Consider the following 109,758-nt stretch of genomic DNA (forward strand, 5'->3'; position numbering starts at 1 on the left):
CACGAGCTATACACAATCCTCGATATGCCACAGGTCGATAATCTGGGGCTATATTTGGGTATACCTACTGTTTGGGGAAGATCTAAAAATGCTGCTTTTGCTTTCATCAAAGAATGGGTCTTGGCTAAAATACAGGGGGGAAAACAATCATTTCTATCTCAAGCTGGTCGGAAAATGCTGATTAAAGCGGTAGTCCAAACTATTCCAGCCTATCCAATGAATTTGTTCTGATTCCCGAACACAGTTTGTTAGGAAATTGATTCGGCTGTTGCTCAATTTTGGTAGGGCCAAAAGGAAGGGGAACAGAAAATACATTGGGTGAATTAAGAAACTCTGGGGACGGCAAAAAGTAAGGGTGGGATAAGGTTTCAAAATCTCAGTGAATTTAACTTGGCACTTCTAGGGAAGCAATGATGGCGTCTAATTAATGAACCCAACTCAATTTGGGCTCAAATCCTCAAAGGGCAGTATTTCCCTGACTGCTTGTTCATGGAGCTGAAGCGTGGGAGCAGAGCCTCTTGGGCTTGTTAGAGCCTTTTGGGCGGAAGATAGTTGATTGTTGCGGGCTCACATTGGCAAATTATGGGTGAAGGTCAGACTTTGTTGTCGAGGATCGTTGGATTCTTTCTTTGAGTCAGGGACACCCAACCCCTCTCCACGGTGCAACCCTTGATTCTAACCAATTGGTTTCATCCATAATCTGCCCGGTATCCTAATGTTGGCAGATTAATGATATTAGAAAAGACATTTCAGTAGGTGACCAAGATGAAATCCTTGACATTGTTATTGGTGATGAGGAGATGCATGATAGGCTTATCTTGTTGACGGATCAAAAAGGCAGGTATACGGTAAAATTGGGATACCACTGGGTTCATAATCATGCACGCCGCAACTGGTCCCATCATCCATCTTTGTCAATGTCTATCAATACCTTTGTGTGGAAAGCTATCTGGAGGTTGGACGTCCCGCTGAAGATTAAAAATTTCCTTTGGAGGGTTCTCAGTAATGTTGTTGCCACCAAACTTGAATTATTTTGAAAGCACTGCAGCTCTTCTTCGTCATGCCCTTTTCTGCAATCTTTAGGAAGAATCGATTAAACACGTGTTGTTATTATGCCCATAAGTGGAAGGTGTTTGGTTTGGTGGTTTATTGGGTTACCGTGTTTAGCGACACTCCATTACTACAGTCTATGCTTGGTTAGAGCAATTGCTAAATGGGGTCATTGGAAGTACTGATGGTCGAATGCAGTTCTTGGTCCAGGTTACGTTCAAGTGCTGGAATATTTGGAAGTCTTGGTGCAATGTTATTTTTAATCATAAGCTTCCATCTCCTTACCAAACCTTAAACGCTACCTCTTGTGTTATTGCCTCTTTCCTGAGTGTGCAAGCTCTGAGGCTTGGGGGGAACCGTGGTGTTAATACTGATCATGCTCCTGATGTGATGTGGTCCCCTCCACCTAGTGACACAGTAAAGATAAACATGGATGCGAGTTGGAAGACTAATGGTATTCAGAGGTATATTAGAGTGGTGATGCTAGACTCTAATTCTAGGTGTCTGGCTGTTCGGATGAGGGCAATCAAGGCGATAAGTTGTGCATCGGTGGAAGCTCTCAGAGTGTTGAAGGGGTACCTCTTAGCCCAACAACATGGATTCATGAAGGTGATTGTGGATTCTGACTCGAATAAGGTAATATCATGGTTGAATGAGTGTATCGAGAACAACTGTTAGGAGGCTTTCCCTTCTCTGTGCAAGATCCGGCAGTTAAGGGAATCCTTCCATGTATGTGCCTGGTCTTGGGTCCCAAGATCGACAAATGAAACGGCAGATTACATGGTGTCGCATTGTGGCGCGAAGATATGCAACTTAGTCTAGGTCGATAGGCCCCCATTTTCGCTCCTGAGAATTTTGAACAACGACGGTCTTCCTTATCCACATAGTTAGTTTTTTGGGGGTTGTAAGGGGTTGGTGTTGTCTGTGTCAATGCCTTTCCTACTCCTCTTACTTCCTTTTATGCTTCATTTTTGTTTGCCCTGAGTGGCTTTCTTTGCCGCACACGTGTCTTCCATAATATCTGGAGATTTGGCACCTATGTAATGTTACTTGATGTACTGTTCCATGAGGATTATCTCATCACTTATTCATCTTACTGCAAGTCTGCAAATATATGCACTTTGGTTTATCGTTAATTTTATGCTCCCTCGCTGCCAAACAGTGTTGGAGTACTTTGCTCAAGAGATTATTAAGATGTGTGGGAGGTACTAAGAATGCATGATCTAACATATTTTCTAGATTAATCACTGCACTAACTAATGACATGTTTACTTGTAGGAAATTAGAGAATTAAGGAATCATGTAACTTTGGAGGAAGGAATGAGAAATAAATCAACTACTTTTTCTCTATAGTGTTGGAAATACTCAGTTAACTTCCTAAGAATCACGACAACTCGCCATAAAAAAAGTTAACTAATATTCATAGGGTGATATTATCCACATCCTTTGATACCTTGCACACACACCTCTCAACTTTCAGTCGTCGGATCAAATTAATTGAAAAGAATCAAATGACATAAATTAACAAGAGGTGTATGGATAGCATTCATATTCCCAAACTAATTCAGGTTTCACTTGTTTTTTAATTTATTGTTTTGAGATATGTTTTTTTACTGACCACGTCTTGTTTTATTTAATTTTTTTTTTAAGGAGGACAACTAATGGCAAGCCACGGTTATCCACCCATTCTGGGGGCCATGAAGACTCACAGAGGCATTTCAGCTTCTCCCAGGCCACAAGTCTGGCTTCCACACCAGTAGCGGGTTTCAAACTCGAGATCTCCAATTTTTAGTTTTAAGGAAGCCTCATGGTCCACCCTTTACCACTAGACCACCAGCTCGTGGTTACCACGTCTTCTTGTTGGCTTTACTTAGATGTTATTCGCATTCCCAGTTTGTATCTCTACTAAAAAATTATGTTCTACTAGTATAACAAACTGAAAGTTTGAGCAACACTACTATAAATCTTACCCCAATTTTTTCATATTTATATTAGGCGATGATTTCCATAGAACTTCCACACTCTTATCTGCTAGAGCAAAACCACCTTATAAAACCCAGTGTTAAAGAGCCTCCTAGCTAGGAAAGAATGTGAATACCAATATTAATCTTGAATAAACAAATAGTTCCATGGGAGAAAATAATGCATCGCATGTTTGCTCTTGTTTCCAACTCTCTCTCAAGTAGTTAATTAATGTCTAGATCTCTTGTTATTGGCAAATCCTTGACGGGGTGTTACATCATATGTCACTATACTATACAAGTGATAAGATACTTGTGTTAAAAAATTAACAAAAAATAAATCTTTCCTCCAATTATATAATGACACATGGTGTACCACCTGTGTTTTGAATACAATGAAAATTTTCTCCATTCCATACCTTGTTATTGGCAAACCCTAGATACTCCTTTCTCATTACTCCTTCTTCCATACCTTCTTGTTGGCAACCCTAGATACTTCCTTTCTCATTCCTTCTTCCATACCTTCTTGTTGGCAAACCCTAGATACTTCCTTTCTCATTACTCCTTCTTCCATACCTTGAATATCATGATAAACCTTAAGTATACATTGTCATATAGTGATGATTGATCATATCAAGATGTTGACTTGGTTGCTCTATGTAGTCATATATCAACTGTGGGGATAACCCATGAGCTCACACAACTTACAAATATCTCATCCCCTAACGATTTAAACTCTTTTAAAATATTTAAGGTGAATTGTGCGCCTCGACAGCATTGCAGTTGTGAGCATGTAGACATATACCACTATACACATGCAAGACAAGCTAAAAGGATGCTTATCAACTTATCTGATGTCAAATTCTTAAAGGTGACTCCATTTTATGGGATTAGAACCTCTGCATTTTCTTTGCCTAACATATTCATGAGGAAGTGGTAGTGGTAGACATAAAAAATCATGAAATGAAGGGCTTTGCTTCTTCTTAGAGACATAGAAAGATACCCAAATTCTTTGTTCCATAGCTATATAGCTTGAAAATCATTACATCATAATGTGGTTTTACTTATTTTTTAAAATCAAAATAAATGCCCTATCATAAAAATAAATTGGTTATATATAACCTATGGATCTTTTTTTTTTTTGGTCAAACGATAGATTTGTTAGGTTAGATGTTAGATTAAGGAACCAACAAGGTTCTAACCCACATTGTGGTGCGAGGACAACACTCTCCCCACCCCTGTGGTAGAAGGCCACTTCAACCTATGGATCTATTGAGACAATTGCTCATGATCACACTCCCACTACTAGAATCTAATGCTTGAATTAATGGATGGACCCAAATTCTGCAATTACTTTTTTTTTTTTTTTTTTAAGAAAAGGTACGATATTCATTAACGGAATAGAACTCGTGCAATTACTTAATTATGATTCCTTATAATTTTCGTGACATGTCTATGTATGTATTTGTGTGGGTTAGGATCTAGGGACACACATTTTTGTGGTTCCTAATCTGTACATATTTTTTCAAGGATCAAAACCGTTTACATTATCAATTCATCATTCATAGATCATCCTTGCAAAAAATAAGATAAATCCAAAACTATTAAGACATTCATTTGCAGTGAAGAAAATTGACAAATATGGCTCTATAAAGAAATACTAAATTTAATCAAACAGTCATATAACTTTAGATTTGGATTATTTTTTTGTAGAGATAATATTTTAGGGAAAACATAAAAGATAGACAGTTGGAACGTTGAAATACATTACCATGCGCCCTGCAAAACGTGTGTCCAAAAGTGTGCATCCAAATACATTATTGTAGAGATGATATATATATATATATATATATATATATATATATATATATATATATGTATGTATAAATGCATATCCCTCAAATAGGCTTATTTAAGGGATCATGCGCGCGCAAAAGGTTGATCAAATAAACAAGTTTTTGTTCTACGTGGTCTTTGAGTTATATACCCTCGTTTAATTTTGGTCATTGAATAAATGAAACTTTAATGAATAACTAATCAATTTCCTTTCTTTGAGTTACCCGTTCTCATATCCTAGACTATTACTAACAAAACTGATTCTTCCAAGGTATAAATGAAAATTCCAATGACTTTTGCTACTATAACCTTCCCAAGCACCATTTTTTTTCTAGGCATTTCACTCAGAAAAAAAAAAATACATTGTATTTCAACAATCCAACCGATCATCTTTTATGTCTTCTCTCAAAGATCGTATCTACAAAAAATAACCAAATCCAAAACCATTTGAACGTTGGATTAAATGGTAGTCATAATAATGTTTCTTTCAAAAACCGTATTTGTCTATTTTTTTCAATACAATTGGATGTCTTAATAGTTTTGGACTAGTCTAATTTTTTACAAAGATAATCAATGAATGATGTACAGAATCATTGAAAAAAGTTACAAAATAAACACCACAAGTGTACTTCAAATAAAATGATTTTAAAAATCCCTTAAAGGAAGGGAAGTCTCTATATCCTCAATCAATATGTGTGTATGTATTGTGGTAAAAGACTAACAGTCCCAACTAATTCAAGAAAATGGAGTACCAAGCAAGGTGGAAGTAATCTAATATTTTCTTAATCATTCTGTTCTAGATTTCAATAACTCCTCCCCCTCTGACCGTTCTCCAGTAGAAAAGAAAGGTTGAAAAGGATTTCCCCTTTACAATTACAAAGATGTGAATTTAACTACAATATTTTTATGTATTTAATACATCCATCATTTCAATTGTTAAATGATAATAGTATTATATATATTTTCACATAATTATATTTAATCGTCAAATGATTATAGCCAATCCCGAAAGATATATAGCAGATTCACATGTATAAATATTTATATATATGTATTTTGGGTAATAAAGAGGCTAATTGTCATAACGAAATGATAATTTGCTTCCTATAATATAAGTAGCGATCACAATCAAATTAGGGTCAGCTTGTCAATCATATGGGAAAGTTGCCACCATCCGCAGCTATGGGACCGTTATTCCATAACACGATCATACAATTCTCTCCACACCACTACTTCCGCATACAAAGAACAAAGTTTGTACTATTATTATAATATTATATGTTGCCGGCTAAAGAACAAAGACAAATTTTAGTCCTATTTAGGTTAATCAGTACCATTTTATTAATGATATAACATTTTTTAAATTATCGTGCCAGTTATTATAATTTCAAAAAAAAGAGAGATGACAGTATCAATGATATGTATTACTTTTTCATATGTCAATTTGTCCGCTAAATAATAGCGCACTTATATCTTACTCAAGTCCGTAAATATAGCAAAGCAACTGGGCCAATATTTACACAATATAGATTGAGTTTCTTTCCGGATCTCACACTCTAGAGTCTGCAGACCGACTAATTCGAGCTGTTTAATTTAAATCTTGCGATCTTCATTAGTCCATCCACTGTTCCACCTCACGCACAATCTCTCTCTCTCTCCAACGTCCATATATCTCTTTCTCTTGAAGGGTTTGGATTGCTTTGTGGACTTTGGAGTGTGAGATCTGAAGAGGATCTCAATCACACAGTATGTAGGACTCACCAGAAAACAGTAATATTATATTCTTATTGTGAGAGTCTAATGCACTATTATGTGTATACAAATGAATTTTATGAAGAGTCAACCTAACCAATGGTGTTTCGACCAAAAAAAACAAAAAAAAAACCTAACCAATGGTGTTAACCGCCCTCTAATATTTTGGTCGCCTGTTCTTTTTGCCACAACATACATATGAAACAACTTTTCTTCCTCCATCAACGATTTTACGATCCTCGATCACCCTATATACCTAGTGATATATCATTCAACATTATTTTCAGGTTTTTTTATGTGAACGCTTGATCACCCTAAGGGACATTCTTCCTAAGAATATTCTATAAATACATTTCAACGATCAGAATAATTTAAATTTTAGATTCTCATTTAAGGGTTATTTTGGTAAAAAAATCATTAAATCCAAATTTATGGTGGTTTAAAACGTACAAAAAATAATTGGCCATTTAGCTGATTTTTGACAAAAATAACCTTTAAAAAGAATATCTAAAAATTAAACAGTTTCGATCATTATACCATGCACACTCTAAAATAAGATGTTTTCAAGAAAGTTCGCATTGTATTAACAGGTGAGAGGAGAGTGAAAGCAAAGAGTAGAGTTTAAGTGGGATGGCCACAAGGGTATAGTGTACACGTCACACTGGTTGATCGTGCTGGCTAATCCTTCCTATTCCACTCCACTACAATTAAAACAAAGAATTTTATGCTCTAGTTTCTTCTATGCTGAAATCACCAATTCACCGCCACAAAATATAATCTTGTTAATTATGCTAATCGAGGCACATGATGCCATCTCCCACTTAACACATTTTTTGGAGAAAGATTTGGCTCTTTAAGGTTGAGAAGAAACTTTTCTAATAATAAGACCATTTAGTCATCGAACTGTATAAAAACAGATGAATTGATTCGGTAAAAATATATAAACTGTGTATCTATTTTCTACAATTGATTGACTAAATGATCTTAGTTTTAATTGATTTTTTTACAGAGAGATGACCTCTACAAAATAATTTATAATATAAATTGTTTCGATTGTGGGAACAAAGTTCTATAAATAGGTCACGAGTATTTTCATATGGAACTTCTCATGAACCTTAAGGACCCAAGCTCTTCTCTTATTTTTAGAGGTGTGATATCCATACACCCTTTTTTACTTCTCTCACACCTTTTTGGTTTTCGACCGTCGGATCGGATGAATTAAAGAAGATCACGGACATAAATTAACAAGGGTGTATAAGAAGTAAAAAGGGGTGTGTGGAATAGCACACCCCTATTTTTATGATGAAGACTTCTCTTTAAACTTGTATGGCGCCTGCCAAATCGTTGATATTGAATCAGAGGAAAAGCCAACATTTTAATGTAGATATCGCATGTGCTGTGTTGTTAGAGAAGTAAACAAGATTTGTGGTCTTGGTAAATGGTTGCTATCTAGCTGGTATGAAGTTTGCTCTTCTAGCAAATGCACAAAGCATAAGGGAAAAAATAGGAAGAACACGACGAATAATGCAGATATTCAACACAAACACTCATGAGCTCTAGTAAAGTGGAAGATCCTAAACTCAAATCTTGATCATTATGCTAGAAACCACTATACACGATATATATATATATATATATATATATATATATATATATATATATATATATAGGTATTATAGGAAGAAGAGTTTTCTTCTTCTTTTCTTTAAAGGAAATGAACGGAAATAGGGTTAAGAGTATCTCCAAGGAACTAGCTAAATGCATGTTGGGGCGCCACATCAGTAAAAATTCACTTCAGTTAACTAGTTAAATATGCACTAGCTAGGCAAATGCATTTTGGTGCACCACATCAGTAAAAATCCACTTCAGTGAACTAGCTAGATAAACATGCCCTAGCTAGGCAAATATATTTTGGTGCGCCACATCAGTCAAAATTCACTCCTGTTAACTAGATAAATATGCGTAGGCAAAAAAATCCAGTGTCAAAACCATTTTGCCTTGTTGAGTAAGGAAAATTATACCCTAAATTTTTTTTATACAACGGCATATTTACATTACTAAAAGGTAAGAGAATATAATTATGCAAATCCAAACACGATCATATCATATTTTCTAGACATTTCTCTAACAAATTGACTAATCCATTATAGTGACAAGTTTTTCATGAGGCAAATACTGAAGGCAAAGTGCCGCATAGGCCACTCAGAGTATTTATTTGCATCAAAATGTTTCCTCATCCCTTGGAGATGCCCCAAGAAAGAAAAAGTATGCATGAATGAGAAAGTGGGTTAGTAATCCCTAGCGTTAGCCTAAGCAGTGAGGACGAGTATAAGTTAGAATAAAAGTTTTAAGGCTTCGTTACTTTACTACTCTTGATTTGAAAAAATTAAAAAATTTATAATAAATACAACTAACACCTTATTTGATTGACAAAGAGAAACGTTTTAAATAATCACTAGCAATTCTGAATAAATAAGCCTGTTAGATTAAAAAAGAGATTTGTGGTAAGACAAAAATGAAGCAGTGAGAGAAAAGCGTAAATCCTAGAGTATAAAAAAAAGTTTCACATCATATCAAGTTAATAAACTTCGAAAAATCTTCATAAGCCGGAAAAATATAAATCTACCAAAGCATTAAACAAATTCCTCAGAGTATGTAATATCTACCAAATAAAATGAATCTACCAGACCATATATCTTCTCATTTTAATTGAACAAAAGGGAAAGTCTTAAAGTAGCTAGGGCACACTTAGGGCACACTTAGGGCACCACTAAGACCTAAAGTACAGTTTCTTCCTATTCTATTACTTTCCAAGCTTTGTCCTCATGTGCTTTAACTTTCCCTTGGCTTCTACACCTCATATGGCCACTAGCTAATATTGTCAAGGGTCACTAACTAACATCCATAATTGCTCAAATTGGAAGAAGAAGCAGCTAACTAGCTAGTGATCTCCATCAGTTTATTCCCCTTTTTCCACACCATACCAAGAGAAAGCTAATCTTCTTTGTGGAAACATTCATATTTAGATTGTAACGTGGAATAATGTTCTCCTATTACATTTTTCCGTCAAACAAATACTTATATTGACATATTATAAATTTGATTTACACAAGAATCAGCTACACTAAATACCTCAATTTCACAAATTCCTCACAACAATCAATTGATTGGTGATTAAATTTGTATTAATTTTGATGAAGATGATCAAGTGATTGTGTAGCGCCTTCGCTCGTATGATTGGCTAGTTAGAAGCCTATGATATGAATACATATTATGAGAGTTGCACCAACAGATCAATCTCTTGCTTCGATTATTGCATTCAAAGTGACATCAGATCGATAAAGTGCCTTATCACAAAAAAAGCATGCGTGGAACACATGGACGGTGAAGATGGCAAGATGCATTATCATCAATATTATAATCACATATATACAATAATCATAGTCACTCAACATGGAAATGGGTAGTATATATATCAGTACTGGACAGCAAAGCTTCTATGTATAAAAAGAAGAAAACAGCAGGAGAAGGAATCAGAGAGACAAAGGCCCAAGGGAATTGAAAAAGAGAAGAAAAAAGGGAAAGGAATCATCAAAGGAGCATAATTGTTAGTGATGAAAATGGTGCAAGATCAAGAACAAATCAGAAAGGGGCCATGGACTGAGCAAGAGGACTTCCAGCTGGTCTGCTTTGTGGGCCTGTTTGGAGACAGGCGATGGGATTTCATAGCCAAAGTTTCAGGTTTGAAGGTGGCGGGAGACAAGTAATAGGTATGTTGCAAGGAGCTACCATTTAACCAACATATGTATGGTGTGGTTTTGTTACTTGTAGGTTTGAAAAGAACTGGTAAGAGTTGCAGGTTGAGATGGGTTAATTACTTGCATCCTGGCCTCAAAAGAGGAAAGATGACTCCTCAAGAAGAGCGCCTTGTGCTTGAGCTTCACACCAAATGGGGAAATAGGTTTGACCTAAACAAACAAACCATCTCAATTATTAATTCATGTTTTTCGTCATTTGTTTTCCGTTATCTAAACATTTCAATCGTCCGACTCTAACATGCTATGTTTCCAGACTATGATCAGGACAAAGAAATTATATTTAAGTCCGGAACATAGGATTTTGATTCACAACCTTATAACATAAATATCCGGAATTTTCTTAGAAACCCTAAATTTCAGTTCTTCTGAATTTGAATTTACTTGACATAGAATGAAATTTTTTGTGCAGGTGGTCACGAATTGCTAGAAAATTACCTGGGAGGACAGACAATGAGATCAAGAACTACTGGAGGACTCATATGAGGAAGAAGGCGCAAGAGAAAAAGAGGGCAGTGTCTCCCTCATCATCTTCTTCCAATTGTTCCTCCTCATCAAACATCACCACAGCTGAAGGAGGGGCAAGCTTCTACGACACCGGTGGGAAGGAAACCAAAGCATTATCAGGAGGAAAGAAAACTGGAGGAGGAGACGACGCGAAAGAAAACGAGAAAAGGGAGCAAGGGGAGTACTCACTAGACGATATATGGAAGGACATCAATCTGCCAGAAGTGAACATTATTGAACCAGTTTATGATGGCAACCTTTCTTCTTGTCCTCTAATGGCTTCTCCAACGCCGTGGGAATACTGTTCCGACTTGCTTTGGAAAATGGATGAAGAAGAAGAGAGTAAGAATATGTTTCTTCCTACACCAAGTGGTGATCACCAATTTCTGTCATGCTATGAATATGGAAAAGCATCTCTAACTGGCTGATGATGATTAGGATTTGATTTATTAAGATTTGTTCATATGTGAAATAGTGTTTAAATTAAGGAAAGCTTCTAATCTGTATAATAACATGGGTCTGATCGGCTGCACCAGCCAACCATCAGATGCAGATCACTTTGTTTTATGCATTACTAGTACTAGAGGTGGCAAATCAACTTATCGGATTGTTAATAGATATCAGTTAAGACATTTTTGATTTGATTTTACCATAATATAGAGGTGAGATTCATGATGGTGATGATGGTTTACGGTAAAATCAAACTAAATAGGTCTTAATGGGTATCCATTAACAACCAATGGGTTAATTTACCACCTCTGTAGTTCCTGTTCTCTCTTTGTCTTGTGTGTTTTTCAATTTTCAGTGAGATTAAGGAAACAGAGAACTTCAAAGCTTCCTATCATGTTGGTGTGGCATGTCCATGGAAGTATATTGTATATATGCTTTTGAGGTTTAATTTTGAATGAAGTTGGTGTAGTCTACCATATAAATTTTCTATTTTGATTTCGCTTATATATATGTTATATTATGGAAACTATATATATGCAAGGTTTTACGGAAATATATAGGGCAACGGAAAGTATGCAGACATTGTTGAAATTGTTCTGACCAAGTACAAACACTACCAAAGTTGCTTGATGGAAAATTGGAAATGATACTAGATTATCAGAGCTAGAGAAACCATAAAAAGGAATTTTATTATGCACTCATATCAAACCCATTTAACCATATTTCAAGAAGAATCTTGAATTATGAGAATGAGAACCTTTTTTTTTGGTAAAATGAGAATAAGAACCTTTCATGAAAGAAATTAAAAAGGTTCTACTATTATAGCTTTCCCAGAGATACTGTTTCGCTTTTATTTTTCAGTGGGAAAAATAAAGCTACAACTTTGTCTGCAACAAGAAAAGTAGACAAATTCTGGGTGTTATGAATTAATTACTAATTAACTGGTTTTTCATTGAACCTAATTAACTGGTTGAAAACCAAGAATTAGCATATGAACAAAGTGGGGTGGAATGAATTAATTGGGACAAAAATTTATAAAACAACGCTTAATCTTACTAAATGAGATGCTTAGTTTTGCGCACATAAATTTATAAAAGTATGATAAACGAAGAGTACACATGCTACTCAAGCTACCTCACCCAGCATGGGGAAAAACTCCTTTTGAGGAGTGGTCCAGAAAACATGGTCTTGTTATTAATCCTTTTGTTAATTAAACTTGTACTTTAGTGGTTATATGTCCAACAGTCCAAATCCATTTTCTATAAAATTTGTTTAATTATATATTAATAGAGTAGTGGTCCATTTAGAACCGCACAAACATATTCTCCAGTAACATCAACTTGTCATGCGCAAAAACCATTTAATATTTCATCATTTCATCTCCTAATGAATTAAACTCAGAAAGCATTTAGCTGGAGATCTCCTAATGATCTTGCAAATTTAGCCTCAAATCTTTCAAGAACACAGTTTGATTGCTTTACTTATTTTTTCTTTTTTGAATATAACCACTTCCTCAGTTTACAATATCAGACCAATCACAAAAGGCAGAAACTATTTACAATATCAGACCAGTCACAAAAGGCAGAAACTATCTATCAATGTGGAAACATGATTCATACACAGGTCTTTATTAGAAAGGATCTCCATTTTTGGTTAAAAATAGGGACTAATTGTATGGCTCACTCCACATCGAACTTCAACTATTCGAATTGTCTATTTTGTAAGTCTCGATTCATAGATCATTCTTGCAAAAATTCAATTTAATCCAAAACTATTTGCCTATTTACTTATCACGATGAAATTTCATTGTTTCTTGTAGAACAAAGTGTTCGTCAATTTCTTTGAACTCAATTCGATGTCTTAAATATTTCCGATTTAGTTAAGGTTATGTGAGTGGAACCCACCTTATTTTGCATGCCATGGTTCGCCTCATTTTGCGTGAGCTGAGTTCGCCTTGTTTTGCATGCGTCGAGCCTGCCTAACACCCATGTTTTCTGACAAAAATGCAAATTTTTAATTTAGCAAAATATTTTTCCTGAACATTAAGTTAAACTTTCTAAGGAATTTGGAAGTAGTTTTATTGTTTATTAAGTAACAAATGTATATTTAGTGGAATACTTTAGTCGAAAACTAAAACAATAAGTGAAAAATATAGTAGTGAGCCCCAGAACATTGTCAAATGGGGTTCTACACTCAAGAATCTCAATGGAAAGCCTCACCTTAATTTTCAAAACTTCACATTGAGGCGAAAGAGAAAATAAAAGAATTGAACGATGATTTATGTACGAATTTGCAAACCCGACTGAAAACCGTAAGTGTTAGTTAATCCACGTTTTTTGTAAAAAATGCAAATTTTTTATTTTCTCGAAATATTTTCCATGAGTATTAAGAAAATCTTTATAATGTATATGGAAGTGGATTTACAATTTATTGAGCAACAAAATAAGTGAAAAATATAGAGATGTTAAAATGTATATTTAGTGTATACTTTTTAATTTAAAAAAAATAGAGATGTTAAAATTACCTATGGGTGAGGCTTAAACAAAAAATAACAAAATTTTGTTTTGTTAAATAGTCTTTTACCCTCTTTTGGTTGACAAAGAATGTTCTATTAGTATATAGTTCATATCTAGATAAAAGGAAAATTAACAAAAAAAAGGTTCAAATATCTTTAAATTTAAATTTTAAATCGTTGATTACGAGTGTTTAAATACCAATTATAATAGATTTTGTACGGAAAAATATATTTTGAAGAACATGAATATGATAGTTTGTTGTAGTGGTAAGAGAAATAAAAGAAAAATTAACAATAATTTGGATTTACTTGTGGGATTTGGATCATTTTTGTTCATTTTTCTTTTATTTCTCTTACCACTACAACAAACTATAATATTCATGTTCTTCAAAATATAATTTTTTCATGCATGGAGCCCGACTCATTTTCTGGGCACCCAGAAGTTCATCTCATTTCGTGTGTGCGGAGCCAGCCTTGTCTTGTGTGCCTAGATTTGCCTTGTTCTACATGTGAGGTGTACGCATGGTTTTACGTGCCAGAAGCTCACCCATTTTTGCATCCACGGAGTTCGCGTCGTTTTTGCGTGCCAAAATCCGTTCATTATTTGTGAACGGAGCCCGCCTTATTTTTTGTGTCATGGTTTGCCTCGTTCTGCGTGAGTTGAGTCCGCCTCGTTTTGCATGTGTCAAGGTTGCCTAACACCCATATTTTTTTACAAAAATGCAATTTTTTTTTCGCAAAATATTTTTCTTGAGCATTAAGTTAAACTTTTAAGGAATTTGGAAGCAGTTTTACATTTATTGAGCGACAAATGTATATTTAGTAGAATATTTAAGCCAAAAACCCAAAAAAATAAGAGAAAAAAATAGTAGTGACGCCCAGAACTTTGTCAAATGAGGTTCTACAATCAAGAATCTCAACGGAAAGTCTCAACTTAATTTTTAAAATTTCACAGTGAGGCGAAGTTGAAAAGAAAAAGGTTGAACGTTAATTTATGTATGAATTTGCAAAACCGACTGAAAAAAGTGAGTGTTAATCCACGTTTTTTGTAAAAAATGAATTTTTTTTTAATTTTCCGTGAGCATTAAGGAAATCTTTATAATGTATTTGGAATCAGATTTACAATCTATTGAGCAACAAGTGTATATTTAGTAAAATATTTAAGCTCAAAAGTAAAAAAATAAGTGAAAAATACAAAGGTGTTAAAATTTATATTATTTATTTATTTTTTTAAATTCGATATGTTAAAATCAATCACCTATAGGTGAGGTTTAAAAAATAGCAAAATTTTGTTTTGTTAAATAATCTTTCACCCTCCTTGTGGCAACTTTGTGGCACCCGCAAGAATTTGGATCATTTTTGTTAATTTTTCTTTTATTTCTCTTACCACTACAACAAACTATCATATTCATGTTCTTCAAAATATATTTTTCCGTGCGTGGAGCTCGACTCATTTTCTAAGCATCCGAGAGTTCACCTCGTTCTGTATGCTCGGAGCCTGCCTCGTCTTGTGTGCTTGGGTTCGCCTTATTCTACATGTGAGGTGTTCGCATCATTTTGCGTGGCAGAAACCCGCCCTTTTTTTGCGTCCATTGAGCCAGCTTCGTCTTCTGTGCGGGGTTGACCTCGATTTGTGCGACATATCCCGCCTCGTTTTTCATGCACGACGCTTACCTCGTTTTGTGTGCCAAAAGCTTGCCCCGTTTTTTGTGATATTTGAGACATCTAATTGAGTTCATTGTTTCTCAATTGAATCGTTGAAGTCTGACGTGATTTAGCAAATTGATTTGTGTTCCTTAAAGAATAGTGTTCCTTTCTTTCTCTCCCATACAAAAACTTGCAGAGAGTAAACACACAAATCAATTTGCTAAATCAGAAGTACCTCTTGGTTGTATCTGAAAATATATAACTCTTTCTTTCCAACAGTTGTGTCTCCTAATCAAAACGTTTATAACATTACTTAAAACTTAATCTGAAATTAAAATTATGGTATATACACAAGCCTAATCCACACAATTGAAAGGCCTAAGTCTTAATTCTCATTTCAAATGGCCCAAATCCTAATTACTAATATAAGAGACAAACCTAATATAGAACTGACCGAAAAATCGTGCTCTCGATGTGGAGAAATTAGTGTGGTACAGTAGTACCAACTACCATGTCACTAGTGATACTTCTATTCAAAATCTAATATGAAAATAAGGAATTTTAACGAAAAGCTTTTGGTACTGTTCACTTTAATGAAAAACTACATTTTACACTAAAAAGTCAATCCTATTACTATTCACTTTACCCTTTATTTTATTCTTATCGTTAAAACTCAAAGTTTTCAAACCCTTTTAATTAGTTTTCCTTATTTTTTTATACTGTTGAAAATCAGCTGGTTTTACTTTTTGAATTTAAAATTTAAAATTATGAAAACCGAAGAAAATTTAATAGAGAAAAACAGGGCAATAACCTCAGTTACGTTTGGTACGCAGACGGGACGGGACAAAACAAATGTTCTGTGTTATGTTTGGTACGTGCGGGACGGAATATGACAGTTGTTCCGTTTTGCATTTGGTAGCGCATGGACGGAATGGAACTAAAAGATTAAAATGACTAAAATACCCATGTTCCGTCTATTGTTTGGTACAATTTTATGCGTGGAATGGGACAAGACTTTATTATTATTATTATTATTATTTTTAAGTTGTTCAAATTTGAACACTATTATCCATAATTTGTTTTTCTTGGTCCAAATTTTAATAGGTATATGTTGTGTTCCACATGCAAACCCTTTAAAATTTGTAATTTATGTCTTCTATGATTTGTTGATGAAGTCAGACTTCCTCGAGCCAGTGAATATTGGAAGCAATGAGATTGTTAGCATGAATGAGATGGCTGAGATGGTTTTGTTCATGGTTGCCATGCAATGTTGAAAAATATATAAGTTTAATGATCATGCATGTCGTAAACGTTTTAGGGTTTAAACATTCAGAACTTAAACAAAGAAAATGAAATATCCAGAACTTAAACATGAAATATCTGAAATCAAACATTCATCCTAACTTAAAAAACAAATAATGTCTTGCTAAAGCAATAATGAAAACACTAGAAGTTGATAAAGTTCATCATACTAAAACCACAAATACTAAAACCCCAAATGCTCAAAGGCTCTCCGTAAACACTTTAATGAAATCTGGCTTCTGTGAGTCATCCAAGGTAGACCAAATACCCATTAGATCGGTATCTTTCACTAACTTCATTGAAATTCTTAGTACCTGATCGTATAGGAGACCCATGGCCTGAAGCTCAGAAGATAGTCTAGCTTTCGCTTCCCTGAAAGTAAAATTTTCACCTAATTTCTTCATTTCAGTAACAGTTTTATTCCAACATTCACTGATCACATATACAATATTTGCATCACCATCATTCCTACTCCTCTTCCTCATCCTAACAGGTTGAGATGCACTAGATGTAGCAACAGAATGAGATAGGGTAGGTGAAGGCGGAGGCATCTCGGAAGTCTCACAATCCTCACTTTCCAAACCCATATTTTCGATTGCATCTGTTGCTGATTCAGCCATATTACCCATGGCTCGGTCTCTCCCAAACACTGTACATTACCGTGGATACAATGGGAATGACTTATTTGGTTTGTAAGATGCATTGGGATGTTTCTACAATAAGAACCCAAAGAAATCAAGGTTAAAACTTTCAAAGCAACTAATTGATAAAGAATAAGAAACAAAATTTACCTTCACCCACTCCGGTAGTATTTCGTCACTATCCACAACAACACATTTTTTCTCATCATCCCAACCAAATCCAGATGTATTCATCATGTCATATGCATATGAATACTTTTCTTTTAGACGCTTCAATTTGTTTTGTATATGCTTCGGCTCTATATTAATGTCAGGAATCTATTCCCTCATCTTGGAGGCAACCATTACAAAAGTATCAGCCTTAAAACTGCCGGTCTCACACCTAACACCATCAGCAACCATCTCCTCGAGGATGGTAAGTTGTACATTCTCCTCATGATCAATCCAATTACGTGAGGTGGCCATATAATCTATCAAAGAAGCCATATATTACATATGTAACACAAATAAAATTATCAAAGAAGCCATAACATCCAAATAACTCCCAATTACCACATTATAATAACAAACATCTCAATAGTCTTGATGTTACGAATTTTCAAGCCAATTACAACTACATTGAGTCCACATCTCAATAAAAGACAATTACAACAACTACGATATCAACCAATTTTTCAAGCCCTCATTCCTCTCCACTCATCATATATTTCTCTTGCAAGATCTTCCCTCCATTGAGTCCATATCTGGCTTGACTCAACGGTTTCAATGTAGGCTAATACTTCTAGTAAATCTTCCCCTATAGGTAATTCATCAAATGCAAGCCTTGCATTTTCCTCAGGATCAACCGCCATATACATTCTGATAAAATTATGAAGTAAACTACATGCGGTGATCATTCGTCCCTAAATCTTGATTGGATAGTGGGAAGAACTTCTTAAGATAGCCCAATGTCGTTTGAGGAGGCCAAAACATCTTTCAATGACATTCCTAGTACATGAGTGTTTCATATTAAAATATTCTTCATGATTCCTAGGTGCACATGAATTATCTTCCCACTCTTGCACATGGTATCTAGTGCCTCTATACGGTGCCAGAAAACCCTCACCATTCGTATATTCGGAATCAACCAAATAGTATGTACCTATATTAGTTGATAATAAATTTTAGTTGTTGGCCAACAAAGGTAAGGAAAAATACTAGGTACTTGTCTATCTTACTAGTTGGGACCTTAAGGCCATTAGCTCTAGTAACAGCGTCACCAAGAACTCTCAAATTAGTAGTTGATCCCTCCCAACCGAATAACACATATACGAATTTGAGGTCGTGTGTGCATACGCCTAACATATTAGTTGCTATATGACCCTTCCTTGTTCTATATCTTGGTCTATCGACATCAAGCACAGTGACCTATATGTATGTTCCATCTATCGCTCTTAAGCAACCCTAGACAAAAGAAAAACTTATATTAATTAGCAACTACAAATAATAATGTTATTAATGATTTTACTATGATGATTACCTTAAAGCATTTCCATCTCGATTCCGTGCAATCCTCTAGGATAGGGGTTGGTTTTCCAAATAACACATCTTGCAAACTGAGCAATGCACGCAATACTCTGCGGATATACCGACTAATAGTTTCACCAGACCTAATGAATCTAACTTGCATTGACCTATTTTCATTGTGGTGGGCTAATATGTTAACAAAAGTAGTTACTTGCTCATCTATTGTAACATGACCATCATCTACCAATCCACCACGAGTTTGTAGTAAATCACATAAAACTGCAAATGCATTCCTATCCATTCGCAGCTCCCACAAATAGTTAGTATCACTCAATTGCGTGATACAATTTATTTCCTCTCTCCTAACATGAAGTCTAACAAATGTCCTCTGCTCTAAACTAGCTATTTCCCGTTGTCTCCTTTGTTGCTGTCTATACCTTAACAATTGTGCATTCATAGTAAAGACTTGTGCCATTATAATCCAAACGTTCAAAAGAACAAAGAATTGAGTCTCATATTCATCCATACCTTCACATGCAAAAAAAAACAACACATGAATGAGTGGGGCATCAACATACGCTAAATTCAATTTAGATACTTGGACTTGGTAAAATTAATGATAAGAGTTTTACTCCAAATTTGGTTGAATTGAAACAGAAACTCATGTGCAAATATTTTATTTTGGAATTGTGAACTAAACCGTATTTTATTCTCTTTACATTAAACCCCAAACCAACACCCAAAATTATTTCCACATGTGGTCCAGCATTGACCCTACTTACAACAATTTTCACCGCTAAGTTGGAAAGCTGCAACATGAATGATATATATGTTGAGTTTTTTTTGTCTTCCTTCTATCCTTGCATTTGTCTGTGTCCATATTCAAGATATGATGGGAGTGGTTCTTGAAAATAGAAGCAATTTAATTTGGCTTTTAAAAAAATAACACAGAACACAATCCAACAGAGGAAAATCCAAAACATGTAACCCAATACAATCCAACAGAACCCCAAGACATTAGATTTATAGATTTTAACACATAAAAATCGAAACTTGAACACTGAAAAAATGAATCCAGATAGAGATACCTCTTAATGCAGTACTGCTCAATAGGGGAATAGAAGCAGATAAATAGAGGCGGGTCTTTGGTTGTAGATGCAGTATTGGGCAGATCAAAGCACTACAAAATACAAAGAAATCAAAACAAGCAAATCTAAGGAATGTAATATTGAGAAAGTACAATCCCACAACGTAAATATTACATGGATATATACATGGGATTCCATCTGATTCATGCAACTGGTCCATGGAATGGTAAAATGCCGAAAAATCTCTGTTTCCTCACTTAACATATATGGTAGAAAACTTCTTGTGGACAGATAAAACTTGGTTTCAATGGCACTAAAAATTCACCATGCATAAAAGTGAATATGAATTTTACAGCCATAAGGGGTATATATAACAAATAAAAAGTACCCATCTATGGAAATGAAGAAAATAGAAGGGAGGGAGGGAAAAATAGTAAAGGACAAATAAACAATAAGCAACATATCCATAAGAGGATAATTTTCAAAGAGAACCTCATACCAAATAACCAACAAAACAAAATAACATATGCAAAAGTTCACCTTGGTGCTGCTGCCACTTTAGAGCCTGACCAATTAAAGCCGTCAATCTTGATGGTGGCACCACAATAACTTTCGCAGCAAGTGCTGAGAAATTCAAAAGAAAATATAACTCGTCAAAGACAACAGAAATTTCAAAGAATAAAATTCAATAACAACTACTAAGATTTTTTCCTTTGTTATCTACATTTTTTTGTCAGATTTCAAAATCTGACACCTCTGACTGTATCTCACATTTAAACTTTCCATACCTAGGGCCTGGTCTAAATCTATAAACAGGAACAATAAAAAATAAATCAAAGGAAATGCTGAACATAAAATTTAGTAACAAGAAATCTTTGCTTTTCTTATGCATTATGCCATTTTATGACCATACGAGCATATTTCAGTTCTTAGAAGTCTTCAGACAGCAAGCATATCAAACTTTTTCTCCCCAAACTATGAATTGAACCGTTATCTGAAGATTGAAGCCAATCCAAATTGTGCATTTTTTTTTCTTCTGGTAATTATGTTCCTTCAGTGATAAATTTTATCTCTAATGATAGAGGAGAGAATACCTGATGTGTTCATTGAGATTAAAAACCTACTGGAAATAATAAAAAGTTCAATTATAGAAGGGAGATGGAGTGAAATCTTGAGCAATTTGAGCACGCCGCTTTTCTTTGGTTGACTCTTGATAAGCCTGTTATAGATAACAAACCTTTATTAAGTTTTTGATAAAGCATCATACTGATTGAAGTGAAAGCACAACATACTCCAAGACAGTGGAATGAGATAGAAGCAAATAATCTAATTTAATGGCATTACAGATACCAATAATGTGGTGCATCAGTAGTTCCGGAGTGCTGAATGTTTTGAGACCTTCAAAAGAATACAAAGAAATCGAAGCACTACAAAATACAAAGAAATTTAGCAGAATCAGAAGAGGCTCGAGGACTTGGCAAAATGGAAAGCTCAGTCTAAGCAAAGCTTGAAAGTGATTTTAGGTTCTTGGAAGGGTATGCAGGTATATAAAATGGAAATCTCAGTAAATTGTTCTGTCTTGTTTTGCAAAATCCATCTACTATTGGACAAGAAGTATGTGTTCTATCGCGTATGTTTACTGCAGTTTGGTTATGATGAAATTCCATCTTCTTTTCTTTTCTACAGGACAATTTTGAGGAATTAATGACATGGAAGGATAAAGTCGAGCAACAGGTAGTGGAAATTACAAATGTGTTGAATAATATGCAAGGACCAAAGCAGATCGAACCAACCAAAGAAAACCAAAACAGGTAGTGGAAATTACAAATGTTTTGCATATTAACTGGGTGTTAATGAAATCGAAACAAGCAAATCAGAAAAGAATAATAATGCCACTTCAAATTTACATCAAAATTAGGACCTCCTGGAAGCAATTTTTTTATTTTACAAAGAAAGAGGGACCGAGAGGCTACACAAAAACAGATTGAACCTCGAATGGAGATGCAGAGCTGAAGATGCTACACGGAATAGGATGAGGAGGAAGGTTGCGAAGGGGAGATGCAGAGCTGCTACACGGAAGAGGATGATGATGAAGGTTGCGAAGGGGAGATGCAGAGTTGAAGAGGCCGGATAATAAACATGTCGGCAACCTCATAGCATTTTCAGCAATTCTAAAAACAATTTCAAACGAGCCCTAAATATGGTTAGTTTTGCAAACAAATACTCATCTAGTATCCTAGTATTCATAACTGCATGCTTCAATTTATATGAAAAAATGCAACCGTCGGTGTTGGGAGAATCGTTGATGTTGGGTTTCTATTTTTAAGGTATAGAAAACCCTATTTTTTTAAAGGAAAACTAACGAAAAGTCCTAAAAAAAATTTATTTTAATAAAAATAATAAAATAAAGGTATAAGTGAATAGTATCAGGAGTGACTTTTCAAGGTAAAAATATCTTTAACATTAAAAGTGAACAGTATCAAAAATGTTTGATTATGATTCCCTTTTTTTTAAAGGGTTTAGGGGTTAACGGGAAATATACTCTTAAGTGGCTTGCATGTTGCTCGCGTGAAAACATGAACAAAATTGTGAAAGCAAAAATTTCAAAAGTAATTTGAAGTCATAAATGAGAGTCCAGCCCATACCAAACCATAGTTGCTGAAAGTCAATAAATATCCCCTGACCCACTTGGGCCCAATCCAAGGGGTCCCCAACTACCACCATTAACCCGCCGAGTCGCCTGGATTTCTTAGTCCAACCGTTGAAAATCGGAAAGCCAGAAATGGCAAGGCTATCCAATCTCTATCTCTTGGCTTACAACTCTCTTCAGGCTGCTGCATGGTAAAACCCCCTCAACACTCAAAACCCACCTCCCCAAATTGTCAGATTTTTTTTCAAATTCATATCAAAGTTCTCTCATTGCAGGGCAGTTTGTCTCTCTCTAAGCTTGAGCAGTGCCGTCAATGGCGCCTACGCTTCTGCTGGACACCTTATCTGTCAGTATTTAGTTCTATTTTTTCAAATTCTGAAATTCTGATTAAATTAAACAAAGAAATTGTTTTTTAATGAAGTGTTGGGTTTACATTTTTTTGCTGCAGATTTGCTCCAAATGGTTCAGTTCTTGGAAGTTATACACGGAGCCATTGGTGGGTTTTCTGAAAGACCTTTTTTTTTTTTTGTGTTGAAAGAAGAAAAACCCAATATTTATATAAGGTTTATTTTTGTAATTTTGTTAAGATTATGGGTTCTGTGTTTATATGTGTTTTGAAAATTGAGGTCTGGTGCCGAGTGGAGTTGTGTTTCCTCTGATGCAATGGGCAGGAAGGGCGCATTTTCTGTACGTTGTGCGCCAAACCCATGAGGTTTTCTTCTTTTCTTTCTCTCCTTTTTATCTGTTGGCTGTTTTAATTTCAGTTTAAGCACTAAAAAATTTATGGGTTAGATTATTTGAGATAAGATGAGCTTTCTGTGAATATATTGCATGGTGAGAGTGATAAGGGGATGCATGTTTGCAATGGGACAATGGTATATTAAGCATGAACTTGAATGCATATATGGATATTTGTTCGTAGGGCTTTCAAGATCCCCATCCCAAGTTCTCGAATCAAATAAAATTGCTAGATAAGATAAATTAAGGATACTAAGTAAAGATCAATCACATATGTACTTGGAACCAGTATGCTTTATGCGGTTCACCCCAAACTGGGGTAATCCAGTGACCATGATTTGAATGGAGAAAAGTATCACGATGAAGAATGTATAGGTTCTTCCTCGTGAAAGTATAATTTTTTCTTTTCCCTTGCATTCAATCAAGAACACTGAATGTACCCCAACCTCACTGGCAGTGTAGTCTCTGTAGAGAAACTTCTGCACGAGCTTTCACACATCCTGATGTCCAGGCTCTAATGTTCCATATATACCTTTAAGAACTAGGGTTGCAAAAATAGGGTAATAAAATACAAAATATATTTCTGGTTAAAAGCCTACAAATCTAACTTGTGGCCACTCGTACTTTCTAGAGCTATAGTTTATAAGGTTGAATCTGCAGATACTAGCTCAATCAATTTTAGCATGCGATGTAGTCAGATACAGCTTCACTTGAGAAAAATTGCACAAAGAGAAATCCTAAATTCTGTAGTCCCTGCAGAAGTGCTTTGTTCTTGTCACAATATGAACATTTATGAGGTTTGCTCATTGTTCACAACTAATTGAGGACCATTGTTTTGAGCATTTTGTAGGTCCAGGAGTCGCCATCAGTCTTCATAACTTTTGTTGCTTGGAGCCTAAGTGAGGTAATTTGGTTTAATCTTTATAATGCAATCAAAATTTGTTTAACTAAATAGCGTATGTCAAACTATGATCACAAACCTGTATGCAGGTTATTAGGTATCCACATTATGCTTTTAATTGCACAGGGAGCTGTCCATCTTGGATTACCTATCTCAGGTTCTACTCTTTCTCATTATGATGATAAATTCAAAAGTTCGCATACAAGCAAATACTTACAATAACACTTAACTAAACATTACAATTCAAGCAGAAGAGGATTTTCGTTTGCAATTATAATACTTTTGGTTTCCACTAGGTACACTGCATTCATTGTCTTGTATCCTCCAGGGATGGCTGGTGAAAGTAAGTTCATAGTTTCATTAGTCTTGGGTTTCAATTTTTGGCTGCATGTACAAGTCCCCCTCCCCTTCTCCGTTGATTTCTTTCTGTAAATGGTCGGTGATTACCATGCAGCCTGGCTTATGTACCAAGCACTTCCTTTTATAAAGAAGAAGAACCTCTCCCCAGATTTCCCCGCTGGCCTCTCCTTCAGCTATTATAACTTTCTGAGGGTATGTTCTGATTTTCTTTCCACCATGATATGTTGCTTCTTTCCACTTTTCTAATTAGGCATTTTGCTGATAAAATATGCACTTAGGAATTTTTTTTATTAACATGCATTAAGCCTTCAAGTCTAAGGAAATTTGTAGTAGCTGAGGATAATTTCGTAGTTTTTCTGCTCTGCTTGGATGTGGTTGGGGTTCGATTATTATGGTTTTGTTGGGATATCTAAACTGAAGTGAGCTTCAAATTTTTGCATAACTTACCTTATTTCCTGTGCATTTACGCTTAGTGCACATTGTTATTGCGCTTCCTTGTTAACTGAGAAATTATGGATTCAGAAACTATTTGCTACTTTCTTGGAGGTTTTGGGGTGAACCCCAATTTGAAGCCTGGTTTTGGGTTGGTGTTGCACTACTAGGATATCTATTTATTTATCAAAGCTCCCCATGAAAGAAAGAAAATACGAAGTCATCGTAGGATCTCCCATTTCAAAGTTCGTATTGCCAAGCCCTTTCAGTGTCAGGTCTGTCCAGGAAAAGTGCCCTGGTTTTCTTGGTCCTCCAATGCGCCTCTATAAATATATTACTCTTTAAATCTTCCATGTGGTTCCTTCAATAAATGTTTTTAGTCTTCAATGCACACATTCAGAAGCCATGCAACAAGGGGAAACTTCTGCTCTTTTCTAACGCCTTAACTAATGTTTCAGATATTGTTAGCTTTTACCGTTGTGATTAATATCATTGGAATCTTCTTAATTCAGGTTTTGCTTGTCTGCTACCCATTCCTCTGCTTGAAACTTTACCTGCATATGTTCAAGCAACGCCAATCAAAACTGGGTAAGCACCCCAAGAAGAAGAAAAGGTGAAGGACCATTTGGTTCTTGATACCAATTATTTGCCAGTTGCTGGTGATTTAGGATTCAAAACTACATAAAGAGAGGCATGTATTGGATTTTAGTAAAATACTCGCCGTGGATTCTTGCTTCATTCTCCATTTCCCACTATGTAATTATCGAAGTCTAAACTTGTCTCTCCCATCTATTTTAGATGCCCGATCAATGTTGTCAATTCTTTCCCGATGATACTTTAATAGTATACTGGTTATGAATTTGATCTATTATGCAATTGTTTCATTGATGATATTAGTTGTTGGAAGTAAGTGATATTTTGGCACAATGTGTTGGATTTGTGATGCATGTAGTAGTGGAATTATACACTGAAGTTCTGATCCTTCTACACAAAAGTGTAATCTAGTGGCTGAAACAGATGTCTTTTGAGAGACGGGTATTTTTGCACCTCATGTGGATGGAGTCTCATCTATTTTCTAGTTAAAGTTCTATCTGTGGTCCATCCTAAGTATTGTTTTAAATGTATGCAAAACTAACTACTCGTGATACATGTTCAATTCCTCTACCACTTCTTCCTTGTCTTTCGCTACTGCGATCAAGGTCCCTGGCTATGGATGTTTGGACCAGATAGAACCGGTACCAAGGACAGGATGCCAACTAGCAGGTATGCTTTTAATCTAACTGTACATTTCTATTAAGGTCCTCTAAAGCTTTGTCTATGTGCGTAGTTCACCCTAGCTTCTACATAGTTAAAGTGGCGCCTCTATGATTAGCATCTCGAAGTGTACTGCTCTCTCTCTCTCACACTCTCACACTCTCACAAACACACACACACATACACACACAAACATTTTCACTGTGCACATTATGTAAACGCATGCTACAAACAAACATGGACGTATTTGGAGTGAACCACGTAAACACTCGTGTCATTTGTATGATTGTAATTTCACCATCTTAATCCCGTCAATCCAATTTTGTGCATCAACAGCTTTCTGTCAGCCTCCATGGTAGATAATATAATTGCTCCTTTTCCACAGGCCATTATATGCTCAACGACACAATCTCAGTTACCTTTTTCCACTTACAAGTGATGCTTGAAGTCTATTTGACGCTTGAAGCAGACTCGGAAGCCCGTATTTTACTCTTACAAGTGATGCACACATTTGTCCAAAATGGAGGAAGTTTGAATGAAAGTCCGATTTTGATATGCTAAGGAATGTAACTACAAGGGTATTATTAAGAGTTTTTCCACCACACGAGATATATGGCATACATCACAGCGATGAGCAGGACTTTCTGCATATAACATTGTATCATGGAATGTTGCAATAACAGTGTACTCGAATCATAAGAGTAGCTCCCCACTGCCTAGAGCATATGCTGCCGGCACATCCATCTTTGTTGTCCAAAGAGGCCGGCATGTATTCTAGGGCCTATGTGCCTCAGTTGTGGTTAGCCATTTCGTTGCATGTTTTGGCATGATATAGCAACCAGATTATCTCTTAATTTAATAATTAGCTGACTTATTTATACTTAATTAATTGGGTTAATATCAGTTTACTAAACTCAAGTTTCGTGGTTTTCAACATTTGGTACATGAAGTTTTTTTCGTCTCAGAGTCGTACCTAAAGTGTTAATTTTAAGAGTCTCATACATCTATTAGTCTGGCTGTTAAATCAGCCGTTAACTGATAACGTGACACTCACGTGAATAATGACTAAACGTTACATATCAATACGAGGCCCAGGTGAATATTAAAAAAATTAAAAAAAAAATTAAAATTAAAATTAAAATCTGGGCCACCAAGAAAAACAAAACCCTATTCGATCTCTTCCCACCTGCCATCGTTCCCTCCGCCAAACGCTTCAAATCCGATTCCACCGCAAGTGCCGACCACTCACTCTCGTCTACCACCAACAATGACTCTTCCTCCGCCGCCTCCACCGACCTCACCGCCCAGCAGAAGTCACGCATCGAATTCCAAAAGCTGCTCGCCAAAGCCAGACGCAACCTCTCCAGCTGCTCCGACAGAGTCTCCTATTCCAAGTCCAAATGTATTTAATTAGTTAAATCAAATTTCGCTACATTAATAATTAATTTGGGGTCCGGATAATTACTAATTAGGCGAAGGAGTGAAACTGGAGGAGCTGTTGGTGGAGGAGACGTGGCTGGAAGCGTTGCCGTCGGAGCTTCAGAAACCCTACGCCAAGACCCTCTCTAAGTTCGTTGAGAGTGAACTCTGCGGCGGCGTTCCCATATATCCTCCCACTCACTTGATCTTCAACGCCCTCAACTCCAACTCTTTCGACAGGGTCAAGGCTGTCATCCTGGGTCAGGACCCGTATCACGGTCCGGGTCAAGCCATGGGTCTCTCTTTCTCTGTTCCTGAGGGTGTGAAGGTCCCCTCAAGTCTGGTTAATATAATCAAGGAACTGAACAAAGATCTTGGCTGTTCAATTCCATCTCATGGCGGTGGGGTAGGGAAGAGGAGGGAGGGCGTCGGGAAGGGTGAGGCACGACTCCCAGATTTTTTTTTTTTAATTTTTTTAATTTTTAATTTTTTAATATTCATGTGGGCCCATATTAACACGTAGTACCAATCATTGTTCATGTGGGCGTTATGTTTGATTTAACAACCTAATTAACGGATGTATGAGACTATTTCAAAATACACTTTAGGTATGATTATGGGACGAAAAAAACGGATGTATGAGACTGTTTCAAAATACACTTTAGATATGATTATGGGACGAAAAAAAATTCATGCACTAAATGTTGAAAATGTATAAATGCCCCTTTACACCAAAAACATTTTCTCTTTTAAAAATGAGATTTTTAACGAAAAACTCTCATGTTCATTTTAACGAAAAATTACATTTTCATATTAAAAATCAATTTTTATACTATTCATTTTATCCTTTATGTATGAGACTATTTCAAAATACACTTTAGGTATGATTATGGGACGAAAAAAATGGATGTATGAGATTGTTTCAAAATACACTTTAGATATGATTATGGGACGAAAAAAACTTCATGTACTAAATGTTGAAAACGTATGAATGCCCCTTTACACCAAAAACATTTTTTCTCTTTTAAAAATGAGATTTTTAACGAAAAACTCTCATATTCATTTTAACGAAAAATCACATTTTCATATTAAAAATTAATTTTTATATTATTCATTTTATCATTTATTTTATCTTTATCATTAAAACTCAAAATTTTCAAAACATTTTCATTTGCTTTCCTTTTAAAAAAAAAATGAACACCAATTATGAATAGAAAACAAAACAATGCAACTTCCACATCAAATTCAACAATTAACAACATCCAAATTACAAAACGTTACCAAACACCACCCATTTCATCAACTTGAACTGAAACCAAAAAGAAAAAAAAAAAACTTGAAACTTCTTAGTAGTCTGCGGTAGGGAGCTGCTCGTGGGTGTCTGGGCCGATGAAGATGAGCTCGTAGACGACGGCAGCAATGGCAGCGCCGATAAATGGTCCGAGCCAGTAGACCCAGTGGTTGTCCCATGTCCAGCTGACGACAGCTGGGCCGAAGGAGACTGCGGGGTTCATGGATGCACCGTCAAAGGCACCGGCAACCAAGATGTTGGCACCAACAATGAAACCGATAGCAATGGGTGCAATGGTGCCGATGCTGCCCTTCTTGGGGTCCACGGCGGTTGCGTACACGGTGTAAACCAAGCCGAAGGTGATCACAATTTCGAGGACCAAAGCGTTCCATACACTGACGCCAGATGATAGGGAGAAAGCAGATGTTTCCTGCATCAAATCAATTAACATGTTAACAAAATTGGTTGTTTTCGATTGAAAGTATTAATTAGGGACGATGGGTTAGTGGCATACCAATCCGCCGGTCGCAAACTTGAGGAGCAAGCAAGCAACGACGGCTCCGATCAACTGGGCGATCCAGTACAAGATAGTCCTGACGAAAGTGATGTGGCCACCAATGAAGGCACCGAATGTGACGGCAGGGTTGACATGCCCGCCGGAGATGTTTGCGGCGATTGAGACGGCGACAAAAAGGGCGAAGGCGTGCGCTAGGGCAGCAGCTACAAGGCCGGCCGGTGTGGTTGATGCACTGTCAGTGAGCTTGTCTGCCAAAACAGAAAACAAAAAATTAAGCAATGCGTACTACAACATAAAAAATAAATAATATAATGTGTTTGAGAGTATGTTACATAAAACAGAGTGGAAAATGAAAGATGTGACTTCAACACAAATCGGTAAGATCCGTGCTTGAAATATATAGTCCGGATTTACAATCTGATAATATACGATGTGTTTGAACGAAAGTTACGTAAACCGAATTGGGAAATGGAGAGGGTGACTTACTGAAGGCCATGCCAGACCCTTCACCAGCAAAAACAAAGATGAGGACTGAGATGAACTCAGCAAGAGCTGCTTTCAGAGCATCAGCCTGACCAAACTCAGCTGAACTTCCCACTGCAATTCTGTTGATCGCCATTTGAACCTTTGACCTAATCAAAAAGCCTTTAGACGGACAGTCACGAGGAAAATAAGCTGCTTTTGCTCTGGGTGCTTTTGGTTAGTGTCATAGTGACAGTTATATATAGGGGTGCCTAATGACAACGTTAACACGATGAGTAACCGGAATAGTCGGTTTCCATCCGGTGACATCTGAAATTCAACGACATGTACAATTGGCAGCCACCTGTCATTGTCTGGGAGGGCTAGTTGGCGGGCCTCCAATTTGTTCCCATCTTGCCACGTGGACGGCTGATGTGACTTGGAGGCTTGACTGATCAGCAATGATGGAGAAGTTTGATCACATTCACCGCCCAATGTTTTGCCTTCGCGTCATTGCGGTTGTGGGTCCTCCCAATGATCCGTGTAAATTTAGACCGGCCAATATTATTTTATTTATAATTTGTGGCTAAGTGTGATTAGTTGGTGCTGGCTTCAATTGTCTTTTATCATGCACTAATCATCAAACAAAAAGGAATTCCCAACATAATTATAGTGATTAAATTCATTTTTCATTTGTTAAGAGTAATATTGCTTGGTCAAAATGTGTGATCATTCAAAATTCAGTTATTCACATTGCATAATTCAGTTAAAGACGAATGAAGATTATTGCTCCTACTTGTCTTTTTTTAACTTACGACAATGTTCTAAGAATTTCTACGTGACAAGAGTATAACTGCCATAACAACAAATTGTTTGATAGAAATCATCCGAAAAAGCTAAGGTATGGCAATTATAGGCAAATTGGCATAGACTTTTGAACTATTGAGCAAGAAAGCGAAAAGTTATGCAAATTTAAGGTACGTCATGCACTCAGTATGAAAACTTCATGAATTACGTATAAGGTTAAGGGGAAAATGATGTAACTATATGTTGGAATGATTGTTTTCTATCCCAAAAGTTGTTGAAAGAAAGTGAAATTACTTGTAAATAAACAAGTTCATGGGAACATTTATGTGAAGATATCTAAATTATAAACAAACAAAATGCTTTACAACGAAGCATCTCATCATCATATAAACTAATGTGGTTATAAAAATTAAATTGAAATTGTGGGCCGCCGGGGAATTAACAACGGTATATTCTTTAGGGTTAGGTTGTTTGTATGCATATACATGATTTGTTTGCTATCATCTCACCTATCCATTTAGGTTTCTCCTAATCCATTGTTAAAACGAAAAGGACGAACCGTCAATGTCATCTAATAAATGAGTAGCAAATAAGCAAATTACATCATAGGATTAATTAACAAAAAGAAATTGTATTTTCATATGGTCAATTCAAACATTGTTGTTCGTTGTTTATAATGATAAGTTCAGGTATAATATTACAATATTTTAAATGAAGACTTGTAGTATAACCGAATCTAACCACTTCATTTAGTGACCAGTTTGGTTTGTTTGGTTCGACCATTTTATATGAAGACTTGTTTAAGTGCTTCTGAAGAAAAAAATGGAAGAACCAAATGAACAAAGTTGAGGTTTCACCATTAACTGATAATATGGGGAGTAGTTCAACCTATAAGCACATGCAACCCCTATGTGAGATTGCTTCTCTCAACACGCCTTTACATGTGATTCCACTATAAAATCAATTGACAATATAAAGAGCAGCCCAATCTTTTATAAGCACATTCAAGGTCTCTCATTTCTCCGATGTAGGATTGATCTCTCAACACTAAATTGGTCACTAAATGAAAGTAGTTTGATTCGGTTATACTACTAGTTTGAGCCGTAAATCAAATCAACATGAACCAGCATGTTAGATTGATTTGGTATGGTATGTATAGAACTAAACTAGTCCACACTCTTTTCCCAAAAAAAAAAAAAAAAACTAGTCCACACTCATCCCTAATTAACAATATGCTACTTGTTATAAATAAACAAAGTTCACGATATTGAAAAATTAAATAAAATGGTGTCACATGTTATGAGATTCAAAATGTTAGGACATTTTTTTTTCCACATCTCAAGCATTTTTCTTTTGTGGTAGGGGCCGTAGAATATGTGGCCATCACGACGCTAAAATAAGGTTTCATAATGCCATTCTTAATTTGTTGTTGTGCTCTGCTGTCATATGCAGATATGCTTTATATTATAATTAAAAACTTCATTTTAATCCTTAACAAAGATGAGTTTTAGACTATAACCTTGTGTAAGATTAAAATCCAATTTTAGTCCCTAGTACATTTAATCATCTCATTTATTAGTTATATTTTGATGTTTTATATATCTTTTTATTTTTATTTTAATGTCTACATTTAGGCAACTAATTTTTTTTATAATTTATATTCCGATAACAATTTTGTATGTTCTTTATTTAGGTGCATTAATACATTTGAATATTTCGGTATATTCATAGGTACATTAATTCAATATAATGTATTTTGGTACGTACATTTTGGTACACACATTTGAGTATTGATTTTTAGGTATGTTAATTCAATATACTACATTTCGGTACAATCATCTAGATACAAATATTTCGGTACAAAAAAGTCAATTTTATATATTTTGGCACAATCATTTTTTGTACACTTATGTATTTATATATTTTTGTATCACAAATTTCTTTTAGTATTTTATCATTTATGTTCATTTATAATTAAAGAACTAAATATGTGCATATTAATAAAATTAAAATTTAATGTGGAAAGATTAAATAAAAATACACATTAAATAATATAAATTGAATATAAATTTTAATAAAAGTACACTTCAAGGGATTAAATTGAAAATGTAATCTAGCACTAGGTTTTTTTTTAAATTTAATTTTTTGTAAGGACTAATGTTCAAAAACCCCTATTATAATTCCACAACTACTACGTTTTGTAGCATGACATCTCCGCTAATTAAAATTAGAGTATACTGCCGATTTGCCCCCTGAACTATCACCCAACTTTCGATTTCCCCCCTGAACTTTTTAATTGGAAAATTAAGGACTTAAACTAATTTTTTTGGCCGATTTGCCCCCTGCTGTCAATTTTTCATTCATTCCATCCAAATTTTTGTTAAATGGAAGCATATGCACAACATGTGTGGGTAGTTCGGTCGCTTCATTCTTTAAAATAATTGAAAACCTTAGATTTCTAAAATATAAACCTATGCAAAGATGTGTGATTCTATAGCTTTTGTATCTAAAGGTCTAGTGAAATGACACTTTTGTCCACAAATGAGAGTTACGTGGTTTGCACATGATAAGAGTTAACGTTAATTTGGATGAAATCTATGAAAAACTAACTGTAGGGGGGAAATTGGCCAAAAAAAATTAGTTTAAGTCCTTAATTTTCCAATTAAAAAGTTCAGGGGGGAAATTGAAAGTTGGGTGATAGTTCAGGGGGCAAATCGACAGTTTACTCTTAAAATTATACTAAGTGGGTAATTAGGAGATGCACTTAAAATTTGTCTCCACTTCAACATATAAATTAGTATTTATTAATCATTAGATTATTAAAACCGACCACAATGATATGAGTGAGCCATTTAAAATTCTAAAAGCACATAAAATAAGCAAGAACATGACACAAATCCTGAAATATAATTATCCACAGTTTCATTCGTATTGGTATTGTCCGCGAATATATGAGATCAAGCTTCATGGTTTATATAAAAACAAAGTCCTTCTCACTCTCCCTTTTTCTCATAATTTTATATCTTATCTGTTGATTAATTTATCTAAAATGGACGGCTCGCGATCACTAATCATAATGAAAACACTATACCCTTTTTAGTTTATAGTTTTCTTGGATCAGATCCAAGTCGAATTCAGAGAGCTAGCCAGCCAATCACAGTTTGGTGGTGGAGGTGAGCTGTAAACCCTAATAACCAAATTCGTTTGAGGCATGGAGTTAGTAAATATGTTTTGTATTATATATGGATTAACAATGTCTAGGATCACATGCAGGTGCAGAATATGCAGGTGCTAGAAGGTTTTATTTTTCCCCAAGTTGGAGATAGTTTCTTGGCATCTTAGCAGTTGGTTCCTATTCGATAACATGCGTATTTTTGGATTGTCATGTTAGACTGATTAATGAAAGAGGAAATCACAATCCATCATTGCTTAAAACTGGTTAACCCTTTTTCGCATATCCTTTTTATGGATGCTAATAGTCTCTTGTCATGATAAAAATTTCTACCGTCGGTTCAAATATAACCAAAGTTGTGCTAAAAAATAAAGGGCAGCTAAATTTTGTACCCTTCTAGTTTCGGTGAAGTGGCAGTTTGATCCCTGTCATTTGAAATTTACCAAAAAAAGGCTAAAGATACGAATTTTGACGCCATTGGTTCTTCCTTAGTAGTCTAACCATCAAGTTAATCTTTGTTTTTTCTGTCGTAACACGCAGTAACCTATTTTTTTCTTCTTGGTTATTTTTCTTCGTGATTCATTTTTGGACTTTAAAATTATATCTAGATGACATGACGTCTAAGCATACTTATATAATGTTTAGTTTTACATGTTTCACGTCACGTGTCTTTTTAAATAAGTTATGTGACGCAATCATCGGAGCTCCCGTTGTTGTTTTTGGTCCTCTCTTTCCATATAAGGTTAGACTTCATCCCTACATTCCTTAACGTTTCATTCTCGTTGTTTTGAGAAGGCTGCTGCCACCAATATATTCATTTTTGTGTGAAAAGTTCATCATTTTTCTTCATGAAATTTTTATTTTAATTAAATCCGAAAAGAAATTGGTTCACATCCACACTTTGCATGATGATCTAAGATACACTTTTTCCTTATAGTATAAAATCATCTTACTTATATTTTGTCTTTGTCTTGAAGTTTCAATCAGTAATATCGTTACATATTTGTGTTATTGGTGCTACGAAGATGAAGAGTCAAGAAGGAGCTGCCATGTTTTGCTAAGACCAAAAACTTGGTGATGTGCGAGGATGAAGTTGCACGAAGGTATATAAATGTCTCTTTGATAGATTACTTAAGACATAAACCGCGCTATTGAATGTTACCTTTGTATTTGAAATTTATCCATAGTAAATACCTGGTTATAAGTAATGAGCACCAGTTTTTCCCGAACGTGGGTTTTGCGGGTGAACACCTCTTTTGTGTTCTTCGTTTTGCTTTTGTGACTTGAAAGTTAAATGTTCATCCAGCGATCCCCATAAGTTCATGGGAATTTTTGTACATTGTTGTATATGAGTTGCTGTTGTTGTTGCTGTTGTATATGAGTTGCTTTTGTGACAAAATACCCCACTTAGTGGGAAAAGGCTTTGTTGTTGTTGTTGTTGTTGTTGTTGTTGTGTTGTATATGAGTTGCTCTTTAAATATTGCTAGCTCGAGGTGCCCTAGCGTTAAGGTTGCTACGATTATGCATGCTACGTGTTCCATCAAAAGTATATATATATGTGTGTGTGTGTGTGTATTAAATTTTTTTGAAATGTTAAGTTCTATGTGCACAGACCGCGCACCTAGAATTGTTGTGCTTGATTTCTGTATCTGTTCTAGTCATCCATATGTAGTTTTCTGATAAACTAATATGCACCAGTAGGTTTGTGAAGTATGCTTTATGTTAGTGTGATCTTGTTCTCGAGTCAAGTTATCACTGGTATCCGACTTTCATTAGCATTCCCCGGCCTACTTCACGGGCCTAAAAAAGACATCTCACTTACAAGTGATGAAGACAAAATAACACTAGACTGTAATACCGTCGGTAAAATAGAATTGATATTTAAGCCCTTGTTTAGCTATTTAGCCTAAAATTGAAACTTTTGTCAATTCTCTTTCTGAAGACTGCACGTGAGCCCCTCGTGAGATTAACTCTTCACTAAAGTCACAACCTTCGTCAAGAATCATAGTTGTTAGCTTACTAGTCCCGACTCTTTTAAAGGGGTATGAGGAGTTCCATATATAAGAAATCCCTCAAGCAAAACAAAGAACGCACAATTTCTTTGTTACTCTCTTCTCCACATCTCCATTACTGTCATCACTTTCCCTCTCCTACTCCTTACGTTCTATTTTTTGGGAAATTGATTAAGATTTGACATTCGTGTATGCCAGCAATGTGCATAAGGGAACATATATTATGTAAGGCTTCTGATTTATATTGGAGTTATATATGCATTATGAAATGTCATGATAGGCAAGTAAAGAGGCGTGTACCGCTTTAGGACAATGATATAGTGCCTCTCATGTGTTCACATACCAAAGCTTTTTTTTTCTTTTTTTTTTTCTAATATTAACCAAATTTGTGTCGCCTCTTTTTTTTCTTCAGTACAAATGGTTCTATCCCTAATTACACCAAGACTTTTAGGATAAACACCACACGTCTTAGGCTATAGGTGCTGAAGTAGGGGACAATATCAATGTTAGACCATTTGACCTGACTCCCTGAAACTTTAATATATGGTATTAGAGCAGGTTTTTTTTTGCTTAAATACTTGGTATGTACTCTTTCCAGACCCCATTAACGGGTTTGTTCAAGCATGTACTATTCATGTGCTTGTCTTTCCTTTCACGATATGGAAGGTCTCTGCCTGTGTGGCCAACTAAAGATTTAGCCTTATGTGAGGGTGCATGTTGGATATCCCACTTTAGAGATTTGACAAAACAAATTACCATTTAAATAAAGGAAAATTAATGAAAATGACTTGAAAACTTTATGTTTTAATGATAAGGACAAAATAAAGAGTAAAGTGAATAGTACCAGGATTGACTTTTTAGTGTAAAAATGTGGTTTTTTGTTAAAGTGAACAGTACCGGGTGCTTTTCGTTAAAGTTTCCTTCGTTAAAGTTTCCTTTAAATAAACCCCACACCGCTTGAGCTACTTATGTTTATTGTCACTAATGTTGGACCATTTGGCCCGTCCCTCTATAACTTTAACAAAATCCTTGCATTTTAATTAACAAAGATGAAATGACAAAGTTAACCTCACAAATGATGCTCATTTGCGTCTTTTAGACCAAAATTTATGAAAATTTCAATTTTTGAACTAAATTTCCGGATCCAAACTCTCACCCTCTCCTTCTAGCAGTTTAGAGCAGAGAAACCGATTGTTTATCTTGAGACTATCCTTTTTCTTTTCTCTTTTCAATCAGATTGAGACTATCCTATCACACTGCAGGATTGTTTATGCAATATTAGAAGTTTTTATTTCTTTTTTTCGTAGTACATCGATATTGGACACTAGAGGGAGGGGGAGTTCGGCTAATCTACACATGGGGCAACCTAATTTGGTATCGAATTTGCTATCCACAAGATTTGAACCTAAAACCTCGCATTTCCAAGTTCTAAATGAAAAAAAATACCACTAGATTGTAATATTGAGTGACTGTAGTTAGAAGTTTATTGAAAACGAACCGAACAACATTTTTGGCCCACTGGGACCACTACGAACCAAAAAACTTTCAAGTAGTTGAAAGACTCAAATAGCATGTTACAAACTTATACCAGCAAATGCTCAAAGGCCTATAGTCCCATATCACAAGAATTAGAGCAACCAAGGCCCAAGTCCACACAACCTTAGTACCAATAATCTTGTTACATATATCATTGTTGTTGTTAATATTTAAATTGGTTTGGTTGTTGGGTCTTGTTACTCCATAGCTTAGTTTAAAGCCTTAAACCATCTTTGTAATGGACCATGAGAACTGATAAGAGTGATCGACTCAGCCCAAATGATGCCAGAAGCATGATCATGAATTGTTCTCCTCACACCCCTTTAATTCCAAAAAGTGCCCATTACTATTTGATGATCACTGCAAAAAAATTGTTAATTAGAAGAACAACACATGACCATGACCTGTAGAGTTTTTATTTTGTTATTTAGAAAGTTTTTTTAATTCGAATGTTTTCCACCCCTCGTCTTACTTCAAATTAATAAACTTGCATTTATAAAGAATATCACACCTGCAACAGAGTTACATTATGAAATGAAGTTATCCCTAACTAGGTAACGATCTCATCTTCTATGTAAGTTGAATCTGAAACATCTTTCAACTAAGTGAAGACTATTACCACGCTAGATCAAAGGCTAGCTAGTTGGTTTTGATGTTGTGTTGTATGTCGTTTGTGTCATAATATCAAATAGCTATGATATGTTGCCAAATAAAAATAATAATAAAAAAAAATTCTAGAAGTTTATGTTCATTTTTCACAATGCCAACCCTAGCGAGCCCCCAACCACTTATAATTCTCACTCGAGTCATACATACTTGAAAATGAGAGACAATGACAAAGTTATATAAGTTTCCTTTTCTCTCTTTCCGTCATACACCTACTCATGCAGACATGCACCAACTTAGCCTCCCTCCCCTCCCACGACCTTAATAAAGACAACGCTCATCTTTATGATCAAAAGTGCTTTTCCTAATGGTAGAAATTAAAAAGCAGCAAGCTGAGTTCTCTCTTCAAACTCTGGCCAAGCTTTTTTTCTCTAAAAAGCTAGACAAAAAGCATGGATGGCATCCTTTCTTGCATGCACTCCATGCAGTCAAACCAAACATCAAAACACCACCAACCGATTAGTACAATTTGGTCAAACCCTAGCTGAAATTGGGAAAGCACTTTTTTAGGGCAGACTCGATTGGCTTATATATACTTAGAAATCTAACTAAGAGCATCCAATGAAGGCTTAACTAAATGTAATTAATCTCATGATTAAGTGCAGTTTATGATTTTTAACTAACCAACCTTATAAAAGAGAAAATTGACAAGTTGATCACCCACCACATAACCGTATCATAAATGGCAGACAATGGTCGGAGCCATGATGGCTCTATTTGGTACCATATAAAGGTAACATACTCAAATCATATAAATATGTAATGCAGGTTATTGATATAATTGCTAGGCATCTTTTATAGTTACTTTTGCATGACATCACAGTTAATTACATGTAGCAACCAATAATGTTGGCTTAATGGTCCATTTTGGTCGTAATTATCATCAATATCATGACAAAGCATCTTCTATAGAGACTGCTCCATTGGGAGCAAAATCTTGACCCGTTGGTGAAGAATGTAGTTAACTCCTTAGTCCCTACAAGTAGACCATCTCAAACTTTTCTTTTGTGTTTGAAGCGAGTTAATTTTGTTTGTATGTTTGACTGTGATTTGTAAATAAGAAGAAACGGCTGCTTAATTACAACGTTAACAGGTAAAGAGGCAAGCCTTATTAAAAATATAATTTCAAGCATCAGAAAACATGTTGCTTAAAATAGGATGACATGAAATTACTTGATTAATGTTACATAAACTACAAAAGAATTATGAACCGAAGTGAGATTTACTTGTACATATGGATATACCACAGTATTCGTAAATGTGGCCTATTTAGGTTTATTACTTGTTACACAATGTTATAAACACCTATATATGCTTAAATTAAAAGTTGATGTATGAAGCACAAAAATTAAATGTGGCCTATTTAGGTTTATTACTTGTTACACAATGTTATAAACACCTATGCTTAAATTAAAAGTCGATGTATGAAGCACAAAAAGTTAAGTGGTGAACAAGAACAATATGATTCATGTGAACATGAAGCTCCCATAAGAGAACATGGTATTGGTTATTGAGGGCATAGAGCCCTATTCTTTTCCTTTTCTTTTGTAAATATGGGCGTTGGAAGATATAGATTCAGCGTACCTAGCATTCTCACAAGAAAACTGTAAGCAGGAGACTAAGTCAGCATTCACAAGAACTCTGTAACTAGGAGACTAACTCACTAAATTAAGATAGAGATCTAGAGAAGCTGCCGACAAGGGCCCAATAAACAATTTTGGTAAGCATTGGAGTGAAGCACAAGATTTAGATTGTGTTTTGGTCTGTACATACACTAGAATGTTGAAATATTCTTAACATACAAGGGTAACAAGTGAAGTATACGTATGATCACTTAAAAACTGCATTAGGAAAATACATTATCCACAAGATCTGTGCCAAATCGTCTACTAAGTCAATCTACATCATACATTCAAATAAGAAAACGTGGAGTACCATCGTTAAAGAGCATTTTCCCTTTTGAATTCAAATAACTTGCTTATGCTTCCTATTGTAGATATATATCATGACTATACTCAAAATTACACCGTTCGACTTTCTGTTTAGTTGATTTCATTCAAAATAACAGGCAACCTTGCTTTTAGCTTATTTTAAAAAACGGAAACTAGCTCCGTCATTGGTTTCAATATAGGACTTGGATTCTCTGCCCTCCCAATTCGGTACTTTTCCCGTGCCCTCCTGTTTGTGTGGTCACGGTTAAGACACGTCAATATTTTATATTACTATTTTTATTTTGTCTTATTATTTTTATAAAAAATAATATAAAATGTTAGCATGGATTAACCGTGACCACACAAAACAGGAGGGCACGGGAATGGCATCGAAATGGGAGGGCAAAGAATCCAAGTCCTTCAATATAAACGTAAACAGGGTTATATGTTAGCAAATGACTAAGTATGTTCTGACATTAAGTCTTCCAACCCTAATTTTTCTCTCTTTTCGGTCGAAAGACTTAAACCCTTTTAAGTATGTTTTGACATTGAGTCTTTTAACCCTAATTTTTCCCTCTCTTTTTGGTCGAAAGACTTAAACCCTAAACGGAGATGGAGATTTGAGGAACTGCATAAAATTGACTTGAAAATAGTCGTTGGAAACAAAACCATTTCTGGCTCCCACAACGGACCTATCTAATGGCATTGCCGTCTGTAGACTGCTTTCCTTCGTTCACAAGGGAGCACCGACTCGAATCGACCACGACGACTCACTGAGTCACTGTTTACTGTTGCGCAGGTCTTTCTTTCTGTTCAATTTCTTCACCAGAACGCTTGAGCCGACGTGTTGACTCCGCACTGGGCCCACTCCCACGCAGCGACAGACGCGCATTCGCATGTGCCTCGCCGCACGGTGAATAATTCCAATTGTCTCGTGCCACGTGTGCGACTTCCAGGTTCCGGTTTTAGGGCTTTGGATGTTTTACGTACGTGTCGTGACGTGATGGTCGTCACATGAATCGTACCTAACTGCCATGTGCAGCTGCCCTACTACACGACAATCATATCGGCTTACTGCAGCATTGCTTATGATAAGGACCGTCTTAATTAATTAAGTTTAAACATAAGCACTTAATTGCATTTATCTAATTATGATTTATATGATTCGGTGGATAAGGAACCAAAAAAGTGGACAAAAGTTCTCAGTATGATCGTCATACTCTGTACATCGTTTGTTACTAATTTATAACGTACACTACAAGTAAATGACAAAGTTAGTATGTGCAAAATTAACAATTAATATATTCTTTTTACTGAAGTAAAATTCTAGTATAAGTATGAATAGAAACTTGTTAAAGAGGGAGGCGCTAATTGAAGATTCAGTTAACCTGACTACACTTAAAGTAAATTATGAATAGATAAAAATAATATATGATAAATAAATTCATAACTCTACGTTATAATATGACAGGCGACTTAAAAGATTACTTGTAAAAGTTATCAGAGGGAAAAAAGATTCTCACATGAGTGGCAATGATATCTTCTAATTGTGAAGATAAAAGGGTGATGGTGATTTCTTATTCCCCAATAAACAAATGAGTAACGGAAATGTTTTCTTTTATATATATTTTTTATTTTCCTAAGCAAGAACATGATTTGGCCGACAGGTAAAGACGTTAACAGTTAGGAGGTAAAAGGGGGAGGTGGTCTCAACTTTATAGGACCATTCTTCAAAGTTAATCCATAGGACCACAGCCCATGGCTTTGTATCATTCTCCATCAACAATTCGACATGCATGCATTCTCTCTAAAACCAGGATGCTATACATATCTATAGACATTAGTGAATTATATACAGTTGAGCCATGATTTTCAAATAATGGAGTCATGATGTCGACTAAAGAAACTTTAGTGAACCATTTCGTTTAACACCTGATCAGAAAATATCGATTCTTGCTAACATATGCTGAAGGCTTATGGCAACATATGTTAACAACTACAATGAGGCGTACAAGCTTGTCAAAGATGGCTACAGGAAACTGTAGAGTAATGTTGAAGACTGCCAAGGCTTGTCAACTAAGGCATTTCATTGAGTATTAACATCCCACATCACCTAGGGGAGTGGATCCTCTAAGCCTTATATGTATATTCTCATTTTCACCTAGCACGACGCCTTTTGGGAGCTCACTGGCTTCGGGTTCCATCGGAACTCTGAAGTTAAGCGAGTTCGCGCGAGAGCAATCCCATGATGGGTGACCCACTGGGAAGTTCTCGTGTGAGTTCCCAAAAACAAAACCGTGAGGGCGTGGCCGGGGCCCAAAGAGAACAATATCGTGCTATGACGGAGTCGAGCCCGGGATGTAGTGGGGGCCCGGACCGGGATGTGAGAAAGATATATATGGATGATAAAAAAAATAAAAGAAGTAGGAGGAGGAGGAAGCTGTAACTTAGTTAGCCCTAACTATTTATAGGGTCAACTACAATACACATGCAAATGTACATATAGGTTTTTGAAGTTGTTAGGGACATAAACAACCAATGACCCCGTATTTACTCCGCCAATAATTATATTTGTTTTTATTTTCTTAAATTGTTAAAGTGTTATGTGTTCAACGCAAAACTTTTAAAAGTGATTTTTCCCAAAAATAATGTTTGGTTTCTTTCATTTCTATGATCAATTTTACATATTTACATATATACGTCAATAGGTTTACACGCACTTATATTAACACACACAATATTTACTTAAATGAAAGTTAAAACTCCAATTATATAACAAGAAGCTCAACCATTGTAAGTACGATTGGCCAAGCTCCAACAAACTGGCACTAGCCCATATATATGAACTTCATCTCCTAGTACTTTTTTTTTTTGAACAAAAACTTCCATCTCCTACTTAATTTAGTCACAATTATAGAAACATATACTCCTTAAATACGTCACCATGAGTCATCCTCCACAGTTTCATATTACTACATATAATATTTGCTTCATTTAAAAACTACCATGGCCAAAACTATTCATGCAGAAGTTACACTCAATATTGACCCATCTGCATTATTGTTACCCTAGCAGCTCAAATATTTTAAATCCACCCAAATTCAAACTCGTTGAAGAGATCTAAAATTCAACATCGGAAATTTGACAAAATTAAAAATGACTTATATTGAGTGGTTTCAGTTCTAATTATACTAAGGCATTTTGTGATAAAATGTCTCTTCATACCTACCGTACAAACATCAAAATATAAGTCGAGAACAACATTAGCATGATTAACAAATGGATCTGGTGATACATTTCTCTCAAATATCGACGAAACTTAGACCTTCATTTTGATTAACATCTCAACATTTAGCTAGTCATATTTGACAACTCAGTTTTATTCACATATAAAAGAGGTACGATCTCCTAAGTGACAAGTTATAATCAAGTATTAAATTCAACACAAAAATGTATCGTGTTGTATTTACCCTTGTCATTAATTAAGTGTGAACGGCTAATAGATAAGTTGCACACATCAAAACTTTCATCGATTAACAACACAAATCTTAATAACAATATAAAAATAAAGGGTCCAGTAGTGAAGGAGAAATTTTTAGTTGTGACAGGAACACAGATGGTACACCACGTGTGTTTATGCAAGTGGTGGAAATTTTTAATTTTTAAGTTATTAATCTTTTAACACACATAACTCACTATTTATATAGGGACACGTGATATATCATCTCGTGTGACTGTCACATTGAAAAATCTCCCCTAGTGAAGATGCCCAAACCATAAAGCGAAGATTAAAGAACAAAAATAAATACTAAACACTCACTTAACACACGTATAAGCAAAGTAGATACATTGCATCAATGAGAAGCATATGTTTCTAATTCAGCAGCTTTTGTCCTAAAGCTAAACCAAAACATTTTTAAATTTAGCGACATTTTTGTCCTCTTCCAAGTTATAAAAAGAACCGCCAACATTAAGTACAAGATTAAGTAAACTAGTCCAACAATTAGAATAACATTGTGGGAACACCAAAACATTTCTCACTGCCTAGTTGTATGGTACATGCATACTTATTTTCTTAATCTCAATGGATTAAGGAATAATGGTATAATCAATATTAATCAAGTCGGTGACTGGGATTGAAGTTCATGGAGGTTTTGTGTCGCATGGGTGATGTTATTGTGTTTGATACAAAATTGTGAAAAGAGTGCCGAAACCGTTTGTCGGGGATAAAGAAAGAAATATTCTTGTCTTTTCAATGGATTCCTGAAGAAATCATCCATGCATGTGCATTGTGCCTTTTGTCTCTGTCAGAAAGAGGTTTATCAGGTTGGTTTTGTTGTTAATAAATGTTAAAAAGACTCTTTCAAAAGTAGAATTTTTATAGATTTGTCCACACCTATATTCTTGACACGATATTTTATAATGTTGGTATAAAAGCTAACGTTAAATTGTAAGGTAGCAGGGAGTTCAAGGAGAGTCTCAATTTGATATAGTCCCCTTCGCATTTCTTTTATTCTTAAATTCAATAAGAAATATAAAGGAGACTCTTAAAAGTGAGACTCTTCATAGACTCTATGCAACCTCATATTTTTAGCACAGTATTTTATAATATTGACATGAAAATTAATGAAATATGAGGTATCAAAAAGTGTATGAAGAGCTCCACTTTAAAAGAGTTTCTTTAACGTTTCTCTAATTCATTATAAATTCTATAAATAATACAATCCTTGGCTATCTATATGAACCTTTCTGCCACCTAATACTGCTATATATCTGGATGCACCCCATTGCCAAATGGAAATGTAATTAATTAAGATAATAATATTAACATGTAAAGGGTTTTATTACTTCAAATCAAACTACTGACACCCACTGATTGATGTAAGTTTCGTATTAATTAATGGGTACATTATAAAAAAATAATATATGAATTTTACATCATGACATGTACCAATTGATGACTTAAATTCAGTTGCCTATGTCCGCACAATTTTATAACCTCAAATATTCACAATTTAAAGTACAAAAGATTCGTTCATGCTTGCATGAATAACTAATCCTAGTAAGTTTTTTTTAGAATTTTGTGTGTTTAAATGAAATGAATGATAAAGCCTAAGAAACAAGACATAAAAACTCAATAGTGATTACCTATTAAATCTCTTCCCTATATATAATATATTGAATCTCTTCATATTGGTAATGGTGAACCTAAAACTTAAGGCTCTATGAGGTTTAGGCACTAAAATCGTACGAGTATGGTAGAAGTTGCGTTGTAGAATTGGATCAAGAAGCATACTAAGTCAACTGTTACGTTGTTGATTTCAGTTTCCTCGGTCAGTTCACAAGGAAATCTAGTCCAACCCTAGAAGTTAAGATAATCTTAGAAATCGGGTCCATCCTTCACAATATAATAATTATCTAAACTAAAAGCCAAAGTTTTAAACGAGTACTTATATTTTACGAGTGAAAATTTGATATTCGAGGTATGTCTACTTCAGAGTAGGTTTCTACCTCATGATAATATCCTCCTCTTCTCTCTCGTTTCTATTAAGAATGAATTTCATATTAATGAAAAGAGTGACTTTGCATGTGTTTATATGTAGTTGAGCTACTCTTTATATTGCAAATTAGTTTTATGGTGGAACCTTAACTTTATTTACGGTATCAGAGCATGTTGTCCCACGTGTGAAGCCTAGTGGCTACACGTGCTCCACGTCACCCGAGTTGTGTTGTCTACGTGTTAGGCTTGAAAACTGCTACATGTGAGGGGACATGTTGAGAATGAATCACAAATTGATGAGATGAGGGACATTGCATGTGCTTATAAGTAGTTGTGCTAATCCCAGTATTGTTAAATGGTTTTATGGTGGAACCTCAACTTCTTCACTCGCACATTTTCCTCTTTGTCCTTCTCTCTCTATAAAAAATAACAACAAGATTGTTGACGTGGCTTAAGCGTAAGGAGGGGAGAGATGGGGAGGGAGATTAGGAGATGAGAGAATCATACTCCCTCTACTTCTTGTCAATACGATTGTCCTCAGTTACATGGAACTTAAACTATATTTTTAAAAATTATTATTATTATTATTATTAAGAAGATGGAGATAGTTCAAAACAATTACAATACTTTAGATAATAGGGGAATTTTGAACCTTGGACGCATGAGTGGAAACCAAACACCTTATCCAATAAGATATTGGACCATATGCAACATATAACTTAAACTATTTCTCCACTTTTTGGTGTAATGTATGATTGTATTAAACAATTATGAGGTAGTTCTGGCAGATAGTTGGATCTTATCTCATTGACGCAAAATGAAATTTTTAGAGATATATTTACAAGAAAATAAATTTTCGTGTTGATGCCATTACTAAATTTCTTACTAGCGGATGTTTGATTTAGTTGAATTCTATTGTAATGGGGCTTCGAAGACAAATACGATTGCCCCAGAATTTTAGACTATTTTTGGTAAATAATTTTTTCATACAATAGCACTAAACTACAAACTAAAGTTAATTTCATAGAATATTATTTTTCAAAATCTTAATAGTTTTTCATGTTGCAACTTCATATGGCATACGAACATATTTTTAACCCACAATCTTGATGGGATCCACTTAAACTCATAATCTCACCCTCTAATCTTGGTGGATATTCACTTAAACTCATAATATCAGCAACTAATCTTGAAGGATTCACTTAATTAATTAAGACTTATTTTTAGCTAAGCCACCCTGAAACTCAATTTTAATCTCGCTTTACCTCTGTGACTCAAAAGTTGTCACTTTACTCCTTGAAACTCAAAATTCGCTCCACTTTGCCCTAAAACTCAAATTTGGATCCCATTTTGCTCCCTGAAATTAAAAAATAGTCATTTTACTCTATAAAACTCAAAATTCGTAGGATATTAACGCATAGTGAAGATTATAATATTTTATGTTAATTTCGTCATTTTACTCTATAAAACTCGATTTTAATATTTTTTATTGGTAAATGTTAAAGCATAGTAAAAATTTATAATCAAATTCATTGTCACATGTGGCGTAGTCTTATTAAGTGATGGGCTCACATATTTTTCAGGGGGTGACTTTTGAGTTTCAGGGTGAAGAGAGAGTCAAAGTGGAATGAACTTTGAGTTTTAGAAAGTAAATGGTGACTTTTGAGTTACCATCGACAAAATGAGATTAAAATTAAATTCTAAGGACCGTATCTAAAAATAAGCCTTAATTAAACTCTTAATCCCATAAAAATGAAGCGATATTAACCTACTTATAATGCAGTAATTTGGAAAAATAATTAACTAATAATGCAGTGAAATAATTAATTAATTTATTGATTTTTCTAGTACATATATATTTTTACACTAAAAAAATGGGGAGTTCGGCTAAACCACATAATGGACAACCTAGTTTAATATTGAATTTGTCATCCACGAGATTCAAATATAAAATTTTTCACTTCTAAACGACTTAGAAGTGAAATAATTTATTTGAAGCATGAAAAAGTACGATGAGCCTTTAAACTAGAGTCCCATAAAGTAAATAACTTTTAAATTAGGGATCAACTTTTCACATTACAAAAATTAACTTTTTGTATTTACTTTTTATTAATTTCCTTTTTAGAATATTTCAAAATAAATATTTTTATAAAAACTTTCCGAAAGTTGAAAATAATTTAGAACTAATAATTAATGAAAGGGAGTGTTATTCACACACTCTTTTCATTTTTCATACATCTTTATTAATTTTTGTTCATTGATTTCCTTTAATTCATTCGATTCGACGATTAGAAATTAAGAGTGGTATATAAAAAGTAAAAATGATTATCTGAATAACCACATCCTTAATGAAATAGGGAAGCAAACATCTCACCGTTGATTGGCCAATGCCAATCCCAAAATCTTGCCATTATCAACCAATATGGAGGGGCATACCATTACTTGTCGTGCTCCGCCGCTCTACAATAACAAGTCTCATCCGGACAACGTGAGCCCGGGGGGGAAGGAATTTCATTTAAAAAAGGGGTACTACGTGAGCGCCGGGGAGGGAGGGGGGTGGGGGTGTGAATTTCATTTAAAAAAGGGGTATTTATGGGAAGTTACCATCTACACATAATGCAAAACCGCGTAAAATCCTCGACACAAAATATAGCAAAGCTTCTATATTTATTTGAGAATTGAGGGGGATTTTTTTATTTTTTAAATTTTGTTTGGGATAGAGAGAGAAATAAATGAAGATTTTTGCATTTCATTTTTTTCTCTTAGGTTTTAGGTCGATTAAATGAATTTTTTTTTTTTTTTTTTTTTTTTACAATTGTGATTTCGAATCTTAGACTTAGCCTATTCATATATTTCACTTTGCACTTATTCTCGCAATTAGGCAACCACAAAAATTTTTACGTATTCAAACAAGTAACAAAGTGCAGAGATACAAAACGAGAGTGAAAATCACTAAAAAAAATTTGTCTAAAATTTCTTATAAGTAAAAAATTTATTTTGTTTTGGGTAAGAGACAAGGGTCCTTAAAGAATGGGAAATGTTTGAAGGAAATTTAATTTAATTGGAACCTCCAAAAATTAAAAATGATTAATTCAATTTAATTTAAGGACATATTTCTTAATTTTCTTTTATGTGGGGTGGGCTTTTTATGGATGCTTGTGAGAAAGCCATCACTCTCTGTTCTGTTGTCTCATTTGCCTCATTCTCCTTCTATAAATTTGTCACATTCCACCTTACTTTAGTCTTTAACTCCTAATTCTCTCATTTTTCTTCTCCCTTCTCTTCCCTTCTTCCATTTTCTCACCAGACGTTGAAAATCTTCCAATGGAGGAACTGGGTTCTCTGTGGACTACTAATCCTGAGGTGGGTTCCTCCTCATTTTTTCTTCTGAGTGCCATCTTTTGTTGGGTTCTTCTTGTTTGTATTGCAGTTCAATGAAAGTTTGCTGCTTTTTTTTCTTTTTGCTTCAATTCTGTGTTTTTATGGTGGTTTTTCAAGTTTCTGCTGCAATATTTTCACATTCATTGCCCTTCTGGTTCATCTTTCAGTTCTTTCCTGTGAATTAAATTGTTAGTGATGGATCTTCCATATCTGCGTGGAATTCAACTTTTAAAGTTTTCAGTTTTCACAATTTCTGGTTCATCTTTCAGTTCTTTCATGTGAATTAAATTGTTATTATGATTTATTATTTTTTTTTTTTCCTGCAGCTTCATTAGAAGTCAAGGGTCCTGTGATTCTGTAAATAAAAATTTTGTCTGTGTTTTTTGTTTTTTTTTGTTCACGAGACGATATTCAATTATAAACTATTTTAATTTATGAGGTTGATTGGCTTAATTTACGTCTGCAACTTGAATTATGTGAATAAAAACTGTCTTACAGTTATATGTAAATTATTGAAAAATGCGTACTTTTACTATTAATACATGTTATGAACAGAATATGCAGAATCTTTCGGCTCTAATGTGTTTGTAGTATTGATGGAAGCTCTGTAAATTATTTCATGACTTCAAGGAGTTTATAGGGTCCAGTTCTCTGATTTCGGTTACAGGGGTAGGTTTTAATGGAAATTCCTTATATATTTACCCTCTTTTTTCACCCCTTTTTCTCTTTATTTCAAAAAGAAATGCAGGATTTGTTGACCAGGACGTGGGATTTGCATGGGCCCTTGTTGGGTTTTCACTTTTCTTCCTAACTTTGAAATACCATGATTTTGTTTTGATCCTCCTCCTTTATGTTCCTGTTGAGAACTTTTGGGGTTTTCGGTGTTCATGTTGTTGTTTGAACCTGTGGCCTTTGATGTTGGTTTTGGTTTGTCTGATCTTGAAAATGTTTTGAGTGCGACAGTCTCACCGTCTGATGTTACTAATTCATGCGTTATGATTTGAGTCTATTCACGAAGAGATTGTTTCTGTTCTTTTCTATTATGTTCAGAATTGTTCTTTTCATGTTCTTCAATTTATTTATTCTGATGGATTTTGAAACTCATTTCTCAAATCCTGTTTCGAATTGACAGAGCGCTGAGGAGTTGAAGCAGAAGCTTCTGTACACAACCCTTGAGCTAGAATCTGTAAAAACACGCGCAACGGAAGAAATCCGGAAAAGCGAGGAGAATGTGAAGAAACTAGTCGATCTTCTAAACGTTGCATACAAAGAAAGACAAGATGCCGTGGATCAGCTACAAAAGCTCGTAAACAAGATCATGCCTTCAAGTCCAATGGAACTCCCCCTCAACATGTTTCCTCATGAAAGTACACTTTTGCTTCCCACCAAAGCAAACTCAAGCATAACTGAATCCAACAGCCTCTCTGAAACCTACAATCCCCAAAAATCGCACGCCTCTTCCTCTGTGGACTCCTTATTTGATGCGGTTTCTTCACCCGAGTTTTCAAACATGAACATGGCTGAATCTGGCTGCATCCCTTTAGTGAAGCAGCAGCCTCTGGTGCAAGAATATAATGGCATTGTATCTGCTGGTGTAGTCTCTTCAGGGATGATCAAACCCGACCCGGCTTCTCAAGTGATTGACAATTTTGTTAAAGGAAAGATTTTGCCTCAACAGGGCAAGCTCTTGCAGACTGTGATGCAAGCCGGTCCACTGCTCCAGACACTTCTTGTTTCCGGGCCAATGCCTCGTTGGCGAAACCCCCCTCCTTTGCAGCCCTTCAAAATCCCACCTGTTTCAATCCAAGGCTGTGAAGCTGCTGCAAGCTTCAACCAGAAACCAGTGGGAAATGCTAGTTATGTTGTCCATAAGCCAATCAACTCCGCGTCATATCCTGAGATGTCTCGCGGGTTTTCGCAGACATGTTCGGCTTCCTTGTTGAACTTCAACAACGGTGGTGCTTCTGTTTCATGCCTGAACAATGCAAGGATGTTGCCTTCGAATTCCGGCATTGACCACCAATTTTCGATTGGCAAGCGGCAGAGGCTTCAATGAGGATTTTGGTGAACTTTTGCTTCTTAAATTTTTGTGTAGAAAATTGAAGTTTGAGAGGGTTGAGGGTGTAAAAATGGGATACTTAGTTTTTTGGGGGGTTCAACTTTAAATGTAGCCATTTAACTTCAGTTTTAGCCTTTTTTGCTTTGTTTTTTTTTTACGTCAAGATGCTTCTGTTTGCCAGTTCATTTGCATAGGGAAAAATCATAAGCAAAGATCATATTGGTCCAACACTACATGCATCAAATCAAATTCTAAAATTTTGGATTCCAACTGATGCGACAGTGTTTCATTTGTTCTTTAGCGGTATAATCACGTCAAGCTCTTACATTGCATGAGATCAGTAGGAGCTTAAGTTGGGCCAAATACAGAGACTCATGCTTTTGTGAGAGCTACTCTACGGAAAAGGTGATTCAGATGGCCCTACAAAGTTTTGCTTGTAATGCTCATCATTAACTAATGGTGAAAAGAAAATCTTCCCTCGATTTGGAAGTATGGAGTAGAAAACTAAACTATCACAGCTTCGTGTTTTCTCTATCTCTCTCAACACGCGAGTGAAAAGTGTTTAAACCTTAAATTTTTGTGCTGTTTAAACTGTAGTTCTCTTGTTTGAAACTACACTCCGAGGTTTGTCATTTAACAAAATCAGAATCCAACTTTGGTATTATCTACCACAACACAAACACATTTAGCAGCTCATATAATTTTGGTATCCACATCTTTTTTATCATTGATTTAATCGTTGAAATCTTTAATTAAACTGATTTGTTTGCTAATCACCCCTATTTAATCAGCAACACAGCTTAATACAAAGCGCTTTTGGGAAAACATTTTGGTAATTAATCTCTAATTACAGAAGTTTTGGTTAGATTAGCATGTCTTCAGGCTCCCTAGATCCAAATTGGAAATCATGGATCATAGCTTCTGCTGCTACTATTGGCACCTTCACCCTCCTCTTCTTCATTTACTACAAGATACTCCGACTGCTTTGTAGACGACTTGAGAGCGCGGGCTTCTCGAGAAACCCGAGCCAAAGTCGTGTACAGAGCGAATTCAACCTAGACGATCCCTCGCTGCAGTTTCATCGCAACGGACTTGACTTCTCGATTGCCCGGTCTCTTCCCGTGACTCAGTTCAAGAAGAAAGATGAAGCTGAGGCTGCAGACCGGAGCCCCGGCCAGAACAACACAGACTGCGCAATCTGCTTGGGGGAATTCGAAGACGGGGACTGGCTAAAAGAACTACCGAAATGCTCCCATGAATTCCACATTTCTTGCATAGACGCTTGGTTTGTGTCTCACTCAAACTGTCCCATATGCAGATCACAGGTCTATGATTTGATGCGTGATCCTCCTGTTCCTAGGCAAACTCCAGAAGAAACATTGAGCCGAGACGAAGTTGAAGAAAGGGTGGCGCATTTCGAATTGCTGCGATCTGCCGTCATAGATGTAATCCGCCATCGTGGAGATCTCATGACATGAAGAAAGATATGCTCATTGCTTTGTTTTCCAATCCAAAAGATGAGAGAAACAATGAATTGCATAGATGCTCATGACAAAGCTGTAGAATCCAAACCGGGGAAAGTGTTTAGGATTAGAGAAACAATGACTTGAGTAGATACTACTCAGCCTTTGCCTTAACCTGTTTCCAGCAAAAGGTCGAAGCTGTAGAATCCGAACTGAAGCATTTGCTCGCCATGTATATTATATTTCCAGCATTGTCGTACATGTTATGTTATCAAACTTCGAAGAGAACCACCCATTCAAACAACAATCAACATTAATATAGTGGACTTCAAACTTTCTTTTATCGGATGCAAATGAAACTCCCTACAAACATGACGGTAGCTCAACAATTGCATGACTTTCAACTAACAAAGAACGGATGGATCAGAACACATTTCGGCATTAACCATTACTTAATACGTAAAATGTCATTGCATATGAAAATGACTGCTCAATCAAATAATGTTCCAAAATCTATTAAACTTTCACGCCTATAAGGTCAGAACTGCAGTTAAAACCACAAAAGATAGAGACAGGTAATCGGGTATCAAAAGTTGTTAAAACTTTAAAACTAAAACCGAGTCCGAACTCACAGAACTCTCTTCCTCTTAATGGAGCTTTACTACTACCTTAGATGATACCAATTTTGTTTGCCACATCCAAAGCATCGTAGTCAGGGGTCAGCCTAACATAAGCCTTTTTGGTACCATCGGGCCTGGATCAAAAAAGATATTCAGATTATCAAATCATCCAACGAAGATGCACAGAAACAAGTAGGTAACACAAGCCAGTAATCTTTACTGAAATTGCAATTTACTAACCTGATCAAGGTATTCACTTTCTTGGTCTGAATGTCGTACATCTTCTTCACGGCATCCTTGATTTTCTTTTTGTCAGCACGTATGTCAACAATAAAGACCAAAGTGTTGTTGTCTTCAATCTTCTTCATTGCAGACTCAGTGGTCAGAGGATACTTCAGTATCTGATAATGATCAAGCTTGTTCCTCGGAGTAGCACTAACACGAGGGTACTTAGGGTTCCTCTCCTTTTTCAATGTCCTAGGGCGGTGAAATGTAACTGAGGTTCTGATCTTCTTAACTTTCTTAACAATAGGTCCAGATTTCAAAGCCCTTGCAGCCTTCACGGCTTGTGACTTTGGGCCAGCCTTTTTTGAAACATCAGCTGCAAAAGATATGCACTCGTCAGATAGAAGCTATTTAAAATTTTATCCATATAAATTTTCCCGTAGCTCATTGGAGAGGGGAAAGTCAAAAGGGTACTTACAGGAAAGAACATACTAAAGGTCAATGAGTATGGCAATTAAGAGTGGAAATGAATTTGCATCACCTATGGTTACTGATTTAACAAAAACCAAACCATTGCAGGGCTAATTACATCTTGTCAATTACTACAGGGAGGAGCGATGAAAATGTGCAAGTACAAGCTAACGTTAACAGGCATTGACTTATAACTAGACAGATAGAATTCATTTCTTCCAAATACTCCAAAATTCTGCTACACTCAACCTATAATGCTAGCAGACAAATCATAATTATAACCCCCACCCTAAGATGTTCAAATCCACTTGACTATTAGTTTATAACTTTTGTCTTCCAATTCCCTTGATACCCCTAGAGTCTGACGACACCCCGCACACGAAACTTAAACAAAACTAGACTGCAAACGTGCTATTCAACTGACTAAACATTTGAATTCTAAGGGAGACCCATGCATCCGAGTGTGACAGGTATCACCGATACATTCGTGTGCAGTTGATGAAGTAACATATGGAGTCCAATACAACCATTAAACCTAACACAACTAAATAGCACAATAAAGTTGTTCATATAACAAGCCGACCATACACAATGATAAAAGGTTAAAAATAAGAAATTAGGGTTTTAGACAGGCATAGAATGATCCTAATCCATTTGTTTCTCAAAAAATATAGCATACAACATTAGGGTTTTAGAAAAGCCGCCAACGACAATTTGGTTAATTTAAGTTCATTTTTCACTAACTAATACTAAGAAATGACAAGAGAAATAAAATATATCGAAATTTTGATACAATAACTAGATTTTCCTCCATTTTCTCAGCAACCAAGCAGTGACATAGGAAAATTGAAATTGAGAATGAGAACGAAGGGGCAGTACCTTTAGCTGGAGCCATTGATGCCGATGAAGAAGGTCAGGTTATATTCCCAAATCACCACCTGTAAACCCTAAAAGGACATAGAAATACAGCAGACGTTAATTTCAATACTTTCGCAGTTTTCAAAAGCGCGTATGTGCATAGAGAGAGAGAGAGAGAGAGAGAGAGAGACCTGTCAATCTGCCGGCGGGAAGCTGAACCAGTAGGGTTTAGGATGAAGGAGGAAGCAGGAATTATAAGGAGTACATGAAATTACGTAACTGTCCATGTATGTTATTTTATTCACCCGCATGAGCATATGGGCTTTCTCGCGGGAATGTGGACCTGACTTGAAAACTTAGGCCGAAGTCCAATTGTATGTTTTTTTGTTTTTTTTTTTTGGATGAAAGGGTAAATATATTACCAACAAAGTCCAATTGTATGGTTTGAGGTAGCAAATTGTATGAGAATTAGGGCCCGTTTACGGCTTCTCTAAAAAGCACTTTTGTTATAAGTATTTTTGTTAAGAAAAATGTTCAACTTTATTAAAATTTAGGTGCTTCCTATAGGTAAGTACTTATTCATTTTGTCTTATTTATCTTTTTTATGAACTTAATCAATCTATGTATAAAATATGATAGGGTTTAGGGCTCTAAAAAAAACTTTGGTGACGCAAAAATACTTTTATATTTTTCTATCAAACGAAGGCAGAGAGGTTTCATGAAACACGTTTAGCTCTTTCAAAACCAGTTCTAAACATTCCTTAGTATACAACTCAAAAGTAAGCAGTCTATTGTTCCCCAAGGACAATTTGTTATGGACCTTATCAATGACACTCTTGTAAGTAGCTGTAGTAATCAAATTTCAAGATGTATGTTTATCGCTTGAATAATAAGTTCATTAATTATTATGGTTGATATTAATATTATTTAATATTGACATATATTCTAATCCGACATTGCGGACAAAAATACTACTAAACAAAGGGCTAGTTCCGTTATAATCATCCCCATAAATAAATAGAAAATGATTGTGGAATCAATAACAAAATCAATGAATTACTCTCTGTGGCACAAAAAAATAAATCCTTAAATATCTGTACATGTGTGACAGCTACGTATAATTTGAATCTTCGGTATTTCCTGATTCCGGCAGACCTTGGTCATTTACATTAGGGTTGATGAACAATCCATCTGAAAGTCCTTGAATATCAGAACCGTAAACATGTCCCATCTTTGTTCTTTTTGTTTCCAAGTAGGTCTTGTTTTCCTCTGTGATTGGTGTCAAAACCGGAACCCTCCCGACCACGGCCAACCCGTATCCCTTTAGACCGGTGAACTTTGCCGGGTTGTTCGTCATTAGCCTCATCGTTCGGACCCCTATGTCTCTCAATATCTGCTCAAAATTATTCAAACAATCGTATAGTAAGTCACAGAGTCTGTGCACTTTCCGAAAAATGTTATTTTATGTGCGGTCGAAATTCACAGTCTGACAATATAAGTGAAACTAACCTGGGCACCAATCCCATATTCACGAGAATCAACAGCTAGTCCGAGTTCTATGTTGGCCTGGACGGTGTCATGGCCTTGATCCTGCAGATTATAGGCTTGAAGTTTGTGGCCTAGACCAATGCCTCTTCCTTCATGACCTCTGAGGTACACAACGACTCCTCGACCGGCTTGTTCGATTAGCTGCATTGCCAAATCCAACTGGTTTCCACAGTCGCACCGCGCTGATCCGAAAATATCTCCTGTTAAACACTCCGAATGCACTCTTACTAGCACATCTTGTCCATTTCCAATGCTTCCCTGTTGATGTTCATTAGCTTTAGCAGAAAAAGTCGATCGGTACAAAAAAATGTTGCAGTTCGCTGTAACATGCCAAATGAACACCTTCTCGTTTTTGCACAAGAAAATAAGAAGGGTTAGGTTTGTTCATACCTTTACAACTGCAACATGTTCTGTTCCGTCTAGCTTCGAGCGATAGCAATAGGCTTGAAATAGACCCCATTTCGTAGGTAGACGCGAAACGGCTTTTCTTTCAACTAATTTTTCCCTCTTTCTCCTGTACCTGTTGGCATAATACATTTGTTCTTGAGGCTCCCTTTTTTGTCTATTGATACAAGCGATGCGGTGGGATGAGATATCCAAACACATAATCTCGCTCAAAAGTAAACGCTCTTAACTACTTGAGCTACAAAATTCTAGAATTTACGATTGAGTTGGATTATTATTACCTGATCAAATCAGTAATGGAGACAATTGGAATGGAATGCTCCAGAGACAATGTCCTCAAATTGGACAAAGAGGCCATAGAGCCGTCATCGGCGTCAACTACTGCTGAAAGAACAGACACCGGCCTTAAGCCGGCCAGAACAACGAGATCAACCGAAGCCTCAGTGTGACCGGCTCTCCTAAGAACCCCGCCATTTCGGTACTTGAGGGGAAACACATGGCCAGGCCTTCTGAAGTCCTCCGGTTTAGACTCATTAGATGAAAGAGCAGCCACAGTTTTTGCCCTGTCTGCAGCTGAGACTCCGGTTGATGTTCCAACTTTTGCATCCTTTAAAACCAAGAAAAAAGAAGGCCATTCACAAAGTAAGCCCTTCAAAACAAATCGACCCACTTATGTTATAACATATAAATCTATTTACTAATACGATATTTCATGTTCATGACATATCAACTTTATTATTCATTCATATTATAACACGTAAATTAGTAACACCATGTGACAGTGTGACTGTCACGCACAAAAATAATGTCAGTTGAAACTCCTTTGCGGCCCAAAACTCTTAGTAACATAGATCTAAGGAGTATTCTGAGGCAATGCTAAAGCATTATTACCACTGTGATTGTGAATGTGGGAGCAGAAGAGTCTTCATCTTCAGTCTCCGGTGACATGAGAGGAAGCTCCAATCTTTCAAGATCCTCCTCCATCATGCCTACTGAAACAATCCCAGACCCCTGCTTGATCATGAACGCTACGTTTTTCGGGTTCGCAAACGACGCGGCCATGACTAGGTTTCCTTCAACTTCCCCATTTTCATCATCTACAACAATCACAAACTAAACGTACAAGAGAAAAGGAAGAAACAAATCAGTTGCAGTTCACATAAAATGCACCAATTGTTAAGAGGTGCATCAGTAGCACAAGTATTAGCTACTAGTATATATAAATTAACGCTCGTTGGAATTGTTTTTAAAATTACCGAAAGCGGTTTTAGGAAAAATGTTTTTGGATTCCAAAAGCATTTGAGGCACTTTTTAGAAGAAGCATAGTTATGTGCATCTTTCAAAAAGCACTTCAAGTATTTTTCCAAGATTCACTTGTGTTTTTACTACGGTTTCAAAAACATTTTCAACAAAAGCGCTTTCAATGAGTTTAAAAACACTTCCAAACAAGCCAAGATTAATTAGTCCTAACCTTTCCTTGGCGGAATGTGTTAAGCGCCTGCTCTATGGAAGAGTAGCCGTCAGATGGGCAATCAGGGTCACCATCAGCATCACTAACAAAGAAATCAACGGTCTCCGGTGTGATCTCCGCATCCAACGTCCCAAATGGTCCTGCCGAAGCTGACTCATCTAACCCACCCAACAGAGAACCATTTTCACTCCCCTTCAAATAATTAGCATCACCAAAGAGGTTATTCCCAGCTGCTCCAACACTACTTCCAGACACCCCAATAGCCCAACAAGTCGGATTTAACCACCTCTGCCGGAACAGACATTGACGAACTGCGAGAGATCGATGCAAGCTGCGACATAATCACCCACGTTAACAAAAACAACGGGAGAGTGTTGGTCTGGTGATATCCAGTCTCCACTTTGTCGGACAAAACTCAAAATTCATATCTCATAAACGATAGTAATTAATCAATATAAATAAGTAAACATCACTGATGTCTCAAAAACAACGAGAATGAGGATCTTATGGACGATAGTTGTTGAATAAAAAAAAAAAAAGAGACGGAGAAAGCGTACCTCGAGCTAGAGAGGATATGAGGGAAGAGGGGGTGAGGAGCTAGAGCAGAGTCCATGAACAGGAGACTTCAACTTCTTGTCTTCTGTAGTTGTTGTTTTGGCAAACGCAGAAGTTGCGTATTTACGTGTACTGCATGAAGGGACAAAAGACGACCTCTAGTTGTGGATGTGTTTTGCAAACTTTTGCAACCAGAGGAGTTATCCAAAACTTGAGTAATTTTGTACGGAATTGTGAGCCACATTATTTATGTACGTGTGTAGGGCTTTTTGGTTACTTTGTTGACGACAAAATAGAAAGAAAAAAAAAAGGGATCAGTTGGATTTGTTTTAAAACAAATGAAAATTAATGAAAATTGCTTGAAAACTTTGAGTTTTAATGAAAATGAGTAAAAATATGATTTTTTGTTAAAATGAGCAGTACCGGACGTGTTTGGTTAAAACTCTTTTAAAACAAATTATAATCTTGATCTAGAAAAATAATTATAGTTTAGTTTGGTTTCAAAGGATAAAAATAAGAGAATAAGCAACGAAAGTTAGGATAAACTACTAAAAAACTTAATTAATAAATTTTGTGTAATGAATATGACTATTTGATTTAATCGGCATTTTATCTTTATTTTGTTGAAATTTTTTTTTTGGTACATTGATATTTTTATATTAGGGAGAGAAGGAGTTCGGTTAAGCCACATAATGGACAACCTAATTTGGTATCAAATTCGTCATTCATGAGATTCAAACCTAAAACTTTTCATTTCTAAGTGATGAGGAATACTATTAAACCGTAATACTGAATATTAAATTCAAATATCACGAACACAAATTTTAATCAACAAAATGATCGTCAATAAAAAAACAAAATAAATAAGATGTGACATATGAAATTCATAAATTACACTGAAAACAATAACAAGATGAAAAGCTATAAAAAAAAAATTTGGGTAACAACGGCTAGATGCCCAATAAAAAGAAACTAAAATTAATTTCACAATAAACATAACAGAATCAACAATTTCAATTTTATAGAACAGTTTCCGACCATCCTGCGCCAATTTACAATGATGATAATTGTCATGTCGCTCACCCCCTTACAGACAACGTTCAAATATTATTACATCGCGTTAATAAATCATCTGTAAAATTATTTTTCTGACCAAATAAACGGTCGATCTTGCTCTTGCACTGTAGAAGAATAAACATTTTCAGATTTTTCCTTGCTTATTAAAAAAAAAAATTAATGAAAAAAATTTGAAAATTTTAATTTTAAACTATAAGGATAAAATAAAAGATAGAATAAACAGTATCAATATTGATATTTTAGTATAAAAATATAATTTTTTTTTGAAATAAATAGTACATGAAGCATTAAGTTCCTTAAAAAAAATAAATTATTTCCAGATTTCCTAAAAAAGGTCAAGTTGGAAAGGCATCCAGTCTTTTGGGACCTCATGGAGGGAGGAGGCTGCTGACGTGTCCACACTTTTCAAAAGCCAGGGGAACGACAGTCTTCCACACAACACACATAACAGAGAGAAGTCGCCGCCGACGATTCCGTTACGCTGCTCGCTGCCACTGCTAATTCCGCCACGTGTCCCCTAGCTCTCTCCTGCTCTATTTGATCCCCAATCCTCGGGCCCCGCACCATTTCTCCGGCGACCTAACGGCACCGTATTGTCACAAGTTCCCAGGCGAGCTCCATCAGCTACATCTTCGCGATCGTGCTATGGCCGAAACGACGCCGTTGCCGGGCGCTCCACAGCCGAGCAAGCTGTGGAAAGGGGTTTTTGCAGTGGCCGGAATCATGACCACGCTCGTCACCTACGGCGTTCTCCAGGTCCCTAATTCCCTGGCATTTCTCCAATTCTTCGAATCGATCTCCGTTTTCGCGGCAGAAATGTTGAATCTTTTGCTTCGATTTCTTGCAGGAGAAGATCATGAGAGTGCCGTACGGCGACGACAAGGCGTTTTTCAAGTACTCGCTTTTCCTCGTCTTCTGCAACCGCATCACGACGTCGGCGGTCTCCGCCGGAGTTTTGTGGGCCAGAAAGAAGGCTCTGGATCCTGTTGCTCCGGTTTACAAGTATGGCCTCGTATCGATTTCAAACATACTAACCACGACATGTCAGTATGAGGTGAGAGCTGCGGCCTTTAATTTTTGCAGAATGTGTAATTTTTATTGGTTTTTTCCCATTGATTTCGTACATTTTGGTGACCGCAGGCTCTCAAATACGTCAGCTTTCCAGTTCAAACGCTTGCGAAATGCGCCAAGATGATACCAGTGATGGTAAGAAAATACAGTTCGATCAGTTATGGTGCTTCATTGTACTATTTGTGAGTAGTTTTATCTGTTGGTTAATCTTTTTTATGTTTAATTGTCAAGAGGAGTAACATTTTGTTCGAATTCGGAGTTTCAAACTATAAGAAAAATGGCTACATTTGCACGAGTAATGAGTTTTTCTCAATAGCCATCTCTTTTGAATTATAACCATCTGTAATTTTGGAGTATTTAAGATCCAAGCTTTTAGTTTTATGAGGAAGGATGTGGCAGGTGGAGCTGTGGAAGATTGGTTCATATGTTAACTGTATGTCTCTAGCATTCTAGGTGCCTGTAAGAAGTCATCAACCATGGTGTTGATTTGAATATGCCCCAAAACAAAAAGGTTGACCCCATATATGGCTAATATTTTTTTGGTAGGGGATAATGCGTAATATTAGTGTATCTGCAAATGTGGTATTTCATGTTAAAAATAATACAAAATGAACCGCTGATGCAAAAAATTAAACCCATTAGATGGGAAGGTCCATATTGAACTATACAGTTAGCAGTTTAGGGCGAACAAAATAGGCACTAAACCTTTGATGTCAATGCAAGGGCAAGAGTTGATGTACATGCTTGATTGATTAGTGAGTTCCAAATGTTTGAGCTTGTGAAAGTTGGGCTTGAGGTGAGACCTATAAGTGAAGAGGCTAATTGAGAATATTGTTAGTTACTTCAGTATCTTTTTCATGAGGTTGGTTTGCCAGTTCACACGGTTATTTTGTATGCAGGTTTGGGGCACTATCATTATGCAAAAGAAATATAGGGTACCACACTATTTTCTGGCATTTCTAGTGACAGTGGGTTGTTCAATATTCATTCTATATCCGGTATGGTCCTTGGCTCTGATTCCCTGTTGAATTCCTTAAAATTTTCCACTGAGGTGTGATTGTATTTGAAAAGTGGTATTAATTGTTAGCATGCTACCACTTTGTAATACTCATAAGTGACCGTAGTCTCTGATTTAGCTTTCCCTGTCTGGCGTGCCCTCCTTCCAATGGTACTATAATTCCTATTTCTATCCCTGCATTCCCTCTTTTGGTCTATATACATTCCAGGAAATTCATACGCTCCAAGGATGGAGCAAAAAGTGGAGTCTTGGTTAGAGCAAGCCACCCTATTCTATTACCAGACATAATTGAGAGAAGCTCATCCAAAACTAGAGCTAGAAACACCTTCTTGGATGATGGTACATTGGGAACTTTTAACAAATGTCAGCATGCTACTCTTAGAATCTCCTGCAAAATGAGAATACATATAAGTACACTTTTGCCTTCCAAGTGTTTTGAACAATGGCTTCTTTATGGTGCTCAGTGAAATTATTGTCTAAATGGAATAACTATTAATTCAAGCATTTCCCATTTAGTTTCATATTTGGCCATAGAGCTACCAGAATTACCATCTCTCAGTTTCCAAGCCAAAGTTCGTTCCAGTTCTGGTTGTTTATTACAATCAATGGGGTGATTGCAGCTTGCATGCTAGCTTCATTCATATCTTAGTGTGGTGACACTGCCATGCACCTTTGACTTACCACACTTGAGTATCTTATGTACGCACTCACTCTGTGAGGGCATTTGACAATAAATACGGTGGGCCTAATATCTATAAGGTTCTATTTTTTAGGAACGGCATATATGAATACTCCTTTGCTTGTTTCGAAATGGTATAATTTATTAGAGGAAATTCCTTATGTTCACGAATCTGACTCTGAAATCTTGACAGATTCTGATGAGCAAAATGTAGTTCTTTGATTCAAAATAGAACTAATTGTTTGCGTTTTGAATGTAGGCAGGATCTGCGGACATTGGTCCATCTGATATATACGGTAGAGGAAGAGAAAATACCATCTGGGGCATTTCTCTTATGATTGGTTATCTTGGGTATTATATTGAACCCTCTGTTTATTATATTGACTGGTTATGATTTATCTACAAATAACTTGTTGCTCTTTACCAAAAAGAAAAAAAAAAAAAAAAACTTGTTGCTAGCTGCTAAGATGAACATGCTAAATGCACTTCTACCAATTCAAAGATATTAATACACCCAAAATTGTTACTATGATAAAGTGTGCCATCTAACTTCATCTCCAAGTCTTGATGCTTAGTTGCTAGGATAACAATAATTTATGATACCAACGCAGCTCTGTTAAGCTAATTGCTTACAATGATATAAATGCTACATTACGGAAGCAAAACATACAAAAACAAGTAGTTTAAAGTTTTCTTACAAAAACAAGTAGTTTAAAGTTTTCTCCCTTGTAATTGATTATGAGTGCACCGAGTGTGGGTGATTTTGCATTTGTCTATTTTCCTTTTTACTGAGAACTTGACCAATAAAAAAAGCAATGAGATACTTGGAACCAAAATTTTATACATTTAGAAGCTCGTTTCTCTGTCTAATAGGTTTGATGGCTTTACAAGCACGTTCCAAGATAAGCTATTTAAGGGATATGATATGGAGATACACAATCAAATATTTTACACCACGTTCTGTTCTTGTGTTCTCAGCATGACAGGTAAGATTCTTTTTCTAGTCTTGTTGCTCCATAAGTAGTTATGTTAATCACACAGAGGGATATTTCGTAGTGTGGTTGGGTATGCTTCATACTCCTTAACAGGATTTGGTGTTTATATGTTGTCACAATTTATGTTGTGGATTTCGTATCATTATCTTGCCTCTAATCTAACTTCAAAGCTATCCAAGCATGTGTTTGTGTGCCTGCTTGAAGGTTGTGAGTGTTACTACAATGCTGTACTTACAATGGTTGTTTCTACCCACAATTAGCATTATCTTGCCTTTTAGGGATGAGTTATTGATTCTGCCAAACTTTCAGGTCTTCTACTACAAGGGCAACTTCTGCCGGCAATTCATTTTGTTGCTAGTCACAATGGTTGTTTCTTCGACATTGCATTGCTTTCCACTGTAAGAGATATTTCCTTCTGATTATGGGATCTGTTAATGTTATCTGTATAATTACTTTGTATTTATTTTAGCAGATGCTTCTAATTTTTCTAATGCTTGTGTCCATTGTTTAAGTTTTTCTTTCCCATTGTGCCAAGTTTTTCTTTTTCTTATTTCGTCTTTTCCCCTGTGTTTTGTTTCCCGTTTCTTTTCCTTCATGATTTACAAGTAGTTTGTGTTGCAGGTAGCAACAGCGAGCCAGTTTTTTATTTCTTACACAATTCGCACTTTTGGTGCTCTTACATTTGCCACAATAATGACCACAAGACAGGTAACCCGAACTCTCCAAAATAATCCTTGTAAGCATTCCCACTTCTCAGTTATTAGTGCTTCTAATTATTGGCATCTCTTTCTCTTTGGTATTGAAGCTGGCCAGCATTATGTTATCATGCTTGTGGTTTTCGCACCCCCTTAGCTGGGAACAGTGGATGGGAGCCGTAAGCCTCAACCTCAACCTAGTAATTTTTTGCTTTGTTGTCTGTTTCCCCAAGCCCAATAACGCCACTTTTGTTACAATGACCAGGCTATTGTCTTTGGTTCCCTATATGCGAAAAGCTTCTTGAGAACGAATCCTTCGCCTTCCCAGCAAATTCAGAATGGAGCTTCGAGTCCAGTGAAGGCGATCCCTTGATAGTGTTTGGGTTAACGGTTGCCACAGTATGTCGGACCAGGTACCTGCCTCTAACTTTGACCAATGGGCAGCTTTGGTTTTACAATTGTCAAGCTGCAACCTGCGAACAGGCCTTCGATGCAGTGAAATTGATCTAAATATACTCTAGAGTCTAGACCACACAGCGTGCATACCGCACGCAAGAAGTCTCATTGGAGACTGAAGATTCTTGGAGGCCTACGTCTCCATAGAGAGGATTAATCATAGACTAACTAAAGAAACAAGAATGTTTCGTTTTATTCTTATACATGTTTTGAATACATGGCTCGAAAATGTATAATGCAACTGCGCAAGCAACATTTCGTTCGAGAGGAGAACTGGAAGAACAAAAAAGGAGAAGAAAGTCTTGGATGCTCTGGAGTATTTTCTTTCTCTTCCTGTGTGACCCAAGCTTAATTAGGATTGTAAGAATAATTGGTTTACTGTTTCGATTAGGGATGATGATGGTTTTTAAATTGTATGATTTTTTTGGTGGTTGTTTCGGTTTCTTCATGTGATTAACGTATCTTTGTTCTCCCAAGGGAAGCTCAGACAGATTTGAAAAGTTGGATTTCATCAGTGTTGTATATTGCATGGTTAGTAAAATATGGAACGGGTATAGTACGTGAAACATACGTGCATATGTTTACAATACGTGTATTATATGCGAATTTATTAATTATTAGGAGAAAGAAATAGAAAAACCCAAGTAGATTGTAATCATAATATCGAGTCTAGCTATAATGTTATGTCCCACAACACATTAAGAACAGACTAATCTTCGGCTAATGTAGTTCCTATACTATACCACACCACTTGTACGTTGCGATTTGATCGACCGACTTTTTCCTACTTATACTAAAAGTCCACAACTTTGGACAACAAAGTGGCTGTAGTTTAGTGGTAAGAATTCCACGTTGTGGCCGTGGAGACCTGGGCTCGAATCCCAGCAGCCACAAAGCTTTTTAAAGTTTTTGTTTTCTGTTTTTTGTTTTTTGTTTTTTGTTAATAAAAAAAACAGAATTGTAATTACGTTGCTTTGTTTGTAGACTGTAGTTATAGATTACAACCTGAATGTGAGTTTCCCGATTTTTTTTAATACTTCAGAATCAGATGACTTTGAATATAAAGATACTTCCATGACTTGAACCTATAATTTCAAATATTATTTTTACGAGCTCTTGTTTTGTTACGCTATCGAAATAAACTTTTGTTTTTTTACATATTGGATGTGATCCCATGTAAATGAAAGGTCTATAATTGATCAAATTACAGTTGCGCAAGTACCATATGAAGTTGTAAACATACCACATGAACTTTTATTTTTTATTTTTTTACCACCTGGGCTCTCTTAACTATTAGAATATACCACCTACGTTACTTACCATCATTTTGTTGTTAAAACATGTTACCCGTAGGGATATTTTCATCAAAGAACTTCACGAGGCTAGCTAGAATCAAATTAACTCCAAAATAATACTGCCTGAGTCAATATAACGACGAAAATAGTTCAGCAATTCCCTTCATAAGAGTTTGAAAAATTAATATTTGAATAAATAAAGATGAACCACGCACCCACCTACTGGCTTAATTGAAAACTCGACTTGATTTTTGTACAAGTTTCACTTCAATTCTTCAACAACCCTTACCAAAATCAAACCGAAATCAACTTCTCCATTTCTCTTCAACACTGCTACTAAAAAAAAAGAAGACTTTAGCCTCCATACAAATTGATTTTGGCGAGCCCTAGAAAGTGAATTGACAAAAATATCCCTCCACATTAGAGGCGCTTGACATGTTTTAACGGCAAAATGGATGAAAAGTAAAGTAGGTGGTGGATTCCAACAGTTAAGAGAGTCCAGGTGTTAAAAATTAAAAATTGAAAGTTCAAGTGGAATTGACACGCATGCTTATAAGTTCAGATGATATTTGTGCAAAATCCCCATCAAATTAAAATATTTCATTTCACAAGATTTGGTTTCATTTCACGTCTCAAATTATAAAAAACAAATCAATGTGTTTAGACAAGGTACTCAAAACTAACATTCAATTTCAAAAGGATAAGATCTAAAATCTCCATCTTAAAGTTCCAAATTAAACACATAAAAGGATTTAGTGTTCCCCTAATAAACCACTCAACATAGGATTAGATGTTCACTTCAAATCCATACCTAAATAATAATAAAATAAAATAAAAGATATTCAGTTAAGTAAAAAAATAGTATCCCACTAAAGTGAAAAAAAAGAAGAAAAGAGATTAACATTGTATTTCTTTACAATCCATGCAATACTTGGATGACAATTCATAGTGTGTCTACATTACCTTGTTAAATCAGGTCACATCCTAATTAGTGAATATATTCCCAACTTTATATAATTTTGGTGAAGTTATTCTAAATTTTGGATCTTTTTATTTGCTTTTTTAAAAAGTCTTTTATGCTTTCCTAAATATATATCTCCTTTTAAACTCTTTACAAACATCTTACAAATAAAATAATTTTATTTCTTTTTATGAAAAGCTAGACAAATTATTAAATAAGGTACGAACTTACTATTGAGCTGAATTAAATATTCATTAGGATGAAAGTGTAATTTAGGTCGGGACACAAATGTATGATACAAGCACGATTGTGCATGTGCTTAATATTTTATTTATAGGATATGATATTCACACTCTATTTTACTTTTTATACATCTTTTTAATTTTCGACTTCGGATTTAATGAATTGAAGAAAATCAACAGATATAAATTAATAAAGGATGTGTAAGAAATAAAATTGGATGTGTGGATAACACACACCCCTTTATTTATTTATTTATGCTGTGAATAGCCAATTCTGCAATTTAAAATGAACGAACGGAAATAATAAACTATTATTTTTAATGACAATTATTGATAATTGAATTATCACGTTACACACTTAATCTACGGCTCCATTAATCTATTATTCTAGATTCTTTTTAAAATGTAAAAAAAATATTATTTATACTAATTGGGATAGCAATTATATATAAACACGTCAAAGACAACTTCATCTCTTTACCTCCCAAGCAATTCTATTTCTATACAAATTACAAATGGCAGAGCTATACAAATATTTAATTTTACTTTTTACGCATCTTTTTAATTCTTAATAATTAAATTGAATTAATTGAAAAAAATCAGTAATTAATAATTAATAAGGATGTGAAGGTGTCTGAATATCAGTATGTGTTACAAAGTGATCGTAAGAAAGCAAGATAGATAGAGTTTTATCCCACTAATCTTCTTTTAATCCTGATTAATGTTTTCAAGATTAGATAGAATCATACTATCCAATTATCCTTAATCCAATCCGAATTCACAATCCCTCTCCTCATCAGATTCTACCTCCTTCCTCCTTCCTCTCTAATCTCTCTCCAACAGGATGTCGTACCTCCAAACCCGCACAACTCCCCTATATATACACTCCCCAACATACGCCTTCCTCACCGCTCGATCGCATCCTATCAATCAATCAATCACTTCGCTCTCGATTTTGGGTTTTGGGTTTTTCTGGGTTCGTGAAAAAAATCGCAAAGAATGGAGCTTGATCTTTCACCCAAGTTGGCCAAGAAGGTGTACGGCGGCGATGGCGGGTCCTACTTTGCCTGGTCCCCGTCGGAGCTTCCCATGCTCCGTGAAGGTAACATCGGAGCCGCCAAGCTCGCTCTGGACAAGGACGGGTTCGCTCTCCCCAAGTACTCTGACTCCAACCAGGTCGCCTATGTCCTCCAAGGTATACATTTTGAATTTTCTGTTTAATTTTATGGATTTTCGGCATTTTTCAACGATCGGGTTGTTCTTATTTGTTTATTTGATTGCTTGTCTGCTTCTGGATCATGAATTTTATATATAAACAGTCGATAATTTATGATGAAATAAGATCATATGGGTTAAATTAATTTTTGTTTTGTCCGTTCAGGTTCTGGTGTAGTCGGAATTGTCCTCCCGGAGAAGGAAGAGAAGGTTCTTCCAGTTAAGAAGGGTGATGCGATTGCCCTCCCTTTCGGAGTTGTGACTTGGTGGTACAACAAGGAGGACACCGAGTTCGTTGTTCTTTTCTTGGGCGACACTTCAAAAGCTCACAAGAGGGGGGAGTTTACCGACTTCTATCTCAACGGCTCTAACGCCATTTTCACCGGCTTCTCAACCGAGTTTGTTGGTCGGGCATGGGATTTGGAGGAGAGTGTTGTGGAGACTCTCGTTGGCAAGCAGTCCGGCAGGGGCATTGTCAAGCTTACCGGAGCTAACTTGCCCGAGCCAAAGAAGGAACACCGCGATGGCATGACGTTGAACTGCGAAGAGGCTCCCTTGGATGTTGACATTAAGGATGGTGGAAGAGTTGTGGTCTTGAATACCAAAAACCTTCCTTTGGTCGGTGAGGTTGGGCTCGGTGCTGACCTTGTGAGATTGGACGGGAGTGCCATGTGCTCCCCTGGATTTTCTTGTGACTCGGCTCTGCAGGTGACTTATATTATTAGGGGCAGCGGCCGTGTCCAGGTTGTTGGTGTCGACGGTAAGAGGGTGTTGGAAACTACCATCAAAGCCGGTAATCTCTTCATCGTTCCTCGGTTCTTTGTTGTGTCAAAGATTGCTGATCCTGAGGGCTTGGAATGGTTTTCTATCATCACTACGCCCAAGTAGGCTTTTTCGTCTTGCCTAATTACGCTTTCGTTGTTCTTGATTTGGGCTCAGCTAGTTGAACTATATATTTCTCTGCATTTATAACATCCTGCTGCTTGGAATACACGCATACATATAGATTAATCCCACCACACACACACAACTTACTTAATTCGAAAGAGTTGGCAATGTTTCGCAGAAAAAAGCTTATCGATTGGTGTCCTAACATCTTGGTGATTCGTTTAATTTCTTGCGTGCAGCCCGATATTCACCCACTTGGCTGGAAGCATTGGGTGCTGGAAGGCTCTATCTCCGCAGGTGCTCCAGGCTGCGTTCAATGTGGATTCGGAAACAGAGAAACTCTTCCGTTCGAAGAGGACTTGTGATGCAATCTTCTTCCCCCCACCCAAGTGAACAGATTTAGACTTAGCTCAGTGCTAGTTTAGTTTAATGGTCCAGACTCCAAATAAAATTGCTTTTTGCTATTAGGTTTAGGTATTATATGTTATGGACTTGTGGTTTAGTTTCTGGAGCTGCCATATTTCGTATAAAGTTTTCTATCAATTTCTTGAACCATTTAATTCAGACGGTGCTTTTTTGCTTCATGAGTGTTATGCATGTTGGATGTCTTTGATGTTGATATTATCTTGGGCTTTTTGGGCCCGTGAATGTGTAGCTTTTAAGTTCGAGATTCTGAGAATTGGGTATAGATTAATTTAGATTGCAATTTTTACTGACTACAGGATGGTCCAATATTTTAATGAATAAAGTGTTGATTTCTACCCATGCGTCTCTGGTTTGGAACTTCCATCTTTTAATAGTTTCGAACTTTTCCTCCGCCCTTAATAATAATAAATTTAGAAGAAAAAATACAACTTATTATCGTTTGTGTGTACTCTGGTAGTTCATGATGTTTGTGAAAGGGAACTAGTCACTAACATTTTGTTTGAATAAGAAAATTAAATTATGTATTTCAGCTTATATGTATATATATTTTTTAAATTTAAATTTGAGAGCATAATGGGAAGTTTATAGTTTAATATATTAATACAACTTTAACGAAAAGTTTCTGATACTATTTATTTTAACAAAAAATCACATTTTTATTCTAAAAAAATCAATTTTGATAATATTTACTTACAACATCTTTTTATCATTTCCATGAAAACTCAAAACTTCAAACTCTTGTCATTAATATTCCTTGTATTAAACAGAGCCCCGACGAAAGGGTATACAACCAACCATCAAAAACCCCAATTGAAGAATCTGACGTTTACTTCTCCAATTTCCATTCTTTCCAATTATTTTTGTGATTTGATTTGGTTTTTAGGGTTGGGTTTGTATTGATTTGGGGGAATTGCAGCTTTTGTTTAATTTGGGGAAGAAGACGACGGCGGTAGGATTGGATTCTGTCATTTGCACCTATCCGTTGAGTCGTTGACACACCTCTTCTCGTCGACCCGTCGAATCCTCATCCCCTTCCACCCCCTTCCCGTCGACCCGTGGACTCCTGATCCCCTTCCGCCCCTTTCCCGTCGACTCTTCGTCGCCGTCGAAATATCCAGTTTTTATATTATTATTTTTATTTAGATTTGGGTTGTTTTATAGACGCCCACAATGTTATGAATCCACCCCACATCCAAAAAATTTCCCAAAAATTTCAACTTTGTCCCTCATATTTCTGAAGCCACCCCACCCGAAAAACAAAAAGAAACACCAAACATCTTAATTCCACGAGTTTCCATCCCTAAACCCCATCAGCATTGCATCTCCGACCACTCTCGTTCTCTCCCTAACACCCAGAGTCCCAACACCTAAACTCACCAACCCTGTTTCCAAAGAAAATAAAAAAAGAATGTAAAACTCATTCACTTTGTTTGTACCATACTTGACCAATCCCGAAACTACTGAACACTGGTCAACGTTATACCGTCAATGACCCAGAAGAGCTTCCCTTCAACCAGAAGGCCAATCACAATGCGACACGTGTCGACATCAGAAGTCAATCACAGCGCGACACGTGTCAACATCAGAAGCCAATCACAACACGACACATGTCAATGTCAGAACAAAACAAGAAACTCTCTTCTATAAATAGGGATCATTCTCCCACAATAATCTCTAATGTCATTTTGTACTAAACTATTCACTAGAACTCACAAAATGAGAGCTTGAACCTATGTATTTGTGTAAACCCTTCACAATTAATGAGAACTCCTCTACTCCGTGGATGTAGCCAATCTGGGTGAACCACGTATATCTTGTGTTTGCTTCTCTATCTCTATTTATTTACATACTTATCCTCACTAGTGACCGAAGCAACCAAGCGAAGGTCACAAAACCTGACACTTTCTGTTGTACCAAAGTCTTCACTGATTTTGTGCATCAACACACTTCAATCAAGCAATGAAAATCACCAAATTTTAGAGGTTTTATACTCGCAGAGAAATGTAGAAACATGCAACTACAAAATGAAAGTGAGAAGTGCAGAAGCATAGATCATATCAACAAGCACTAGTTGTCTTGACAATTGATGCCATATATCAGTTACAGAGAATTCATACGAACAAGAAGATGAACTTTAGATAAGGTGGTGCCATGGTAAGTGGATGGGTGTGATGTGGTTGGTTGCCAGCAAATAATTAGATGGTTGGATTTTCTTTTTCTCTCCTTAACTAAAATAGGGATAAAAGAGGAAGTTCATGTGACAAATTTTAAGTATAGGGTGTCTTCATAAGACTGTGGGGGTGTTAATAGAATTACCCTTTAGATTTTTAGAATTTTAAATTTTTTAGAAAGTAATGAGTTATATAAATAATAACCTTTAATTAATTTTTTTAACTCAGTTGGTGTGAGAGTGGGTCCCGCACCTGCCACATCATCATTTAACATTGAAATTGACAGAAAATTTAACAGAGGTCTGACGTTGCAACAAATTCATAAAATGAGGTATGACATTGCAATGTTTAAAACATGAGGTATGATATTATGGTGTGACCCATAGTTGAGGTGGATTTGCGTAATTTACTCTAAGAAGTTTTGATATAGGGTGCGGAAAGATGATTATATTGAGCACATAAACTCCCCCTAGACTCATTCGTTGTTATCTAGTCATTATCTAAAATCTTTTTATAAAAAAAAAAAAAATTGGGAATTGTTATTGGTATTCTAAAAATCTTATTTTGCACTCCAAAAAAATACACTTGTGAGGAGTGTAGAATGAGATTTTTAAGGTTCTAATAATATTTTCCAAAAATTTATTCAATTTGGAAATTGTTTAGTCATCAACATATGTCAAACAAATCGATTTTGAAAATAAATAACATCATCACGATGGTTTGGTTTAGAGAATCCTTAGATGATAAAAGAGAATGAAAGTAATGATGTTTGTACGGTAAAATAATCATTTTGTCATTAAAAGGGATGAATGATTTTTTATATGTAAGAAGTCAAATAATGTCTTTATCTACGGCTCTATTATCAGGTTACATGTCACCCTATTTAAGTTTTCTTTTTCTACCCATAAAAATCATAATTAGCACTCTTAAGGCTTACTTTTGACTCCACCTTCAATATTTTACATGAAATCTCACTTTAATTTTCTACACTTTGTTATATCTTTTTGCCTATTGGACTTATCTTTTGCGTTTCACTTTCCCCATTTCTTCAATTGAATTGAAGACGTTAGTTTCGCTGATTCAACAATTGGCCCATTTTCACATTTGGGACATCTTAAACCACAAAAAGCAAACCTATGTTCTCAAATTTCCTTCTTGGCAATAACCTAAACGATATTGTCTTTAAAACTCACTATTTCTTTAACCAATCACTATATTCACTGCTGAAAAGATCAAAAGACCCCGCCATTTTAACGAAACTAATGCAAGCACTTGAGGTGAAAGCATGGCATGTTTCAATGTGTTGAATGCTGTAGTTGCCTTCTCTGACCACGAGAAACTATCTCTCTTAGTTAATGCAGTTAATGGTCCCATAATCTTTCCAAAATTAGGTATAAACTTCCTGTAATAACTTGTTAGCCCTAAGAACCCTCTCAAGGCTATGACAATGGTTGGGATTGGCCATTTGGAGATTGCATCCAATTTGCTAGGATCTGCAGCAACCCCATTTTTAAAAACAATATGGCCTAGATACTCCACTTGAGATTTCCCAAATGCATATTTAGATTGCTTCACAAATAAACTGTGCTTATGCAGTGTTTCAAAGACTGTTTGCAAATGTGATAGATGTAGAGACCAAGATGAACCATACACCAAGATGTCATCAAAGAAAACTAAGATGAACTTTTTGAGATAAGGGTGAAAAAATCTCATTCATAAGACATTGGAAGGTAGCTGGTGCAATAGTTAAACCAAATGTCATTACTAAAAAATATTAATGTCCATCGTGTGTTCGAAATGAAGTCTTTTCGATATCATCAGGATGCATACGAATCTGGTGATATCCAGCCTTCAAATCCAACTTCGAAAAATATTTTGCACCAAATAATTCATCTAGTAGCTTATCAATAAGAGGGATAGGAAATCGATCATTCATGGTGATGTAATTTAGGCTTTTATAGTCCATACACATGCGCCACGTGCCTTCTTTCTTCCTTACCAAAATCACTGGAGAAGAGTAGGGACTATTGCTAACCTTAATAAATCCAGACTGCATTAACTCCTTCACGCACTTCTTGATTTCACTCTTCTGCACTGGACCATATATGTAAGGTTTGTTGTTAGGTGGTTTACTCCTTTGCAATAATGGGATACTGTGATCTTGGGGTCTGTGAGGTGGTAAACTAGTTGGTGTAGCAAAACCCGTTACTAGGTTGACGCACAAGCCACAATCAGACCACATGGATGAAAAGTAGTCATTGCGGAGCGTCGCTTCTCCTCAATCGATTCTTTATATCCCAAAACGACAACCAATTGCACAGTTTGATCACAATGGTGCAAGTGTGGCTTCTACGCATCCAATAAACATGTCCCATGTACGTCACACCATCAATTTAATGAAGCATCATACTAACAAACAATATCCCCAATGATTTCTTTATAAAACAAAGTCTGAATACTACAGTTGCAGACTCATTCCGGCAAAATAACCGAAATTTGCAGACCATTTTCTGAGATAGAAACTCAAAGACCTACACAAACTGTTTAATGTTTAGGTCAACTCCTCCAATCACCAAGGGGGAATTGATGGATATTTTTCTTCCTATCTTAATGCTTTCAAGGATGATGTGGTCAAATGCAAACTTAGGAATGCAAATATATTTGCTAAAAATTTGAGCACCAAATAAAAGCCGACATTGTGGAAGAGTTCCAAAGTGCATTGTGACAATTCGAAGGATCTGTTTCAAAAGTCCAATATCCAAATGATCTTTATCATTTTATCAAAGCCAACAAAGCGGGATCTACTTCATCCCTAGAGAGTAAATCAATTATCAATTCTGTAGTAGACGCATCTGCAGACCAGCCCCTCTCCACCATTTCATGGATAAGTCTCATCGCCCTTGACGTCTCATTCTTATTGAAAAACCCCCGGATAATTGTGTTATAGGTGCAACTATCTGGAGAACAGCCTTTCTCTTCCATTTCTGTAAACAAATTTTCCGCTTCACTTACTAGGCCTGCATTACAAAGTCCACTAATCATTATCGTAAATGTCCTGACATTAGGCTGAAGTCCTTTTGAAAACAAACTGCTAAAGAGATACTTTGCGCATTCAACTTTTCCACCTATGCACAAACCTTCAATAAGAATACTGTAAACCACAATATTTGGATCCAATCTCTTGCCTTTCGTTTCTTCAAACAATTCAATTGCCTTAGAAAGTTGTTGGTCTTTACACAGACCATCAAGTAAAATAGCATAAGTTTGAACATCTGGAAGTTGACCACAAACTTGCATCGTGGCAAAGAGCTTTTGTGCATCGTGTATTCTGCCCCGCTTGCAAAAACCATCTATTAGTGTGTTATAAGTAACAGTATTTGGAACCAGACCTCCACCAGACATGTCCAGAAAAAGTATCCAAGCCTCGTCTATCCTTTTATGCTTACAATAGCCATTTATCAGTATGTTGTAACTATGAGTATCAGCCACGAACCCCTTGCTAAGCATTATGTCAAAGACTTCTTTCGCCTCATCCATTTCTCCTCGCAAGCAATAACCATCCATAAGCGAATTATACGTAACCGTGTTAGGCTCAATATCTCTTTGAGTCATCATTTCAACCTTGCTTTTTGCTTCCCCAACCAACCCCTCCTTGCAAAGTGTATCTACTAAGACATTGAAGGTGAATACATCTGGAAAGATACCTTTGCTCACCATTTCATTAAACAACCTCACTGCTTCTTTCCACTCCCCTAATTTGCATACTCCATGAATCAAAGTGTTATAGGTGATGACATCGGGAGCAATACCTTTACTTGTCATTTCTGAGAAGAGTTTCAATGCATCCACAACCAGAGTATCTTTACAGAGGCTGTCGATAATCGTGTTATACACAACTACGTCAGGGTTGCAAGCTCCTTGTTCCATCCTCTTAAGCAATTGCATAGCTCCAACGTTGTTACCCTTCATGCAAAGACCCTTAACTAGTATGTTGAATGTAAACACATCGGGCTTACAATTACCACTCTCCATCATTTTATTCAGAATCCCGACAGCATCAGCCTCTCTATCCTCGAGAAGGAAGCCATTGATTAATGTGTTGAATGTCACCACATTCGGTTCAAAACCCAGTTTGAAGAATTTTCCCAAGACAGACAAACAAAACCCCATTTGGCTCAGATGACAAAAGCAATTCATGATAATGTTTCGAGTGTAAGCATTAGGACCAATTCCCAACAGACCCATTTGATCATTCAACGAGATGACTGCCGAGTAATGCTTCAACTTGGCGACTTGAGTCAATACTTGATTGAAACGGACAACGGAAGGCAGAGGACGCATTTGAAGCATTTCATCGAACAGACGGAGTGCATCGTCAAGGTTAGCTACTTTGACAAGCTGATGCAATTGGGTTTTTGTAGATTTGGCAGGATAAGAAGGTCGAGAGTGAAACGGAGCAAAGTAATTGTTGAAGAATCGAAAAAGAGTAAAGTTACGAAGAAGACAAGGCAGAGGCGGCATACCTCTCACTTTCACTCTCCGTCTGCTGCCGATGCCAGTCGCCGCGCGCATCATCCTCAGCATGCCTGTTGTGGCAGAATGAGAGAATCGGAGACGCCAGGGAGAGGAGAAAAATAGCGAGTAGGGTTCTACTGCGTTGTACCATATTCTAAAGTTTCAATGGCAACCGGGGATTTTTGTATCGTAAATCGTGCGGTTAGATTTTGTTAATTACTATTTATATTTAATTTTAAATTTTAAATTTTAAATTTTAAATGATTTTTGATCACACGATATACGATGAACATACATGATTACAACATCCCTAGATCCCCAGGAAAAGGATCTTTTTGCCTTCCATTTCTTCTTGCAAAAGATAAACCATCCATGAAGAGAGACTGAAATGTTTATATGAGTCTTGGTGAATATCTCTTTCGATCATCATTTAAGCCTCGCTTTTTGCTTTCCGGACCATACCATCCTTACAAAGTGTGTCTACCAAGATACTGAACATGCGGAGATGAGGAAAAATATTTTTACTCACCATTTCATTAAACAACCTCGTAGCCTCTTCCAACTCGAATCCCCTAATGTACGAACTCCATGAATCAAACAGTTATAAGTAATAACGTTAATTTGGGGCAATATCCTTACTCATCATCTCGGACAAGAGGTTCAATGCATCGACAACTAATTTATCCTTAATGATGGTGGTATAGGCAACTACGCTAGGCTTGCAATCTCCTTCCTCCATCTTCCTAAGCAATTTAAGAGCTGCATTGTTGTTGCCCCTATTACAAAATCCCTTTATCGGTGCTGACTGAAAAAGTAACGACATTGTGCTTACAATTAGCACTGCCCATCGTTTCATTCAGAACTTTGTGCAAGAGCTACGGTCATTTGATTGACTACGTCAACTTCCAATTTTATGCGTATGATCAGGGCACCGCAGTGTCTCAGTTCATCAATTATTTCAACACTCACAACTCCAATTACAACGGCGGAAAGTTCTTGGCAAGCTTTATCAATGACGGGAGCGGCGGATTGTCCCCGGAGATGTATATGTTTAGAATAAATTATAGGGTAATGTTAGGGAGATCAAATTTTTAAATTAAATTTGCAAATCAAATGATGTCGCACTAGATGATTGGGTTATTAAGTAAGTGTCGTTTAACATGCTTGTTTCTTATTGATGACACATCGATTGGTTTAAAAAATTGGTTTCCCTAGTATTATCCTAAATTATATGTATGTGCGATGCCTATGCCACAAGTAAATAAAACTTCTTTATTTAATGTATTGTCTGCTACGGATTTTGATTTTTAGTTGATGTTATACCAGATACTACTAAGATGAGGCTGAATATAAACTAATTATACTCAAACACACAACATCAGTCATTCACAACAGAATAATAAAGACAGTAAGTAACAAAGAGCAGTAAGTACAGGACTGAAAGTGATATTCATAATATTGAATACCACAAACTAAGTAAAGTACATAAACAAATGAACTTAAAGCAACCAATGAAACTCTTATCATATTGGTTTTAAGGCCGTTCAATCGAGTTAAAGATGCTTCTCGTAAAGTGTTTCAACCAAAGTGACAAACTTTACCCAATGGCTGGTATATCGATACTACGCAAAAAGAGATGGTAGCAGAGCAAATTTTAATTGGTCTTAGAGTCTAAAGGAAGGATTCTTAGAGTTCTAAGGTTTTGGTTTCAAGTGATCTTTTGGTAAGGCAAAGGGGATGAAACAAGTAAAGGCAGAGAGCTTTTGTTTGAAAGCATGCGGTTTGTTTTGTTGAATGATATAAGTGTTCTTTGCTTTGACTTTCACTTGTATTTATAGACCTTTCACTTCCTTCTTCAATGCTTCCTATGTATTCATTTGAAGCCGACCTAGGAATAATTTTCAGAATGTAATGCACTAATAAGAAAGTAATCCAAAATATCTGAATGGTGAACCTAGTTTAGCATAAGCAAGACAGTGTTTTTGGCTGAGTCTATGACCACCTTCCCTCCAAAATGTAAAAGTACTTTGCATTCAAAGCTATTAGTAGTCGAGAAGGAAAACTGAGACTTGGTATCTTTGACAAGTCAAAGTGGTTTGGGCTATGCATTGTTTCTTTAGAGTAAATTAAATACTCAAACTCTATTTTCCTTTGAGTCATCTTACTAGACCAATCCAAAACTAAGGCCCAATAATATTTTTGGTGTAAACATCATCAACGTAAAGTTGCCTCTATTAAAGATTATTTCCTTAAATTTTATGTGTTTGCAACTTTGTTATGCCGCCAAGACAAAACTTTGCACGAAACACTGCTGCAACAGCACTGCAGACGCAAGGAGATCAACTATAGCTTTGCTTGTTTCCACATTGGGTAATTGTTGAGTGTGAATTCAACGCCGGGAGTAAGGGAATTTCATGTCTTTATTACATAATTGGTTTTATAGTGGAATTTTCATATATTTTAGGATATCATAGCAGTTTAATCCACGCTTTAAGCTCAATGTGCCATGTGTTCTCATGTTACTCATCAGAAGCCACAAGATTTTACATTTTAACAAAACTATTAAATCTCATGTTACATGCGATCATGAGAGAACAAAAATTCTCAAAAAATATTCGAAGATGAAATAGGATGTCCTTGTGAGAACAAAAATTCTCAAAACATATTCGAAGATGAAATAGGATGTCCTTGAGTCTAATTGCATAATCACACTATCTTGCACATCAAAATGAAGGGTTGATAATAACTTCAGACAACAACAACACTGGCCAGCTACAACAACACTGGCCAGCTACATACATGGCTCTCGAAACACAAACCAAGCTATAGGATAATAAAACCATATTGAAATATTACAATATTCAGAAAAATCACTGCAGGTAAACAGAGGGTGACAATCTAGGTTTAGGAATGCCAACAGGGCTCTTTCCTTTCGTAAGCCCCACTTATTGGAACCCTATTGGACTCTAAACTTATCGCATTAGGGTTTTGAGTTTAGTTGAAACTGGAACCAGTTAGAGTTAATATTTGAATAAGTCTTATTTCCTTTAAAGTAGGACAATAAGGTTAAACATGTTGGTGAGTGGATATCCCACGTTGGAATGTAAATGGACGTGCAGTTGTTTATGTGATAGGTGGAAATGGTTGTGGTTACACGTCTATAAAATGGTTTAGTCCCTGCTCAAGAGGAACACGTTCTTTTGGTAACTAGCCCTATTCTAGTGAGAACCTAAGGTCCCCATTGAGTAGAAGACTCTTCCTGGCTTCATCAGATTTGCGTGCTCTTTCCTCCCCTGTATTAGGTTGTAATCTATGCATGTGGCTAACCATAAATTCCAACATTTGGTATCAAAGCATCAGCAAGCTCTTCATAGATTGATTTGATGATTACTGGCAACGTATAAATTAGATTATTGCTTTTGCTTGCTTCTTGAAGTTTTTATCAGTTACAGGATTAAAGCTAAAGTGAAAAGGCAAAGAAGAATGAAAGGAAAACTAATGAAAATGGCTTGAAAAGTTTTAGTTTTAATAAAAAACCATGTTATAAGTTTTGTTTAATGATTAGTACAAGACCCATATTAAAGCAGTCAAACTAAAAACGGCCCAACTATAATAAATTATGATTTGTCGATTTTACCCCTAACTTTTTTAGGTTGAGTTCCAGATTTTCGTCGTTAATGAAGTTTATCGTTGTTTTGCAAACCTTCTTCTTTTTCTTTGAAACAAAAATATAAATCCTCATGCTATTTAATTTATATTTTGTATTATTTTGTTGAAATGTGATTGTCGTTATTATTCATAGTGTATTTGAGGTAATGTTTTTCAATTTTTGTTCGTCAGCGGAGTTGATCGTTTGTTTCTCCGGAAAATAAATTTGAGATCTGCATGCTATTCAATAATAACGATAGGTCACTGTTTCTGGACTGTAAAAATAAACTGTTTCTAGATTTTAAGTAACATTGTTTCTGTAATCTAAGTCACTGTTTCCAGAGACAATGTTAGGTTTTTCCAGAGACATTGTTAATTTTTCCAGAGACTATAAGTTTTTTCAAAGACAATGTTAGTTTTTGCAGAGACCGTGTTAGTTTTTCCAGAAATAGTTACGTATTCAAAACATAACGGGTCACATTGTTTTCTAAAAAAGTGGCAAAAAAATCATACTATTTCCTAGAAATGTTTAACATTAACAGTGTTATGAAAGTTGAACACCATGGTTGAAGTCACTTTTCTCTCTCTTTCTCGTCTGCTTTTTCAATTTTCTTTTTATTTTCTAGATTTTGTAATTGGGGAAGGTGGTTCTATCACAGGTAAAGATATATTTTTCTTTCTAATTTTATGGAGAAATGGGTGCAAGGAATTGGAATTTTTGGTTTTTTTCAATTCCATGGAAAATGGATTCAGTTTGAGTGTCCTCCTCCTTGATTCAATTGCATAGCTCTTTTCCTGTTCGTTTCTTTTTAATTGTACTTTTGGAGATTGGATTCAATAATTTGGGATTTTTTTCTTCTCAAAGTCTAGTTATTCTCCAAATCTGAATCTAATTTGGACAAGGAAATTCAAAAATTGATATATGCGCCAATAATGAAGGAAGAAAAATCCAGAAAATGAAATGATGATCGACACTCTGCTTGGAGTTGCCCTGAGTTTTCTCCTTCATGAGAACAAACAAGTTTCAGACCTATGCCTCCTTGTTGGGGTAATTTTGGAAACTTATTTTTGTTTCTGTTGGGCTTTGTAATTCAGCCCATGTAGAACTGGAGGCTCTATCTTTATGGTTAATTTTGAGGAGCTTTTAGTTAAATATGATAATTTTTATTAAAATAATCTTGATCTAAGCTCTTTTCATTAAAGCTTAATGAAAGGCATGGACTGCCTTTCCGTGCCTTAATTTAAGGGAAAAGAAATAAAGGTTGTTGCTTTTGGTTGAATAAGAATAGTGTGAAGCAGAGTGAGAGAGGTGAGAGCATTCGGCTCTCCCAAGAAATGAAAGGGGGCAAGCGTCCACAAGAGAGGAGAGTTGATACACGGCATGGGAGAGAGAGCTCCTGAAAAAATTGAGGGGTTTTGCCGAACCTCAGCCATGGCACAACTTGAAGATCTTAATGGCGTCATTCTCGGCCATGGTGGCGGACACGATGATGTTTCCGGTAGACGTAACAAAGACATGGTTTCCGCTGCACAGTAGTTGGCGTGCCAACGGGCGTTTGAGATCGTGCGAGAGCAAGGCCCGCTGGGATTGTATCAGGGCTTGTTGTCGGTGATTCTAAAACACGTTTGAAGAGCGACAGTAGATCCCTCTCTCTCTCCCTGCCAAAGCTATCTCTGGCGTTGTTGCTCAAAATGGAGAGGGATGCTCTGTGAAGGTTGATGCTTATCTAATTATTTATCATTATATTATTCAACTAATTGATCTTGGCATTCCATTGCTATGGCTATTATCATTTTGCTTCCTCTGTATTTGCAGATAAAAGGATGTTGGTGATAAATGTAAAGGTTAAATATATATATGTTTTGTTATATTGCTAACATCTTCAAGCTTCTTAAGATTAATATTGTTAAAGACACCTAATAAAATAATCTTCACTAAAGTGGGACTATCAGGAATTTTATTTGATTAAAATTTAGTTATGGTTTATGGTCGTCGTTATTAATGATTCATGTGTATAAATTTTTTCAAACACAGGTTGAAAGGCATGGTAATAAAGATAACTCATCTCAGAGGTTATTGAAATTAACGGCTTTTGGAGGAGAAACAACCATGATAAAGTATTCTTGAACAAATGTTTATATAATTTTACACCAAAGTGAGAATTATTAGGAAGTTCTGTTCAAGGTATTTTTACTTAAATTGTGAGTAACAATTTATTACATGAGCCTAATCTTTCCAAAGAAAGAAATAATGATTGGTTCAAACTGTGAGTCAGTGTGTAGTATTTCATGATTTCTTAAGGCAACTTTAATTAGTCTCTTGTCCAAAGATGTGATTCTAGTTGGAATGTGAATTTTTGTGAAATAGCTATACAAATAAGGATGCATAATACATATTTTACAGTTTATGTTTCTTGCCCAAAGGTGTAACATAAATCTATGTTGTTTGATGATGCACTTTTTGCATACAGGTGATGTCTTCTTGACTGCACTATAATACATGTTGATATCTAAATATGTATTGGCACATAGTCATTGGTGTAGTGCAATTATAGCTTAGTAAGTTTTTGTTGTCTTATTTTAATACGTCTACCGGTGATTGTATACATATATTATGAATCTCACTTTAGCAGTGATGTGGTAAAGCAATATATTTTTATTATGCATATGAAATGTGAGCACGATTTAATTGGTAAGCAAGTGTGCAAACACATCAAAACCTTTTCATTTCAGAAACTGATTGTTAGGCTGGATAACATACAACTAAATCATTGTTGCATGCACTTGAATTTGAAAATGAAGTTGGAGTGCTATGATGAAATGTAGGCAATTTTTTATAAAATCTTATACTTAGGAAATTTGTATGAATCTTAACAACCAAAGCCAGCAGAAACACGGATATAAACCACTATATCGCACATGATATTTTATTCTTCATACTTGATAATATATGATGTAATCGTTTTCAAGTATGCTGAAAATTGAGATTAATTGAATATCAAAGTGAGTCTTATCTCTTCCATATGTTTAATTGTAACACTCTTTTTTGATTGCTGAGTTGGTTCTTATTATTGTTTTTACTTGAACAATTATTGGTGAGCTTACTACATATATACTATTTGAGTTGTCATGTGCTTCTCATAACATTCTGGAAGAAGGAATTTGTTTCGAAGTGTGTTTAGGAGTGATTGGCTAGTTATCTAGTCTACAATCTACACTATGCTGCTTGCCTGGCCTTTGCAGCATGCACTGAACTGCTGGCTTTGAAGCATCGGAAATCATGTCTGATCAAATGCTGAATTTGGTGAACTTGGAATACAAAATAATGAAACATATCATTGCTTTCTGCACCTAGATCACATATACATGCCATTCACTCTATGTGCTTGTTTCTGTTTAATTTCAGGTTGAATTTGATCAAAGTTATCACGTACTTGCATCAACTAAGCAAAGTGCAATGACTTGCTTGATATTAGGATGGTGATTTCAAGGTTCTTTGATCAAACTTGCATCTTAGTTATAACAAAGGGATGATCTTCTTGCCCAAAGGTGTGGATCGTTATTTTTGGTTCAATTAAGATGGCATAGTATGGATTCTATTTCACAAGAGTTTTTTGAAAGCTTCATCTTGCCTAAAGGTGTTGAAAGTTTCTTATGAAGGTAACTCGTGTAATATATGATCCAGGGATAAATTTATGTGTTTCCAGTTACAAATATTTCCATTATGAGCCACATTATAGTTTGCGGTTTTGTGGCATGGAATTGGTTGCATGATATATATATATATATATGTCTCTTCATGAGACTTATTGATGCAAATATATTGTACCCGTGAAGGTTAACCAAGGATATATGTCTCTTCATGAGACTTATTGATGCAAATATATTGTACCCGTGAAGGTTAACCAAGGATTGATCAGTTTTGTTTTAGAGCCCAAGTCAGTTAGTGGTTGTGGGGAAGAAAGTTAATATATACTCTTTTATTTCAACAAACCATTTTTTATGGGATACCACTACAAAGTAATTTGTTGCATTTATAAAATGCTAAAGCATGTGTGCACTTATACACTTTGATTTCAATAATAACGAGCTTGCAGAATATGCTTTGCCTCATTGTTAGTCTCCATTCACGAACTTATTTTCTACTGTTTGCATCTCTTATTGTTGAAAGAATTGGCGTTGAATCATGATTTTAATGATGACAACATGATTAAGTTTCATAAGTATATGATCAATGCGTACATTGTCAATCTTTCGTCTCTTCCATATGGTTGCCTTGGATGGTTGCATGTTGATCTTTTATAATGAGTAGGATACACTACAACAAAAATAACCACTGCACACAATAAATTATTTGTGCCCTTTGAGGCCAAAAATCACCAACAATTGTGCTCATAGACCAATAGCAACAGTGCAGCTACTATCTTTATGTCTGTGCCCTCTATGGGCGTCACCATTTATTAAAGGGCACAATAGGGGTGTTTGTGCCAGAGAGGCAAGTACAAATAATGGCCCATTTGTGCCCCTGTTCTGACAACTTTGTCAAATTAGCTTTTCCAGCCATGTTGGCACTTATATTGTAACTGTGCCAACATGAATTAATTAATAAAAAAAAAATCAAAATTTGAAAAATTGAAACTAAATTGAGGAAATGCAAAAATTTTAAATTTCATGAATTGAAGAAAACCTACAACCATGAAACCAACTTTCACTTTCTGAATCTCACAAACATATATTGTAGTGTTACATATTTTCTCTCTAATACAAACAAAAAACTTGAAAGCAAACATTTTTGGACAGATGCATCTTCCCAGCAGGCCTTGCACCTTATCAAATTTTTGCTGGTCCATAAACGAATTAATCATATGACATGCAGTATATGGACTCTCACAGAAGTCATGAATAACAAATGCAAAGATAAAGAAAAGCCACACACTTTACAAGAGCAAAGAAAATGAAGGGATAAAGAAAGTAAGAAGGGAATATCTTTGTGGGAGGACTCTTATTTGCTTCAAGGGTCTTTCCACCACTTGCTTTAAGATGATTCTTATATAACAACTCCACCCTCTAGAACAACCAACAATGGATGAGGAAAGTATACAAATATTCCTCATAAAAAATAAGTTCACAAGTATTAAAAATAAGTCCACCCTCCATAACAACCGACTGTGCATTACTACATTGTTTAGACTCATCACACTCTGCATAAGGTTACATGGCTAATTGCTCAAGGTTCAGATTTGGTGCAGAAATATTATCATCTTCATTTTGATTCCAGTATTCAAACACAAAGACCAGGGTACATTTTGTAACAAACCATAGAAATTGACCAAATGAAATTAATGCTATTAACAGCGATCATGGCTAAAAACTGTTGAAGACCAACTGACATAATCTCTAGCTTGATGTCAGTGAGAAAAGACTCACTCAGCTAACATACACTACAATATTCATTAGAAGCCAACACAAATATAGTCAAATTCAAAACACAATCAGTCCAAAATTACACCTACAAAGAGTTAATTAAAATCAGTACCTACAAGTTCCAGATCAGCCATCTCAAAGATTCATATTCCTCACTTCGGGTTGTAAAAGTAACTTTTGGGTTGGAGATAATACATTCAGCTCATGGTCACCTGAATCAAAGAAATATACATCATGGTCACCTGAATCAAAGAAATATACAAGTATGTATATTATTTATGGTCAAAGAGAGTTGCTTATTTTAATCACATACCTAGTAAATATTTGTTTAAGTTAGCATAGACAATATAACGATATTGCATTTTCCATGATGAAACTTGTACTAACATGATTAAACATTAGCACCTTAAGAACTTCACATTTGAATACATTTTTTTGTATTTCACTTCTGGTTTCATCTCTACCTAGATCCAATTACTAAATCCTCTTCTTTCAATGCTGCCACACCATAAAAGAAAAGTCAAAAACGAATAAATACTTATTGGGGGAGGGGTGGAATCAAGACAACTCCTAATAAATCAATAAAAAAAACTTACGCTTTTCCAAAAATTGAAGATCCAAAATCCTAAAATTCTAAGCAACATGGCTCCGTAAATATAATAATAGATATGAAATTCTTCCATACAAATACAGAATACGAACCGGCAATGGGGGTGTGACAAGGGCATGGCCTTTGAGGTTGCGGAGACAGAGAGAACAAGGCCCTAAACCGCTCCAATATGAGTTGGATCGGGTCAACCAAACTAGTCATCGAGAAACTTCACAGTATGAATTAACCAAAAATCCATCATATTCATATCCAAAATTGCATGCAGCGGGCAAGTATGAAAAAAAATGTAAAATAAATTCAAAACTCAAATCCATAAGCAATGAGGCGAGATACAAAATATATATGCCAGATCTCATAAGATATAAACTCGAAACAAAAAAACATGAACTCAAATATGATGCATGGGTGGTGTTGGTGTTTTTCAAAGAAAAAAAACAAAGGAAAAACCAGATATGAGAGGAGTGAGAGAGAGAGACCCTAATCCAAAATCCTTAATTCAGAGACCGTTTTCAAAAGCCCTAATTCAGAACCCATATTCAAAATCACTAGCCGAATTCAAAATAAAACAATATCCATGAACTTTGGTTGAGTTTATTGCATGATATTCTTACCTTGTGGAGTGAGGTGGAGTGAGTGAGGACTATGACCGAGAGCTCGATTTGGGCGAGGTGGTGTGGACAGTGGGTGGAATCGTGATTCAGGGGACGAATTCACGAAGTGAAGACTGAGGATTGAGGACCGGTGTGGGTGGAGTCACGATTCAAGCGACGAATTTGGGTGAGCCCACTGATGTGGGAGGACAGAGGAAGATGGAGGGCTCGATTTGGATTTGGGTGGAGGAGGCGAATCGGGTGAGAGAGACAGTGTGAGAGAGACAGTGAGGGTGAGGTGAGGTAAGAGTGAGGTTACTAGGGTTAATTATAAAGGCCTAATCGGATAAATGGTCCCCGTGGTCATAAGGTATTCGGATGATAGTCTCTGTGGTAAAAAAAATTGGATTTAAACCCCTGTGGTCTAAGTCTGTTAGGATTTATGCCCTTCTGTTAAATAATGCTGATGTGGCTGCCACATATATGCCACGTGGCTGCCAAATGTCTGCCACGTGGCAAAAATAATAATTTTTAATTTTTTTTTAAAAAAACCGGAATTTTTACAAAAAAAAAAAAAAAAACCCAGAAACTCCCCCCCCCGCCCGTTCCCCTGCCCCGCCGGACTTCTTCTTCTTCTTCTTCTTCTTCTTCTTCTTCTTCTTCTTCTTCTTCTTCTTCTTCTTCTTCTTCTTCTTCTTCTTCTTCTTCTTCTTCTTCCCGCCGGAGACCAGCTCCCCCCCTCGCCAGAGCCCTCTCCCCGCGCCCTCCTCCCTCTCCCTCTTCCCTCTTCTTCTTCTTGCAGATCTATTTTTTTTTTTTTTTTTTTGTAAAAATTCAGGTTTTTAAAAAAAAAAATTAAAAATTATTATTTTTGCCACGTGGCAAACATTTGGCAGCTACGTGGCATATATGTGGCAACCACGTCAACATTATTTAACAGAAGGGCATAAATCCTAACAGACTTAGACCACAGGGGTTTAAATCCGAATTTTTTTACCACAGGGGCTATCATCCGAATACCTTATGACCACGGGGACCATTTATCCAATTAGGCCAATTATAAAACAACGATTTGAGATTTAAATCTCAACCAATCCGACGATCCACATAATTTTAAAATTAAATACATATAATATATATGTGTGAGACCAAAGTAATCCATTTGGTAAAGAGAGAAACGGGTGGAAGAGAGTGTGTGGGTGTGGGTGGGTTAAGGGGGGAGAGAGAGTGTGTGGTGGGTGGGTTAAGGGGGGGGGGGGGGGAGAGAGAGAGAGAGAGAGAGAGTGGGGTGTGGATTGGTTAAGGGTGTTGGTGGGTTAAAGGGAGGGAGAGACAGTAAGGTGTGAGTCATAAGTCTTGCAAAAAAATAATATAAAAAACTAATTGTGTCTTTTGAAGTAATATATAGACACAAATAATATATTTGAATCCATTGTTTTGAAAAAGTTGAGAGAGAAAATTATTTGTGCCAACTTTGTAGAGAATGGGCACATTAGTTGGTGCCCTTATAGAAAAGGAAACAAATACAAATTTTTATGTGTAAAATTTGTTCTATACCCACAAAATAAATAATTGTGTCCTCAATTTTGTATCCATAAGCCATTTTGTTGTAGTGATAGTTAATAAGACCTAAAATTAATACCTATATGTCTACTGGTTTCATTAGCTCTTCCTGTTTGATTACTCTTGGTATGATTTTATGTTTCAATCATAAATGTTTGAACGCATGTTAAGGAAAGTTAAAAGGAAAAGGAAATTTTATGATAATATGCTTTTGTTCTACAATCAAGTTATGATGTTGTAGATTAATGGGGAGATAATTCTATATTGTTTTGCCTTATATCTTGCATATTAACTATATATGCTTATGTCGTAAGGATTTCTTTTGGCTTGTTTAAAGAATGCGTGCAATAAAGAATCCTTGTGGCTAACCAGTTAGAATAATTATCTAATTCTACTGTTATAAGAAAGTGTTTTAGACATTAATGTGTTGATATGCTAAATTAGTGGGAGTGTTGTTCGCACTATGTTTTTTCTATTTAAAACCATTGTGTTTTCAATAAAATTCATAGTTTTATATGGCAATATTGATGCTTCACTGGAAGTATAGGCAAACTCGTTGGAGTTTGATAAGGACCAAAGTCTTTGTGTTTAAAGAGCATCTTGCAAGGATGGGAGTGATGGAATTATTCGATTCAGTAGCTATGTGACAGTAAACTTATAATTTGATTTTATTTACTTTATAGCTATTTGTGCAAATAAATGTGAGAAAACTTGCTGATTTGGTTCTATGTGTTGGTTTTGACATGAATTGCTAGTAATAAGCAAATGTTTGGCTATTAGGGTTTCTATACATTATAATATCCCTTGTAGCATTGTTTGCTTATTTGAAACTTCAGGTGGTTTTAACTATTTCAGCATGAAAGATAGCTAAAGATGCTTTGTTAAAACTAAGCAACGATAAGGTAATGGTTTATCTAGTGGGAGTAGAAGGTAAAACTCCCTTATGGCCAACGTGTTTATGCATCATACGTGAATGGTTTTGTGATATGGTGATTTCAGAGTGGCTGTGCTATGATAGTGTTCAGGCGAAGATTTCTCCAGAGAGGGCTTTTCGGCTATCAAAATAGCTCCCCAAGGGATTGGCACTTTGGAGGTGTAGTCGGGCTCTTGCCTGCTATTGTGCAAGAAGAGGACAGAGTTAGTTTTGAAAGGTGCCTTTGTCGGGCCTGAGGTGTAGGCTTTCAGGCTCGCAATCAAAACTAACCAAGTGCTAGGCATGCCACTGCTATCTCAGTATAACAGATGTTGAACAAGATTATGTTTAGTCGATTACTTGTGCTCCAAGTTACTCGGACTTCTTGTTATCAAAAGATTGTCGTAAATGAGTTAAATCCATATTAAGTTCTTTTTCTTGCCTTGCGAACAATGACTTTCAGTTCATAGTCTTGTATATTCGAATGAAGAGAGTCCAGATCCCTTTAAGTCATTTACTCGGTTCTTGGTTGGTTTAAATTAAAGTGTATCCATTAAGGTGACTAGATCCAGATGCAAATAAGACTCTTAAAGTAGAAAAACATATGGATATGACTTGAATACATATTGGAGAATACATTAAGTAGTAGATCTATTAACTTGTAAAAGAAACAAAGAGCTTTGAGCAAGATTTCACCTTGTCGGGCAAGGTTAAACTTCTTGCAATCACTTCTCTTTTGAGTTTATAGGGTTTATATGCTAAAAAGAGATGGATGGTAAACAAGTTTACACAAAGGAATCGATACTACGTCACTAGGGGTGATAACAGAGCTTTTAAACTAGACAAAATATGGCTTTTGTAGGGAATGATCCTGAAAAGGATTGAGATCTGGGCTGATTACAGCTTTTAGATGCAAATCTGGCTTGAGAGCAGAGTTTATATATTTGTTTGTTTGATTGGTTGAGTGTCCTTGTCTTTGGGACCTCTTCCTCTTTTTATAGGAAGATTAGCCCGACTACAGTGGTTTTGCTCTTACCCGAAAGCACTTGGAGGGCAGTGAGTCATCAACTTTTTACTTGTATTGCCACTGCAAAGTGTTTTTTTGGCTAATTGTGAGTTAGTCTTCGTCACTTGACATTTAAATCATAGGCACATGGCCTATGCATTAATGGGAAGGTGCCAATTTGTCTCTGGGCTTGATGATGGGCTTCGGGCAAGTCTTCTTTTAATTGGCATCTTTGGGCTTCCATACACTTACAGCCCAAGGTTTAAATATTAACCCAAACAGATAGTGCATGTCTTTTCTGAAGTTCTATGTCTTGAATCACTCATGGTGGATGTGTGAGGAATTGGTTATTCATTTATTAACTCACGTGATCACTAAGGAATTGGTTTTGGTGGAAACATGGCTCGAAACAAGGATGATCAATTTAGGTCCAAGTGGGAGAATGTTGGAACCCTATTGGACTCTAAACTTATCTCATTAGGGTTTTGGGTTTAGTTGAAACTGGAATCAGTTAGAGTTAATATTTAAATAAGTGTTCTTTCCTTTAAAGTAGGACAATAAGGTTAAACATGTTGGTGAGTTGATATCCCACGTTGGAATGTAAATGGGCGTGCAGTTTTGCCAAACAGTTTCTATGATAGGTGGAAACGGTTGTGGTTACACGTCTATAAAATGGTTTAGTCCCTGCTCAAGAGGAACATGTTCTTTTAGTAACTAGCCCTATTCTAGTGAGAACATAAAGTCCCCATTGAGTAGAAGACTCTTCCTCGATCATTTTGTAATGGCTTCATCAGATTCGCGTACTCTTCGTCCCCTATATTAGGTTGTAATCTATGCATGTCGCTAACCATAAATTCCAACACCACTCTCTCTTCTAAGCTGTCCAATATCTCCAAAGAACATTCCCACTCAAAAGCATGAAGCAATGCTGCCAAGTAAAAGTGGATCATGCGTTGACCAAGTGGCTTTCCGACACAAATTCTTTTCCCAGTCCCGAATGGCAATAGGTTAAAATCTTGTCCCTTGACATCGACGCTTGACCCAATAAACCTTCCTGGTTTAAACTCGCATGGTTCTTCCCATATAGTGTGATCCCTTGCCATTCCCCAAACATTCATGAACACAATACAGTCCTTGGGAATGTGATAACCGGAAACCTCACACGCCTCATTTGTTCTACAAGGAAAGATCAGGGGGAAGGCTGGGTGGAGCCGGAAAACTTCTTTCACTGCTGCTTGGAGGTAAGGTAGATTGGAGATGTCTCTCTCTTCGACAAACCGATCCTTCCCAACCACTTGGTCCAACTCCATAAGAACTTTCTTGTCTACATTATGGTTTCTTAAGATCTCTGTCATACCCCATTCCACACTGCTTGAGGTGGTCTCTGTGCCTGTGATGAACATTTCCTACAATATCCAAAATCCAAACTGTTACTTTAGTTTTAATTAACCACAATGTTAGGCGTTTAGTATATATATAATTTCAATACCTAATCTTTATAAAAAAAACCGTCTTTTGCTTACCTAAATATATGATGTTTCATACTCTTAACATTATTATGCCAACGCCTAAGCGTTTAAATTGAACATTGAGTTAAAATAAGGGTAATGCTAGGGATACTAAATTTCTAGATTAAATTTTGTAAACAAAATGACATGGAAATTTGATGATTGGATTACTACTTAAGCGTTGATTAACATACTCATTTCTGACACATCATTTAATTTACAAATTTAGTCTACAAAAAAATTTAAGGGTCATTTTGGTTCCGGTCCCTAATTAATCTAATTGTTAGATTGAAACCTTGTTTGTTTAAATATTTTGATCGAGGTCCTTAAAATCATTTAAGAGATTTAACTCATGCATTTATGCATTTAACGTCACACAAATTATGAATTTAAACAAATTCAAATAATATTTTTAAAATATTGTCTAAAAATATTTTTAAATATAAATACTTAAAAATAAATATTAGAGTAATATTGTTCTTCACAAAATTATAGCAAGAAAATAAAGTATCCACATAATTATTAACATATTTTTAAAAATAACTACTGATATATTTAAAAACATATAATTAGCATGGGTACATTTAGCAAAAATAAAAATGGGTACAAATAAGTTAGAAAATATGGCTACAAAGGGCACATAAAGAAATTAGTTAATAGGTACAAATTAAAACTGAAAAGAAAATTGGTACAAATTAAAAAAGGGTAGCAAATTAAAAATATATGATAAAAAATTTAGCCATAAATATAAATATATCAAATGTAACATTTTTAATGCTAAATGAATAATTTAGAAAAAAAATGTTTTATTATTGAAATAATTAATGACGTTTATTAATACCTAAGGACCTTGATAAAAAATTGAAAAGGAATAAAGTTTTAATCAATGGAGTAACAAAATGAAGGATGTGAACTAATTTCTCTAAAATTTAATCTCTCTAACATTACCGTAAAAATAATATCTAGAAACTGATTGCATCCTAAATTACCAAATCGAAAACCACCTAATTTTTGGTCTTGTTATGACCCATTACTGATTCGAACCAATTTAGTAACCCTACGAAAGAAAGATTAAAACGAAATTTCCACACTCCCTATCTCCTTTAAGTTATTTAATTCAAAGACTATATATAAATACAATAAACTTACTGCAAGCATGGCCTTGATGTTATTTCTTGATAACCTTTTTAATTCGTCTTCTTTGTCACTTCTATAATCCAATAACATATCTAACAAGTCCAATTTGTGCTTCCCAATAGTGTTTCCCGTCTCCCGTTCCTGGAGACTCTCCTTGATAATATTTTCATAAAAGGCATCCATTCTCTAAAAGATGTTTAATATTCTCCGTTTCAGGCCTTGAGGATCAAACGGCTTGAATATTGGGAGGAGATAAGTGTAAAGGTATAAAAGCAAAGGATCAATCCAACCGCTGATGTGCTGCCATGTGTCAATAGATTAACCTGATAACTTTGTTATGAGCTTTCTTAGTTTGTAAGGAAAGTGTAGTATATATAGAGATAGCTTGTAAGGATTCAGTGTAAAAAAATATAATACATAAGAATTGTTTTCTCATACTCTCTCCAACTTTCTGCAATCCCCTTCTCTCTCTAAGTGTGAAACCTCCATTGTTAAAGCTTCAAGCTTCTCTTCTTACAAGGTATCCTCGCCGGGACTGGATGACGCTTCTCAATCCCGATCAAGTGTTGCTTCCATTATCTTCGATCTTCTCTTCTCAACTATTTCTTTGTGTTGGTGGTATGAAATCTTCTTTCTTGAATCTTTACTGGTATGGCGAAGTATGATCTGTAAAGTAGTTGTGTTTCTTGCACGCGAACTGTTTGATGATATGCATGAATGACTTTTTCTCTCTGAATCTGCCAATTCTTCCTCAATTTTTTTTTTTTTTGAATATTACTCTCGAAAAGTGATGTGTGTGTAATTGCAAATCCTAGGTGAAACTCCAGCAGCAGAGAGATGATCTCGAGCATCTTTAATCCTCTATAAGTACTGAGAAACAGTATCAGATCCTTTCTTGATATTCTACAACTCAGTCTTGAGTTAAAAAATACTGGCTTTGGTAATTGTAGAGAACCTATCCTTAAGATTTGTCCAAATTTCATGAAAATTGGAACAACCAATGACACACGACATTGCAGTAGTGGAGAGAGTAGCAATAAGAAGCTGTATGAGACCTCTGTCATGCATCTTCCATATTTGGTACGCTTTAGATTCAACAGCTTCAACATCTAAATCTTCAACAAAACAAGGTGGACATCGACGTGTTCCATCCACAAAACCAAAAATTTCATGACTTTCAAGAAGCAATCGCATTTGATAATGCCAAACTAAGTAATTCATATCATCTAATTTCATCGTTACAGAGACCGAAACGTTAGGAATCAAGTTCGTACTTGGAGACTGAACTATCTGTAATTGTGCAGCAGTTACCATACTTTCTAAATTCTTGTAGAAAATTGAGAGATCTTGAAGAAATGATGATATTGTCATCCTTACCTACCTGCTGAGTATAACACATTCGTACAGTGATAAGGGGTCGAGAGAATGTTATATCTCTCAAGGATTTTCGAGCAGTTACTTGCTGAAGAAACAACTATTGAGCATGCTCCAGTTCATGAATCCTTCACTACTGCTATGATAACACATAATAATGTGTCCAAAGGAAAGGCCTTGGTGCTTGATGAAGGGCATTCTAACCCTACAAATACCCAGTATCATCCTAGTAGTTCATCTGAAGGATCTTATCATTTTGGTAACCATAACAATAATTCTGGTGGTTTTTATAATTATGGATGCTATAAAGGACAAAATTTCAGAGGGAGAGCAAGAGGCCAACATCATTTTGGTAATAATTTCATATTCTCTAGTCCTAATAATAGTCCTAGCATCTTAGGCCCTACGAGACCACATGTTTCTACCTGTCTTGCGCACAATAATGACATACATGTGTGTCAAATTTATAACAAACGAGGCCATCTTGTTGCTGACTGCTTTCAGCGACATTTTTCTACCATTGTTACCGCATCTCTAGTGCAATGCCAGATCTGTTGGAAGTTTGGTCACTCTGCAATGCAATGTTATCGCCGAGCCGATTTCTCATATCAAGGAAGACCTCCACCATCCTTCATTACTGCAATGCAAACTAACTATCAGCCATCTGCTCTTCAAGAACAATTTTGGGTAGCTGACACTAGGGCTACATCCCACATGACATCTGATATGTCCAACCTCACTTTTGCAACTCCATTTACTGGCACCGAAACAATTACCACTACAAGTGGTGCAGGTTTGCAAATCTCCCATACTGGTTTTTCAATTTTGCATACTCCAAAACATGCTTTTCAATTAAAGAAAATATTGCATGTTCCGAAATTGTCTAAACTTTTGTTGTCTATCTATCAACTGTGCAAAGACAACAAATGTAGGTTTATATGTGATGAGTTCTGTTTTTGGGTTCAGGACAAGATCATAGGGAAAGTTCCTTTTCAGTGACTGTGTAGAGCTGGTCTATATCCAATTCCATTATACATATTGTTGATGCACAAAATAAGTGAGGACTTTGGTACAACAGAAAGTGTCAAGTTTGTGACCTTTGCTAGATTGCTCCAGTCACTAGTGTGGATAAGTATGCAAATGGATAGAGACAGGGAAGCAAACACAAAATGTACGTGGTTCACCCAGATTGGCTACGTCCATGAAGTAGAGGAGTTCTCATTAATTGTGAAGGGTTTACACAAGTACATAGGTTCAAGCTTTCCTTTAGTAAGTACTAGTGAATGATTTAGTACAAATGACATTAGGCAATATTGTGAGAAAATGATCTCTATTTATAGAAGAAAGTTTCTAGTTTCATTCTGACATTGACACGTGTCGTGTTGTGATTGGCCTCCTGGTTTGAGAGAAACTCGTCCTTGACTGTATAACGTTGACCGGTGCTCAGTAGTTTCGGGATTGGTCAAGTATGGTACAAAAAGTGCTTCCTTAAGTTCCCGAGTGAGAGAAGCTTCTCGGTTGGGGACTTGCAAGATCCAAGCCATTGAGTAATCACGAAACTTCTAAGTACCGAAGTGTGGTATCATTTTCACTTGCCTTATCTGTCTCATATGTAGATGTGGCATCTTCTCTGGAAGTACTTTTCCTCCATCCAGGGGTGGTATCTTTAACCGATGAAGATGCACAAGGTAATGTATCAATTTCACTTGAAGCTTACTTGTAGTTTCGGGCTTGGTTAAGTGCGATACAAACCCCATAGTAGGAGTCCCCCAAGTCACCGAGCTAGGAGATTTTGTTGAAGGAGGTAACAGACAAGGTAAGTAATCAGACTTCCAAGCAAGCAACCTGGATCAGAGGTTCAACTTCGGCTTCCGGTTGATTGTTCTCATGCTCATTGTGTCGTAAACAGCAACAAGGATAAGGAGAAGCAAATGGAGAAGAGATGATATGAGATACTTTTTCTTTTGAAGAAGTAACTTTCCATATGCTTATTCTTGAATTGGGCTGGAGGGTTTTCTGGTTTCCTCTAGAGTATAAGGCCGATTCAAGAATTTGAGGGTCAAAACAAGTCCATCAAATCTATAGTACGTTCGACCCTAATGATATGGGATACTTTTGCTGTTGACAAAGTAGTGGATGTATCAGCACGTGTTCTATTATGCTTGTCTCCACATGCTTCCTTGTATCCTTCTCACCTGCCATATATGTTCCTCAGGCAGATGTGGTATTTTCTTTGGAAGCATAAGATGTTGAAGATGAGTACTCGAGAGCAATGCCAAGTAAGTAATCAGGCAAGGGGTTCCAGGCAGTCAGTTTCTGACTGGAAGCTTGATTCCAAGTGTTGACTGATTGCTCTCTTTCTCCTTGTCTTGCAAGTAAGAACAAGGACAAAGGAAAAGACAGGGAAAAAGCATGATATGGGATACTCTTGCTTTTAACCCTGATGATATGAGATACTCTTGCTCTGGTGTGGCTTGTTTGCAGAGGTATTATCCGGGGGAAAAGAAGCTGAGTATTTCGAGAGACTTTGCTAAGAGTGCCCTATCGGATGTGAAGAAAAGTTGAGCATTTTTTTTTATTTCCAGGTCTGCCTGGCTGTGGAGGATGAAGGTCGACATATATAAAAATTATCCCAACAGTGAGTAGTAATGCTGTTCCTTTACCCTTCTCGGTCATAGCAATGTAGTGGGAGCTGCAAGATTAACGTGTTTTAACTTTGTCAGAGCACTTTGAAAAATTGGTTTATGGTATCTGGAAAGCTGATGTTGCGTGTGAAGATTACAGACAAGCTTTATCCAAGTAAATCTAGCTCTCGAAGTTTAAAGAGCGGTGCCTTTTTGGTTTTCGAACAAGCAATCCTGTCGGGAATCTGGCTCTCGAGATTTAGAGAACGGTGCCTCTTCGATTTTTGAGAAAGCAATCCTGTTGGGAGTCTGGCTCTTGAGATTCGGAGAGCGGTGCCTCTTCAATTTTTGAGCAAGTAATCCTGTTGGGAGTCTGGCTCTCGAGATTCAGAGATATGTGCCTCTTCAATTTTTGAGCAAGTAATCCTGTTGGGAGTCTGGCTATCGAGATTCAGAGAACGGTGCCTCTTCGATTTTTGAGAAAGCAATCCTATTGGGAGTCTGGCTCTTGAGATTCGGAGGGTAGTGCCTTTTCGATTTTTGAGCAAGTAATCTTGTTGGGAGTCTGGTTCTGGAGATTCAGAGAGCTGTGGTTCTTCGATTTTTGAGCAAGCAATCTTGTTGGGAGTGTTTTCTCAAATGTGAGTAAAGATTGGGCATTTTTGCCAGTCTGCCTTACCACGGAGCACGGAGGTTGACACACATAGGGACTTTCTAGTTATCAAGCACTGATGTTGTTCCTTTACCTTTGTGGGTAATAGTAGGGTAGCTGGACCTTCAAAATTTATGTGTCAAAACTTTGTCAGAGATCTTTGGCAAAGTTATCTGTGGTACCTGAGGAACTGAAGTTGCGTGTGGGGATTGTAGACATATTTTACTTAGGAAAATCTGCTTCTCGAAATCCGGAGAGTGGTGCCTCTTCGATTTTTGAACCAACGGCCCTATTGGCCTTGTTTTATAGGGGCACCAATTGTATGCAAAAAGTATGTTCAGAGAGTTATTGCTTGTAGGAATTTTTCCCTTATTTTTGTACTTCAGAGATTTATTGCACCTCATTTCTCCTTCATCATTTCTGAGAATGTCTGGCCCATCCGACTGTCATTTTGACTTGAACTTTGGTGAAGAGGCAGCCATGCCCTCTCAAGACAACATATGGCGCCCATCCTTCTTATCCCCTACTAGTCCTCTTACTGTTGGAGACTCTATGATGAAGAATGATATGACAGCTGCAGTGAAGAATGATATGATAGATGCGGTGGTGGCCAGGAACCTTATCACTCCCAAAGATAACAGACTACTTTCCAAACGGTCTGATGAGTTGGCTGTTAAGGATTCTCTAGCTCTCAGTGTTCAGTGTGCAGATTTTGTGTCTAATATGGCACAACACCTATTTACTCAAACCCACCAAGTTGAATCATTGGCGGCTGAAGTGATACGTCTTAAACAGGAAATCAGATGGCTCAAGCATGAGAATAAAAAGTTGCACATGCTCGCACATGACTATGCTACAAACATGAAGAGGAAGCTCGACCAGTTGCAGGAATCTGATGGTCAGATTTTACTTGATCATCAGAGGTTTGTGGGTTTGTTCCAAAGACATTTATTGCCTTCTGGGGTTGTACCGCATAATGAAGCTCCAAATGATCAACCTTCTGTGCCTTCTCCTTCTGGGGTTCTGCATAGTAGTGAGGCTCCGAATAATCACCCTCCGGTGCCTTCTCTTTTTGGGGCTCTGCCGCCTGCTGAGACTTCTTCTCGGCAACCTTTGTGAAGGCTCCCTTTTGTTTGTTTATTTTGATTCATGTATATGTACATATTTGTAACTTATCAGAGATATCAATAAACAAGCTTTGCTTCATTTCAACGTATTGTGTTAAATACATCAAGACCTTCTTCACTAAGTTCTTTGAATTTTTTCTTTTGTTGAAGCTTGTATGTTGAAGCTTTGTGAGTGAAGCATGTATGTTGAGGTAGTGCTTCCTTAATTTCCTGAGTGAGGAAAACTTCTCGTTTGGAGACTTGAAAAAATCCAAGTCACTGAGTGGTCGTGAGACTTCCGAGTATCAAGGTGCAGTAGCATATGGTAGGAGTCCCCCAAGTCTCCGGTCAAGGGAGTTGACGAATGAGGCATTTCCTTTCTAAGTGGTAGCCTAAAACTCCTCCTTCATATATATTTGTTATGAAAGTTGTTAGGGCCAAAGAAGAAGAGGCCTAGGCAATTTTTTTTTGATTTTTTTTTTAAGCTTTGTAGGTGAAGCTTTAAGGTTGAAGCTTTGTTGGGTATCATGAATTGATTTTGCTTCACACTATCTTGATCAAGATAGTGTGAAGCTTTTGTAGGTGAAGCTTTTGTGTTGAAACTTTGTAGGTGAAGCTTTTGTTGGTGAAGCTTTTGTGGGTGAAGCTTTTGTGGTGGGTGAAGCTTTTGTTGGTGAAACTTTTATGGGTGAAGCTTTTGTGATGGGTGAAGCTTTTGTGGTGGGTGAAGCTTTTGTAGATGTAGCTTTTGTGGTGGGTGAAGCTTTTGTGGTGGGTGAAGCTTTTGTGGGTGAAACTTTTGTTGGTGAAGCTTTTATGGGTGAAGCTTTTATTAGTGAAGCTTTTGTGGTGGGTAAAGCTTTTGTTGGTGAAGCTTTTATGGGTGAAGCTTTTATTAGTGAAGCTTTTGTGGTGGGTAAAGCTTTTGTTGGTGAAGCTTTTATGGGTGAAGCTTTTGTGGTTGGTGAAGCTTTTGTGGTTGGTGAAGCTTTTGTGGGTGAAGCTTTTATGGGTGAAGCTATTGTGGGTGAAGCTTTTGTGTTGAAGCTTTGTAGGTGAAGCTTTGGAGTTGAAGCTTTGTAGGTGAAGTTTTTGTGTTGAAGCTTTTGTAGGTGAAGCTTTGGAGTTGAAGCTTTGTAAGTGAAGCTTTGGAGTTGAAGCTTTTGTTGGGTACCATGAATTGATTTTGCTTCAAACTATCTTAATCAAGATAGTATGAAGCTTTTGAGAATTTGTAGTTGTCCTCTATTGATGAAGCTTTTGTTGGTGAAGCTTTTGTGGTGAAGCTTTGTTGGGTACCATGAATTGATTTTGTTTCACACTATCTTGATCAAGATAGTGTGAAGCTTTTGAGAATTTGTAGTTGTCCTCCATTGATGAAGCTTTGTTGAATTTCCTTTTTTTTTTTGGAAAACTAGAAATTTGTTGAATTTCCCAATTTCCCAATTTTTTTTTTTTAGAAACAAGAAATTTGAAAATATGGGAGAGACAACATATATAAATTTTTCTTCCACACCGTTGAGTAAGAGATTGTGATGCAAGCCACACCTTGTAGTAGTCGAAAGTTTGGATGAACCATATACATTGAATTTGCTTCGAACTGTCTTGATCAAGAGTGTGTGAAGCTTTTGAGGATTGTGGTTGAACTCCTTTGATGAAGCTCTTGTTGGCACCATAAATTGGTTTTGCTTCACACTGTCTTGATCAAGAGTGTGTGAAGCTTTTGAGAATTGTGATTGCCCTCCATTGATGAAGCTCTTGTTGGTACTATAAATTGGTTTTGCTTCACACTGTCTTGATCAAAAGTGTGTGAAGCTTTTGAGAATTGTGGTTAAACTCCATTGATGAAGCTCTTGTTGGCACCATAAATTGGTTTTGCTTCACACTGTCTTGATCAAGAGTGTGTGAAGCTTTTGAGGATTATGGTTGCCTTCCATTGATGAAGCTCTTGTTGGCACCATAAATTGGTTTTTCTTCACACTGTCTTGATCAAGAATGTGTGAAGCTTTTGAGAATTGTGATTGAACTCATTTGATGAAGTTCTTGAAGCTTTTGTTGGCACCATAAATTGGTTTTGCTTCACACTGTCTTGATCAAGAGCATGTGAAGCTTTTGAGAATTGTGGTTGCCCTCCATTGATGAAGCTCTTGTTGGCACCATAAATTGGTTTTGCTTCACACTGTCTTGATCAAGAGTGTGTGAAGCTTTTGAGGATTATGGTTGCCCTCCATTGACGAAGCTCTTGTTGGCACCATAAATTGGTTTTGCTTCACACTATCTTGATCAAGAGTGTGTGAAGCTTTTGAGAATTGTGATTGAACTCCTTTGATAAAGCTCTTGAAGCTCTTGTTGGCACCATAAATTGATTTTGCTTCACACTGTCTTGATCAAGAGCATGTGAAGCCTTTGAGAATTATGGTTGCCCTCCATTGATGAAGCTCTTGTTGACACCATAAATTGGTTTTGCTTCACACTGTCTTGATCAAGAGTGTGTGAAGCTTTTGAGAATTGTGATTGAACTCATTTGATAAAGCTCTTGAAGCTCTTGTTGGCACCATAAATTGATTTTGCTTCACACTGTCTTGATCAAGAGCATGTGAAGCCTTTGAGAATTATGGTTGCCCTCCATTGATGGAGCTCTTGTTGGCACCATAAATTGGTTTTGCTTCACACTGTCTTGATCAAGAATGTGTGAACCTTTTGAGAATTGTGGTTGAACTCCTTTGATGAAGCTCTTGTTGGCACCATAAATTGGTTTTGCTTCACACTGTCTTGATCAAGAGTGTGTGAAGCTTTCTACAAGTTGAAGTGCTTGCATTGTTACAGAGAGGAAATGTCTGAAGCAGTTGCAATAGGGCTGAATAGCTTGATCTTCGTATGCCATGCACTGTAGTTATTGTTGGCTTGCAATAAGACTTTGTTGGTGACTATAACTCTTGTTGAGCATAAGTGCTCCCCTAGTTGAGTTGTTAAGCTTGAGGGTTTTTGATTATTTGTGAATGCTAGGAGTTCACATGTACAAGTTGTACCACTCGTCTTCTGGTAGGTGGAATGAATGGTGAGTTGCTTTCATCACTTGGTTGGTGGTACGAAAGTGAGTTCCTTCATCACCTTTCATCACCTGGTTGGTGGCATGAGTGACAAGTTGCCAAATGATATTAGAGTACGGGTTGTACATTTCATCACCTGGTTGGTGGCATGAAGATGAGTTCCTTCTTCACCTGGTTAGTGGCATGAATGGCAAGTTGCTAAATGATATTAAAGTACGGGTTGTACATTTCATCACTTGGTTAGTGGCATGAAGGAGAGTACGAGTTGTACATTTCATCACCTGGTTGGTGGCATGAAGGAGAGTACAGGTTGTACATTTCATCACCTGGTTAGTGGCATGAAGATGATTTCCTTATTCACCCGGTTGGTGGCATGAGTGGCAAGTTGCCAAATGATATTAAAGTACAGGTTGTACATTTCATCACCTGGTTGGTGGTATGAAGGAGAGTATGGGTTGTACATTTCATCACCTGGTTAGTGGCATGAAGGAGAGTACAGGTTGTACATTTCATCACCTGGTTGGTGGCATGAAGATGAGTTCCTTCTTTACATTTCATCACCTGGTTGGTGAGAATACGGGCAAGGTGTCGAGGCACATTGTAGCAAGTGTCGAATGACACAAAGTATGTTAAACCCTTTCGAAGCACAGTTGGCTTATGTATGAATATCTTGGAATGTATGATTGAACATATAAACTGTAAAGCTGTTTGTTTATTTGTATAGTCTTGTTGACATATACTTAGACTTTGTTTCATGTTGGAAGCATTCATGTTGAAGCTTTGAACCTGAGTGTTTCATTGCTAGGAATGTAAGAGGATTAGGCTGAGTTGTCTAAATCACCTCTTTATTGAATTCATGCCAAATAGTCTTCATTACATAGGATGCCGAACAGCTGAAGCTTAACACTTGTACAATGTGAGTTTACTTGTAATAGTACTTCAAGTGGTCAGCGTTCCATGAATGGCCAAAGGTCTTTCCATCGGAGCTTCTAAGCTTGTAGGAGCTAGGGCGACTGATGCCAATAACTTCAAACGGCCCATCACAATTTGGACTAAGTGTTCCTTCACTCGAGACTCTGTCGCAGAGTAATCTTTTTTTCAATACCCAGTCCCCCACTTTGAAAGAACGAGGTTTGACCCTTGAGTCATAGTAGTTGGAGATGCGCTGCTTGTATGCGACATTCCTCATGTGAGCCTGGTTTCTATGTTCCTGGACTAGATCTAAGTTGAGGGTAAGTTGGTTGTCATTATCGCTTTGCACGTAGTTCTGGACTCAAAAAGTTGCTTGCTCAAGCTCAACTGGGACAACTGCCTCTGTACCAAAGGCAAGTGAGAATGGGGTTTCTCTTGTTGATATCTGATACGAAATGCGATATGACCAAAGAACTTGGGGTACAAATTCTGGCTAACAACCTTTAACCTTGTCCAAGCTGGTTTTCAAAGTTTGCTTAATTATTTTGTTGATGGCTTCGACTTGTCCATTAGACTGGGGATGAGCTAGGGAGGCAAAACATAAGTTGATGTTGAACTTCGAGCAGAACATCCTGAACTTATTGTTGTCCAACTGTCGCCTGTTGTCAGTGACTATCGCATTGGGAATGTCGAATCTACAAAGGATATTCTTCCATACGAAGTCTTCTATTTTTGCCTTAGTAATGGTTACCAATGGTTCTACTTCAGCCCACTTTGTGAAGTAGTCAACTGCAACGATTGCATAGCGGACTTTACCCTTCTCTGCAAGCATTGGGCAGATCAAATCAAGTCCCTATTGGGCGAAGGGCCAAGGGCTGATCATAAGAGTGAGCGGCTTAGGAGGGGAGTGAGGAATAGTTGCGTAACGTTGACACTTATCACATGAGCGAGATATTCTGATGGTATCTTGGTGGAGTGTTGGCCAGTAATATCCTTGGCGAAAAGCCTTGTGTGCTGGGGATTGAGATCCAGCATGATGTCCGTAAACTCCTTCATGTATTTCTCGAAGGATAATTTTTGCCTCTGCCTGCGTAAGGCATCTTAGGTATGGTAGGTTAAAACCCTGCTTGTAGCGTTGGTCATTAATGATCAAGTAACGGGTAGCCTTGTATTGAATCTGCTTAGCTTGGACTTTATCATTTGGAAGGGTGCCATGAGTAAGGAATCTATAAATAGGGGTAATCCAAAGATCCCCATGTTGTAAGTTGCACACTTTCGCAGCCATGGTGCTTGGTGCTGCCAACAATTTGACCTGAATTTTTCTCCTAATCTTGTCTTCCACCACTGAGACAAGGCGAGCCAAAGCATCTGTATGACTGTTTGCCACTTGAGGAATTTGGGTGATCTAGTAGTGGAAGTGCTTGAGCAACAATTGTGTTTGTGCCAGATATGCTGCCATGGAGCTATCCTTAGAGTCAAAGTTGTTGGTGACCTGGTTAACCACCAATTAGGAGTCACTGAAGATATCAATTCGTTTAACCCCAAGGTGTTTGGCCAAACGTAAGCCTGCTAAGAGGGCTTTATATTCGGCCTCATTGTTCGACGCCTTGAATTTGAAACGAAAAGCATACTCCATCGCCACTTTGTCAGAGGTCGAAAGGACTAGTCCTGCTCCACAACCTTGTTGGTTGGACGAGCCATTAACATATAAACTCTATGCTGAGGCTGTTGGTTCTATTTTCTAAGCTTTCGAGGGTAATGAAACCACTTCTTTAGGCGTAGAAACAATGTCAATAGGATATGTGAAGTCTGCCACTGCTTAGCTATTCTCAGCTGGCTTTGGCTGGTAGGAGATGTCAAACTCACCCAATGCTATCGCCCATTTTATCATTCGCCCCGAAGTGTAAGGACTTTGCAGTATCTGTCGAAGATGATGATTGGTAAGCACGATGATAGAGTGTGCTTGGAAGTAAAGGCGAAGTTTTCGAGCAGACATAACCAATGCTAGAGCTAATTTCTCAATATTGGAGTATCGTGTCTCTGCATCTTGTAAGGCCTTACTAGTGTAGTAGGCAGGTTGTTCGACATTACCATCATTTTGAATGAGAACGGAACTTACTGCTGAAGCCAATACGGACAGATAGATAATGAGAGTGTCACCAACCTCAAGTTTGGAGAGCAGAGGGGCTTTACTTATGTAGTCTTTGAGGTTCTTGAATGCCTCTGCACATTCATCAGTCCATGTAATGTACTTCTTACTTCCCTTAAGTGCTTTGAAGAAAGGAGCACTTTTGTTTGTGGCCTTAGAGATGAACCTAGTTAAGGCTGCCACCTTGCCAGTAAGGCTCTGGATGTCTTTTGAAGTTACCGGTTCCTTTATGTCGAGGATTGTTTTGATCTTCTCGGGATTAGCCTTAATGCCTCGTTGGTTTATCATGAAGCCTAAGAATTTGCCAGAGCCTACGCCAAAGGCACATTTGTTGGGAATCAACCTCATTTGATACCTCTTCAGAATGGTGAAAGTTTCAAATAGGTTAACGATGTGTTGGTTAGCATGTTTGCTCTTGACTAGCATATCATCAACGTAAACTTCCATGCTCGTCCCAATCTGTTCGGTGAACATTGAATTGACTAGTCTCTGATAAGTCACTCCTGCATTCTTTAGGCCGAAGGGCATGACTTTATAGCAATATAGTCCCCTATCAGTAGTGAAGGCGGTGTGTTCTTGGTCCGGAAGGTTCATGGGGATTTGATTGTATCCTGAGTAAGCATTCATGAAGCTCAGGAGTTCACACACTGCATAAGAGTCTATAAGTCTATCAATGAGAGGAAGAGGAAAGCTATCCTTCGGGCATCATTTGTTTAGGTCGATGTAGTCGACACACTTTCTCCACAAGACATTTTAGAGCAAGAGACTTTCTTTGGTCGGATTTTTCTTAACAAGGACCATATTTGCTACCTATGTTGGGTAATTGACTTTGCGGACGAAGCCTATGCCTTTGAGTTTTTTAAACTTTTACCTTCATTGCTTCGTATCGTTTAGCGTCATAAGATCTTCGCTTCTGTCTCATCGGCTTGGTCTTGGGGTCAATACTCAAGCGATGACATATGATATCAGGAGAGATGCTTGGCATGTCCTCGTATGACCAGGCGAAGACCTCAGTGTTCTCTTGCAAAAAATAGATCAATGCCAACCGAATGGGTGGTGACAAGGTGGTGCCAATCTTCACCATGCGATCCGAATAATCTTTTGAGATAGAGATATTCTCCAACTTTTCAGCGAGTTGTGCTTGCTGGATGAAAGAGTCATCTCGAGGATCGTCGGGTTGACTGTTGCTACCGTGAAAATCCAATTTGGCTTCATCTGGGCTAGTCTTTATGACTTGGTCATGTATAGAAAGGGTTTCCTTGGGCACAAGCAGGTGCTGTTGCTTGACCGAAGTGTTGTAACATGATCGTGCACTAAGTTGATCTCCTCTAATGTAACCATTGCCATAGGGGGTTGGAAATTTCATCAACAACATATGTGTGGATACCATGGCCTTGAGATCATTGATGCATGTGCATCCGAATATGACATTGTATGCCTTTGGGCAATCAACCACCAGGAAGTTAGTGGTAATGGTAGCTGTGTAAGGGCCTGTACCAATGGTGAAAGGTAAGTGTATGCTCCCTAAAGGTTGCACGATATCACCGGAGAAGCTTATCAGAGGGGAAATCGAGCGATCGAGCAAGTGTTCAGCTACATTAAGTGCCCTGAAAGCTTCATCAAACATGATATTGACCGAAGCCCCTGTGTCTACCAGGATTCGTCATACTTCAAAGTTGGCTATGTGAGCTTCCACGATCACTGGGTCGTTGTGAGGGTAGATGATACCCCTTTCTTCCTCAGGGTAGAAACATATTGGATCCGAGTTAGGCTTTTGATACTTACCTCCCCTGATATCTTCCATGTGAAACACTTAGTGGCCAGACCTTAAAGCTCGTTCATTATTTTTCATAGCCCTGTTGGAAGATTTAGATATGGGTATGCCACCACTTATGGAATATATCACATTCACCTGGTGTTGGTTACGGTTACCCCTTGGAGGGTGGATGAGGAATTGATCCATTTTTCCTTCACGTGCCAAAGCTTCAATATGATCACGAAGGGTGATAAACTTCTTGTCGTCATGGCCGTTATGCTCGTGGTAGCAGCAAAATGTGCCCGTGTTCTTCGTGGGCTTGTAATCCGGGTGCCTCGGCTTTGGCTTCGGTATCAGGTGTGCTATGCTGGGATAAATGGCCACGCATGTGGCGTTCAAAGTTGTGTATGCCTCATACCTCGGGGTAGGGGTTGTCTTGACACGTGCTTGACCTACTATGTTGACTGCTTGGGGTCGGGGATTATCATGGCGATACCCTTGGTTATCGCGGTAGTGTCCTTTACTTATTTTACTAAAATGAGACTGGTGAGGATGGAAATCTTTCCTTTTGCCCTGAGATTGATATGCATGTTGACTTGGCAAAGTATTAAGTAAGGCAGGGGGAGGCACCGCTACCGTTTGGAAGGTCGAGGTCTTCTTATTTGGTTGGATTTGGCTTTCACTTCCTACTTACTGATAAAGGGTGGCTGTGGGGGGTTTCCCTTGATATGTCCTTGCCTCGACGGAGGCATGGTTGTAAGCCTGTGCTATCACCTCAGAGTAAGTCTTCCAAGTGTTGGCATTGATCATGAACTTGAAGAAACAATTACGTAGGCTTGCCGTGAAGGCCTTGAGGGCGGTCTTGTCATCTGCCTCAACGCAGCGAGAATACATATGGCTGAAACGACCAGCATACTTTCGTAGTGACTTGTCCGGCTTCTGGCGAATAGTGTACAAGTCATCTGCAGAATGCAAACGATCGGTTTGGAAGATGTGTTGAGAGACAAAGAGTTTCCTCAGTTCCTCAAATGAGTCTACTGTCTCAAGTGAATGACGGTAATACCAGTTTAGAGCTCCGCCAGAGAAGGTGGAGGGGAAGAGAAGAAATCGCTCTTCGTCGGTGTGCATCTAATATGCCATGGTGGACTCAAAGAGGTTAAGTTGTTCAATTGGGTCCTCCATTCCAGTACAGAGTTGTAAACCAAGCTTTTGTTTTGTTTTCGCTTGAAGGGGGTGTCGAGGATCATCCTTGTAAGAGGGCCAGGTCTAGGTTAGTTCCAATCAAGTATCTCAGCTTGTCGTTCGACCTTCAACTTGTTTACTTCCTTAAGAAGTTATAGAACAAGAGGATCTTGAGTGGAGTCATGTACCACTGGAGCTTTCTTTTGTAAATCTTCATATTCTCTTGGAAGTGTGAAGGTTTGATCAAGAGCATGTGATTTTTCCCTGGACTCATCGTACTCACTTCCAAGGTATGTCTGTGGGAACATCTCTGAGTCCCCTATACCTTCGTGTTTCTTTAGGACTTGTTGTCCCTTCTCCAAATTGGTAGATGGCCTAGGATATGGGAGGGGACTGAGTCTTTCAAAGACCCTTGGGTTATTGATTTTCAAGCTTACATGGATGGGATTGTCTCGACGTTGCTTTAGGAAATCTCGACAGTCATGAAAGACGGCTTTCGATCCTTCCACTTCTTCTGTAAGGAGGTGTCTTCTTCTACTTCTCCTACTTCGGGTCGAAGCAGCTGGGTTGAGAGAAGTCTCATGTTGATCAATGTTTTGATGATTAGCTCGCTTCTCATCAGGGATACCCATGTCGAAGGAAGGCGACCTTCCGTGTTGGGGGCACCTAGATGATGGTTGATGTCCATAGGGGTAACGAGCTCGCGTGTTTGAGTACGCCTAGTTTCGTGGAGCGTCTCAAAGAGCTTCTCATACTGCTCCGAAGGACCTCATTCTTCATTGCTATCTTGTTGTTCTGAGCTTTTAGCTCATCAACTTTAGCTTGAAAAGCAACCCTCTTTCCTTCATTCTTTCGTTGCCTTGCACCAAGTGCAAGATGGGTGTCATTCTGCGTGTTGTGGCTTCCTTCGCTCCCCATGTTGGAGAATGATGCTTGGTCAAAAGAAAGTGTACGAATGATGGAAAACAGCTTAACAAAGCTGAAGAGAGTGGGAATAAATGTCGTTCCCACAGACGGTGCCAAATGTTAATGCACAAAATCAGTGAGGACTTTGGTACAACAGAAAGTGTCAAGTTTGTGACCTTCGCTAGATTGCTCCAGTCACTAGTGTGGATAAGTATGAAAATGGATAGAGACAGGGAAGCAAACACAAAATGTACGTGGTTCACCTAGATTGGCTACGTCCACGGAGTAGAAGAGTTCTCATTGTGAAGGGTTTACACAAGTACATAGGTTCAATCTCTCCTTTAGTGAGTACTAGTGAATGATTTAGTACAAATGACATTAGGCAATATTGTGAGAGAATGATCTCTATTTATAGAAGAGAGTTTCTAGTTTCATTATGACATTGACATGTGTCATGTTGTGATTGGCTTCTGATGTTGACATGTGTCGCGCTATGATTGGCTTTTGATGTCGACACGTGTCGCGCTGTGATTGGCCTACTGGTTTGAGGGAAACTCTTTTGGGTCCTTGACTGTATAACGCTGACCGGTGCTAAGTAGTTTCGGGATTGGTCAAGTATGGTACAAACACATACCACCATCAATTCTCAAACAAGCATTACAGACACCTCACTCACTCACACAAACAACATCATTGTTACCTTGGTCATTAAGTGACCACAAGCTTGTGGCACAACATATTAGGACATCCCTCAAACGCTATTGTTTCTCAAATGTTGCATCAATCTCAGGTCCTATTTTCTGTGGATCATTCTAAACTTGTGTGTATATCCTGTTTGCAAGGAAAGTTTACTAAACTTCATTTTTCATATCCTGCAAATAAGACTATAAAACCCTTAGAAGTCATACACAGTGATGTGTGGGGACCATCACCTACTTTGTCCATTAAGGGTTTTAAATACTATGTACATTTCATAGATGAATGTACCAAGTTTACCTGGATATTTCCTTTAATGAATAAAAGTGAGGTGTTTCATACCTTTGTGCAGTTTCATTCCCTTATACAAACTCAATTTTCAACTGCAATTAAGGTTTTTCAAAGTGATGGTGGTGATGAGTACATTAGTACCAATTTCAAGCAGTGTTTACTAGATAAAGGCATCGTGCATCA

At 36.7% G+C, this 109,758-nt stretch overlaps 12 protein-coding genes, 3 long non-coding RNA genes and 1 other non-coding gene across 22 annotated transcripts; 9 read left to right on the forward strand and 7 right to left on the reverse strand.

The window, feature by feature from the left end:
- Positions 1-10,052: 10,052 nt before the first annotated feature.
- On the forward strand, positions 10,053-11,853 carry LOC103421497 (transcription factor MYB59). 2 transcript variants are annotated; one of them, XM_008359542.4, is made up of 3 exons: positions 10,053-10,340; positions 10,431-10,560; positions 10,827-11,853. In XM_008359542.4, the coding sequence occupies exons 1-3, from the start codon at positions 10,214-10,216 to the stop codon at positions 11,347-11,349; spliced, it is 780 nt and encodes a 259-aa protein (XP_008357764.1). In that variant the 5' UTR covers positions 10,053-10,213; the 3' UTR covers positions 11,350-11,853. The 2 variants fall into 2 exon arrangements, with proteins under 2 accessions (XP_008357764.1, XP_008357771.1); XM_008359549.3 differs by having other exon boundaries at positions 10,124-10,369.
- Positions 11,854-16,910: 5,057 nt separating this feature from the next.
- On the reverse strand, positions 16,911-22,339 carry LOC139194185 (uncharacterized). Of its 2 annotated transcripts, XR_011578954.1 has the most exons (7): positions 22,061-22,339; positions 21,421-21,497; positions 21,165-21,289; positions 20,611-20,694; positions 20,071-20,162; positions 17,627-17,946; positions 16,911-17,548 (listed from the first exon to the last, which is right to left on the reverse strand). It is a non-coding gene; the product is annotated as an uncharacterized lncRNA (long non-coding RNA). The 2 variants fall into 2 exon arrangements; XR_011578955.1 differs by lacking the exon at positions 21,421-21,497.
- A 379-nt stretch (positions 22,340-22,718) lies between these two features.
- Positions 22,719-26,042, forward strand: LOC103421525 (uncharacterized). The gene is made up of 9 exons (XM_008359571.4): positions 22,719-22,911; positions 22,996-23,066; positions 23,169-23,216; positions 23,347-23,432; positions 24,309-24,362; positions 24,449-24,516; positions 24,656-24,702; positions 24,814-24,911; positions 25,664-26,042. The coding sequence occupies exons 1-9, from the start codon at positions 22,853-22,855 to the stop codon at positions 25,766-25,768; spliced, it is 636 nt and encodes a 211-aa protein (XP_008357793.3). The 5' UTR covers positions 22,719-22,852; the 3' UTR covers positions 25,769-26,042.
- A 1,431-nt stretch (positions 26,043-27,473) lies between these two features.
- On the forward strand, positions 27,474-28,484 carry LOC103422473 (probable inactive uracil-DNA glycosylase, mitochondrial; the record flags this gene model as incomplete). Its single annotated transcript, XM_070819524.1, is given in 3 exon segments — positions 27,474-27,812; positions 28,034-28,144; positions 28,147-28,484. Coding segments are annotated over 3 exon segments (651 nt in total), but the record flags the coding sequence as incomplete, so codon positions are not given.
- A 551-nt stretch (positions 28,485-29,035) lies between these two features.
- LOC103421515 (aquaporin TIP1-2-like) lies at positions 29,036-30,331 on the reverse strand. The gene is made up of 3 exons (XM_008359559.4): positions 30,119-30,331; positions 29,630-29,880; positions 29,036-29,545 (listed from the first exon to the last, which is right to left on the reverse strand). Exons 1-3 carry the CDS (start codon positions 30,249-30,251, stop codon positions 29,171-29,173), a joined length of 759 nt encoding a protein of 252 aa, XP_008357781.1. The 5' UTR covers positions 30,252-30,331; the 3' UTR covers positions 29,036-29,170.
- Positions 30,332-48,899: 18,568 nt separating this feature from the next.
- LOC103427173 (uncharacterized) lies at positions 48,900-51,432 on the forward strand. Its single transcript, XM_008365246.4, has 2 exons — positions 48,900-49,081; positions 50,232-51,432. The coding sequence occupies exons 1-2, from the start codon at positions 49,043-49,045 to the stop codon at positions 51,153-51,155; spliced, it is 963 nt and encodes a 320-aa protein (XP_008363468.3). The 5' UTR covers positions 48,900-49,042; the 3' UTR covers positions 51,156-51,432.
- A 598-nt stretch (positions 51,433-52,030) lies between these two features.
- LOC139194636 (RING-H2 finger protein ATL1-like) lies at positions 52,031-52,636 on the forward strand. Its single transcript, XM_070819525.1, has one exon. It carries the CDS (start codon positions 52,031-52,033, stop codon positions 52,634-52,636), a length of 606 nt encoding a protein of 201 aa, XP_070675626.1.
- A 404-nt stretch (positions 52,637-53,040) lies between these two features.
- On the reverse strand, positions 53,041-55,070 carry LOC103421544 (large ribosomal subunit protein uL23y). Of its 2 annotated transcripts, none has more exons than XM_008359590.4 (4): positions 54,987-55,070; positions 54,817-54,884; positions 53,482-53,842; positions 53,041-53,375 (listed from the first exon to the last, which is right to left on the reverse strand). In XM_008359590.4, exons 2-4 carry the CDS (start codon positions 54,830-54,832, stop codon positions 53,291-53,293), a joined length of 462 nt encoding a protein of 153 aa, XP_008357812.1. In that variant the 5' UTR covers positions 54,833-54,884; positions 54,987-55,070; the 3' UTR covers positions 53,041-53,290. The 2 variants fall into 2 exon arrangements, with proteins under 2 accessions (XP_008357812.1, XP_008357820.1); XM_008359598.4 differs by having other exon boundaries at positions 54,817-54,875; positions 54,987-55,065.
- Positions 55,071-55,785: 715 nt separating this feature from the next.
- Positions 55,786-58,954, reverse strand: LOC103427171 (monofunctional riboflavin biosynthesis protein RIBA 3, chloroplastic). Of its 2 annotated transcripts, none has more exons than XM_008365242.4 (7): positions 58,777-58,954; positions 58,220-58,550; positions 57,640-57,861; positions 57,030-57,355; positions 56,734-56,863; positions 56,305-56,601; positions 55,786-56,188 (listed from the first exon to the last, which is right to left on the reverse strand). In XM_008365242.4, the coding sequence occupies exons 1-7, from the start codon at positions 58,830-58,832 to the stop codon at positions 55,907-55,909; spliced, it is 1,644 nt and encodes a 547-aa protein (XP_008363464.3). In that variant the 5' UTR covers positions 58,833-58,954; the 3' UTR covers positions 55,786-55,906. The 2 variants fall into 2 exon arrangements, with proteins under 2 accessions (XP_008363464.3, XP_070675006.1); XM_070818905.1 differs by having other exon boundaries at positions 57,030-57,397; positions 58,777-58,949.
- A 1,251-nt stretch (positions 58,955-60,205) lies between these two features.
- Positions 60,206-65,199, forward strand: LOC103421571 (UDP-galactose/UDP-glucose transporter 5B). Its single transcript, XM_008359620.4, has 10 exons — positions 60,206-60,607; positions 60,699-60,905; positions 60,992-61,057; positions 61,822-61,920; positions 62,879-62,970; positions 63,493-63,605; positions 63,924-64,012; positions 64,236-64,322; positions 64,420-64,488; positions 64,575-65,199. The coding sequence occupies exons 1-10, from the start codon at positions 60,497-60,499 to the stop codon at positions 64,680-64,682; spliced, it is 1,041 nt and encodes a 346-aa protein (XP_008357842.1). The 5' UTR covers positions 60,206-60,496; the 3' UTR covers positions 64,683-65,199.
- Positions 65,200-65,586: 387 nt separating this feature from the next.
- On the forward strand, positions 65,587-65,658 carry TRNAH-GUG (transfer RNA histidin (anticodon GUG)). The gene has a single exon. It is a non-coding gene; the product is annotated as a tRNA-His (tRNA).
- A 2,363-nt stretch (positions 65,659-68,021) lies between these two features.
- On the forward strand, positions 68,022-69,950 carry LOC103427174 (11S globulin seed storage protein Ana o 2.0101-like). The gene is made up of 3 exons (XM_008365247.4): positions 68,022-68,458; positions 68,645-69,362; positions 69,606-69,950. Exons 1-3 carry the CDS (start codon positions 68,263-68,265, stop codon positions 69,757-69,759), a joined length of 1,068 nt encoding a protein of 355 aa, XP_008363469.3. The 5' UTR covers positions 68,022-68,262; the 3' UTR covers positions 69,760-69,950.
- A 3,687-nt stretch (positions 69,951-73,637) lies between these two features.
- On the reverse strand, positions 73,638-76,640 carry LOC103418818 (putative pentatricopeptide repeat-containing protein At1g12700, mitochondrial). Of its 2 annotated transcripts, XM_070818260.1 has the most exons (2): positions 76,487-76,626; positions 73,638-76,361 (listed from the first exon to the last, which is right to left on the reverse strand). In XM_070818260.1, the coding sequence occupies exon 2, from the start codon at positions 76,311-76,313 to the stop codon at positions 74,736-74,738; it is 1,578 nt and encodes a 525-aa protein (XP_070674361.1). In that variant the 5' UTR covers positions 76,314-76,361; positions 76,487-76,626; the 3' UTR covers positions 73,638-74,735. The 2 variants fall into 2 exon arrangements, with proteins under 2 accessions (XP_070674361.1, XP_070674360.1); XM_070818259.1 differs by having other exon boundaries at positions 73,638-76,640.
- A 4,129-nt stretch (positions 76,641-80,769) lies between these two features.
- Positions 80,770-84,119, forward strand: LOC139194419 (uncharacterized). The gene is made up of 2 exons (XR_011579227.1): positions 80,770-81,841; positions 83,533-84,119. It is a non-coding gene; the product is annotated as an uncharacterized lncRNA (long non-coding RNA).
- Positions 84,120-84,769: 650 nt separating this feature from the next.
- Positions 84,770-88,118, reverse strand: LOC103407740 (uncharacterized). Of its 2 annotated transcripts, XR_011579226.1 has the most exons (5): positions 87,817-88,118; positions 86,772-87,088; positions 86,253-86,368; positions 85,663-85,762; positions 84,770-84,967 (listed from the first exon to the last, which is right to left on the reverse strand). It is a non-coding gene; the product is annotated as an uncharacterized lncRNA (long non-coding RNA). The 2 variants fall into 2 exon arrangements; XR_011579225.1 differs by having other exon boundaries at positions 84,770-85,762.
- Positions 88,119-90,957: 2,839 nt separating this feature from the next.
- On the reverse strand, positions 90,958-93,129 carry LOC114824157 (iridoid oxidase-like). Its single transcript, XM_029100560.2, has 2 exons — positions 92,890-93,129; positions 90,958-91,638 (listed from the first exon to the last, which is right to left on the reverse strand). The coding sequence occupies exons 1-2, from the start codon at positions 93,058-93,060 to the stop codon at positions 90,958-90,960; spliced, it is 852 nt and encodes a 283-aa protein (XP_028956393.2). The 5' UTR covers positions 93,061-93,129.
- Positions 93,130-109,758: the final 16,629 nt, after the last annotated feature.

Source organism: Malus domestica, chromosome 03 (genome assembly GCF_042453785.1).
Source record: "Malus domestica chromosome 03, GDT2T_hap1".
In the NCBI taxonomy this organism is placed as follows: domain Eukaryota; kingdom Viridiplantae; phylum Streptophyta; class Magnoliopsida; order Rosales; family Rosaceae; genus Malus; species Malus domestica.

Bases quoted from the DNA above. Each gene is read 5' to 3' on its own strand.
- LOC103421497 (XM_008359542.4), top strand. From the start codon at position 10,214: ATGAAAATGGTGCAAGATCAAGAACAAATCAGAAAGGGGCCATGGACT. The intron at 10,341-10,430 runs GTTTGAAGGTGG...TGTTACTTGTAG, and splicing joins TTTCATAGCCAAAGTTTCAG to GTTTGAAAAGAACTGGTAAG. The intron at 10,561-10,826 runs GTTTGACCTAAA...TTTTTTGTGCAG, and splicing joins CACACCAAATGGGGAAATAG to GTGGTCACGAATTGCTAGAA.
- LOC103421525 (XM_008359571.4), top strand. From the start codon at position 22,853: ATGGCAAGGCTATCCAATCTCTATCTCTTGGCTTACAACTCTCTTCAG. The intron at 23,217-23,346 runs GTGGGTTTTCTG...TTGAAAATTGAG, and splicing joins AGTTATACACGGAGCCATTG to GTCTGGTGCCGAGTGGAGTT. The intron at 24,363-24,448 runs GTAATTTGGTTT...ACCTGTATGCAG, and splicing joins TTGCTTGGAGCCTAAGTGAG to GTTATTAGGTATCCACATTA.
- LOC103421515 (XM_008359559.4), bottom strand. From the start codon at position 30,251: ATGGCGATCAACAGAATTGCAGTGGGAAGTTCAGCTGAGTTTGGTCAG. The intron at 29,881-30,118 runs GTAAGTCACCCT...CTGTTTTGGCAG, and splicing joins AGGGTCTGGCATGGCCTTCA to ACAAGCTCACTGACAGTGCA. The intron at 29,546-29,629 runs GTATGCCACTAA...GATTTGATGCAG, and splicing joins AGTTTGCGACCGGCGGATTG to GAAACATCTGCTTTCTCCCT.
- LOC103427173 (XM_008365246.4), top strand. From the start codon at position 49,043: ATGGAGGAACTGGGTTCTCTGTGGACTACTAATCCTGAG. The intron at 49,082-50,231 runs GTGGGTTCCTCC...TCGAATTGACAG, and splicing joins TGTGGACTACTAATCCTGAG to AGCGCTGAGGAGTTGAAGCA.
- LOC139194636 (XM_070819525.1), top strand. From the start codon at position 52,031: ATGTCTTCAGGCTCCCTAGATCCAAATTGGAAATCATGGATCATAGCT.
- LOC103421544 (XM_008359590.4), bottom strand. The intron at 53,376-53,481 runs GTTAGTAAATTG...TTTTTGATCCAG, and splicing joins AAAGTGAATACCTTGATCAG to GCCCGATGGTACCAAAAAGG.
- LOC103427171 (XM_070818905.1), bottom strand. From the start codon at position 58,832: ATGGACTCTGCTCTAGCTCCTCACCCCCTCTTCCCTCATATCCTCTCT. The intron at 57,862-58,219 runs GTTAGGACTAAT...TTGTACGTTTAG, and splicing joins ACACATTCCGCCAAGGAAAG to TTTGTGATTGTTGTAGATGA. The intron at 56,864-57,029 runs GTAATAATAATC...TTATGCCAACAG, and splicing joins TCCATTACTGATTTGATCAG to GTACAGGAGAAAGAGGGAAA.
- LOC103421571 (XM_008359620.4), top strand. From the start codon at position 60,497: ATGGCCGAAACGACGCCGTTGCCGGGCGCTCCACAGCCGAGCAAGCTG. The intron at 60,608-60,698 runs GTCCCTAATTCC...GATTTCTTGCAG, and splicing joins TCACCTACGGCGTTCTCCAG to GAGAAGATCATGAGAGTGCC. The intron at 61,058-61,821 runs GTAAGAAAATAC...TTTTGTATGCAG, and splicing joins CCAAGATGATACCAGTGATG to GTTTGGGGCACTATCATTAT.
- LOC103427174 (XM_008365247.4), top strand. From the start codon at position 68,263: ATGGAGCTTGATCTTTCACCCAAGTTGGCCAAGAAGGTGTACGGCGGC. The intron at 68,459-68,644 runs GTATACATTTTG...TTGTCCGTTCAG, and splicing joins GGTCGCCTATGTCCTCCAAG to GTTCTGGTGTAGTCGGAATT. The intron at 69,363-69,605 runs GTAGGCTTTTTC...TCTTGCGTGCAG, and splicing joins TCTATCATCACTACGCCCAA to CCCGATATTCACCCACTTGG.
- LOC103418818 (XM_070818259.1), bottom strand. From the start codon at position 76,547: ATGCTGAGGATGATGCGCGCGGCGACTGGCATCGGCAGCAGACGGAGA.
- LOC114824157 (XM_029100560.2), bottom strand. From the start codon at position 93,060: ATGGATGCCTTTTATGAAAATATTATCAAGGAGAGTCTCCAGGAACGG. The intron at 91,639-92,889 runs GTAAGTTTATTG...TGGATATTGTAG, and splicing joins ACATCAAGGCCATGCTTGCA to GAAATGTTCATCACAGGCAC.